Here is a 144,179-nt window from a genome sequence, read left to right on the forward strand (position 1 = left end):
GTCGGGAGGCGAAACTATAAGCCCCTATCTTTCTCTGTGTCCGATTAAAACTCCATAACCACAAGTATTGCGTGAGTGTTAGCAATTATGAAAGACTAAATGATAGTTGAGTATGTGGACTTGCTAGAAAGCTCTGACATAGAATCTTTCTGATGTTATGATAAATTGCAATTGCTTCAATGACTGAGATTATAGTTTGTTAGTTCTCAATAAAGTTTCTGATTCGTACTTTTGCATTGTGAATAGATTATTACTTGAGCATAAGAAAACATATGACAATATCCATCTATGTTGCTGTTATGAGAATAATCATGATGCCCTAATGTCCGCATTTTATTTTATTGACACCTCTACCTCTAAATATGTGGACATATTTATCGTTATCGGCTTTCGCTTGAGGACAAGCGAGGTCTAAGCTTGGGGGAGTTGATACGTCCATTTTGCATCATGCTTTTATATCGATATTTATTGCATTATGGGCTACTATTACACGTTATGTCACAATACTTATGCCTATTCTCTCTTATTTTACAAGGTTTACATAAGGAGGGAGAATGCCGACAGCTGGAATTCTGGGCTGGAAAAGGAGCAAATATTAGAGACCTATTCTGCACAACTCCAAAAGTCCTGAAACTCCACGAAAGTCATTTTTGGAAATAATAAAAAATATTGAGCGGAAGAAATACGTCAGGGGGGCACCACCTGTCCACGAGGGTGGGGCGTGCTCTGCCCCCCAGGGCGCGCCCCCTGCCTCGTGGGCCCCCTGTTGGCTCTTCGGTGGCCATCTTCTGCTATATGAAGTCTTTCGTCAAGGGAAAAATCATAAGCAACCTTTCGGGACGAGACTCCGCCACCACGAGGCAGAACTTTGGCGGAACCAATCTAGGGCTCCGGCAGAGCTGTTCTGCCGGGGACACTTCCCTCCCAGAGGGGGAAATCATCGCCATCGTCATCACTGACACTCCTCTCATCGGGAGAGGGCAATCTCCATCAACATCTTCACCAGCACCATCTCCTCTCAAAACCCTAGTTCATCTCTTGTATCCAATTCTTGTCTCCAAGTCCGGGATTGGTACTAGTAGGTTGCTAGTAGTGTTGATTACTACTTGTAGTTGATGCTAGTTGGTTTATTTGGTGGAAGATCATATGTTCAGATCATATATGCATATTAATACCCCTCTGATTATGAACATGAATATGCTTTGTGAGTAGTTACGTTTGTTCCCGAGGACAAGGGAGAAGTCTTGCTATTAGTAGTCATGTGAATTTGGTATTCGTTCTATATTTTGATGAGACGTATGTTGTCTAGCCTCTAGTGGTGTTATGTGAACGTCGACTACATAACACTTCACCATTATTTGGGCCTAGAGGAAGGCATTGGGAAGTAATAAGTAGACGATGGGTTGCTAGAGTGACAAAAGCTTAAACCCTAGTTTATGCGTTGCTTCATAAGGGGCTGATTTGGATCCATATGTTTCATGCTATGGTCAGGTTTACCTTAATACTTTTGTTGTAGTTGCAGATGCTTGCAATAGAGGTTAAGCATAAGTGGGAGGCTTGTTCAAGTACCGAACGCGAATCATATGAACGTGATGAAAACGAGTTTGACGATAATTCCCATGTGTCCTCGGGAGCGCTTTTATCTATATAAGAGTTTGTCCAGGCTTGTCCTTTGCTACAAAAAGGATTGGGCCACCTTGCTGCACTTTATTTACTTTTGTTACTTGTTGCTCGGTACAAATTATCCTATCACAAAACTATCTGTTACCACTTATTTCAGTACTTGCAGAGAATACCTTGCTGAAAACCGCTTATCATTTCTTTCTGCTCCTCGTTGGGTTCAACACTCTTATTTATCGAAAGGAATACGATAGATCCCCTATACTTGTGAGTCATCAACATGCTATGATGATGTTGTTGTTTTACACTTGCAGAAACTGTTACAATATTCAAACTTGTCTTGATGGTTCTCACTAGTCCATGACCCATATGTGTATGATGCATTGATGTTATTTGCTCTTTTTTGTGAGTAATTTGATGCCACGCCCTTGGTTGCCATATAACTTGTTGTAGTTTGTCTCTTTCTTGCGCTCAAGTTGCCTTCATGTCAAATCTGTCAACCTATTAACAGTATGTTCCATTTTCCAAGAATCATAGTAATTACTCCATGCATCATATGAACTTGTGCCCATGGACTAGGTTGAATTATATCATGTCTACTACATGATCATTTATTTTGCATAATTATTAAAGTTGCTATACTTGCTATTATGTGCCTCCAAAGTCAGCATCATAATGGTATTGTTTTGCATTCCCAGATTTTCCTCTAAGTCCGAAAAAGTTTGAGAACATCAAAAGTATGAAACAATTGCTTAGCTTGTCATCGGGATCGTGCATTATTTAAATATTTTGTGTGATGAAGATAGAGCATAGCCAGACTATATGATTTTGTAGGGATAACTTTCTTTGGCCATGTTATTTTGAGAAGACATGATTGCTTTATTAGTATGCTTGAAGTATTATTATTTTTATGTCAATATTAAACTTTTGTATTCAATCTTTCGCATGTGAGAATTCATGCCACAATAAGAAAAATTACATTGAAAATTATGATAGGTAGCATTCCACATCAAAAATTCTGTTTTTATCATTTACCTACTCGAGGACGAGCAGGAATTAAGCTTGGGGATGCTTGATACGTCTCCAACATATCTCTAATTTTTGATTGTTCCATGCTATTATATTATCCATCTAGGATGTTTTATATGCATTTATATGCTATTTTATATGATTTTTGGGACTAACCTATTAACCTAGAGCCCAGTGCCAGTTTCTGTTTTTTTCCTTGTTTTTGAGTTTACAGAAAAGGAATACCAAACGGAGTCCAATTGACGTGCCAATTTTTGATGATTTTTATGGACCAAAAGAAGCCCCCGGAGTGAAAGAGTTGGGCCAGAAGAGTCCCGGGCTGTCCACGAGGGTGGGGGCGCGCCCTACCCCCTGGGCGTGGGCCCCTATCTCGTGGACGACTCGGAGACCCCCCTGACGTGAGACCTACGCCAAAAATTCCTATAAATACAGAAACCTCCAGAAAATAACCTAGATCGAGAGTTCCGCTGCCACAAGCCTCTGTAGCCACCAAAAACCAATCGGGACCCTATTCCGGCACCCTGCCGGAGGGGGGTTCCCTCACCGGTGGCCATCTTCATCATCCCGGCACTCTCCATGACGAGGAGGGAGTAGTTCACCCTCGGGGCTGAGGGTATGTACCAGTAGCTATGTGTTTGATCTCTCTCTCTCTCGTGTTCTTGATTTGGCACGATCTTGATGTATCCCGAGCTTTGCTATTATAGTTGGATCTTATGATGTTTCTCCCCCTCTACTCTCTTGTAATGGATTGAGTTTTCCCTTTGAAGTTATCTTATCGGATTGAGTCTTGAAGGATTTGAGAACACTTGATGTATGTCTTGCATGTGCTTATCTTTGGTGACAATGGGATATTCATGTGATCCACCTGATGTATGTTTTGGTGATCAACATGCGGGTTCCGTAACATTGTGAACTTATGCATATGGGTTGGCACACGCTTTCGTCTTGGCTATCCGGTAGAAACTTTGGGGCACTCTTTGAAGTTCTTTGTGTTGGTTGAATAGATGAATCTGAGATTGTGTGATGCATATCGTATAATCATACCCACAGATACTTGAAGTGACATTGGAGTATCTAGGTGACATTAGGGTTTTGGTTGATTTGTGTCTTAAGGTGTTATTCTAGTACGAACTCTATGATAGATCAAACGGAAAGAATAGCTTATTGTTATTTTACTATGGACTCTTGAATAGATCGATCGGAAAGAATAACTTTGGGGTGGTTTCATACCCTACAATAATCTCTACATTTGTTCTCTGCTATTTGTGACTTTGGAGTGACTCTTTGTTGCATGTTGAGGGATAGGTATATGATCTAATTATGTTATTATTCTTGAGAGAACTTGCACTAGTGAAACTATGAACCCTAGGCCTTGTTTCCTTGCATTGCAATACCATTTACGCTCACTTTTATCGCTTGCTACCTTGCTGTTTTTATATTTGTCAGATTACAAATACTCATATCTATCATCCATATTGCACTTGTATCACCATCTCTTCGCCGAACTAGTGCACCTATACAATTTACCATTGTGTTGGGTGTGTCGGGGACACAAGAGACTCTTTGTTATTTGGTTGCAGGGTTGTTTGAGAGACACCATCTTCATCCTATGCCTCCCACAGATTGATAAACCTTAGGTCATCCACTTGAGGTAAATTTGCTACTATCCGACAAACCTCGGCACTTGGAGGCCCAACAACGTCTACAAGAAGAAGCTTGCGTAGTAGACATCAAGCAATTTCTGGCATCGTTGCCGGGGAGGTGAGTGCTTGAAGGTATATCTTTAGGTCTTGCAATCGAATCTTTTAGTTTCTTGTTTTATCACTAGTTTATTCTATAAAAGAAAACTACAAAAAAATGGAATTGAGGGTGGCTCATATGCTTCATCTTTTTAATGTCTTTCGTGAAAATGATGGGAAGGAAAATTGTTCTCAAGGGTTAGAAGAAGAATGCATTAAAATGTTTGGCACTAAATCTTTGTATGATGAGCATGATTTCAATGTTGTTAGTATGAATTCTTTGAATACCCATGATTCCAATGATATGCAAAGCCACAAGCTTGGGGATCCTATGTTTGATGAAGATGATATTTTTTGTCTCCCAAGTTTTGATGAGCAAATTTATTATGATGAAAGCATGCCTCCTATTTATGATGATTATTGTGATGACTTGTATGCTATAAATAATAATGATAACCATGAAACTTGTCGTCTTGATTTTAATTTTCAATTGGATTATGCCTCACATGATAGTTATTTTGTTGAGTTTGCTCCCACTACTATTCATGAGAAGAAATTTGCTTATGTGGAGAGTAATAAAATTTCTATGCTTGTGGCTCATGAAAAGAATGCTTTATGTGATGGGTATATTGTTGAATTCATTCATGATTCTACTGAAAATCATTATGAGGGAGGAACATATGCTTGTAGAAATTGCAATAATATCAAGTTTCCTCTCTATCTGTTGAAAATCTTGAAGTTATGCTTGTTTTGCCTTCCTATGCTAGTTGATTATTGTTCCCATAAGTTGTTTGATCACAAAATCCCTATGCATAGGAAGTGGGTTAGACTTAAATGTGCTAGTCATATTCTTCATGATGCTCTCTTTATGTTTCAATTCTTATCTTTTATGTGAGCATCATTGAAATCATCATGCCTAGCTAGGGGCGTTAAGCGTTAGCGCTTGTTGGGAGGCAAACCAATTTTATTTTTGTCCTTTTATTTTGCTCTTGTTTAGTAATAAATAATTCATCTAGCATCTTTTTAGGTGTGGTTTCATGTTTTAATTAGTGTTTGTGCCAAGTAGAACCTTTGGGAAGACTTGGGTGAAGTCTATGCGATCTTGCTATAAAAAACAGAAAATTTTGCGCTCACGAGACTAGCTGCCATTTTTTACACAAGAGTGATTTTAGGTTGATTCTTTTTGCAGATGATTAATAGACAAATTCCTCAGGTCCAACAGTTTATTTCAGAATTTTTGGAGTTCCAGAAGTATTCGAATGATACAGATTACTAGACTGTTCTGTTTTTGACAGATTCTGTTTTCTATTTTGATGAATCTATGAGTAGTATCGGAGGGTATGAACCATAGAGAAGTTGGAATACAGTAGATATTACACCAATATTAATTTATAATGAGTTGACAACAGTACCTAAGTGGTGGTTTTATTTTCTTACACTAATGGAGCTTATGAGTTTTCTATTGAGTTTTGTGTTGTGAAGTTTTCAAATTTTGGATAAAGATTCGATGAACTGTGGAATAAGGAGTGGCAAGAGCCTAAGCTTGGGGATGCCCAAGGAAACCCAAGGTAATATTCAAGGACAACCAAGACCTTTGCTTGGGGATGCCCCGGATGGCATCCCCTCTTTCGTCTTCGTTCATCGATAACTTTACTTGGAGCTATATTTTTATTCACCACATGATATGTGTTTTGCTTGGAGCATCATTTTATTTTGTTTCGCTTTATGTTTGAATAAAATACCAAGATATGAAATTATTAAATGTTAGAGAGTCTTCACATAGTTGTATAATTATTCAACTACTCATTGATCTTCACTTATATCTTTCGGAGTAGTTTGTCATTTGCTCTAGTGCACGGCGGTGGTTTTATTTTGAAGAAATAGATGAACTCTCATGCTTCACTTATATTATTTTGAGAGTCTTAAACAGCATGGTAATTTTCTTGGGTTATAAAATTTAGTCCTAATATGATAGGCATCCAAGAGCGATATAATAAAAACTCTCATATAAAGTGCATTGAATACTATGAGAAGTTTGATTCCTTATGATTGTTTTAAGATATGAAGATGGTGATATTAGAGCCATGCTAGTGAGTAGTTTTGAATTTGAGAGATACTTGTGTTAGAGTTTGCGATTCCCGTAGCATGCACGTATGGTGAACCGTTATGTGATGAAGTCGGAGCATGATTTATTTTTTGATTGTCTTCCTTATGAGTGGCGGTCAGGGATGAGCGATGGTATTTTCCTACCAATCTATCCCCCTAGGAGCATGCACATAGTACTTCATTTCGATAAATAATAGATTTTTGCAATAATTATGTGAGTTCTTTATGACTAATGTTGAGTCCATGGATTATATGCACTCTCACCCTTCCACCATTGCTAGCCTCTCTAGTATCGCGCAACTTTCGCTGGTACCATACACCCACCATTACCTTCCTCAAAACAGCCACCATACCTACCTATTATGGCATTTCCATAGCCATTCTGGGATATATTGCCATGCAACTTTCCACCGTTCCGTTTATTATGACACGCTTCATCATTGTCATATTGCTTTGCATGATCATGTAGTTGACATCGTATTTGTGGCAAATCCACATTCATAATTCTTTCATACATGTCACTCTTGATTCATTGCTTATCCCGGTACACCGTCGGAGTCATTCATATAGAGTCATATATTGTTCTAAGTATCGGGATGTAATTCTTCAGTTGTAAGTAAATAAAAGTGTGATGGTCATCATTATTAGAGCATTGTCCCATGTGAGGAAAGGATGATGGAGACTATGATTCCCCCACAAGTCGGAATGAAACTCCGGACGAAAAAAAAGAGAATAGAAAAAAGAGGCCATAAAAAAGGCCCAAAAGAAACAAAAAGAAAGAGAGAAAAAGAGAGAAGGGGCAATGCTACTATCCTTTTACCACACTTGTGCTTCAAAGTAGCACCATGATCTTGATGATAGAGAGTCTCCTATGTTGTCACTTTAATATGCTAGTGGGAATTTTTCATTATAGAACTTGGCTTGTATATTCCAATGATGGGCTTCCTCAAAATGCCCTAGGTCTTCATGAGCAAGCGAATTAGATGCACACCCACTTAGTTTCTTTTTGAGCTTTCATACACTTATAGCTCTAGTGCATCCGTTGCATGGAAATCCCTACTCACTCACATTGATATCTATTGATGGGCATCTCCATAGCCCGTTGATACGCCTAGTTGATGTGAGACTATCTTCTCCTTTTTGTCTTCTCCACAACCATCATTCTATTCCACCTATAGTGCTATGTCCATGGCTCACACTCATTTATTGTGTGAAGATTGAAAAAGTTTGAGAACATCAAAAGTATGAAACAATTGCTTGGCTTGTCATCGGGTTCGTGCATGATTTAAATATTTTGTGGGATGAAGATAGAGCATAGCCATACTATATGATTTTGTAGGGTTAACTTTCTTTGGCCATGTTATTTTGAGAAGACATGATTACTTTATTAGTATGCTTGAAGTATTATTATTTTATGTCAATATTAAACTTTTGTATTAAATCTTTCGGATCTGAACATTCATGCCACAATAAGGAAAATTACATTGAAAATTATTTTAGATAGCATTCCACATCAAAAATTCTGTTTTTATCATTTACCTACTCGAGGACGAGTAGGAATTAAGCTTGGGGATGCTTCATACGTCTCCAACGTATCTATAATTTTATTATTATTCCATGCTATTATATTATCCATCTAGGATGTTTAATATGCATTTATATGCTATTTTATATGATTTTTGGGACTAACCTATTAACCTAGAGCCCAGTGCCAGTTTCTGTTTTTTCCTTGTTTTTGAGTTTTACAGAAAAGGAATACCAAACGGAGTCCAATTGACGTGCCAATTTTTGATGTTTTTTTATGGTCCAAAAGAAGCCCCCGGAGTGAAAGAGTTGGGCCAAAAGAGTCCTGGGCTGTCCACGAGGGTTGGGGGCACGCCCTACCCCCCTGGGCGTGAGCCCCTATCTCATGGACGACTCGGAGACGCCCCTGACGTGAGACCTACGCCAAAAATTCCTATAAATACAGAAACCTCTAGAAAATAACCTAGATCGGGAATTCCGCCGCCGCAAGCCTCTTTAGCCACCAAAAACCAATCGGGCCCTCTTCTGGCACCCTGCCAGAGGGGGGGTCCCTCACCGGTGGCCACCTTCATCATCCGGACGCTCTCCATGACGAGGAGGGAGTAGTTCACCCTCGGGGCTGAGGGTATGTACCAGTAGTTATGTGTTTGATCTCTCTATCTCTCTCTCGTGTTCTTGATTTGGCACGATCTTCATGTATCGCGAGCTTTGCTATTATAGTTGGATCTTATGATGTTTCTCCCCCTCTACTCTCTTGTAACGGATTGAGTTTTCCCTTTGAAGTTATCTTATCGAATTGAGTCTTTAAGGATTTGAGAACACTTGATGTATGTCTTGCATGTGCTTATCTGTGATGACAATGGGATATTCACATGATCCACCTGATGTATGTTTTGGTGATCAACTTGCTGGTTCCGTAACATTGTGAACTTATGCAGGGGTTGGCACACGTTTTCGTCTTGGCTCTCCGGTATAAACTTTGGGGAACTCTTTGAACTTATTTGTGTTGGTTGAATAGATGAATCTGAGATTGTGTGATGCATATCGTATAATCATACCCACGGATACTTGAGGTGACATTGGAGTATCTAGGTGACATTAGGGTTTTGGTTGATTTGTGTCTTAAGGTGTTATTCTAGTACGAACTCTATGATAGATCGACCGAAAAGAGTAGCTTAGTGTTATTTTACTACGGACTCTTGAATAGATTGATCAGAAAGAATAACTTTGAGGTGGTTTCGTACCCTACAATAATCTCTTCGTTTGTTCTCCGCTATTAGTGACTTTGGAGTGACTCTTTGTTGCATGTTGACGGATAGTTATATGATCTAATTATGCTATTATTGTTGAGAGAACTTGCACTAGTGAAAGTATCAACCCTAGGCCTTGTTTCCTAGCATTGCAATACTGTTTACGCTCACTTTTATCACTTGTTACCTTGCTGTTCTTATATTTTCAGATTACAAATACTCATATCTATCATCCATATTGCACTTGTATGCACCTATACAATTTACCATTGTGTTGGGTGTGTTGGGGACACAAAAGACTCTTTGTTATTTTGTTGCAGGATTGTTTGATAGAGACCATCTTCATCCTATGCCTCCCACGGATTGATAAACCTTAGGTCATCCACTTGAGCGAAATTTGCTACTATCCTACAAACCTCTGCACTTGGAGGCCCAACAACATCTACAAGAAGAAGGTTGCGTAGTAGACATCAGGCTACTATCAGGGTGTCGGCACGTTGGGAGGTCTTGCTGCACTAGTAGAAAAAGGGTCTTCAGTCCCGATCAGTTCTGGAACCGGGACTAAAGGGTCGGTACTAATGCCTCTCCCTTTAGTCCCGGTTCAATCCAGAACCGGGACTAAAGGGTGCGGCCACGTGGAGCTCCACCTTTAGTCCTGGTTGGTAACACCAACCGGGACTAAAGGAAATTTTATGATTTTTTTTGAAAAAAATTTTGAATTTTTTTTTATTTTCAAATTTCTAAATTATTTTAACCTCTAGTCTGTAATCACCACCCCTCATCACTTCTCAACTTATCCTCTAATCACCCCTCATCATTCCAAATCATCTAACTTCCCGAACGGTCACCCATCCTCCCACTCCCCCAGCCTGAGCACGCTTAACTTCCGGGTTCTATTCTCCCTCGCTCCAAGTCTGCACTTGTTGTTTTCCTGACAATACTAAGATGTCAATCCTATTAACCTTCAGGAATTTTGCTTGAGCATGAAGTGACACATTTCATAGTTTTATTTTGAAACTATTGTTTTAAAAAACAATAATTATTTAGTAACACTAATATTTCTTGAATAATTAGTTTGACCACAGTTTGACCAGATTTGACCAAAATTGAAATAACTGAAATAATTATTCAGTAACACTAATATTCTAGAATAATTAGTTTGACCATTGCTTGACCATGGTTTGCCCACTGTTTGAATTTTTTCGATTTTTTTCACTCTAGATCTTAAAAGCCCCGTAAATTTTTTCTATTAGGTTTTTGAGGATTTTGAAAATGTTAAATTCGGATGTAACTTTTCGAGTAGATGATTTTTCATATAAAAAACTTTTTCATCCGAGTTAGTATGCAAAAGTTATGCTTGTCCCAGAAGATTGCCGCGCCCCCTCTTGTGCCCGCTGCCGGAAGCACCACGCAGCCCTGCAGAAGATTTCCCCCAACGTCGCGAGCCATTTCAGAAGTCCAAGCCTCTATTTTAGTTTCTTGTAGGTTTAGGATTGAGATCTTGTTTGCCTGCGCCACCTCTCTAACCGCAGATCGTCTAGTCGGCGCATTAAGTCCTCTAACATTCCACGACATAATCCTATAATTTGTATCAATCATGGAGACAGGGGAGTTCGCTTCGTCGACTATCCAATTAAACATAGGGGTTACAACACACATTACATCGACCCAGGGGGCACCGCCGGCCACCAATAGGCCCAAAATCCCGGCGATGGCTAGAAACCGATCCTGCTGACTGAAGACTACACATGAAGACTAATCCTAACTCGAACTGATCTAAAACCAGCCATCGACGAAGACTACTAAATAACACTAACATGATCAAACTACATCCTCAGCATCCGCGCCGGCCATCCCGGCCGCGATTTCCAGTGCCTTACAGTCCAGTCCAGTGACCTTTGCGATCGCCTTGATGTCGCTGCGGGACAGGGGCTCCTCGAAGCGCTTGAGCAGGGCAGCCGCCGCCGATGGGGTCATCCGATCCTTTGGGCCGAGGACGCCGAGTTCTTGGACGAGGTGCGGCGCCGCACGCTGGGCCACTGGCACAGTGCAGCCGGACGCGGCCTGACGCGCGCTTCGACGAGAAGGAGCAGAAGAGGCCCGCACTTTCGGGGGAGCTGATGAGCGCGGACGGGCAGGCGGAGCTGGCGGAGCATCGAGGATGGCCAACGGAGGGGGGTAGAATAGTTGCTGTGGCCCCCCCACCTGACTGGTGCTTCCCTGCCCAGCGTCGATGTGGAGGCAGTCGACCTTCTGGGTGATGGCAGCGACATGGAAGCCTACAGCAGCAGGAGCCGGGGTGGAGACGCATGGGCTACTGAGAGGGGCGTCGAGGTCGGCGATGCATGGCAGGATGTCATCTTCCGGGAAGCCGTCAATGGCCCCATGTCGAGTGGAAGCGTGGGGCGGTGAACGGCCGCCATCCTCAAAGGCCAGCGGCGAAGTGAGCTCCTCGAGCATGGCATTCTCGATCTATAGTTGCATGACGTCGGTACGAGGTGGAGGCGAGAGGGCACGTCCGCCAGGGAAGAAGAAGAACTGGGCCACCGGGTCAGGCTCAGGCGTGCCCAGGCGAGCGGCCTCGCGCGGGCGGAGTGGGAGCGGGGGGTGGCCTTGAGGACGGGGCCCTCCTTTGCCTGCTTGCCATGGCCGTCGTGCCTGCGGTCGGAGGGGGCCTTGTTGCGATGCCGGGGAGCGGCCTCGACGACGTCAGTGGCCTTGCCCTTGGCGTGGCAAGAGATGGCCAGAAAGGCGTCCTTCCAAGAGCGCCGCAGCCCACCTTGGTTGCCATCGCGGTCTGTGTCATGGCGATCGACGACCGGAGGCCCATCCCTGCATCCGGAGGCCGGCGCCCGCGAGGCCGCCCTCCTCCCTGGGGCCTGGCCGTCCTCGACTCCGGTGGCCCAGGAACCCGGCTCAGTCCGCGGGAAGGGGCGGTCGTCATCATCAGAGGAGGAAGGGATACCGCTCTGGCCCGAGTGTGAGGAACGCGGCGAGAGCGGGGTCCAGTCCTCCATCCGATCCACGTGGATGGGCATGTCGTAGCGGCAGACGCCCGACGGAGGAGGGACGCGGCGATCAGGCGGGGAGTATCCAATGATATCTTCGACGGGGCCCGCCCCCCTCTTGAGCGCCCGCCCAGATGTAACTTTTTGAGTAGATGATTTTTCATATAAAAAACTTTTTCATCCGAGTTAGTATGCAAAAGTTATGCCCATTTCTACAAATTTCAGAGAGATTTTGCAAATAAAGTCAAAATATACATTTGCAAATTTCCCAAACTAGACCACATATCACATGGGAAACTTATTTTCTTTTATTTTTTGACATTTCCATCATTTTCTTTTATTTTTTTTAAACTGAAAAGGCGATCCATGGGGGGGGGGGTAGAGTTTGAAAATGGGACCTTTAGTACCGGTTCGTGGCATGAACCGGGACTAAAGGTCTCAACCCCATTAGTCCCGGTTCGTGCCTCAAACCGGGACTAAAGGTCTAATCTTTAGTCCCGGTTTGAGGCATGAACCGGGACCAATGGTTGTGGGCCAGGAGCGAGGCCCATTGGTCCCGGTTCATCCCACCAACCGGGACCAAAAGGTCCAGATGAACCGGGACCAATGGCCCACGTGGCCCGGCCGGCCCCCTGGGCTCACGAACCGGGACCAATGCCCCCATTGGTCCCGGTTCTGGACTGAACCGGGACTAATGGGCTGACTCGGCCTGGACCAAAGCCCTGTTTTCTACTAGTGCTGGACTAGTTTTACCATTGTCGAATTGTCTTGTGCACCGGGATTCTGAGCCTGATCGGAGGGTCCCGCGATGGAGGGATGTCTCTGCGGATCATGAGCTTGTCAAGCGGTAAGTTGGGACACCTGTCGGTGTCCAAACCGGTGGATCTCGGGTAGGGGGTCTCGAACTGTGCGTCTAGGCCGGATGGTAACAGGAGACAGGGGACACTTTGTTTTACCTAGGTTCAGGCCCTCTCGATGGAGGTAAAACCCTACTCCTGCTTGATTAATATTGATGATATGGGTAGTAAGTAGATCTACCACGAGATCAAGGAGGCTAAACCCTAGAAGCTAGCCTATGGTATGATTGTGTATGGAGTTGATTCTGTCCTACGGACTACAACCCTCCGGTTTATATAGACACCGGATAGGGTTAGGGTTACACAGAGTCGGCTACAATGGTAGGAGATCTTGAATATCACATCGCCAAGCTTGCCTTCCACGCCAAGGAAAGTCCCATCCGGACACGGGACGAAGTCTTCAATCTTGTATCTTCATAGTCCAGGAGTCCGGCTGAAGGTATAGTCCGGCTATCCGAACACCCCCTAATCCAGGACTCCCTCAGTAGCCCCTGAACCAGGCTTCAATGACGACGAGTCCGGCGCGCAAATTGTCTTCGGCATTGCAAGGCGGGTTCCTCCTCCAAGTCCTTCATAGAAGATTGTAATCACCAAGAGTAGTGTCCGGCTTTGTAAAATAAGTTTCCACATATTGCCATAGAGAGAATAATATTAACACAAATCTAATCTGCTGACGTATTCTGAAGTGCACCATCACACCACAGCCAAGTCCTTTACTCGAATCGTTTTCACTCTTCCACCTCAGCATGTTTTGCGAGGCGGTTTCCTTGGCACGTCCTGTCAAAGCAGAGATCGTGTCCCCCCCTTTACGGGATCCTCATCAATACGGACGTGGGTAACCCAATCGTGCCCGTTAGCATGTTTTCTCGATTAAAGGCGAGTCCCAAACGGTTACGGGGAGGGCTCTTGGTATTCAACCTCTTATAAAGAGACCAAAGCCTTACTCCCTTTTTAATCTCAAATGAGTTCACCCGTCGCCTCGAGTTCCAACACCCTAGGCTTCAGATTCCAGGCGCTTCGGACCTTCGACAATGTCCGGTTCCGACCTCCAGGGCCGATGGATGCCCTCCTCCGTCACGGAGGGGGACGTGCTAAAGTTGAGAGAGGCTAAGTTCTTGACCGCCAAAATCCCGCATAGGTTGCCTGTTCAAGGGCAAGCTGTTCCTAGTCCCCAGCCTGGCGAGAGCGTAGTGTTCATGTCTCACTTCCTTTGGGGGTTAGGCTTCCCGATGGATCCCTTCGTGAGGGGGCTGCTGTTTTATTATGGGCTGGAACTTCATGACTTAGCTCCGGAGTCCATCCTCCATATTTCCTTATTCATTGTTGTATGCGAAGCGTTCCTCCGTGTTACCCCTCACTTCGGATTGTGGGTCAAGACCTTTGGAGTGGAGCCGAAGATGATCGAGGGACGGCATGTAGAGTGTGGAGGCACTGTCATAAGTAAGAATGCTGATGCTCCATGGCCCGAGGGCTTCTTTCAAGAGGAGCTCGGCTTGTGGCAACGAGAATGGTTCTATATCACCGCTCCCAGGAGCGCCAAGTGGGCGGTGCCTCCTGCCTTTTGCCCGGGTCCCCCACCACGGCTGGCGTCATGGGTCAACAAAGGATTAGATTGGGGGTTATCCAAAGATGTGCCCCTGTCGCAGGGCCGCATTAGGGATCTCCTAGTAGGAGACCTCAACCTAGTCAAGGTGACGCAGGTCATGCTGATTCGCCAAATACTGCCCGGCAAACGTCGCCCCCTTCGCCTGTGGGAGTTTAATCCAGAGGGACCGTGAACTCTCCAGAACTTCATGGGCGCAATGCCCGCGGAGATGTATAGAATGTTCTTCGGATCACAAGAGATGTGTCCGGATTTAACCGAGGACGCAGGTCTAAGCTGCAATCGCCCGGAACTCAGGTAAGCAACCTCGTGCCCGGACCTTCTATCCGTATAATCGTTATAAACTTGCCCCTAAAAGAGTCGTCCTTTTGAGCAGGAGTGGATAGCGAAGGCAAAGCTGATCAGGTGTCCGGCTCCCCTTCCTGAAACCAGGTCGGATCCTGTGCTGGTCAGGATGCTGGAGACAATGCCTTTGGCGGGGGAGGACAAGGAAGCTATGGCCTCCTCGAAGGAGGCTCTCCGAAGGGAGGAACCGACAATTCCCTTCCTGAGGGGAAGAAGAGAGCCGCCTCTAACGACCCGGAAACCATGGTCTCGAAACGGGGGAGAAAATCCTCGTCAGAGGGTCCGGCGCCGGGGAGTTCCTCGGCCGGACTATGCCCTCAAGGGGATCAGCCCTCCAGCGAGCCGTAAGTAGAGAGAGGTGTTTCTTTTGAGGGATGAGAGAAATCTTTGATTTATATCTGAGAAGACTAACCGAAATTTTACCTTGCAGCTCGGACCTCAGCCCTTCTCAGTAGAGCTCGTCTTCGGGGGATCTTCTTCCAGAGATGATGGAGAGCGGGACGCCTCCCTCTGCCGTGCCGCCTAGCGAGGCGGGCGACCCTGAGGTGTCGTCGCGGAGAGTTTCCCCGAATCCGACAGGGGCGGAAGGCGGCAGTGCGGTCCCCCGAGGTTCTCCGCATCCGGCCTTCGAAAGGGGCCATAGGACAAGTCCGGCACCGTCTGGTGCTCGGTCGGAGGAGCTAAAGATTCTGCTGGGGCGAGCTTCTATCTCAGAGGAGCATCGTGCATTGATGGGCACGGTGATTGAAAGGATTTCATTCGCAGAAATTGGATATCATGAGGCCGTCAAAAGTTTACTGACGGGTTTTGAGGTACGTTAGATAATGTACACTTTTGTTAGTTGCGCATAAATAAGATGTGCCCTGTGTAGATAGTAGCCCCTGAGACTCTGCGTGTTGTCAAGGAATGACCGCACATAGAGGATCATAATCCCAGGTCTAAGATGTTGCCTTTGAATGTAGGTGGCGAGGTGTCCGGAATCAAGCCGGACTAATGATGTGGCCGAACTAAAGCGGCAACTGGACGTGGCGGATGCCGACATCGCGCTTGTCAATAAGCGGCTTGATGAGGCTCAAGGTATGGAATTCTTCGGGTGGCGCCAGGTAAGAGGAGCTTTATGCCAGTGTCTTACAATGTGTGTGCTTGATGCAGATGGTGCGGCCGCCATGGAGAATCTTAGGGAGAAACTTGCCCGAGCGAAGGAGCAAGCCAGAAAAAGCGATGCGGCTGCCAAGGAGGCCCTTGAAGAGCTGAGGGCCGAGCAGGCTGCTCATTGCCGAAGCAAAGAGGAGATGGCCGAGATGGCCGAAGAGTTAAGAAGCGCTACCGACCGTTGCAAACTTCTTGAAAAAGAAGACCAGGCAAAACAGACGGATTTAGAAAAGGCCGTTGCCAATGCCAACGACGCTCGCTCTGCGATGAGAGCTGCGAAAGAGGAGCTACATCAGGCCGAACAGATTGCGGCTGGAAAGCCCTTTATGCTGCGGAGGAAGTTTTGTGATCCAAAGTTTGCTCCGTTGGACCGGATGTGGAGTGTGAAGGACACCTATCTGGACTTGGCAACAAGTGCCGCTGATGCGACTGAACACTTCCGAGATCAGAAAGATTGCGAAGTGGAAAAGCTTTTCTAGTTGCAGTTTCATAATCCAGAGCGTCCACTGGCAGTGGATGATCGTTTGGCTCAATGGGCCGAACTGAATAGGTTGTCCGGACTCGCCATGAAGTATGTCATGGATCATCTGTGGCCGGGGAGATCGGAGCCGAAGAGCTATTTCAGCTTGGTGCAGCAATTCCTTGACGCGGTGCCGCGTATAAATGCAATTAAGAGGTCAGCATGCACAGAGGGCGCACGGATGGCTCTTGCCCATGTTAAGACATACTGGGCAGAGATGGAGGCCACTGTTGTTGCGTCCCGAGATTCGGACCAAAGCCGAGTACCTTCCGAGCACTATTTTCAAGAAGTTCTTGAAGGCGCTCGTGTAATAGAGACGCAGTGCCCGAAAGATGCTATGTTAAGATAGAATATGTAATTATGAAGTAATATTTTGATAAACTGTAGTGGCTTATTTTATACTTGTGCCTCCAAGTATTGTAAACACCTTCTAATCGGGCGTTTTAATATATATATATATATATATATATGTATATATGTATAGAATCTAAAAGATGGCAGTCGTTGGCTTCAGCCCCCACGCACATAGTGCGAGGGTGTTCGCAGAAGACGCATTCTCACACTTAACCCAACGTCTTGGTCCTACAAAGGAGGTGATAGCGCAGCGGGCCAGGCAACCGGACTATAATGCTTTAACACTTTCACTTAGCCATAGGAGTTTGAAAATGAGACTCTTTAGGTAGCTCCTTGGTGGCAACTGCGCTCGTCCGAATTCGGGGCGCGTATGTGCCTGACTGGGAAGTGGTCCTTCGTCAAAGCGGAGGAATCCGATAGATTCCGATCGGTCATTGAGTGGCCGACCATTCTCACGCTACATCGTGACAGTCAGTTTTCGGCTTTCTCTACTAAGGTGCTCGCCCTGGCCAAACCGGGGGCACAATCGCAGTAGTTCTCCTGGTGCTACCTTAGCCGATAGAGCGGAACGTAAGGTAGCCGAACTCAGGAGCCGGGCAACCAAACATTTGACCAAAGACATGATTCGGAGCTGATGCATATAATGCCAAAACTCTCGACGCCGAACACTCCCTAAGGTGTTCGGTCTTTATGAGTGCGGGCCAAACAACACTCTTTATTGAAAAAGCCCCTAGTGTCCAGGTACGCGCAAAAATTCTGACGTGCCCACATGCCAAGACGCCAGCCTCCTCCTTGGTTATATTAGAAAGAAAAACCAGGGGATGTGTAGCAACAAGAGACGGTAAAAAAGGTTTACGTAGGGTCTTAATCTAAAAAGAATCCTTTAGGACGGGTCCCTACTGCACGTCTGCGCCTGTGTCTCTATTGTGCCGTATTTTGGACGGGCGCCGCACGACGTTCATCTATAAAAGAGAGAGTTCAAAACGAATCGTGCCGAAAAAGATTAAAGTAAGATATGTAAGTTTGAGCTTTATTGTCTCTTATTGTATATGCGTGGAGCCCCTTGTGCGGGGGTATATGGCTTCTAGACCCGCATCAATGATGATTTTGCACCGAACTCGTCTATCCACGTTCGTGGTCTTTAAATGACCTATTTTGAAGTTTTTTGGCCGGTGAGGCCATTTTGCTGTGGGGCTATTAAAGCGGCCGCACTATCCTCCGCTTGGGGAGGCGCACTTTAGTGTTTCCCCATCAAAGAAATGATGCCTCATGGTCCAGGCATTTTAAGCGTAAGAGATGCATAATGTGGTATTGCGTTAAATCGAGCAAAAGCTTCACGTCCCAGTAGTGCTTGATAGCGACTTGAGAACGGGACGACGTGGAAGGTCAGCTTTTCGCGGCGGAGGTTATCGGCAGAGCCAAATGTGACTGTTAGCCGAAGAAACCCGTACAATGGGTGTCCGGACCAGGTATTACCCCTTGAAAGGAGGTTTTGTTGCGGCGGATTCTTGCTGGGTTTATCCCCATGTGCTGTATTGTATCCTGATATATCAGGTTTAGTCCGCTGCCGCCGTCCATAAGGACATTTGAAAACTTGAGTCCGCCAATTATTGGATCGAGTATCAAGGCAGTCCATCCTACTTTCTTGATATTCCTAGAATAATCTAGCTGATCGAAAGTGATCGGTTTTGACAACCAGTGGCAGGATCCTTTGGGGATGAGTCGTGTGGTGCGTACCTTTACGGGCACCGCACGTTTTGTTATGTGAAGTGAGTTCACAGTTTTTACTTCTTGCGGGAAGTTCTTTTGTTTCCTGGTGCTCTGCTGTTGGGGTTCGTCCTCGTCTTCGCTTGGTGTGTCGAGCCCCTTGTGTTCGGCATTGAGTCTGCCGGATTGTTTGAAGACCCAACAGTCTCTGTGGGTATGGTTAGCAGGCTTCCCGGGAGTACTGTGTATCTGACATATCCTGTCTAGGATTTTGTTTAGGTTGGATGGATCATCCCTGTTGTCCTGGGAGGCGATTTTTCCTGATTTTGTCGTGAGCCTTTGAATCCGGCGTTGACTGCCATGCTCTTCGGACTTTTGTTCTTAGTCCGGCGACGGTCCTTGTTGCGTCACGGTCTTCCGTTTACATCCCTGGTTTCGGATGTACTTGGGTCACTGGGGCCGCGCCTTGCCAACCAGCTGTCCTCTCCTGCACAAAAGCGGGTCATGAGGCTTGTTAGTGCGGCCATTGTTCTTGGCTTTTCATGGCCGAGGTGTCTGGCGAGCCATTCGTCTCGGACGTTCTGTCGATGTCTTCGGAGCCGAAGTTCAGGCATGTCGGTTAGATCGTCGACAGTGGCTATAAAGTGGGTGGTGGGTGGGGTTTGAATTTCCTCACCGTCCGTATCCCACCCTTGCTGACCGTAGTCCGGCCAGGGCTCTCCTGATAAAGAGAGAGACTTAAGAGAATTCAGGATGTCGCCAAAAGGCGGATGCTGAAAGATGTCCACTGCGGTGAACTCCATTACCGGCGCCCAATCGGATTTGATTGGCAGGGGTGCGGGGGGCTCGGAGTTCGGAGAGGAATCCGGCTCCTCGGAGTCACGGGTCATGCGGAGTGCGGGGCTGGGGTTCGGCTCAATCGCCTCTAAGATCGCAGTCCCTGAGGCAGCGTCGAACCGCTGATCCTCGATCGGTGCAGTGGGTTCCGAATCAATGGTCGAAACCAATGCGTGTGCGGCCTCCAAGGCGCTGTTCGGCGGCAGAGCTATATCCTGCCCATCGAGACAGTGCGGCACGCTTGGCTGTGGCTCGATTCCGTCGAAGATCAAGTCTCCGCGGACGTCGGCCGTGTAGTTTAGGCTTCCAAACCTGACCTGATGGCCAGGGGCGTAGCTTTCGATCTGCTCAAGGTGGCCAAGCGAATTGGCCCGCAGCGCGAAGCCACCGAAGACGAAGATCTGTCTGGGGAGAAAGGTCTCAGCCTGGAACGCATCGTTGTTGAAGATCAAAGGGGCCATCGGGCCTAAAGGCGACGACACAGAGGAACTCTCAATGAAAGCACCAATGTCGGTGTCCAAACCGGCGGATCTCGGGTAGGGGGTCCCGAACTGTGCGTCTAGGCCGGATGGTAACAGGAGACAGGGGACACTTTGTTTTACCCAGGTTCGGGCCCTCTCGATGGAGGAAAAACCCTACTCCTGCTTGATTAATATTGATGATATGGGTAGTACAAGAGAAGATCTACCACGAGATCAAGGAGGCTAAACCCTAGAAGCTAGCCTATGGTATGATTGTGTATGGAGTTGATTCTGTCCTACGGACTACAACCCTCCGGTTTATATAGACATCGGATAGGGTTAGGGTTACACAGAGTTGGTTACAATGGTAGGAGATCTTGAATATCGCATCGCCAAGCTTGCCTTCCACGCCAAGGAAAGTCCCATCCGGACACGGGACGAAGTGTTCAATCTTGTATCTTCATAGTCCAGGAGTCCGGCTGAAGGTATTGTCCGGCTATCCGAACACCCCCTAATCCAGGACTCCCTCAACACCCCTCCAAGGTTTAAACTTTCGAGAGCCGTGCCCGCGGTTATGTGGTAGATGGGAATTTGTTAATATCCGGTTGTAGTGAACTTGAAGTAAACTCAATTAAAATACACCAATCGCGTGCGTAACCGTGATTGTCTCTTTTCGAGGAGGTTTGAGAGGAGAACACAGTTGGGTTATGTTTGAACGTAAGTAGTTCAGGGTCACTTATTGGTCATTACTAGTTGGCGACCGTTTGCATAGTTCCTCATCTCACTCTTGTACTCGTAAGTTAGCCACCACACTTGCTTAGTCGTTGCTGCAACCTCACCACTTATCCTTTCCTACTCATTAAGCTTTGCTAATCTTGATACCCATGGTAATGGGATTGCTGAGTCCTCGTGGCTCACTGATTACTACAATAACAGTTGCAAGTGCAGGTAATGCGATGATCATGACGCGAGAGCGAGGTTTACTTGTTTTGGCATTCTTGTTCTACTTCTCCTTTATTCAGGGGATAGGTTCCTGGTCGGCAGCCTGGGCTAGCAGGCTGGATGTCGTTTGAGTTTCTGTTTGTGTTTCATCTGTTGTCGGATGTTCTTCTCATGTATGATGTATTGATGTATTCTTGTGACGTTTGTATGCCTCTTTGTATGTATCCCCAACTATTACATAATGGTACAATGTAATGATATCCACCTTGCAAAAGCGTGTCAATATGCAGTTCTATCCTTGGTGGGACCTTCGAGTTCCTTTAGGATAGAGTCGCATATTGGGCGTGACAGACACACTCTCCCCTTCTCATTGCTATGCATCTTCTAGATAGATCTTGCGTGATCGTAGGAACTTTTTTGAAATTGTAAGCTACGTTCCCCAACAGGATGTACATGCATGACAGAAAATGTGACCTAACAAACATGTATCATCACAGAAGTGGTTTTTTTGTAGTGGGCCCAGTCATGCTCCAACTCAACATTAACAAAACACAATGCATAAGAATTACAATAGTGCTCTCCAATCGGTGCTTTAATGAGAAGGTGATGACTTTCAACAATAAAAGTAAATAGATAGGCCTTTCGCAGTGGGGGCATGGATTTGCAAAGGTGCCAGAGCTCGAAGCTTAAAACAGGGATGAATATAATTTTGAGAAGTATGCTTTTTCCTGTCAACGTCACGACCGAGATTTTTCAATATCTTCCATGCTAAACATATTATAGGCGGTTCCCTAGCGGAAAAGTAAAGTTTACTCCCCCTCATCCAACAATCACAAGCCATGGCTAGCCGAATTCACGGGTGCCCTCCATACTTTCAACTTCCCAAGGGGGTTTGTTTCATTGTTTATATTATTTTTGCATTTTGATCATAGTACTGGGCATCCCAATTACCAGTCACTCTCTCGTGCAATGACAAGTGAATAAACACTCATCGTGAGAATAACCCTCTTAGCATGGAAGATGTTCACCGCCCCCTGTCGCTCCGTGGGTGGTACAGGCACACAAAATAGATTGTTATTTGAAGGTTTAGAGTTGGCACATGCAAATTTACTTGGAACGGCAGATAAATACCGCAAATAGGTAGGTATGGTGGACTCATTTGGAATAATGTAGGATTAAAGAAGTGGATGCACAAGCAATATTCCCGCTTAGTACAGGTGAAGTCTAGCAAATAGATTGAGGAGCGACCAACCAAAGAGCAAAAATGGTCATAAACATGCATTGAGAACAATCAACATTGAATGTGAGCATGAGTAGGATATAAAACACCATGAACATACATATCGTGGAGGCTTTGTTGGTTTTGAATCAACCACATGCGTGAACATGTGCCAATTCAAGCCACTTGAATTATTCAGATGAGGATACCATCTTATCATACTACATCATAACCATTTTAATGCATGTTGACACTCAAGATAAATTATTATCCACTCCTAGTTGTTTAAGCATGTCATGAGCAACTATAATCTAATTATCATCATAAATATGTTTACTCATAAAAAACTGAATCAAGAACAATGAGCTAAACATATTTACAAAAACAAAAACAGGCAGAGTTTGTACCAGCTTTCCTTCACCTCAATCAATTCATCAAATTTCGTCATTATTTCCTTTCACTTGCATGACCAAACAATGAGAAAAATAATTCTAATAATAATGCAAGTGTGCCATGGACTAAGCTGGAATCTACAAACATTTATTCAAAGGAGAAGACAATGTAATATGGGTTCTTTAATAGATCAATGATAATGCATATGAGAGCCACTCAACATTTTCGTCATGGTCTTCTCCTTAATTACGACGACTCAAAGAAAAGAAAAGAATTTCAGAGAAACGCATTGAAATATTTTTGGAGTTTTTGTTTTTCCGGGGAAAGAAAATTAACGAAGGAAAAACAAAAAGAGAGAAAAACTATTTACACAAGAAAACTCCCAATAAGCAAGAGAAGAAACGAGAAATCTTTTTGGGTTTATTTTAAGGCTACAACTAATTAAACAAGAATGAGAAACTGAAAACAAGAGAGAAATATTTTTTGGTTTTTTTTAAGTTTTTCAAACACACAAGAAGAAAGGAAAAGTAAAATTAACATGGATTATACAATGATAGAGGATGAACACCGACAACTGGAATGAAATGTGTGAACAAGAATGTAATGTCGATGAGAAATACGCACACCCCCAAGCTTAGGCTTTTGGCCTAGCTTGGTAATCACCCTCGTTGGTCTGGATAATAATCAAAGTGATAGCTCGCGGAGGCTCTCCGTGCAGCCTCCTTAGTCAGACTCACAACTTCTACTACTGCGTTGTAATCCCGTGCCTCGCTCGCTTAGACATAATTTCTTTGCTTGCTCTGAAAATCAAAGAGAGCAGGCGCAGGCAAAATAACAGAGATAACATGATGTTTATCAAATATTAAGTTATAATCATAGTTCTGAGATCTATCCTTAATAAAGTTATGGCATTGCATAGCCTGAAAGTATAAGTATTTACCAGGTAATATGAGGTCATTGAGCCTAGGTGAGATCCCTAGCTTTGCAGCTACGCGATAGGCATAAATTCCTCAACATAAATGACCACTGCCCGCATTGCGGTGCAGCCGCCGTGCAACAATTTCCCCAAGATTATATGGTTTAAGGCATGTTAGTGCAGGGGCGCAAAGTGCACTACGGTCTTGCTTACTGGTGATGCAGTTTCCATTAAACAGTGCAAAGTAACGAATAGAAGGAAATTGGATGCTCTTTATTCTAGCTTGTGTGGATCCCATATCCTCACCATTGCAATGACAATGAAGGAACATATCATAATCAGATTTTTGCGGTTCACCAAGTGAACCCCAGTATGGAATTTTGCATGCATCACCAAACTCTTCTAGGGACATACCATAGGATCTATCATATAGGTGAAACACGACCCTAGAATTGCGAGAGTGATACTCAAACTCTTTATTGAATGATTGGGTAAAGTAGTAGTGTTGAGTGCACCTATCTGCAATGAAGGGAGCAAGCTCAGTGTTATGAATATATTGATCAAATTCTTCGTTAATACCAGCACCTATCATGAACTCGTCACACAGCCACTGACATGATTAGGCATCGGTAATTCGCGTCGAACTTGCCCTTGGTTCAACATACGCTTTCCGTACCGAGCTCTCGCTCGACATCCCTTCCGAGGACCTCCTCCTCGAAGAACTCCTCCTAAAGAAGTTCATATTCCTTATGAACAAATTTATGAAATTTTTGGGCCGCAAAATAATATCCACAAAACTTCACAAGATTGATAGCAACTACTCATATGAATGTCTAGAGGCTATATCAAGCGAGCGCAGTGATTCTGTGCCCAGACTCATCTGCACCCGATCAAAAAAATTGAAAACAAATATTAGAAACATTCAAAAAATCCTATTTTTTATTCCTATGGTAGACAATTTATTGCGTGAGGTTCGCTCCAAATATTAATATATTTGGACATCTGAGTAACTCTCAGAAGAAAAAGACAAATCAGGTCAAAACAGTACGTGAACAGTAAACTGTTTTATAGACTCTGAATTTGTCTTTTTTGTCGAGAGTTTCTCAGTTGTCCAAATCATATGAAAATTGGGTCGGACCTCACGCATCAAATTGTCTACCATGGGAAATGTTTTTGGAATTTTTTGAATTTTTCTAGTATTTGTTTTTAATTTTTTATTCAACACTGGTGCATATGAGCCCGGGCTTAGAAAAGGATTTTCGATATCAAGCATTCAAACTACTTCAAACTTAAACAATTTTTTGTGAAAGACCCAACAAATTGCCGGCTTCATTGATTTAGCAGAAAGCAGTGGAAACATGAGATCAAGCGATCAGGTGGATGAAAATGGAAAATACAGTTGTCCTCCCCTTTCTTGAGCCTAATTTTCGCTAATGGTGTTCCGGAAGGGAGACTCTAAGCATTTGGCTCCGGCCAGTCTCCATTGCTCGATATTGCTCCTGATTGCCGTGAGAACATCATCCACCTGCGGTGTTTTTGCCTGGAACATGTTGTGGTCCCTTTCCCTCAACAATTCCCAGGCGATCATGACGATCAGCGTCTGATTCCGCGCCTACAAGCGGAAGCAGTCTTGTTGATGAGGAGTTGGCAAATCTGTGCCGAGCTACTCCGAGACGTCGTGACTGGTGCCAGCGAAGAGCAGCTTGACCAAGTAGCACATTTCCCCCAAAACCGGTGCGAGAAACTGCAGTCCCAGATGAGGTGTGTAGATGTTTCCAAGTTTCTGGTGCACAAAGGGCAAAAATAGCCATTGGGCCAACCTCTTCTCTGCAGTCTGTCGTTGCACCACAGTCGATCTCTTATCAAGAGCCACATGAACATTTTGAGCTTGTTGGGAGCCCAGACCTTCCAGATGAAGCTGCTGTAGGCCGGGTTCGGGGCTTGCTGGCATTGCATCTGATAAGCTGATTTGGCAGTGTATATTCCCTCGCGATTGAGCTTCCATGTGATTTCGTCTTCTTGATCAGGAGCCATGGCAATTGGCGCAGCATCAAAGAGTCGCCACATCTGCAGAAACTGAGGGGCTATTGCTGCTGTATCGCCATGTTGTAAATCTGCAATCCACTAATCATTTGAAAGTGCCTCCCCAACCGATCTGTTCTTGCGCCTCGCATGACTGAACAGAGCAGGGAAAGTTGTAGACAACGGCTCATTTCCGATCCAGGTGTCCTTCCAGAAGTTGGTGCTTTTTCCATTGCCAACACGGATTGATGTCGCATTGGCAAACAGAGCCCTTTCATGATCGTCAGGAGTTGTGGACACGGCAACCCAAGGCTTCTCAGGCCTTGCCCATGCAAGCCATTGCCAGCGCATTCTCAGCACACCATTGAATTTGAGGAGATCCAGGAGACCGAGGCCTCCACGATCTAGAGGGCAACACACCGTGTCCCAGGATACTTTGCACTTTCCACCAGAGAGCTCGTCGTCTTGTGCCCAAAGGAATCGTCTTCACGATTTGTCCATTTCCTTCAGAATCTTCTTCGGTATCTTCAGAGCAGTCATCGCAAAAGTTGGAAGAGCAGAGAGAATGCATCTGACGAGAACTCTTCTCCCCGCAATGTTAAGGAGTTTGCCCTTCTAGCCAGCCAGCCGTGCTTTCAACCTATCGATCAGGAACTGGAAATGTACCATTCTGAGGCGAGTTGGCGAAATTGGGAGGCCCAGGTAAGTTATTGGGAAACTGACAATTTGACCACCGAAGCCCTGTAGCAGATCCGGCACGTTCAGCTCCTCACAGCAGATTGCGACAACTGAAGATTTTCTTTGGTTCAGCTTCAGACCGGTGGCTTCTCCGAAACTATCCAACAGCTCTAGCAGCTTGCCCACCTCCTACGCAGATGGGTTGGCGAAGATAACTGCGTCGTCAGCATATAAGCTGACCCGCAAGCTTTGGCCGCGGCCTGGTAGGGGCGCCAGGACCCCAAGGTCAGATGCAGCAGCAAGCAGGTGGTGGAGCGGGTCGATTGCGATGATGAAGAGCAGGGGGGAGAGGGGGTCGCCCTGCCTTAACCCTTGCATATGCCAGAATCGATCGCCCGGATCCCCATTTAGTAGTACTGAAGAGGAGGCCGACGATAAGATGAGTGCGATCCAATCGCGCCATCTCGGTGGAAAACCTAGCTTTTGCATTAGCTCCAGGAGATAAGCCCAAGAGATAGAATCGAAAGCTTTTGCGATGTCTAACTTGAACAGGAGGGCCCTTTTTTCTGCCGATGGAGCGCTCTGACATAGCCCTGCACGTATTGGTAGCTTTCATGCAGGCATTTTCCTTTCTGAAACGCCGTTTGTGCTGGGGAAATCAGGTCTTGAAGTCGAGGCGCTAGTCTCATGGATAGAAATTTTGCAATCAACTTAGCAATGGAATAAATGAGGCTGATCGGACGAAAGTGACCCAACTCTGTTGCTCCATCCTTCTTCGGCAGCAAGGCAATGAAGGCAGTGTTCAGATCAGCAAAATTGCCACCCGCTAGGTTGTAGAACTTTTGGAAAACCGCCATGATATCTAGTTTGATAATGTGCCAACATGATCTGAAGAACTTGCCAGTGAACCCATCCGGCCCAGGAGCTTTTTCCAATGGAGATGCCTTGATGGCAGCCCAGATTTCTTGCTCAGAGAAAGGAAGATCGATGCCCTGCAGGTCGACGGCTGGCAGCTGGAGCATGTCCCAGTTAAGTGTGCAGCTTCAATGCCAGGAGTCCCCGAGGCCGTGGGCGAAGTGATCGAAGGCCAACTTAGCTTTCTCCCACGGCTCTGTGACAATGGCGTCTCCGTGCTTGATCGAGTGGATGTAGTTTTTTCTACAACGTGAGAGGACACGGGCATGAAAGAACTTTGAGTTTGCATCTCCTCCGCGGAGCCAAGAAATCCTGGAGGCCTGCTTCTTGCGAGCCCTTTCAATTGCTGCCAGCCCAAGAACCTTTAGTTTTAGCTGCTTCCTCAGGTGTAGCTCTTCAGGTGATAGCGGTCTGGCCTCCAGCGCTGCATCCAGCCTCATGATGACCTCGTTGGCGATATGAAATTGAAGTTTTGCACCCCCAAACAAACTTTTGCCCCACACCTTTAAATCCGCTGCAACTCTTTCCATTTTCTTCTTCAATCTGACGAACGGGCAGTCATGGCAGACAGGCCTCTCCCAAGCATACTGCACCGTCTCTTGGAAATGTTGAAAGACTGTCCAGAAGTTTTTCGAATCTGAACCTTGCCCTGGTGACAGGCCTAACTCCATTAGCCAGCACCAGAGGGAAATGATCAGAGAACGAAGTGGAGGCCGCCATAAGCACAAAGTTTGGGTGCATATCCTCCCATGCCAGGTTGCAGAAAACCTTGTTGATGCTACAAAGAGTTGGATCCTCCATCTCGCTGCTCCACGTAAATCTCCTATTTTTGCATTTGACCTCTTTTACCCCGGAGAGATCAATTACTCTGCGGAAACGGCCCATCATTCTTCAGTTGATGTTGGAGTTGTTCTTGTCCCTAGCTTGGTAAATCATGTTGGAGTCGCTGTTCAGCATCCATGGCTCTGATGCAGCCGGCGCAACCACAGCCAGCTCAGACAGAAAATTTGCATTCTGCTGGTCATCTGTCGGCCCATATACTGTAGTCATCCAAAACGAGTGGCCGGTGCTAATGATCCGCACCTTGGCAGTGATGGAGAAACTAGCGATGATCTGATCCGTGATGTCGACAATCTGCTTATCCCAGAAGATTGCCGCGCCCCCTCTTGTGCCCGCTACCGGAAGCACCACGCAGCCCTGCAGAAGATTTCCCCCAACGTCGTGAGCCATTTCAGAAGTCCAAGCCTCTATTTTAGTTTCTTGTAGGTTTAGGATTGAGATCTTGTTTGCTTGCGCCACCTCTCTAACCGCAGATCGTCTAGCCGGCGCATTAAGTCCTCTAACATTCCACGACATAATCCTATAATTTGTATCAATCATGGAGACAGAGGAGTTCGCTTCGTCGACTATCCATTAAAACAGAGGGGTTACAACACACATTACATCGACCCAGGGGGCACCGCCGGCCACCAATAGGCCCAAAATCCCGGCGATGGCTAGAAACTGATCCTGCTGACTGAAGACTACACATGAAGACTAATCCTAACTCGAACTGGTCTAAAACCAGCCGTCGACAAAGACTACTAAATAACACTAACATGATCGAACTACATCCTCAGCATCCGCGCCAGCCATCCCGGCCGCGATTTCCAGTGCCTTACAGTCCAGTCCAGTGAGCTTTGCGATCGCCTTGATGTTGCTGCGGGACAGGGGCTCCTCGAAGCGCTTGAGCAGGGTAGCCGCCACCGATGGGGTCATCCGATCCTTTGGGTCGAGGCCGCCGAGTTCTTGGACGAGGCGCAGCGCCACGCGCTGGGCCACTGGCACAGTGCAGCCGGACGTGGCCTGATGCGCGCTTCGACGAGAAGGAGCAGAAGAGGCCCGCACTTTCGGGGGAGCTGATGAGCGCGGACGGGCAGGCGGAGCTGGCGGAGCGTCGAGGATGGCCAACGGAGGGGGGCAGAACAGCTGCTGTGGCCCGCCCTCCTGACTGGTGCTTCCCTGCCCAGCGTCGATGTGGAGGCAGTCGACCTTCTGGGTGATGGCAGCGACATGGAAGCCTACAGCAGCAGGAGCCGAGGTGGACATGCATGGGCTACTGAGAGGGGCGTCGAGGTCGGCGATGTGTGGAAGGATGTCATCTTCCGGGAAGCCGTCAACGGCCCCATGTCGAGTGGAAGCGTGGGGCGGTGAACGGCCGCCATCCTCAAAGGCCAGCGGCGAAGTGAGCGCCTCGAGCATGGCATTCTCGATCTACAGTTGCATGACGTCGGTACGAGGTGGAGGCGAGAGGGCACGTCCGCCAGGGAAGGAGAAGAACTGGGCCACCGGGTCAGGCTCAGGCGTGCCCAGGCGAGCGGCCTCGCGCGGGCGGAGTGGGAGCGGGGGGGGTGGCCTTGAGGACGGGCCCCTCCTTTGCCTGCTTGCCATGGCCGTTGTGCCTGCGGTCGGAGGGGGCCTTGTTGCGGTGCCGGGGAGCGGCCTCGACGACGTCAGTGGCCTTGCCCTTGGCGTGGCAAGAGTTGCCCAGAAAGGCGTCCTTCCAAGAGCGCCGCAGCCCACCTTGGTTGCCATCGCGGTCTGTGTCGCGGCGATCGACGACCGGAGGCCCGTCCCTGCATCCGGAGGCCGACGCCCGCGAGGCCGCCCTCCTCCCTGGGGCCTGGCCGTCCTCGACGCCGGCGGACCAGGAACCCGGCTCGGTCTGCGGGAAGGGGCGGTCGTCATCATCATTAGAGGAGGAAGGGATACCGCTCTGGCCCGAGTGTGAGGAACACGGCGAGAGCGGGGTCCAGTCCTCCATCCGATCCACATGGATGAGCATGTCGTAGCGGCGGACGTCCGACGGAGGAGGAACACCGCGATCAGGCGGGGAGTATCCAATGATCTCTTCGACGCAGCTCGCCCCCCTCTCGATCGCCCGCCCGGATGTAGCTTCTCGAGTAGATGATTTTTCATATAAAAAACTTTTTCATCCGAGTTAGTATGCAAAAGTTATGCTCATTTTTACAAATTTCAGAGAGATTTTGCAAATAAAGTCAAAATTCACATTTGCAAATTTTCCCAACAACTAGACCACATATCACATGGGAAACTTATTTTCTTTTATTTTTTTGACATTTCCATCATTTTCTTTTACTTTTTTTTAAACTGAAAAGGCGATCCACGGGGGGGGGGGGGGTAGAGTTTGAAAATGGGACCTTCAGTACCGGTTTGTGGCACGAACCGGGACTAAAGGTCTCAACCCCATTAGTCCCGATTCGTGCCTCAAACCAGGACTAAAGGTCTAATCTTTAGTCCCGGTTTGAGGCACGAACCGGGACCAATGGTTGTGGGCTAGGAGCGAGGCCCATTGGTCCCGGTTCATCCCACCAACCGGGACCAAAAGGTCCAGATGAACTGGGACCAATGGCCCACGTGGCCCGGCCGCCCCCCTGGGCTCACGAACCGGGACCAATGCCCCCATTGGTCCCGGTTCTGGACTGAACCGGGACTAATGGGCTAACCCGGCCTGGACCAAAGCCCTGTTTTCTACTAGTGCTGGACTAGTTTTACCATTGTCGAATTGTCTTGTGCACCGGGATTCCGAGCCAGATCGGAGGGTCCCGCGATGGAGGGATGTCTCTACGGATCATGAGCTTGTCAAGGGGTAAGTTGGGACACCCCTCCAGGGTTTAAATGTAACACCCTCGATGCGACTATATCTCCCACGTGTCGAGGCTTGACTTAGAGGCATAATCGCATTGAAGGCATATGTCGCAAGTTAGGCGATCTTCACAACATCCCATGTAATATAGATAATAAAAGGGGAGATAACATAGTTGGCTTACACTCGCCACGTCAATCAAGTACATAAATAACATTACATCATCCAAACACTCATGGCCCGACTACGGCGCCAAAATAAAAGATGACCCAACATGCGACATGGTCCCGATCAACCCCAACTGGGCACCACTACTGATCATCAGGAAAGGAAACATAGTAGCGTTGAGAGTCTTCGTCGAACTCCCACTTGAGCTCAAGCGCGTCACCTGGAGCGGAATCATCAGGCCCTGCATCTGGTGTAATAGTAATCTGTGAGCCACAGGGACTCGGCAATCTCACACCCTCGCGATCAAGACTATTTAAGCTTATAGGTAAGGTAAGGTAAATATATGTGGAGCTGCAGCAAGCGACTAGCAAATATGGTGGCTATCCTGTTCGCAAAAGAGAGCGAGAAGAGGAGGCAAAGCGCGAGCGAGAAACTAGAGAACAACCTGCGCAAGCGTTACTCCAACACCGTGTCCACCTCCCCGACTCCGCCGAGAAAAGGCCATCACGGTAACACACTCAGTTGATTCATTTTAGTTAAGTTAAGGTTCAAGTTATCTACAACCGGACATTAACAAATTCCCATCTGCCCATAACCACGGGCACGACTTTCGAAAGTTCAAATCCCTGCAGGGGAGTCCCAACTTAGCCCATGACAAGCTCTCACGGTCAACGAAGGAATAGACCTCCTCCCAAGACGTTCCGATCAGACTCGGTATCTCGGTTCTTCAAGACACTTCGACAGGTTAAAACGAGACCAGCAACACCGCCCGAACGTGCCGAAAAATCCCGATAGGAGCTGCACATATCTCTTTCTCAGGGCACACTCAGATTGTCTAAACTTCCGGTAGGCCAGCCCAGAGTTGCCCCTGGTAGCCATCGGCGGCTGACAGTTTGGACCAACACTCAGAGGAGCACTGGCCCGGGGGGGTTTAAATAAGATGACCCTCGGGGTCCGGAAACCCAAGGGAAAAAGAGGCTAGGTGGAAAATGGTAAAACCAAGGTTGGGCATTGCTGGAAAAGCTTTAATCAAGGCGAACTATCAAGGGGTTCCCATTATAACCCAACCGCGTAAGGGACGCAAAATTCGGGAACATAACATCGATATGACAGAAATTAGGGCGGCAAGAGTGGAACAAAACACTAGGCGAGAGGCCGAGCCTTCCACCCTTTACCAAGTATATAGATGCATTAAGATAACATGGCAATATAATGATATCCCAACAAGTAAAATAAATGTTCCAACAAGGAACGGCCTCCAATCTTCACCTGCAACTAGCAACGCTATAAGAGGGGCTGAGCAAAGCGGTAACATAGCCAATCAACGGTTTTCTAGGACAAGGTGGGTTAGAGGTTTGACATGGCAATTTGGGAGGTTTGAAAGAAAGTGGTAGACACCTTAGCATTGGCATAGCAAAAGAGCGAGCAATCTAGCATAGCAAAGATAGTAGTGATTTCGAGGGAATGATCATCTTGCCTGCACAGTTGTCAGAGTTGACTGGATCCTCAAAAGCAAACTCAACGGGCTCCTCGTTAGCGAACTCGTCTCCCGGCTCTACCCAAACAAGACAAACAAGCAACAAGGGCACAATCAACCACGTGCAAGGAACAAACAAAAAGATGCAAAGATGATATGCTATGCGGGATGCGGTGCGGGATGCATATGCAAGATGTGACAAGGAATGCATGAACCTGGCCTCAACTTGGAAATCCAAGTGTGCCACTGGAAAGATGAGATGAAATCGCTTGAAAACGATATAAAGAACGCCGGAATCGGAGTTACAGTTTGGAAATGGCAAGCGATTCAAATATGACACCGGTCTGCGATTTACAGCAAGTAGCCATCTAAATGCAACGAGATGAACATGCTACAGCACCCAAACATGGCATAAAAATACATGGCAGGGATGCATTCATGATGATTAACAAAAGTCTAGCACTGAGCTACGGCCAATTCATCCATTAACTGGTTCAAACAAGCATGGAAAAATGCATATGGCAAACATATTTCAGACTTAGTGAAATTAACACTTGTCTGGAATTTCAGATCAGATAGCACTCTTCGGAGCAACAAAACTATATGCTACAGGACCTGAACATGGCAAAGTAAAGCATGGAATGGATCTACTAAAAGAGCTTAACAAAAGTCCCTTAGTGACCTTGAGCCAAAAGGGATTATAAAATACAATTGCAAGCATGTGAACATGGCAAAAACATAATCAGTTTTCAGACTTAGTGAAAACTGGAGCATGCTGAAAACAGATATCAAGTAGGCATGTTTACGAGCTCGATGCACTCACTACGGAGCAATTCATGACAATACAAGCATACACCCATTAAGAATACACAAAATACAAGCTAGACATGGCAAGAACAATAGCATAGCATGCACGGATCAACTACAACATCATCGGCAAAATCGCTAACAAGTAGACAATCTGCCCAGATTCACCAAGTAGCAAAAGTAGAGCTCGATTGGCTCAAGCTAGGGTGCTCCATAATTGCAAACAAAGACATGGATGGATATAGCACTACAAGGTTAATAAAACATCCTTACTGATCATCCTCAAAAGAGGCACGGATCACTAGGAAACAACATGAACATATGGCGATATGAGATAAACAGCTCAATGACTTAGTGCAAATGCTAAGTCCCTGAAATCAGAATTACCAAGTGCACCACTTTGCAAGCTCGTGCTAGACACCACACACATCACAAAAATACATGGGTTGCACCTCTGGAAAGATGACAAAACCCTTAACAAAACATATGTAGAGCATCAGGGCATATCATGCACACAATAATCATGGCAAAAATGACAAAAAGCTAAACGGAGTAGCAGATCTGACAATTATCTCAAGTAGCCTCCTTCTAACAGCATTTCGGGCATCAAGATGAACTCAAATGAAAATGATGCAATGGAATGAAATGATGTACTCTCTGGGATGAACATTTTGATATGCTATATGCCCAAAACAGAGCTATGGATGCAGAGATATGATGCCATGAACATGGGCACTTGGACTGCAGACTTAGGAAAAAGAGGAGGCAACCTAGGGTATACTGTTCACCCGGATCTGGATTTGGGCGCACGCCAACCGAGGTCCGCCGGAGTTCGTCGGGGAGGTAGGCCGGCGGCTTGCCAGAGAGGCCGGAGAGGCGGCGTTGAGGAGGGAGGAGGAGGCCGGAGGGTGCGGCGAGCCGCGCGGGAGAGGAGGGCGGCGGCGCCGGGTGCGCGGGGCGGCCGAAGGTGCGGCCGGAGCGGGCGGCGGTGGCGGCCGTCGATGCCGGTGAGGGGCGCGGCAATGGTGGCGGCGGTGCGAGGGACCAGCGATGGGGAAGAGGAGGCGAGGGGCGGCGCTGGCGGCTGAGCCTGGGAGGGCCCGCGGCGGGCCTCAGCGGGCCGGCGGGGCGGCCAAGTGGGCGCGGTGGTGGCGGCGAATGGCGGAGCGCCACGTGGCGGCGGCGGGGGTGGATCCGGACGTGTCCGTCGGTGGCGGACTTTGTTCGGTGCGGCGCGGTGGAAAAAGGAGCTAGGTTTTCGGGGGAGGAGAAGGAGAATTTCGAAGGGGTTCTTTAAATAGAGGTAGAGGGAGCTAGGAGAGTCCAAATGAGGTGCGGTTTTTGGCCACGCGATCGTGATTGAATGCTCTAGATGATGGAGACGGTTTAGGTGGGTTTTGGGCCAACTTGGAGGGGTGTTGGGCTGCAACACACATGAGGCCTTTTCGGTCCCTCGGTTAACCGTTGGAGTATCAAACGAAGTCCAAATGGCTCGAAACTTGACAGGCGGTCTACCGGTAGCAAACCAAGGCCGCTTGGCAAGTCTCGGTCCAATGACCACCGGAGGAGAATGAAGCACCGGAATGCAAAACAGACAACGGGGAAAATGCTCGAATGCATGAGATGAACACGTATGCAAATGCAATGCACATGATGACATGATATGAGATGCATGACAACGATAACAACACACGAAGACAAAAACCCGAACCCGAGAAAATAAAATAACTTAACGCCGGAAATGGAAAGAGTTGGAGTACAAATTGGGAAAGTTACATCCGGGGTGTTACAACACTCCACCACTACGAAAGGATCTCGTCCCGAGATCTAGGACTGAAAGAACGCCGGGTACTCAGAACGGAGGTGATCCTCGCGTTCCCAGGTAGCTTCACGGTTGGAATGGTGTGACCACTAGACTTTGAGGAATTTGATTGACTTGTTGCGAGTCTTGCGTTCAGTCTCTTCAAGAGTAGCAACTGGGTGCTCACGATAAGAGAGATCTCCTTGGAGCTCAATGTCCTCGAAGTTGATGGTGCGGTCAGGAGTCTTGAAGAACTTTCGGAGCTGAGAGACATGGAACACGTCATGAACATTTGCAAAGTTTGAAGGAAGCTCGAGTTGATAGGAGAGGTCGCCTCTCTTGCTGACAATCTTGAAAGGTCCCACGTATCTGGGGGCAAGCTTCCCTTTGATACCGAAGAGACGAGTACCTTTCATAGTAGAGACGCGGAGGTAAACATGATCTCCGATCTCGAAAGACAAATCACGGTGCTTATTGCCATAGTAGCTCTTCTGACAGGATTGAGCTGCTTTGAGGTTATCATGAATGACTTTGCACATTTCCTCTGCCTCTGTGATTAAGTCATTACCCAAAAGCTGACGTTCACCGGTTTCACACCAGTTGAGAGGGGTACGGCACTTCCTGCCATACAGAATTTCAAATGGGGCCTTGCCCGAACTTGCTTGAAAACTGTTGTTGTTGGAGAATTCAGTCTAAGGAAGACAATCCTCCCACTTCGTGCCGAAGGAGATCACACAAGCCCTGAGCATATCTTCAAGAATCTGGTTGACACGCTTGACTTGACCGCTAGTTTGAGGATGGAAAGTTGTGCTGAAGCGGATGTTGGTGCCCATGGCCTTCTGAAAAGAATCCCAAAGCTTGGAGGTAAAGATGCTGCCACGGTCTGAAGAGATCACTTGTGGAATACCGTGCAGAGAGACAATACGAGAGGTATAGAGTTCCGCCAATTGAGCTGCAGTGATTGACTCTTTGATAGGCAGAAAGTGAGCCACTTTGGTGAGTTTGTCGATGACAACGAATATAGCATCATTACCACGCTTGGACTTTGGAAACCCAGTCATGAAGTCCATCTCAATGTGGTCAAACTTCCATTCTAGAATGGCAAGAGGTTGGAGGAGACCCGCTGGCCTTTGGTGTTCTGCCTTCACTCTTCTGCAGACATCACATTCATTCACGAATTGAGCAATCTCGCGCTTCATTCGAGTCCACCAATAATCTTGCTTGAGGTCCTGATACATCTTCGTACTCCCTGGGTGGATGGAGAGGAGAGAATTGTGAGCCTCATTCATGATCACTTTACGTAGGTCACCTTTGGGTACAACAATACGATCCTCGAAGAAGAGAGTATCCTTGTCATCAAGGCGGTAGCACTTGTACTTGGGTTGACTCTTGGCAATCCCAATCTTCACCTTTTTCACCATAGCATCAAGAAGCTGAGCTTGGCGAATCTGGTCTTCCAAGGTAGGAGAGACTTGAAGGTTGGTGAGGAAACCTTGAGGAACAACTTGCAGATTAAGTTTGCGGAAAGCTTCACAAAGCTCGGGTTGATAAGGCTTGATAATAAGACTGTTGCAATAAGCCTTCCTGCTCAATGCGTCAGCAATCACATTGGCCTTGCCTGGAGTATACTCAATACTCGGATTATACTCTTGAATCATTTCGACCCATCGAGTTTGCCTGAGGTTGAGATTAGGCTGAGTAAAGATGTACTTGAGACTCTTGTGATCAGTGAAAATGTCCACTTTTCTTCCCAATAAGAGATGTCTCCAAGTCAAAAGAGCATGCACAATTGCCGCCAACTTGAGATCATGAGTGGGGTAGTTCTTCTCATTAGGCTTCAATTGGCGAGAGGTATAAGCAATAACTTTCTTCTCTTCCATCAATACTGCGCCAAGACCTTGGAGAGAGGCATCACAAAAGACCTCGTACGGCTTGGATTCATCAGGCGGAGTCAGAACTGGAGCAGTGATCAATTTCTCTTTCAAAGTGTTGAAAGCAATGTCACACTCCAGAGACCAAACGTACTTTACGTGCTTCTGGAGAAGATTAGAGAGAGGCTTCGCGATCTTAGAAAAGTTTTCAACGAATCTTCGGCAATAGCTTGCGAGACCGAGAAAGGTACGGAGTTGCTTCACGTTCTGAGGAGGTTCCCAATTCACAATTGTAGACACCTTCCCAGGATTCACGGCAATGCCCTTGGCAGAGATGATATGACCAAGATAAAGAACCTCATCGAGCCAAAATTCACACTTGGAGAACATGGTGTAGAACTGATGTTCCCTGAGCTTATCGAGTACCAAACACAAGTGCTTCGCATGATCTTCCTTGTTCTTCGAGAAAACCAGAATGTCGTCGAGATAGACCAAAACGAAGTCACTGGTGTAGGCGTTGAAGATGAAGTTCATCATGCAAGAGAACGTCGGAGGAGCGTTGACGAGGCCAAAAGACATGACAGTGTATTCGTATGAACCATAGCTTGTCCTGAAAGACGTCTTGGGAATATCTTGCTCGCGGATTCGAATCTGATGATAACCCATACGGAGATCAAGCTTGGAGAATACTTGGGCACCTTTGAGTTGTTCGTACAGCTCGTTGATGTTGGGAAGTGGGTATTTGTTCTTGATGGTCTTCTTGTTCAATGGACGGTAATCAACACAAAGTCGGTCCGTTCCATCCTTCTTCTTCACAAAAAGAACACAACACCCCCACGGAGAAGAACTAGGCCGGATGAGACCCATTTTCTCTTGAATATCGAGTTGCTTCTTCAGCTCCTTCAACTCTTCAGGTCCGAGCTTGTAAGGACGCTTGCACACAGGTTTCGTGCCGGGCTCAAGATCAATAACGAATTCACCTGGCCGGTGCGGAGGCATTCCTGGGAGCTCTTCTGGAAAGACGTCTTGATATTCGCAAATGACTGGAATTTGCGAGATGGCATCCAATTCACCCTTCTCATTGAGAGAAAACAGACAGATAGTATTATCCCGAGCGGCAAAGACAATTACATCCTCAGACAAATGAGTCAATTGAATCTGCCTGGCTGCACAATCAAGCTATGCCTTATGCTTAGAAAGCCAATCCATCCCGAGAATAATATCAATATCCGAGTTACCAAGGATCATCGAAGAAGCCAGAAACTTGAAATCACCCATCGAGATAGAAATATCCGGAACTTCGTAGTTAGCAAGCATGCATCTACCCGGAGAGACAACTCCTAATGGCTTATGCATAACATGAGAAAACCACCCATGCTTAGATGCAAAAGGTCTCGAGATAAAACAATGCGATGCACCAGTGTTAAAAAGAACTTTTGCAGGAACATCGTTAACAGGAAGGTTACCCATGATGACATCTGATGAATCCTCTGCCTGAGCTGCATTCACCATATTGACCTTGGCATACTTGGGGTTATGCTTGACCACAGCTGTACTTGCCGATCTCATAGGAGGAAGAGGAGGAAGACGCCTCTGGTTGAAACACTTGTTGGCATAGTGACCCTTCTGTTAGCACTTGTTGCATGTGACCTCTGAAAGCGGACGGTGATACGGAGCACTCAATCTTGGAGGTTGAGACAAAGTCTTGTTCTAAAAGCCAGGGTTGGGTGGGTGGGAAGATCCACTGCCACCTTTGCTCTTCTGCTGATACAGCTGACGGAACGGAGGAGGAGGAAGCCAATACTTCTGCTGCTTGGCCACTTGAGTAGAGGAAGAAGGAGTAACATCTCTGACTCGCTTCTTAGAAGCATCACACCTCAATTGAGCGGCCTCTTGCTTCAGTGCCATGTTGTAGAACTCATCGTACCTCAAGGGCTCAAAGAGAACAAGAGCTAGCTGAATTTCTTCTCTGAGACCACCCCTGAACTGGTATATCATGCTCTTCTCATCAGGTACGTCCTGCTTAGCAAAGCGGGCGAGCTTCTGGAACAACTTGTTGTAGTCATAGACAGACAAAGAGCCTTGCTTCAGGTTGCGGAATTCCTCACGCTTGCTTTCAACCACGCTCTGAGGAATATGATGAGCTCGGAAATCTTGACGAAATTCATCCCAAGTGATAACACGTCCACCTCTGGAATCCTTGTACTGCTGGAACCATTCTCAGCTTGATCTTTGAGTTGGAAGGAAGCGAACTTGACGAAATCCTCAGGCCCGACGTTACTGCACTCGAAACGCTTGCACAGATCCACAAGCCAATCGTCAGCATCGGTTGCCTCAACACAATTGCTGAAAGTCTTTGGCCCGTTAGCAAGGAACTGGTTGAGTGTAGCAAAATGATTCTGATTGTTGCCTTGGTTCCCTTGGTTGCCTTGATTGCGCTCTTGAAGAATTTGCATTATCAATTGTGTGTTTGCATTGGTTGCAGCCATCACAGCTTGCCATGCCTCCGGAGGAGGTGGAGGTGGTGGCGGATCAGGATTCGGAGTCGTGCGTGTTGGAGGAGCCATCCTGAAGAGGTTGACATCCATTAGCACATTGATAGACAAATATTGAAGTTGAATCCAACGGAATGAAAATTGCAACATATAGTCTTCACATTCGAACAAAACGAACGAATGCATTCCTCTTGAAATGGTCACATATCCATAAATTGAGAAGCCACGTAGAATTAAGATAGAGAAATAAATCAACAAGGTACGGCTCAAGAACAAATAATCGGTAAGAAATCCCAATCTCAAACCAATATCCATGGAAGAAGAACTAGAGCTACGACAATTCCCACCTATGAAACTCCCGAACCTTTCCGGTTATGCAATCAGGTGTTGGGGATACAGGGGAAGCATAATATCTCACCCAAATCTAGCAAATCCTACATCCAGTTGTATCCATCTTTCAACACATAACCGAGAAAAACTTCGGAAACCATCTACCTCAACCTTCGAAAAGCATCCGTTATACAAGTTATGGCGATACTCCCGAACTCCCGCCCCAGTACTGGGTGGCGTCGAGGTTATCTCACCAACGAACTTCATAAAAGAGATTTTCGATGTCGGCGTACTAAACTCAGGTATTCCAGAACTGCAATGATAAAATTATGACGACAACACCTCAGAGCTCAACTCCCCGGGACACTTCCACAAAACCCCTGACAGGAGGCACCAAGACAATGTTCTCATCATAAAACCATCGGAACGATTCCAAGATACCCGCGTGATCCTAAATTTTTTTAGTGAAATTTGAGAAGAGAAGAGTCAAAACTCTACGTCAGGATGCCTTACCAGAGCGATGAGGAGACTGGGAAGTAAAAAGAATTCCTAAACTCTCCGATATATAATTCCTAAATGACTCAAAACATTTTTCTAGACACAACTCAGCTGCTAAAACGATCAAGCAATGGGGCTCCTAAGGTCGGGGATGGCTCTGATTACCAACTTGTAACACCCTCGATGCGACTATATCTCCCACGTGTCGAGGCACGACTTAGAGGCATAGTCGCATTGAAGGCATATGTCGCAAGTTAGGCAATCTTAACAACATCCCATGTAATATAGATAATAAAAGGGGAGATAACATAGTTGGCTTACACTCGCCACGTCAATCAAGTACATAAATAACATTACATCATCCAAACACCCATGGCCCGACTACGGCGCCAAAATAAAAGATAACCCAACATGCGACACGGTCCCGATCAACCCCAACTGGGCACCACTACTGATCATCAGGAAAGGAAACATAGTAACGTTGAGAGTCTTCGTCGAACTCCCACTTGAGCTCAAGCGCGTCACCTGGAGCGGAATCATCAGGCCCTGCATCTGGTGTAATAGTAATCTGTGAGCCACAGGGACTCAGCAATCTCGCACCCTCGCGATCAAGAGTATTTAAGCTTATAGGTAAGGTAAGGTAAATATATGTGGAGCTGCAGCAAGCGACTAGCAAATATGGTGGCTATCCCGTTCGCAAAAGAGAACGAGAAGAGGAGGCAAAGCGCGAGCGAGAAACTAGAGAACAACCTGCGCAAGCGTTACTCCAACACCATGTCCACTTCCCGGACTCCGCCGAGAAAAGGCCATCACGGTAACACACTCATTTGATTCATTTTAGTTAAGTTAAGGTTCAAGTTATCTATAACCGGACATTAACAAATTCCCATCTGCCCATAACCGCGGGCACGGCTTTCGAAAGTTCAAATCCCTACAGGGGAGTCCCAACTTAGCCCATGACAAGCTCTCACGGTCAACGAAGGAATAGACCTCCTCCCAAGACGTTCCGATCAGACTCGGTATCTCGGTTCTTCAAGACACTTCGACAGGTTAAAACAAGACCAGCAACATCGCCCGAACGTGCCGACAAATCCCGATAGGAGCTGCACATATCTCTTTCTCATGGCACACTCAGATTGTCTAAACTTCCGGTAGGCCAGCCCAGAGTTGCCCCTGGTAGCCACCGGCGGCAGACAGTTTGGACCAACACTCAGAGGAGCACTGGCCCGGGGGGGTTTAAATAAGATGACCCTCGGGCTCCGGAAACCCAAGGGAAAAAGAGGCTAGGTGGCAAATGGTAAAACCAAGGTTGGGCATTGCTGGAAAAGCTTTAATCAAGGCGAACTATCAAGGGGTTCCCATTATAACCCAACTGCGTAAGGGACGCAAAATCCGGAAACATAACACTGATATGACGGAAACTAGGGCGGCAAGAGTGGAACAAAACACTAGGCGAGAGGCCGAGCCTTCCACCCTTTACCAAGTATATAGATGCATTAAGATAACATGGCAATATAATGATATCCCAACAAGTAAAATAAATGTTCCAACAAGGAACGGCCTCCAATCTTCACCTGCAACTAGCAACGCTATAAGAGGGGCTGAGCAAAGCGGTAACATAGCCAATCAACGGTTTGCTAGGACAAGGTGGGTTAGAGGTTTGACATGGCAATTTGGGAGGTTTGAAAGAAAGTGGTAGACACCGTAGCATTGGCATAGCAAAAGAGCGAGCAATCTAGCATAACAAAGATAGTAGTGATTTCGAGGGTATGATCATCTTGCCTGCACAGTTGTCAGAGTTGACTGGATCCTCAAAAGCAAACTCAACGGGCTCCTCGTTAGCGAACTCTTCTCCCGGCTCTACCCAAACAAGACAAACAAGCAACAAGGGCACAATCAACCACGTGCAAGGAACAAACAAAAAGATGCAAAGATGATATGCTATGCGGGATGCGGTGCGGGATGCATATGCAAGATGTTACAAGGAATGCATGAACCTGGCCTCAACTTGGAAATCCAAGTGTGCCACTGGAAAGATGAGATGAAATCGCTTGAAAATGATATAAAGAACGCCGGAATCGGAGTTACAGTTTGGAAATGGCAAGCGATTCAAATATGACACCGGTCTGCGATTTACAGCAAGTAGCCATCTAAATGCAACGAGATGAACATGCTACAGCACCCAAACATGGCATAAAAATACATGGCAGGGATGCATTCATGATGATTAACAAAAGTCTAGCACTGAGCTACGGCCAATTCATCCATTAACAGGTTCAAACAAGCATGGCAAAAATGCATATGGCAAACAGATTTCAGACTTGGTGAAATTAACACTTGTCTGGAATTTCAGATCAGATAGCACTCTTCAGAGCAACAAAACTATATGCTACAGGGCCTGAACATGGCAAAGTAAAGCATGGCATGGAGCTACTCAAAGAGCTTAACAAAAGTCCCTTAGTGACCTTGAGCCAAAAGGGATTATAAAATACAATTGCAAGCATGTGAACATGGCAAAAACATAATCAGCTTTCAGACTTGGTGAAAACTGGAGCATGCTGAAAACAGATATCAAGTAGGCATGTTTACGAGCTCGATGCACTCACTACAGAGCAAGTCATGACAATACAAGCATACACCCATTAAGAATACACAAAATACAAGCTAGACATGGGAAGAACAATAGCATAGCATGCACGGATCAACTACAACATCATCGGCAAAATCGCTAACAAGTAGACAATCTGCCCAGATTCACCAAGTAGCAAAAGTAGAGCTCGATTGGCTCAAGCTAGGGTGCTCCATAATTGCAAACAAAGACATGGATGGATAGAGCACTACAAGATTAATAAAACATCCTTACTGATCATCCTCAAAAGAGGCACGTATCACTAGGAAACAACATGAACATATGGCCATATGAGATAAACAGCTCAAGGACTTAGTGCAAATGCTAAGTCCCTGAAATCAGAATTACCAAGTGCACCACTTTGCAAGCTCGTGCTAGTCACCACACACATCACAAAAATACATGGGTTGCACCTCTGGAAAGATGACAAAACCCTTAACAAAACATATGTAGAGCATCAGGGCATATCATGCACACAATAATCATGGCAAAAATTACAAAAGGCTAAACGGAGTAGCAGATCTGACAATTATCTCAAGTAGCCTCCTTCTAACAGCATTTCGGGCATCAAGATGAACTCAAATGAAAATGATGCAATGGAATGAAATGATGTACTCTCTGAGATGAACATTTTGATATGCTATATGCCCAAAACAGAGCTATGGATGCAGAGATACGATGCTATGAACATGGGCACTTGGACTGCAGACTTAGGAAAAAGAGGAGGCAACCTAGGGTTTACTGTTCACCCGGATCTGGATCTAGGCGCACGCCAACCGAGGTCCGCTGGAGTTCGTCGGGGAGGTTGGTCGGCGGCTTGCCGGAGAGGCCGGAGAGGCGGCGTTGAGGAGGGAGGAGGAGGCCGGAGGGTGCGGCGAGCCGCGCGGGAGAGGAGGGCGGTGGCGCCGGGCACGCGGGGTGGCCGAAGATGTGGCCGGAGCGGGCGGCAGTGGCGGCCGTCGATGCCGGCGAGGGGCGCGGCGATGGCGGCGGCGGTGCGAGGGACCGGCGACGGGGAAGGAGGAGGCGCGGGCGGTGCTGGCGGCTGAGCCTGGAGGGCCCGCGGCGGGCCTCAGCGGGCCGGCGGCGACCAAGTGGGCGCGGTGGTGGTGGCGAATGGCGGAGCACCACGTGGCGGCGGCAGTGGCGGATCCGGACGTGTCCGTCGGTGGCGGACTTTGTTCGGTGCGGCGCGGTGGAAAAAGGAGCTAGGTTTTCGGGGGAGGAGAAGGAGAATTTCGAAGGGGTTCTTTAAATAGAGGTAGAGGGAGCTAGGAGAGTCCAAATGAGGTGCGGTTTTCGGCCACACGATCGTGATCGAACGCTCTAGATGATGGAGACGGTTTAGGTGGGTTTTGGGCCAACTTGGAGGAGTGTTGGGCTAAAACACACATGAGGCCTTTTCGGTCCCTCGGCTAACCGTTGGAGTATCAAACGAAGTCCAAATGGCTCGAAACTTGATAGGCGGTCTACCGGTAGCAAACCAAGGCCTCTTGGCAAGTCTCGGTCCAATCCGGAAATGTTTAATCCCCACACACGAAAGAAAGCTAGAAATGACCACCGGAGGAGAACGAAGCACCGGAATGCAAAACAGACAACAGGGAAAATGCTCGAATGCATGACATGAACACGTATGCAAATGCAATGCACATGATGACATGATATGAGATGCATGACAATGATAACAACACACGGAGACAAAAACCCGAACCCGAGAAAATAAAATAACTTAACGCCAGAAACGGCAAGAGTTGGAGTACAAATTGGGAAAGTTACATCCGGGGTGTTACAACACTCCACCACTACGAAAGGATCTCGTCCCGAGATCTAGGACTGAAAGAACGCCGGGTACTCAGAACGGAGGTGATCCTCGCGTTCCCAGGTAGCTTCACGGTCGGAATGGTGTGACCACTTGACTTTGAGAAATTTGATTGACTTGTTGCGAGTCTTGCGTTCAGTCTCTTCAAGAATAGCAACTGGGTGCTCACGATAAGAGAGATCTTCTTGGAGCTCAATGTCCTCGAAGTTGACGGTGCGGTCAGGAGTCTTGAAGCACTTTCGGAGCTGAGAGACATGGAACACGTCATGAACATTTGCAAAGTTTGAAGGAAGCTCGAGTTGATAGGCGAGGTCGCCTCTCTTGCTGACAATCTTGAAAGGTCCCACGTATCTGGGGGCAAGCTTCCCTTTGATACCGAAGCGACGAGTACCTTTCATAGGAGAGACGCGGAGGTAAACATGATCTCCGATCTCGAAAGCCAAATCACGGTGCTTACTATCATAGTAGCTCTTCTGACGGGATTGGGCTGCTTTGAGGTTATCACGAATGACTTTGCACATTTCCTCTGCCTCTGTGATTAAGTCATTACCCAAAAGCTGACGTTCACCGGTTTCAGACCAGTTGAGAGGGGTACGGCACTTCCTGCCATACAGAATTTCAAATGGGGCCTTGCCCGAACTTGCTTGAAAACTGTTGTTGTAGGAGAATTCAGCATAAGGAAGACAATCCTCCCACTTCATGCCGAAGGAGATCACACAAGCCCTGAGCATATCTTCAAGAATCTGGTTGACACGCTCGACTTGACCGCTAGTTTGAGGATGGAAAGCTGTGCTGAAGCGGATGTTGGTGCCCATGGCCTTCTGAAAAGAATCCCAAAACTTGGAGGTAAAGATGCTGCCACGGTCTGAAGAGATCACTTGTGGAATACCGTGCAGAGAGACAATCGAGAGGTATAGAGTTCCGCCAATTGAGCTGCAGTGATCGACTCTTTGATAGGCAGAAAGTGAGCCACTTTGGTGAGTTTGTCGATGACAACGAATATAGCATCATTGCCACGCTTGGACTTTGGAAACCCAGTCACGAAGTCCATTTCAATGTGGTCAAACTTCCATTCTGGAATGGCAAGAGGTTGGAGGAGACCAGCTGGCCTTTGGTGTTCTGCCTTCACTCTTCTGCAGACATCACATTCATTCACGAATTGAGCAATCTCGCGCTTCATTCGAGTCCACCAATAAGCCTGCTTGAGGTCCTGATACATCTTCGTGCTCCCAGGGTGGATGGAGAGGAGAGAATTGTGAGCCTCGTTCATGATCACTTTACGGAGGTCACCTTTGGGTACAACAATACGATCCTCGAAGAAGAGAGTATCCTTGTCATCAAGGCGGTAGCACTTGTACTTGGGTTGACTCTTGGCAATCCCAATCTTCACCTTTTTCACCATAGCATCAAGAAGCTGGGCTTGGCGAATCTGGTCTTCCAAGGTAGGAGAGACTTGAAGGTTGGCGAGGAAACCTTGAGGAACAACTTGCAGATTAAGTTTGCGGAAAGCTTCACAAAGCTCGGGTTGATAAGGCTTGAGAATCAGACTGTTGCAATAAGCCTTTCCTGCTCAATGCGTCAGCAATCACATTGGCCTTGCCTGGAGTATACTCGATACTCGGATTATACTCTTGAATCATTTCGACCCATCGAGTTTGCCTGAGGTTGAGATTAGGCTGAGTGAAGATGTACTTGAGACTCTTGTGATCAGTGAAAATGTCCACTTTTCTTCCCAATAAGAGATGTCTCCAAGTCAAAAGAGCATGCACAACTGCCGCCAACTCGAGATCATGAGTGGGGTAGTTCTTCTCATTAGGCTTCAACTGGCGAGAGGTATAAGCAACAACTTTCTTCTCTTGCATCAATACTGCGCCAAGACCTTGGAGAGAGGCATCACAAAAGACCTCGTACGGCTTGGATTCATCAGGCGGAGTCAGAACTGGAGCAGTGATCAATTTCTCTTTCAAAGTGTTGAAAGCAATGTCACACTCCGGAGACCAAACGTACTTGACGTGCTTCTGGAGAAGATTAGAGAGAGGCTTCGCGATCTTAGAAAAGTTTTCAACGAATCTTCGGCAATAGCTTGCGAGACCGAGGAAGCTACGGAGTTGCTTCACGTTCTGAGGAGGTTCCCAATTCACAATTGCAGACACCTTCTCAGGATTCACGGCAATGCCCTTGGCAGAGATGATATGACCAAGATAAAGAACCTCATCGAGCCAAAATTCACACTTGGAGAACTTGGCGTAGAACTGATGTTCCCTGAGCTTATCGAGTACCAAACGCAAGTGCTTGGCATGATCTTCCTTGTTCTTCGAGAAAACCAGAATGTCGTCGAGATAGACCAAAACGAAGTCATTGGTGTAGGCGTTGAAGATGAAGTTCATCATGCGAGAGAACGTCGGAGGAGCGTTGACGAGGCCAAAAGACATGACAGTGTATTCATATGAACCATAGCTTGTCCTGAAAGCCGTCTTGGGAATATCTTGCTCACGGATTCGAATCTGATGATAACCCATACGGAGATCAAGCTTGGAGAATACTTGGGCACCTTTGAGTTGTTCGAACAGCTCGTTGATGTTGGGAAGTGGGTATTTGTTCTTGATGGTCTTCTTGTTCAATGGACGGTAATCAACACAAAGTCGGTCCGTTCCATCCTTCTTCTTCACAAAAAGAACACCACAACCCCACGGAGAAGAACTAGGCCGGATGAGACCCATTTTCTCTTGAATATCGAGTTGCTTCTTCAGCTCCTTCAACTCTTCAGGTCCGAGCTTGTAAGGACGCTTGCACACAGGTTCCGTGCCAGGCTCAAGATCAATAACGAATTCAACTGGCCGGTGCGGAGGCATTCCTGGAAGCTCTTCTGGAAAGACGTCTTGATATTCGCAAACGACTGGAATTTGCGAGATGGCATCCAGTTCACCCTTCTCATTGAGAGAAAACAGACGGATGGTATTATCCCGAGCGGCAAAGACAATTACATCCTCAGACGAATGAGTCAATTGAATCTGCCTGGCTGCACAATCAAGCTGAGCCTTGTGCTTAGAAAGCCAATCCATTCCGAGAATAAGATCAATATCCGAGTTACCAAGAACATTGGAGAAGCCAGAAACTTGAAATCACCCATCGAGATAGAAATATCCGGAACTTCGTAGTTAGCAAGCAAGCATCTACCCGGAGAGACAACTGCTAATGGCTTATGCATAACTTGAGAAAACCACCCATGCTTAGATGCAAAAGGTCTCGAGATAAACAATGCGATGCACCAGTGTCAAAAAGAACTTTTGCAGGAACATCGTTAACAGGAAGGTTACCCATGATGACATCTGATGAATCCTCTGCCTGAGCTGCATTCACCATATTGACCTTGGCGTACTTGGGGTTATGCTTGACCACAGCTGTACTTGCCGATCTGACAGGAGGAGGAGGAGGAAGACGCCTCTGGTTGAAACACTTGTTGGCATAGTGACCCTTCTGTTGGCACTTGTTGCACGTGACCTCTGAAAGCGGACGGTGATACGGAGCACTCGATCTTGGAGCTTGAGACGAAGTCTTGTTCTGAAAGCCAGGGTTGGGTGGGTGGGAAGATCCACTGCCACCTTTGCTCTTCTGCTGATACGGCTGACGGAACGGAGGAGGAGGAAGCCAATACTTCTGCTGCTTGGCCACTTGAGTAGAGGAAGAAGGAGTAACATCTCTGACTCGCTTCTTGGAAGCATCACACCTCAATTGAGCAGCCTCTTGCTTCAATGCCATGTTGTAGAACTCATCGTATCTCAAGGGCTCAAAGAGAACAAGAGCTAGCTGAATTTCTTCTCTGAGACCACCCCTGAACTGGTATATCATGCTCTTCTCATCAGGGACGTCCTGCTTGGCAAAGCGGGCGAGCTTCTGAAACAACTTGTTGTAGTCATAGACAGACAAAGAGCCTTGCTTCAGGTTGCGGAATTCCTCACGCTTGCTTTCAACCACGCTCTGAGGAATATGATGAGCTCGGAAATCTTGACGGAATTCATCCCAAGTGATAACACGTCCACCTCTGGAATCCTTGTACTGCTGGAACCATTCTGCAGCTTGATCTTTGAGTTGGAAGGAAGCGAACTTGACAAAGTCCTCAGGCCTGACGTTACTGCACTCGAAATGCTTGCACAGATCCACAAGCCAATCGTCAGCATCGGTTGCCTCAACACAATTGCTGAAAGTCTTTGGCCCGTTAGCAAGGAACTGGTTGAGTGTAGCAAAGTGATTCTGATTGTTGCCTTGGTTCCCTTGGTTGCCTTGATTGCGCTCTTGAAGAATTTGCATGATCAACTGTGTGTTTGCATTGGTTGCGGCCATCACAGCTTGCCATGCCTCCGGAGGAGGTGGAGGTGGTGGCGGATCAGGATTCGGAGTCGTGCGCGTTGGAGGAGCCATCCTGAAGAGGTTGACATCCATTAGCACATTGATAGACAAATATTGAAGCTGAATCCAACGGAATGAAAATTGCAACATATAGTCTTCACATCCGAACAAAATGAACGAATGCATTCCTCTTGAAATGGTCACATATCCATAAATTGAGAAGCCACTTAGAATTAAGGTAGAGAAATAAATCAACAAGGTACGGATCAAGAACGAATAATCGGTAAGAAATCCCAATCTCAAACCAATATCCGTGGAAGAAGAACTAGAGCTACTAGAATTCCCACCTATGAAACTCCCGAACCTTTCCGGTTATGCAATCAGGTGTTGGGGATACAGGGGAAGCATAATATCTCACCCAAATCTAGCAAATCCTACATCCAGCTGTATCCATCCTTCAACACATAACCAAGAAAACTTCGGAAACCATCTACCTCAACCTTCGAAAAGCATCCGTTATACAAGTTATGGCGATACTCCCGAACTCCCGCCCCAGTACTGGGTGGCGTCGAGGTTATCTCACCAACGAACTGCATAAAAGAGATTTTCGATGTCGGCGTACTAAACTCAGGTATTCCAGAACTGCAACGATAAAATTATGACGACAACACCTCAGAGCTCAACTCCCCGGGACACTTCCACAAAACCCCTGACAGGAGGCACCAAGACAATGTTCTCATCATAAAACCATCGGAACGATTCCAAGATACCCGCGTGATCCTAAAAATTTTTAGTGAAATTTGAGAAGAGAAGAGTCAAAACTCTACGTCAGGATGCCTTACCAGAGCGATGAGGAGACTGGGAAGTAAAAAGAATTCCTAAACTCTCCGATATATAATTCCTAAATGACTCAAAACATTTTTCTAGACACAACTCGGCCGCTAAAAACGATCAAGCAATGGGGCTCCTAAGGTCGGGGAAGGCTCTGATTACCAACTTGTAACACCCTCGATGCGACTATATCTCCCACGTGTCGAGGCACGACTTAGAGGCATAATCGCATTGAAGGCATATGTCGCAAGTTAGGCAATCTTCACAACATCCCATGTAATATAATAATAAAGGGGAGATAACATAGTTGGCTTACACTCGCCACGTCAATCAAGTACATAAATAACATTACATCATCCAAACACTCATGGCCCGACTACGGCGCCAAAATAAAAGATAACCCAACATGCGACACGGTCCCGATCACCCCCAACTGGGCACCACTACTGATCATCAGGAAAGGAAACATAGTAACGTTGAGAGTCCTCGTCGAACTCCCACTTGAGCTCAAGCGCGTCACCTGGAGCGGAATCATCAGGCCCTGCATCTGGTGTAATAGTAATCTGTGAGCCACAGGGACTCAGCAATCTCGCACCCTCGCGATCAAGACTATTTAAGCTTATAGGTAAGGCAAGGTAAAATATGTGGAGCTGCAGCAAGCGACTAGCAAATATGGTGGCTAACTTATTCGCAAAAGAGAGCGAGAAGAGGAGGCAAAGCGCGAGCGAGAAACTAGAGAACAACCTGCGCAAACATTACTCCAACACCGTGTCCACTTCCCGGACTCCGCCGAGAAGAGGCCATCACGGTAACACACTCAGTTGATTCATTTTAATTAAGTTAAGGTTCAAGTTATCTACAACCGGACATTAACAAATTCCCATCTGCCCATAACCGCGGGCACGGCTTTCGAAAGTTCAAATCCCTGCAGGGGAGTCCCAACTTAGCCCATGACAAGCTCTCACGGTCAACGAAGGAATAGACCTCCTCCCAAGACGTTCCGATCAGACTCGGTATCTCGGTTCTTCAAGACACTTCGACAGGTTAAAACAAGACCAGCAACACCGCCCGAATGTGCCGACAAATCCCGATAGGAGCTGCACATATCTCTTTCTCAGGGCACACTCAGATTGTCTAAACTTCCGGTAGGCCAGCCCAGAGTTGCCCCTGGTGGCCACCGGCAGCTGACAGGTTGGACCAACACTCAGAGGAGCACTGGCCCGGGGGGGGTTTAAAATAAGATGACCCTCGGGCTCCGGAAACCCAAGGGAAAAAGAGGCTAGGTGGCAAATGGTAAAACCAAGGTTGGGCATTGCTGGAAAAGCTTTAATCAAGGCGAACTATCAAGGGGTTCCCATTATAACCCAACCGCGTAAGGAACGCAAAATCCGGGAACATAACACCGATATGACGGAAACTAGGGCGGCAAGAGTGGAACAAAACACTAGGCGAGAGGCCGAGCCTTCCACCCTTTACCAAGTATATAGATGCATTAAGATAACAAGATAATATAATGATATCCCAACAAGTAAATAAATGTTCCAACAAGGAACGGCCTCCAATCTTCACCTGCAACTAGCAACGCTATAAGAGGGGCTGAGCAAAGCGGTAACATAGCCAATCAACGGTTTGCTAGGACATGGTGGGTTAGAGGTTTGACATGGCAATTTGGGAGGCTTGAAAGCAAGTGGTAGGCATCGTAGCATTGGCATAGCAAAAGAGCGAGCAATCTAGCATAGCAAAGATAGTAGTGATTTCGAGGGTATGATCATCTTGCCTGCACAGTTGTCAGAGTTGACTGGATCCTCGAAAGCAAACTCAACGGGCTCCTCGTTAGCGAACTCGTCTCCCGGCTCTACCCAAACAAGACAAACAAGCAACAAGGACACAATCAACCACGTGCAAGGATCAAACAATATGATGCAAAGATGATATGCTATGCGGGATGCGATGCGGGATGCATATGCAAGATTGACAAGGAATGCATGAACCTGGCCTCAACTTGGAAATCCAAGTGTGCCACTGGAAAGATGAGATGAAATCGCTTGAAAACGATATAAAGAACGCCGGAATCGGAGTTACGGTTTGGAAATGGCAAGCGATTCAAATATGACACCGGTCTGCGATTTACAGCAAGTAGCCATCTAAATGCAATGAGATGAACATGCTACAGCACCCAAACATGACAACAAAATACATGGCAGGGATGCATTCAAGATGCTTAACAAAAGTCTAGCACTGAGCTACGGCCAATTCATCCATTAACAGGTTCAAACAAGCATGGCAAAAATGCATATGGCAAACAGATCTCAGACTTAGTGAAATTAACACTTGTCTGGAATTTCAGATCAGGTAGCACTCTTCGGAGCAACAAAACTACATGCTACAGGACCTGAACATGGCAAAGTAAAGCATGGCATGGAGCTACTCAAAGAGCTTAACAAAAGTCCCTTAGTGACCTTGAGCCAAAAGGGATCAGAAAATACAATTGCAAGCATGTGAACATGGCAAAAACATAATCAGTTTCAGACTTAGTGAAAACTGGAGCATGCTGAAAACAGATATCAAGTAGGCATGTTTACGAGCTCGATGCACTCACTACGGAGCAAGTCATGACAAGCTAAGCATACACCCATCAAGAATACACAAAATCAAGCTAGACATGGCAAGAACAATAGCATAGCATGCACGGATCAACTACAACATCATCGGCAAAATTGCAAACAAGTTGACAATCTGCCCAGATTCACAAAGTAGCAAAAGTAGAGCTCGATTGACTCAAGCTAGGGTGCTCCATAATTGCAAACAAAGACATGGATGGATAGAGCACTACAAGATTAACAAAACATCCTTACTGATCATCCTCAAAAGAGGCACGGATCACTAGGAAACAACATGAACATATGGCATATGAGATAAACAGCTCAAGGACTTAGTGGAAATGCTAAGTCCCTGAAATCAGAATTACCAAGTGCACCACTTTGCAAGCTTGTGCTAGTCACCACACAACATCACAAAAAATACATGGGTTGCACCTCTGGAAAGATGGACAAAACCCTTAACAAAACATATGTAGAGCTCAGGGGCATATCATGCACACATTAATCATGGAAAAATGACAAAAAGCTAAATGGAGTAGCAGATCTGACAATTAATCTCAAGTAGCCCTCTTCTAACAGCCATTTCGGCATCAAGATGAACATCAAATGAAAAATGATGCCAATGGAATGAAATGATGTACTCTCTGAGGATTGAACATTTGATATGCTATATGCCAAAAACGGAGCTACGGATGCGGAGATACGATGCTTATGGAACATGGGCACTTGGATCTGAATTGGGACTTAGAAGAAAAGTCAACCTGGATTTACGTCCCAATCCGGATCGGATCGTGGGCGGGGCCGCGCGTTCGGGGCGCGGAAAGGCGTGGAGGAGCAAGGAGGAGGCCGGAGGGTGCGGCGAGCCGCGCGGGAGAGGGGCGGCGGCGGGCCAGGCGCGCGGGGTGGCCGAAGATGCGGCCGGAGCGGGGCGTGCGGCCGTCGACGCCTGCGAGGGGCGTGGCGATGGCGCGGCGGTCGGGACCGGCGACGGGAAGAGGAGGCGCGGGGCGGCGCTGGCGGCTGAGCCCGGGAGGGCCCGCGGCGGGCCTCAGCGGGCCGGCGGGGCGCCAAGTGGGCGCGGTGGTGGTGGCGGCGGCGAATGCGGAGCCACGTGGCTGCAGCGGGGGATCCGGACGTGTCCGTCGGTGGCGACTTTGTCGGTGCGCGCGGTGGAAAAAGGAGCTAGGTTTTCAGGGGAGGAGAAGGAGAATTTCGAAGGGTTCTTTAAATAGAGGTAGAGGGAGCTAGGAGAGTCCAAATGAGGTGCGGTTTTCGGCCACGCGATCGTGATCGAACGCTCAAGATGATGGAGAGGATTTAGGTGGGTTTTGGGCCAACTTGGAGGGGTGTTGGGCTGCAACACACACGAGGCCTTTTCGGTCCCTCGGTTAACCGTTGGAGTATCAAACAAAGTCCAAATGGCACGAAACTTGACAGGCGGTCTACCGGTAGCAAACCAAGGCCGCTTGGCAAGTCTCGGTCCAATCTAGAAATGTTTAATCCCCACACACGAAAGAAAGCTAGAAATGACCACCGAAGGAGAACGAAGCACCGGAATGCAAAACGGACAACGGGGAAAATGCTCGAATGCATGAGATGAACACGTATGCAAATGCAATGCACATGATGACATGATATGAGATGCATGACAACGATAACAACACACGGAGACAAAAAGCCGAACCCGAGAAAATAAAATAACTTAACGCCGGAAATAGCAAGAGTTGGAGTACAAATTGGGAAAGTTACACCCGGGGTGTTACATTAAACTTTCGAGAGCCGTGCCCGCAGTTATGTGGTAGATGGGAATTTGTTAATATCCGGTTGTAGTGAACTTGAAGTAAACTCAATTAAAATACACCAATCACGTGCGTAACCGTGGTTGTCTCTTTTCGGGGAAGTTTGAGAGGAGAACACGGTTGGGTTATGTTTGAACGTAAGTAGTTCAGGGTCACTTATTGGTCATTACTAGTTTGCGACCGTTTGCGTAGTTTCTCATCTCACTCTTGTACTCATAAGTTAGCCACCACACTTGCTTAGTCGCTGCTGCAACCTCACCACTTATCCTTTCCTACTCATTAAGCTTTGCTAATCTTGATACCCATGGTAATGGGATTGCTGAGTCCTCGTGGCTCACTGATTACTACAATAACAGTTGCAGGTGCAGGTAATGCGATGATCATGACGCGAGAGCGAGGTTTACTTGTTTTGGAGTTATTGTTCTACTTCTCCTTCATTCAGGGGATAGGTTCCTGGTTGGCAGCCTGGGCTAGCAGGGTGGATGTCGTTTGAGTTATTGTTTGTGTTTCATCTGTAGTCAGATGTTCTTCTCATGTATGATGTATTGATGTATTCTTGTGACGTTTGTATGCCTCTTTGTATGTATCCCCAACTATTACGTAATGGTACAATGTAATGATATCGACCTTGCAAAAGCGTGTCAATATGCGGTTCTATCCTTGGTGGGACCTTCGAGTTCCTTTAGGATAGAGTCGCATATTGGGCGTGATAGACACACTCTCCCCTTCTCATTGCTATGCATCTCCTAGATAGATCTTGCGTGATCGTAGGAAATTTTTTGAAATTGCATGCTACATTCCCCAACAGGATGTACATGCATGACAGAAAATGTGACCTTACAAACATGTATCATCACGGAAGTGGTTTTTTTGTAGTGGGCCCAGTCATGCTCCAACTCAACATTAACTAAACACAATGCATAAGAATTAAAATAGTGCTCTCCAATCGGTGCTTTAATGAGAAGGTGATGACTTTCAACAATAAAAGTAAATAGATAGGCCTTTCGAAGAGGGGGCATGGATTTGCAAAGGTGCCAGAGCTCGAAGCTTAAAACATAGATGAATATAATTTTGAGAAGTATGCTTTTCCTGTCAACGTCATGACCGAGATTTTTCAATATCTTCCATGCTAAACATATTATAGGCGGTTCCCTAGAGGCTATAATAAGCAAGCGCACTGATTCTGTGCCAAGACTCATCTGCACCCGATCAAAAAAATTCAAAACAAATATTAGAAACATTCAAAAAAATCCTATTTTTTATTCCTATGGTACAAATTTATTGCATGAGGTTCGCTCCAAATATTAATTTATTTGGACATCTGAGTAACTCTCAGAAGAAAAAGACAAATCGGGTCAAAACAATACGTGAACAGTAAACTGTTTTATAGACTCCGAATTTGTCTTCTTTGCCGAGAGTTGCTCAGTTGTCCAAATCATATGAAAATTGGCTCGGACCTCACGCATCAAATTGTCTACCATGGGAAATGTTTTTGGAATTTTTTGAATTTGTCTAGTATTTGTTTTTAATTTTTTATTCAACACTGGTGCATATGAGCCCGGGCTCAGAAAAGGATTTTCGATATCAAGCATTCAAACTACTTCAAACTTAAACAATTTTTTTGAAAGACCCGAAAAATTGTCGGCTTCATTAATTTAGCAGAAAGCAGTGGAAACATGAGATCAAGCGATGAGGTGGATGAAAATGGAAAATATAGTTGTCCTCCCCTTTCTTGAGCCTAATTTTCGCTAATGGTGTCCCCGAAGGGAGACTCTAAGCATTTGGCTCCGGCCAGTCTCCATTGCTCGATATTGCTCCTGATTGCTGTGAGAACATCATCCACCCGCGGTGTTTTTGCCCGAAACACACAGTGGTTCCTTTCCCTCCACAATTCCCAGGCGATCATGACGATCAGCAATCTGATTCCGCGCCTGTAAGCGGAAGCAGTCTTGTTGATGAGGAGTTGGCAAATCTGTGCCGAGCTGCTCAGAGACATCGTGACTGGTGCCAGCGAAGAGCAGCCTGACCAAGTAGCACATTCCCCCCAAACCCGGTGCGAGAAACTTCAGTCCCAGATGAGGTGTGTAGATGTTTCCAAGTTTCTGGTGCACAAAGGGCAAAAATAGCCATTGGGCCAACCTCTTCTCTGCAGTCTGTCGTTGCACCACAGTCGATCTCTTATCAAGAGCCACATGAACATTTTGAGCTTGTTGGGAGCCCAGACCTTCCAGATGAAGCTGCTGTAGGCCGGGTTGGGGGCTTGCTGGCATTGCATCTGATAAGCTGATTTGGCAGTGTATATTCCCTCGCGATTGAGCTTCCATGTGATTTCGTCTTCTTGATCAGGAGCCATGGCCATTGGCGCAGCGTCAAAGAGTCGCCACATCTGCAGAACTTGAGGGGCTATTGTTGTTGTATCGCCATGTTGTAAATCTGCAATCCACTGATCATTTGCAAGCGCCTCCCCAACCGATCTGTTCTTGCGCCTCGCATGAATGAACAGAGCAGGGAAAGTTGTAGACAGCGGCTCATTTCCGATCCAGGTGTCCTTCCAGAAGTTGGTGCTTTTTCCATTGCCAACACGGATTGATGTCGCATTGGCAAACAGAGCCCTTTCATGATCGTCAGGAGTTGGGGACACGGCAACCCAAGGCTTCTCAGGCCTTGCCCATGCAAGCCATTGCCAGCGCATTCTCAGCGCACGATTGAATTTGAGCAGATCCAGGAGACCGAGGCCTCCACGATCTAGAGGGCAGCACACCTTGTCCCAGGATACTTTGCACTTTCCACCAGAGAGCTCGTCATCTTGTGCCCAAAGGAATCGTCTTCATGATTTGTCCATTTCCTTCAGAATCTTCTTCGGTATCTTCAGAGTAGTCATCGCAAAAGTTGGGAGAGTAGAGAGGACGCATCTGACGAGAACTCTTCTCCCTGCAATGTTAAGGAGTTTGCCCTTCCAGATAGCCAGCTGTGCTTTCAACCTATCGATCAGGAACTGGAAATGTACCATTCTGAGGCGAGTTCGCGAAATTGGGAGGCCCAGGTAAGTTATTGGGAAACTGACAATTTGACCACCGAAGCCCTGTAGTAGATCCGGCACGTTCAGCTCCTCACAGCAGATTGCGACAACTGAAGATTTTCTTTGGTTCAGCTTCAGACCGGTGGCTTCTCTGAAACTATCCAACAGCTCTAGCAGCTTGCCCACCTCCTGCGCAGATGGGTTGGCGAAGATAACTGCATCGTCAGCATATAAGCTGACCCGCAAGCTTTGGCCGCGGCCCGGCAGGGGCGCTAGGACCCCAAGGTCAGATGCAGCAGCAAGCAGGTGGTGGAGCGGGTCGATTGCGATGATGAAGAGCAGGGGGGAGAGGGGGTCGCCCTGCCTTAACCCTTGCATATGCCAGAATCGATCGCCCGGATCCCCATTTAGTAGTACTGAAGAGGAGGCCGGCGATAAGATGAGTGCGATCCAATCGCGCCATCTCGGTGGAAAACCCAGCTTTTGCATTAGCTCCAGGAGATAAGCCCAAGAGATAGAATCGAAAGCTTTTGCGATGTCTAACTTGAACAGGAGGGCCCTTTTTCTGCCAATGGAGCGCTCTGATGTAGCCCTACCCGTATTGGTAGCTTTCATGCAGGCCTTTTCCTTTCTGAAACGCCGTTTGTGCTGGGGAAATCAGGTCTTGAAGTCCAGGCGCTAGTCTCATGGATAGAACTTTTACAATCAACTTAGCAATGGAATAAATGAGGCTGATCGGACGAAAGTGACCCAACTCTGTTGCTCCATCCTTCTTCGGCAGCAAGGCAATGAAGGCAGTGTTCAGATCAGCAAAATTGCCACCCGCTAGGTTGTAGAACTTTTGGAAAACCTCCATGATATCTAGTTTGATAATGTGCCAACATGATCTGAAGAACTTGCCAGTGAACCCATCCGGCCCAGGAGCTTTTTCGAATGGAGATGCCTTGATGGCCGCCCAGATTTCTTGCTCAGAGAAAGGAAGATCGATGCCTTGCAGGTCGACGGCTGGCAGCTGGAGCATGTCCCAGTAAAGTGTGCAGCTTCGATGCCAGGAGTCCCCGAGGCCGCGGGCGAAGTGATCGAAGGCCAACTTAGCTTTCTCCCGTGGCTCTATGAAAATGGCGTCTCCGTGCTTGATCGAGTGGATGTAGTTTTTTCTACAACGTGAGAGGACACGGGCATGAAAGAACTTTGAGTTTGCATCTCCTGCGCGGAGCCAAGAAATCCTGGAGGCCTGCTTCTTGCGAGCCCTTTCTATTGCTGCCAGCCCAAGAACCTTTAGTTTTAGCTGCTTCCTCAGGTGTAGCTCTTCAGGTGATAGCGGTCTGGCCTCCAGCACTGCATCCAGCCTCATGATGACCTCGTTGGCGATATGAAATTGAAGTTTTGCACCACCAAACAAACTTTTGCCCCACACCTTTAAGTCCACCGCAACTCTTTCCATTTTCTTCTTCAATCTGATGAACGGGCAGTCATGGCAGGCAGGCCTCTCCCAAGCATGCTGCACCGTCTCTTGGAAACGAGGAAAGATTGTCCAGAAGTTTTCGAATCTAAACCTTGCCCTGGTGACAGGCCTAACTCCATTAGCCAGCACCAGAGGGCAATGATCAGAGAACAAAGTGGAGGCCGCCATAAGCACAAAATTTGGGTGCATATCCTCCCATGCCAGGTTGAAGAAAACCTTGTCGATGCTACAAAGAGTTGGATCCTCCCTCTCCCTGCTCCACGTAAATCTCCTATTTTTGCATTTAACCTCTTTTACCCCGGCGAGATCAATTGCTCTGCGGAAACGGCCCATCATTCTTCTGTTGATGTTGGAGTTGTTCTTGTCCCTAGCTTGGTAAATCATGTTGAAGTCGCCGTTCAGCATCCATGGCTCTGATGCAGCCGGCGCAACCGCAGCCAGCTCAGACAGAAAATTTGCTTTCTGCTGGTCATCCGTCGGCCCATATACTGTAGTCATCCAAAACGAGTGGCCGGTGCTAATGATCTGCACCTTGGCAGTGATGGAGAAACTAGCGATGATCTGATCCGTGATGTCGACAATCTGCTTGTCCCAAAAGATTGCCGCGCCCCCTCTTGTGCCCGCTGCCGGAAGCACCACGCAGCCCTGCAGAAGATTTCCCCCAACGTCGCGAGCCATTTCAGAAGTCCAAGCCCCTATTTTAGTTTCTTGTAGGTTTAGGATTGAGATCTTGTTTGCCTGCGCCGCCTCTCTAACCGCAGATCGTCTAGCTGACGCATTAAGTCCTCTAACATTCCACGACATAATCCTATAATTTGCATCAATCATGGAGACAGGGGAGTTCGCTTCGTCGACTATCCATTAAAACAGAGGGGTTACAACACACATTACATCGACCCAGGGGCACCGCCGGCCACCAATAGGCCCAAAATCCCGGCGATGGCTAGAAACTGATCCTGCTGACTGAAGACTACACATGAAGACTAATCCTAACTCGAACTGGTCTAAAACCAGCCATCGACGAAGACTACTAAATAACACTAACATGATCAAACTACATCCTCAACATCCGCGCCGGCCATCCCGACCGCGATTTCCAGTGCCTTACAGTCCAGTCCAGTGAGCTTTGTGATCGCCTTGATGTCGCTGCGGGACAGGGGCTCCTCGAAGCACTTGAGTAGGGCAGTCGCCGCCGATGGGGTCATCCGATCCTTTGGGCTGAGGCCGCCGAGTTTTTGGACGAGGCACAGCGCCGCGCGCTGGGCCATTGGCACAGTGCAGTCGGACGCGGCCTGACGCGCGCTTCGACGAGAAGGAGCAGAAGAGGCCCGCACTCTCGGGGGAGCTGATGAGCGCGGACGGGCAGGCGGAGCTGGTGGAGCATCGAGGATGGCCAATGAAGGGGGCCAGAACAGCTGATGTGGCCCGCCCACCTGACTGGTGCTTCCCTGCCCAGCGTCGATGTGGAGGCAGTCGACCTTCTGGGTGATGGCAGCGACATGGAAGCCTACAATAGCAGGAGCCGGGGTGGAAATGCATGGGCTACTGAGAGGGGCGTCGAGGCCGGCGATGCATGGCAGGATGTCATATTCCGGTAAGCCGTCAACGGCCCCATGTCGAGTGGAAGCGCGCGTGGGGCGGTGAACGGCCACCATCCTCAAAGGCCAGCGGGGAAGTGAGCGCCTCGACCATGGCATTCTCGATCTACAGTTGCATGACGTCGCTACGAGGTGGAGGCGAAAGGGCACGTCCGCCAGGGAAGGAGAAGAACTGGGCCACCGGGTCAGGCTCAGGCATGCCCAGGCGAGCGGCCTCGCGCGGGCGGAGTGGGAGCGGTGGGGTGGCCTTGAGGACGGGGCCCTCCTTTGCCTGCTTGCCATGGCCGTCGTGCCTGCGGTCGGAGGGGCCTTGTTGCGGTGCCGGGGAGCGGCCTCGACGACGTTAGTGGCCTTGCCCTTGGTGTGGCAAGAGTTGCCCAGAAAGGCGTCCTTCCAAGAGCGCCGCAGCCCACCTTGGTTGCCATCGCGGTCTGTGTTGCGGCGATCGACGACCGGAGGCCCGTCCCTGCATCCGGAGGCCGGCGCCCGCAAGGCCGCCCTCCTCCCTGGGGCCTGGCCGTCCTCGACGGCGGCGGCCCAGGAACCCGGCTCAGTCCGGAGGAAGGGGCGGTCATCATCATCATCAGAGGAGGAAGGGATACCGCTCTGGCCCGTGTGTGAGGAACGCGGCGAGAGCGGGGTCCAGTCCTCCATCCGATCCACGTGGATGAGCATATCGTAGCGGCGGACGCCCGGCGGAGGAGGGACGCGGCGATCAGGCGGGGAGTATCCAATGATCTCTTCGACGCGGCCCGCCCCCCTCTTGAGCGCCCGCCCGGATGTAACTTTTCGAGTAGATGATTTTTCATATAAAAAACTTTTTCATCCGAGTTAGTATGCAAAAGTTATGCCCAATTTTACAAATTTCGGAGAGATTTTGCAAATAAAGTCAAAATTCACATTTGCAAATTTTCCCAACAACTAGACCACATATCACATGGGAAACTTATTTTCTTTTATTTTTTTGACATTTCCATCATTTTCTTTTATTTTTTTTAAAACTGAAAAGGCGATCCACAGGGGGGGTAGAGTTTGAAAATGGGACCTTTAGTACCGGTTCGTGGCACGAACCGGGACTAAAGGTCTCAACCCCATTAGTCCCGGTTCGTGCCTCAAACCGGGACTAAAGGTCTAATCTTTAGTCCCGGTTTGAGGCACGAACCGGGACCAATGGTTGTGGGCCAGGAGCGAGGCCCATTGGTCCCGATTCATCCCACCAACCGGGACCAAAAGGTCCAGATGAACCGGGACCAATGTCCCACGTGGCCTGGCCGGCCCCCTGGGCTCACGAACCGGGACTAATGCCCCCATTGGTCCCGGTTCTGGACTAAACCGGGACTAATGGGCTGACCCGGCCTGGACCAAAGCCCTGTTTTCTACTAGTTTTACCATTGTCGAATTGTCTTGTGCATTGGGATTCCGAGCCTGATCGGAGGGTCCCGCAATGGAGGGATGTCTCTGCGGATCATGAGCTTGTCAAGGGGTAAGTTGGGACACCCCTCCAGGGTTTAAACTTTTGAGAGCCGTGCCCGCGGTTATGTGGTAGATGGGAATTTGTTAATATCCGGTTGGAGTGAACTTGAAGTATACTCAATTAAAATACACCAATCGTGTGCGTAACCGTGATTGTCTCTTTTTGGGGAAGTTTGAGAGGAGAACACGGTTGGGTTATGTTTGAACGTAAGTAGTTCAGGGTCACTTATTGGTCATTACTAGTTTATGACCGCTTGTGTAGTTTCTCATCTCACTCTTGTACTCGTAAGTTAGCCACCACACTTGCTTAGTCGCTGCTGCAACCTCACCACTTATCCTTTCCTACTCATTAAGCTTTGCTAATATTGATACCCATGGTAATGGGATTGATGAGTCCTCGTGGCTCACTGATTACTACAATAACAGTTGCAGGTGCAGGTAATGCAATGATCATGACGCGAGAGCGAGGTTTACTTGTTTTGGAGTTCTTGTTCTACTTCTCCTTCGTTCAGGGGATAGGTTCCTGGTCGGCAGCCTGGGCTAGCAGGGTGGATGTCGTTTGAGTTTCTGTTTGTGTTTCATCCGTAGTCGGATGTTCTTCTCATGTATGATGTATCGATGTATTCTTGTGACGTTTGTATGCCTCTTTGTATGTATCCCCAACTATTACATAATGGTACAATGTAATGATATCCACCTTGCAAAAGCATATCAATATGCGGTTCTATCCTTGGTGGGACCTTCGAGTTCCTTTAGGATAGAGTCACATATTGGGCGTGACAGGCACACTCTCCCCTTCTCATTGCTACGCATCTCCTAGATAGATCTTGCGTGATCGTAGGAAATTTTTTGAAATTGCATGCTACGTTCCCCAAGAGGATGTACATGCATGACAGAAAATGTGACCTAACAAACATGTATCATCACGGAAGTGGTATTTTTGTAGTGGGCCCAGTCATGCTCCAACTCAACATTAACTAAACACAATGCATAAGAATTACAATAGTGCTCTCCAATCGGTGCTTTAATGAGAAGGTGATGACTTTCAACAATAAAAGTAAATAGATAGGCATTTCGCAGAGGAGGCATGGATTTGCAAAGGTGCCAGAGCTCGAAGCTTAAAACAGAGATGAATATAATTTTGAGAAGTATGCTTTTCCTGTCAACGTCACAACCGAGATTTTTCAATATCTTCCATGCTAAACATATTATAGGCGGTTCCCTAGCGGAAAAGTAAAGTTTACTCCCCCTCATCCAACAATCACAAGCCATGGCTAGCCGAATTCACGGGTGCCCTCCATACTTTCAACTTTCCAAGGGGGTTTGTTTCATTGTTTATATTATTTTTGCATTTTGATCATAGTACTGGGCATCCCAATTACCAGTCACTCTCTCGTGCAATGACAAGTGAATAAACACTCATCGTGAGAATAACCCTCTTAGCATGGAAGATGTTGACCGCCCCCTATCGCTCCGTGGGTGGTACAGGCACACAAAATAGATTGTTATTTGAAGGTTTAGAGTTGGCACATGCAAATTTACTTGGAACGGCAGATAAATACCGCAAATAGGTAGGTATGGTGGACTCATTTGGAATAATGTAGGATTAAAGAAGTGGATGCACAAGCAATATTCCTGCTTAGTATAGGTGAAGTCTAGCAAATAGATTGAGGACCGACCAACCAAAGAGCGAAAATGGTCATAAACATGCATTGATAACAATCAACATTGAATGTGAGCATGAGTAGGATATAAAACACCATGAACATACATATCGTGGAGGCTTTGTTGGTTTTGAATCAACCACATGCGTGAACATGTGGCAATTCAAGCCACTTGAATTATTCAGAGGAGGGTACCATCTTATCATACTACATCATAACCATTTTAATGCATGTTGACACTCAAGATAAATTATTATCCACTCCTAGTTGTTTAAGCATGTCATGAGCAACTATAATCTAATTATCATCATAAATATGTTTACTCATAAAAAACTGAATCAAGAACGATGAGCTAAACATATTTACAAAAACAAAAACAAGCAGAGTTTGTACCAGCTTTCCTTCACCTCAATCAACTCATCAAATTTCGTCATTATTGCCTTTCACTTGCATGACCAAACAATGAGAAAAATAATTCTAATAATAATGCAAGTGTGCCATGGACTAAGCTGGAATCTACAAACATTTATTCAAAGGAGAAGACAATGTAATATGGGCTCTTTAATAGATCTATGATAATGCATATGAGAGCCATTCAACATTTTCGTCGTGGTCTTCTCCTTAATTACGACAACTCAAAGAAAAGAAAAGAATTTCAGAGAAACACATTGAAATATTTTTGGAGTTTTTGTTTTTTCGGGGAAAGAAAATTAACGAAGGAAAAACAAAAGGCGAGAAAAACTATTTACACAAGAAAACTCCCAACAAGCAAAAGAAGAAACGAGAAATCTTTTTGGGTTTATTTTAAGGCTACAACTAATTAAACAAGAATGAGAAACTGAAAACAAGAGAGAAATATTTTTTGTTTTTTTTATGTTTTTCAACCACACAAGAAGAAAGGAAAAGTGAAATTAACATGGATTATACAATGATAGAGGATGAACACCGACAACTGGAATGAAATGTGTGAACAAGAATGTAATGTCGATGAGAAATATGCACTCCCCCAAGCTTAGGCTTTTGGCCTAGCTTGGTAATCACCCTCGTTGGTCTGGATAATAATCAAAGTGATAGCTCGCGGAGGCTCTACGTGCAGCCTCCTCAGTCAGACTCACAACTTCTACTACTGCGTTGTAATCCCGTTCCTCGCTCGCTTAGACATAATTTCTTTGCTTGCTCTGAAAATCAAAGAGAGCAGGCGCAGGCAAAATAACAGAGATAACATGATGTTTATCAAATATTAAGTTATAATCATAGTTCTGAGATCTATCCTTAATAAAGTTATGGCACTGCATAGCCTCAAAGTATAAGTATTTACCAGGTAATATGAGGTCATTGAGCCTAGGTGAGATCCCTAGCTTTGCAGCTACGCGATAGGCATAAATTCCTCCATATAAATGACCACTGCCCGCATTGCGGTGCAGCCGCCGTGCAACAATTTCCCCAAGATTATATGGTTTAAGGCATGTTAGTGCAGGGGCGCAAAGTGCACTATAGTCTTGCTTACTGGTGATGCAGTTTCCATTAAACAGTGCAAAGTAACGAATAGAAGGAAATTGGATGCTCTTTATTCTAGCTTGTGTGGATCCCATATCCTCGCCATTGCTATGACAATGAAGGAACATATCATAATCAGATTTTTGCGGTTCGCCAAGTGAACCCCAGTATGGAATTTTGCATGCATCACCGAACTCTTCTAGGGACATACCATAGGATCTATCATATAGGTGAAACACGACCCTAGAGTTGCGAGAGTGATACTCAAACTCTTTATTGAATGATTGGGTTAAATTGTAGTGTTGAGTGCACTTATCTGCAATGAAGGGAGCAAGCTCAGTGTTATGAATATATTGATCAAATTCTTCGTTAATACCAGCACCTATCATGAACTCGTCACACAGCCACTGACATGATTAGGCATCGGTAATTCGCGTCGAACTTGCCCTTGGTTCAACATACGCTTTCCGTACCGAGCTCTCGCTCGACATCCCTTCCGAGGACCTCCTCCTCGAAGAACTCCTCCTAAAGAAGTTCATATTCCTTATGAACAAATTTATGAAATTTTTGGGCCGCAAAATAATATCAACAAAACTTCACAAGATTGATAGCAACTACTCATATGAATGTCTAGAGGCTATATCAAGCAAGCGCAGTGATTCTGTGCCCAGACTCATCTGCACCCGATCAAAAAAATTCAAAACAAATATTAGAAACATTCAAAAAATCATATTTTTTATTCCTATGGTAGACAATTTATTGCGCGAGGTTCACTACAAATATTAATTTATTTGGACATCTGAGTAACTCTTAGAAGAAAAAGAAAAATCGGGTCAAAACAGTACGTGAACAGTAAACTGTTTTATAGACTCTGAATTTGTCTTTTTTGCCGAGAGTTGCTCAGTTGTCCAAATCATATGAAAATTGGGTCGGACCTCATGCATCAAATTGTCTACCATGGGAAATGTTTTTGGAATTTTTGGAATTTTTCTAGTATTTGTTTTTAATTTTTTATTCAACACTGGTGCATATGAGCCCAGGCTCAGAAAAGGATTTTCGATATCAAGCATTCAAACTACTTCAAACTTAAACAATTTTTTTGAAAGACCCGACAAATTGCCGACTTCATTGATTTAGCAGAAAGCAGTGGAAACATGAGATCAAGCGATCAGGTGGATGAAAATGGAAAATACAGTTGTCCTCCCCTTTCTTGAGCCTAATTTTCGCTAATGGTGTCCCCGAAGGGAGACTCTAAGCATTTGGCTCCGGCCAGTCTCCATTGCTCGATATTGCTCCTGATTGCCGTGAGAACATCATCCACCCGTGGTGTTTTTGCCCGGAACACGCAGTGCTTCCTTTCCCTCCACAATTCCAGGGCGATCATGACGATCAGCGATCTGATTCCGCGCCTGCAAGCGGAAGCAGTCTTGTTAATGAGGAGTTGGCAAATCTGTGCTGAGCTGCTCCGAGACGTCGTGACTGGTGCCAGCGAAGAGCAGCCTGACCAAGTAGCACATTTCCCCCAAACCCGCTGCGAGAAACTGCAGTCCCAGATGAGGTGTGTAGATGTTTCCATGTTTCTGGTGCACAAGGCGCAAAAATAGCCATTGGGCCAACCTATTCTCTGCAGTCTGTCATTGCACCACAGTCGATCTCTTATCAAGAGCCACATGAACATTTTGAGCTTGTTGGGAGCCCAGACCTTCCAGATTAAGCTGATGTAGGCTGGGTTGGGGGCTTGCTGGCATTGCATCTGATAAGCTGATTTGGCAGTGTATATTCCCTCGCGATTGAGCTTCCATGTGATTTCGTCTTCTTGATCAGGAGCCATGGCAATTGGCGCAGCGTCAAAGAGTCGCCACATCTGTAGAAACTGAGGGGCTATTGCTGCTGTATCGCCATGTTGTAAATCTGCAATCCACTGATCATTTGCAAGCGCCTCCCCAACCGATCTGTTCTTGCGCCTCGCATGACTGAACAGAGCAGGGAAAGTTGTAGACAGCGGCTCATTTCCGATCCAGGTGTCCTTCCAGAAGTTGGTGCTTTTTCCATTGCCAACATGGATCGATGTCGCATTGGCAAACAGAGCCCTTTCATGATCGTCAGGAGTTGGGGACACGACAACCCAAGGCTTCTCAGGCCTTGCCCATGCAAGCCATTGCCAGCGCATTCTCAGTGCACGATTGAATTTGAGCAGATCCAGGAGACCGAGGCGTCCATGATCTAGAGGGCAGCACACCTTGTCCCAGGATACTTTGCACTTTCCACCAGAGAGCTCGTCATCTTGTGCCCAAAGGAATCGTCTTCGCGATTTTTCCATTTCCTTCAGAATCTTCTTCGGTATCTTCAGAGCAGTCATTGCAAAAGTTGGGAGAGAAGAGAGGACGCATCTGACGAGAACTCTTCTCCCTGCAATGTTAAGGAGTTTGCCCTTCCAGCCAGCCAGTCGTGCTTTCAACCTATCGATCAGGAACTGGAAATGTACCATTCTGAGGCGAGTTGGTGAAATTGGGAGGCCCGGGTATGTTATTGGGAAACTGACAATTTGACCACCGAAGCCCTATAGCAGATCCGGCACGTTCAGCTCCTCACAGCAGATTGCGACAACTAAAGATTTTCTTTGGTTCAGCTTCAGACCGGTGGCTTTTCCAAAACTATCCAACAGCTCTAGCAGCTTGCCCACCTCCTGCGCAGATGGGTTGGTGAAGATAACTGCATCGTTAGCATATAAGCTGACCCGCAAGCTTTGGCTGCGGCCCGGCAGGGACGCCAGGACCCCAAGGTCAGATGCAGCAGCAAGCAGGTGGTGGAGCGGGTCGATTGCGATGATGAAGAGCAGGGGGGAGAGGGGGTCTCCCTGCCTTAACCCTTGCATATGCCAGAATCGATCGCCCGGATCCCCATTTAGTAGTACTGAAGAGGAGGCCAACGATAAGATGAGTGCGATCCAATCGCGCCATCTCGGTGGAAAACCCAGCTTTTGCATTAGCTCCAGGAGATAAGCCCAAGAGATAGAATCGAAAGCTTTTGCGATGTCTAACTTGAACAGGAGGGCCCTTTTTTCTGCCGATGGAGCGCTCTGACGTAGCCCTGCACGTATTGGTAGCTTTCATGTAGGCATTTTCCTTTCTGAAATGCCATTTGTGCTGGGGAAATCAGGTCTTGAAGTCGAGGCGCTAGTCTCATGGATAGAACTTTTGCAATCAACTTAGCAATGGAATAAATGAAGCTGATCGGACGAAAGTGACCCAACTCTGTTGCTCCATCCTTCTTCGGTAGCAAGGCAACGAAGGCGGTGTTCAGATCAGCAAAATTGCCACCCGCTAGGTTGTAGATTTTTTGGAAAACCACCATGATATCTAGTTTAATAATGTGCCAACATGATCTGAAGAACTTGCCAGTGCACCCATCCGGCCCAGGAGCTTTTTCCAATGGAGATGCCTTGATGGCCGCCCAGATTTCTTGCTCAGAGAAAGGAAGACTGATGCCCTGCAGGTCGACGGCTGGCAGCTGGAGCATGTCGCAGTTAAGTGTGCAGCTTCGATGCCAGGAGTCCCCGAGGCCGCGGGCGATGTGATTGAAGGCCAACTTAGCTTTCTCCCGCGGCTCTGTGACAATGGCGTCTCCATGCTTGATCGAGTGGATGTAGTTTTTTCTACGATGTGAGAGGACACGGGCATGAAAGAACTTTGAGTTTGCATCTCCTGCGCAGAGCCAAGAAATCCTTTAGTTTTAGCTGCTTCCTCAGGTGTAGCTCTTCAGGTGATAGCGGTCCGGCCTCCAGCGCTACATCCAGCCTCATGATGACCTCGTTGGCGATATGAAATTGAAGTTTTGCACCCCAAAACAAACTTTTGCCCCACACCTTTAAGTCCACCGCAGCTCTTTCCATTTTCTTCTTCAATCTGAGGAACGGGCAGTCATGGCAGACATGCCTCTCCCAAGCATGCTGCACCGTCTCTTGGAAATGAGGAAAGACTTTCCAGAAGTTTTCGAATCTGAACCTTGCCCTGGTGACAGGCCTAACTCCATTAGCCAGCACCAGAGGGCAATGATCAGAGAACGAAGTGGAGGCCGCCATAAGCACAAAGTTTGGGTGGATATCCTCCCATGCTAGGTTGCAGACAACCTTGTTGATACTACAAAGAGTTGGATCCTCCCTCTCGCTGCTCCACGTAAATCTCCTATTTTTGCATTTGACCTCTTTTACTCCGGCGAGATCAATTGCTCTGTGGAAACGGCCCATCATTCTTCTGTTGATGTTGGAGTTGTTCTTGTCCCTAGCTTGGTAAATCATGTTGCAGTCCTTGTTCAGCATCCATGGCTCTGATGCAGCCGACGCAACCGCAGCCAGCTCAGACAGAAAATTTGCTTTCTGCTGGTCATCCGTCGGCCCATATACTGTAGTCATCCAAAATGAGTGGCCGGTGCTAATGATCCGCACCTTGGCAGTGATGGAGAAACTAGCGATGATCCGATCCGTGATGTCGACAATTTGCTTGTCCCAGCAGATTGTTGCGCCCCCTCTTGTGCCCGCTGCCAGAAGCACCACTCAGCCCTGCAGAAGATTTCCCCCAACGTCGCGAGCCATTTGAGAAGTCCAAGCCTCTAATTTAGTTTCTTGTAGGTTTAGGATTGAGATCTTGTTTGCCTGCGCCACCTCTCTAACCGCAGATCGTCTAGCTGACGCATTAAGTCCTCTAACATTCCACGACATAATCGTATAATTTGTATCAATCATGGAGACAAGGGAGTTCGCTTCGTCGACTATCCATTAAAACAAAGGGGTTACAACACACATTACATCGACCCAGGGGGCACCGTCGGCCACCAATAGGCCCAAAATCCCGGCGATGGCTAGAAACTGATCCTGCTGACTGAAGACTACACATGAAGACTAATCCTAACTCGAACTGGTCTAAAACCAGCCGTCGACGAAGACTACTAAATAAGACTAACATGATCAAACTACATCCTCAGCATCCGCGCCGGCCATCCCGGCCGCGATTTCCAGTGCCTTACAGTCCAGTCCAGTGAGCTTTGCAATCGCTTTGATGTCTCTGCGGGACAGGGGCTCCTCGAAGCGCTTGAGCAGGGCAGCCGCCGCCGATGGGGTCATCCGATCCTTTGGGCCGAGGCCGCTGAGTTCTTGGACAAGGCGCAGTGCCGCGCGCTGGGCCACTGGCACAGTGCAGCCGGACGCGGCCTGACGCGCGCTTCGATGAGAAGGAGCAGAAGAGGCCCGCACTTTCGGGGGAGCTGATGAGCGTGTACAGGCAGGCGAAGCTGGCGGAGCATCGAGGATGGCCAATGGATGGGGGCAGAACAGCTGCTGTGGCCCGCCCACCTAACTGGTGCTTCCCTGCCCAGCGTCGATGTGGAGGCAGTCGACCTTCTGGGTGATGGCAGCGACATGGAAGCCTACAGCAGGAGGAGGCGGGGTGGAGATGCATGGGCTACTGAGAGGGGCGTCGAGGTCGGCGATGCATGGCAGGATGTCTTCTTCCAGGAAGCCGTCAACGGCCCCATGTCGAGTGGAAGCGTGGGGCGGTGAACGGCTGCCATCCTCAAAGGCCAGCGGCGAAGTGAGCGCCTCGAGCATGGCATTCTCGATCTACAGTTGCATGACGACGTTACAAGGTGGAGGCGAGAGGGCACGTCCGCCAGGGAAGGAGAAGAACTGGGCCACTGGGGCAGGCTCAGGCGTGCCCAAGCGAGCGGCCTCGCGCGGGCGGAGTGGGAGCGGGGGGTGGCCTTGAGGACGGGGCCCTCCTTTGCTGCTTGCCATGGCCGTCGTGCCTGCGGTCGAAGGGGGCCTTGTTGCTGTGCCGGGGAGCGGCCTCGATGACGTCAGTGGCCTTGCCCTTGGCGTGGCAAGAGTTTCCCAGAAAGGCGTCCTTCCAAGAGCGCCGCAGCCCACCTTGGTTGCCATCGCAGTCTGTGTCGCGGCGATCGACGACCGGAGGCCCGTCCCTGCATCCGGAGGCCGTCGCCCGCGAGGCCGCCCTCCTCCCTGGGGCCTGGCCATCCTCGACACCGGCGGCCTAGGAACCCGGCTCAGTCCGCGGGAAGGGGCGGTCGTCATCATCAGAGGAGGTGGAAGGGATACCGCTCTGGCCCGAGTGTGAGGAACGCTGCGAGAGCGGGGTCCAGTCCTCCATCCGATCCACGTGGATGAGCATGTCGTAGCGGCGGACGCCCGGCGGAGGAGGGACGCGGCGATCAGGCAGGGAGTATCCAATGATCTCTTCGACGCGGCCCGCCCCCCTCTTGAGCACCCAGAGCGCCCGCGTGGAGGGGATGTGCGCGATGCTCCAAATCCAGATCCAACAGGCGTACGTCTTGGTGTGTCCGCGCTCTAGGGTCCGGCTGTCCAGGCGGTCGACGCGGCCAAAGTCGCCGAACGCCTCGTCCGCCCCGTCCAAGGACCAGAACTGCATCGGGAGGCCTTCGACAATGATGCGGACGTGCAGAGGCAAGCTCATGATGGCAGCGTGGTCGTCCTCGTGCCAGGCGCGGATGAGGAACTTGAAGCCGTCCACCTTGATGGAGCCCCTCCGCACGGCGTCGTCGCGGTGCGCGACAGGTCGAAGTGGACCAGAAATGCCTCCGGCTGGTGGGAGGTGATGCGGAGCTGGAAGGGCGGTGTGCCTATCAGCTCCTCGATGGCCTTGCCGACCGCCATGGGGTTGGTCGCGTGGATCCTTCGACGGCAGAGAGCGTGACGGCGTGCTGGCGAAGAACGAACTCCTCGCGCTCGAGGACGGGCGAGGCCACCACCACCTTGTTGCTGACCCGCGGCCGCCGCGCTGGGTCGCAGTGGAGGAAGCGGTCCATGGCCGGAGGGGGCGGAGAGGGGCGGACCGGCGACGGGAAGCGGAGGCGGTCTCGCACCGGAGCCCTGGACGGAGCCGGCTTCAGTCTCTCACGGGCAGTCCCTCCTGGACCCCCGTTCTTCGGATTTTGTGGGCACTCCCAAGCGAAATGGCCCTGGCGCTTGCAAAGAATGCAGCGGAGAGGATCTCTGCAGTCCTTGCGGCGATGAAGCTTGCTGAGGCACCGGAAGCACTTCCCTTTGAACCTGCTTAAAAAGACGTCGCGGCCGGAGCGAGCATTGAAGTCCCTATGGCGGTCCGAGCGGCGCTCCGAGGAGGGGCGCGGCTGAACCGCAGGTCTGGATCCGGCACGCCCCCCTTTCCCGGATCTGACCTCCGTCCATCCAAGATCGTCCCCCGAGGGGGAGGAGTTGGCAGCAGGGGATGGGGCGACCACCATGGATTTAAGGCGCCCATGCCCATTGATGGGTGACGCGCCCAGATCCGGCGGGCAAACCTCGTCCCGCCGCAGGATTCGTGGCGTCGAAGCTGGATCCGAGCCCGTGATGGTGGTAGCTGGAGATGATGGCGAGGGCGGGGCCCTGGACGGACCACGCGACGACGAGGACCCGCAGGGTGGGGGGGAGCGCCCGTGTGGAGGAGCAGCCGAGGCGGGACGGGACGGGGCGGCGGCCATTAAGGCCGGGATTTGTGGCCGCCGCGGCCGGAGTGGCCTGCGGCGCAGCGGGGCGAGAGCGGAGCAGGAGCGGAGCGCTTGTTAAAACTTAAACAATTTAACATGGTCATTTTCAGTAGCACTAAGAGTAGTTAATTATGCAAAATATAATCCACTAAAGCAAAAACTAATTGAAGCAGCGGACGAGTCACATATCAAGGAGCAATCTCTCAAAACAGTTTCAGAAACGGAGCTCCGAGCAAAGAGATCAAATATATTAGGTTTGGGAGCAAGAATACGAGGGCGATAATCAGGTTCGTAATTTTTTTAAACGTGGCTTATAGTTATTTAAACTGGGTTGTTATTTATGGAGAACAAATCGCAGAGCTAGCGACGCGGTTGACTCGATGGAGGTCGTGTGTTTGACCCTCCAGTTCACGTACTGTTTTTTTGCGATTTTTTTTTAAATTTTGTCCCTGTTGCTCACTTCTTTAAGCGTGAGGCTGCAAATCTTTCATTGGAGTGAGCTGCATGCGATGGTAACAGCTCGGCCGGAGCAGGGGATCGCAGGTTCGACTCCCAGCCTGCGATTTTGTTCAGATTTTTATCTGCGTCCTATCGCGAATGGGCCGGCCTAGGTTAGCTAACCCCTGTGCGAATCCACGACGAGAGCTCCTGTTTGACGCTCATTTGCATCAAACTGAAGAGCTTGCGCAAGCTTTTGTTTTGCTGATTTTTATCTGTGAGCTACCGCCAATGGGCCGACCCAGGTCAACTAACCCCTCTGCGAATCCACGACTAGTTACAACAGTAAGCAGCGTATAGGAGGTCTTCTCGCAATAAGAGCTCCTGTTTGATGCTCGTTTACATCAAGCAGAAGAGCTTCCTCGCAAGGCACACGTACGCTTTTGTTTTGTTGTTTTTTTATCTCTGCGCTACCGCAATGGGTCGGCCAAGGTCCAGTTAACCCCTGTGCGAATCCACCACCACGTTGCCGCAGTAAGCAGCATATAGGAGGTCCCTTCGACAGGTGCTTGTCCGCGAGAGCTCCTGTTTGATGTTCGTTTGTGTCAAGCAGAAGAGCTTCCTCACAGGGCACACGTATGCTTTTGTTTTGTTGTTTTTTATCTCTGCGCTACCGCAATGGGACGGCCCAGGCCCAGTTAACCCTTGTGTGAATCCAAAACCACGTTGCCGCAGTAAGCAGCGTATAGGAGGTCCCTTCGACAGATGCCTTTTTGTTGATTTTTATCTGTGAGCTACCGCCAATGGGCCAACCCAGGTCAACTAACCCCTCTGCGAATCCACGACTAGTTGCCACAGTAAGCAGCGTATAGGAGGTCCCTTCGACAGGTGCCTGTCCGCAAGAGCTCCTGTTTGATGCTCGTTTGCGTCAAGTCAGAAGAGCTTCCTCGCAGGGCACATGTATACTTTTGTTTTGTTGTTTTTTATCCCTGCGCTACCGCAATGGGCCGGCCCAGGTCCAGTTTAACCCCTGTGTGAATCCACCACCACGTTGCCGCAGTAAGCATCGTATATGAGGTCCCTTCGACAGGTGCCTGTCTGCGAGAGCTCCTTTTTGACATTTGGGTCAAACAGAAAAGCCTCTGCGTAGGGCTCGCGCAAATGGGGCGGCCCATTGCCAAGTCACGAGTGAACATACGAAATCACTAATTAAGGAGTACTCATTGCAAAGAACACTTCACTTTCCCAGGTCGCGACAAGTTGCGCACATGCAGCGCGCCACTTGTCGCAACCTGGGAGTTTTCCCTTTTTTCATAGATCCATTTATTCAAAATGTTTTATCTTTTAAACCGTGCGTCCAAATCTCGAACCGTTTTCACCATTGGATTCCTCGCGTCGAGATCTTCAAAACTAGATCCCATGTTGATAGGTTTGCCAAACTTTTTTTCACGAAAAAAACTGGACGAAAAAACCGAAACCGGAAGCACGGTTTTTTCCCTTTCTGAAAGAGGCACGCCCGTGCCTCTCGCGAAATCACACTCGTGCCTCTCGTGCAATCAAAACCGTGACTCTCGTGGAAGAAAAAAAACAGAAAACGTGTTTTGTTTTTCCCTTTCCGATAGGCACGGCCGTGACTCTCGCGAAAGCAGAACCGTGCCTCTTACGGAAGCAAAACCGTGACTCTCGCGAAAAAAATAGAAAATGCGTTTTTTCCTTTTTGAGAGGCACGGCCGTGACTCTCGCGAAAGCACAACCGTGCCTCTCGCGGAAGCAAAACCGTGACTCTCGCGAAAGAAAAAAAAAGACAGAAAACGCGTTTTTTCTCTTTCCGAAAGGCACGGTCGTGACTCTCGCGAAAGCACAACCGTGCCTCTCGCGGAATCAAAACCGTGACTCTCGCGAAAGAAAAAAAAACAGAAAACACGTTTTTTTTCGTTTCTAAAAGGCACGGCCGTGACTCTCGATAAAGCATAACCGTGCCTCTCGCGGGAAAAAACCGTGACTCTCGCGAAAAAAAAACGTATTTTTTCGCGCAAAAAAAAATTCAAATTTTTTTTATCGAAAAGCTAAGGAAGACCAGGGAAAAACCAAAACATAAAAAAAACTGGAAAAAAAACCATTTAAAAAACCAAAAACGCGTGCGAAAAAATAAAAAAAAAAAGCAAAATCCGAAGAGAGCGTTCAGAGCGCGACACGTGGCGAATGGCTGAGAGCGCGCCAAGTGGCACTGATCGTTGCGAGGCTCCCGAAGGAGCGCTCGTTAACTAGTTGCTCCCGTGAACATACGAAAAATGTAACGAATGAAAAAGGTAGCTCCGGTTGCCCTCAAACCCGCAACCATGCTGTGGGTAGCTGCGTTGCCAGCCACTTCAGCTAGCAACTTTTTTTTTAGATCCACTTCAGCTAGCAACTGAGATTGGTTTTAAGTACAGTGTAAACTTAAAAGTACTATGTAGAGCGGTAGATATGATTTTTTTAGATGTATCATGTTTTCTTGAACAAATTTCAAAACTTGGATAAACAATTAAAATGTGTTTTTCTAAAACAATATGAACAACTATTGAAAACATGAACAGAAATGCACTCCCTCTGGTCACTTTTGTAAGTCCTTTAGAACAGCTGAAATTGAACTGTTTTAGGTGTTGTCTTAAATGTCTAAAAGGTCTTATAAAAATGAATCGAAGGGAGTATTGGTTTTTTATATACGATGTACAATTTTTAAATATAAATTGAAAAAAAATTAGATGTATGATGAACAATTTTTAACTACACGGTGAACATTTTTGTGATATACACTAAACAAAATTTAAAACATATTGAACATTTTTTTTTGAAACAATTTTTAACTACGCATTGAACAATTTTGTGATATGCGTTGAAAAGACATTTAAATACCCGTAGAACATTTTTTATATACGCTGAAAATTGATAATTGTGAACAAAATTTTAAAAATCGAATAAATTTGAAAACTGTGAACACCTTTTAAAATCATGAACAAAATGTGAGATTTCAAAACATTTTCTTGAAAACAAAGTACAAAAAAATGAAAAATGATAAAAGCAAAGCAAAGGAAAAGGAAAATAAATAAAAACAGAAACACAAAAAACAGAAAGAAAAAAGAAAAAAACAGGAAAATAGGGGAAAAACAACAAGAGAAAAAAAGACAGGAAAAGAAAAAAAGGTTCCGGAACCTAAAGGTTCCCAAAATCGGGTGCTGGTTCAAAGTGGGTGGGCCCGTGTTTCCTCGTTCGCTTCGCTTCAGCGAAGCAGCGACGATCGGACGCACACGGGCGTCATATAGAATCAGCCCCTGTCTGCGGCGCCAGTGTCGGCGTGCAGCTCCACGTCGTGGCTGGAGTCATCGAGGAGCTTCCTTGCTTCCAATTGCACAGGTATGGGATTGGGATCGATTCACTTCTAGCATTCTGCTGTTTGCTGGGGGCTTTAAGTGATTTCGCCATAACTACATAGGGTTTCCATACTTTGGGTGGAGTCGGAATCGGATCAGTATACTTGTGGTTTGGTGCACTTTGAACTTCCAATAGTCAATTTACTCTGGCATGGATTTAATGCTAGAATATACAGGTTAAATTTCAGCATTGCATAGTATTGTTCTGAATTTTGTAGGCTGATGTAGTGAAGCTGATGGCAGCCTCCTATAATCGATGACCATGTAAGCACCGACGTTCTATGTGTGTTAGTAGTCTTGAATGTTACTCTCCCTGAACACATGCCATAGAAAAACGCTTTTTGTCTGAATAACTGTCCTGATGTTTTTTCCTCGGACCAATTTCATTTGCAGGTAACTGTTACTGTGAATACTACCATCACTGCTATCTTACATAAAGTTGACAGTTCTATCATGAGATTTGCCTTGGTCCTTAGATAGTGTTCTCACATGAATTTCTTCAAATTTCAGTCTCAGTATTAAACCAATTGAAATGTTTGCATAAATCCTGGTGTTTGGGTAATTTCCAGAGCTCTTATTGTAACATCCCAAAATTTTCAATTTAGAATGATATACATTAGATCATTATTGCATATCATATTATATTGCATTTTGGCTTGATCCTAAAAATTCTACGCAACTCAAGGACCCACGGAGAGAGTTGGGGATTTCGTTATTTTTCAAATTTGAGTTTTCTCAAATTTTTGAAAAGAGGATTGTTTGATTTTAATTATTTTCTCTTCGAATATTTCTTCTATAAAAATATATGAGAGGAGATAATATGTCTTCTCCAAAATAAATAAAATATTGGAGGAAAAATATTAAAATCAAATATTTTATTTTTATTCGGATTTTATTTCTATTTTATTGAATTAGAAAAATACACGTTTTTCAAAATTGCATTATAGGCCCAAATAAATATTCACCTTGTCCGGCATATTTTTAGAGGACGGGGAAAAAAATTTCAAAATTTTTGGAGTTTGTTTAGTATTTCTTTTCTTTCTTTTTCTGCACGCCGGGATATTTTAAAAAAAAGGAAACCGACTCGGGCCGTACCAAACCGGGACTTCGCCCGGGGGGGCTTTATAAGCCGGGGCCCCCTGCCCCCGCAGCCCGCCGCCGCCCGCAGCCCACCCGCGCCTCCAAACCCTAGCCGCCGCCGCCGCCGTCGCCGGAGCTACCTCCCACCGTCACCGGATCTCGTCGCCGTTGACCGCCGTTGATCGGTCGGTTTTCTTAGGATAACCCCGGGTTTTTTCATTTTCTACGGTTTATTTTTGTTAGATCGGTTTATCCGTCGGTTTATTTATTTTGCGGACGTTCGTCCGTTCGTTCGTTTAAACGACCACCGTTCACCCGTTAGTCACAGACAGCAAACGTTCGTCAGTTTTTCTTTTTCTCGGATTTTTCACGATTATTTCCGATCGCGATTTGTGATCTGATTTTTGTTTTAGTTTATCTTTTCGCTCGTATATCGGAATCAGGCGATTCAAGCGCCTAGAGTTTCGTCTTGTAGCCCTCTTTCTGTTTAATCAATTTAAACAAGTTTTTGCTACTGTAAAATTTGACTTTAGTCCAGATTAATAATCGAAGCTTGTTTTATTTCGCAGTTTGAGTTTAGTTGCTTCATTTGATTTGATTCTTTTTGCAAACCGTAGTTCTTAAGTTGAACTTTCTGGTTAGATCTTCTTATTTGAGTTTTACCCGTGCATCTTTGCTTAATTGCTTATTGAATGCTTGTTTGTTTGCGATAGAGTACCCGGAGTACGAAGTGTGCTACTACGAGTGAGGGAGTCCTGGATTAGGGGGTGTCTGGATAGCCGGACTATAACCTTTGGCCGGACTGTTGGACTATGAAGATACAAGATTGAAGACTCCGTCCCGTATCCGGATGGGACTTTCCTTGGCGTGGAAGGCAAGCTTGGTGATACGGATATGTAGATCTCCTCCCATTGTAACCGACTCTATGTAACGCTAGCCCTCTTCGATGTCTATATAAACCGGAGGGTTTTAGTCCGTAGGACAACATACAATCATACCATAGGCTAGCTTCTAGGGTTTATCCTCTCTGATCTCGTGGTAGATCTACTCTTGTACTACCATATCATCAATATTAATCAAGCAGGAGTAGGGTTTTACCTCCATCGAGAGGGCCCGAACCTGGGTAAAAACATCATGTCCCTTGTGTCCTGTTACTATCTGCCTAGACGCACAGTTTGTGACCCCCTAACCGAGATCCGCCGGTTTTGACACCAACATTGGTGCTTTCATTAAGAGTTCCTCTGTGTCGTCATCATCAGGCTTGATGGCTCCTTCGATCTTCGTTAGCGATGCAGTCCAGGGTGAGACTTTTCTTCCCGGACAGATTTTTGTATTCGGCGGCTTTGCACTCCGGGCCAATTCACTTGGCCATCTGGAGCAGATTGAAAGCCACGCCCCTGGCCATCAGGTCAGGTTTGGAAGCCTAAACTACACGGCCGATATCCGCGGAGACTTGATCTTCGACGGATTCGAGCCCTTGTCGAGTGCGACGCACTGTCCCGATGGGCATGATTTAGCTCTGCCGCCGGACAATGTTCAGGAAGTCACACCTGCAACCGCTCCGACTCTCAATTCGGAGCCAATCGCGCAATCCATGGATGGGTGGTTGGGCCCCGCTATGGAGGCCACAGTCTCAACGGCGATCGAGTCGGATACCCTTCGCGAGGCCCATGACTCCAAATTGCCGGACTCCCCTCCGGACTCCGAGCCGCCCGCGCCCCTGCCAATCGAATCCGGTTGGGCGCCGACCATGGAGTTCACCGCCGCGGATATCTTTCAGCACTCGCCCTTCGGCGACATACTGAATTCACTAAGGTCTCTCTCTCTTTGTCAGGAGATTCCCAGCCAGATTATGACTGGCAGGATTGGGATGCGGACGACGAAGAAATTCGACGCCCACCCACCACCCACTACATAGCCAATGTTGATGATTTAACCGACATGCTCGACTTCGACTCCGAAGACATCGACTGTATGGACGATGATGCAGGAGACGACCAGGAACCAGCGCCTATAGGGCACTGGGGAAAGCCACCTCATCCTACGATGTATGCATGGTGGACACACCCAAAGGAAATGATGACGAGGAACGGGAGGACGCAACGAAGGATCGTTCCTTCGAAAAGCAGTCAAAGCGGCCGCGTAAGCGCCGCTCCAAACCCCGCCTCGACAAAGACAGCGGGCATACAGACCCAGCCACAGAGCGGGGCGAGCCGGCGGAGGATGAACATGGAATCGAGCAACCGTCCGAACAGGGCAACTTGGATAACCAAACCGAACAACCCGCCCCCAGCGAAGATAACAGTCCAGATGACCTCACGCCGGACAAGTTCCTGGAGCAGAAGAACCTCCATAAAAGGCTCGTCGCCACTGCGCGTAGCCTGAAAAAGCAGAAGCGGAAGCTCAAGACTGCGAAAGATGCACTCAGAATCAGATGGAGCAAAGTACTCAACACCGCAGACAAATATGGCGGCAGTCGCCACACAAAGAGCTACCCGAAGCGAAAGCTACTGCCCGAATTTGATGAGGAGGCGTTAGAGCCCCCGCAATCAAAAAACAAAGCAGCCATCCGGTCGGATAGACAACCTCACGGCCAACATAAAGCGGCAAACGACGCCGCACACAAACCAGCACGCGATCCACATGAGGATTCGCATCAAAAAGATGGCCCAGCCAGATCTATCTACGGGCCGAGAAAGCAAGCTCTAGCAAGCAATGCAACACAACAAATATCCGAACACCACGGCACACCCAAATACAGGGGTGCCGCACACCCCCTGTGTTTCACCGATGAGGTGTTGGACCATGAATTCCCAGCGGGATTCAAACCCGTAAACATAGAGGCATATGACGAAACTACAGACCCGGGGGTCTGGATTGAGGACTATATCCTCCACATCCCGATGGTTCGAGGAGATGACCTCCACGCCATCAAATACCTACCCCTCAAGCTCAAAGGGCCAGCCCGGCACTGGCTTAAAGGCCTTCCCGAGAACACTATTGGAAGTTGGGAAGAGCTCAAGGACGCTTTTCGGGAAAATTTTCAAGGGACCTATGTCCGACCACCAGATGCAGACGATTTAAGTTATATAACTCAATAACCCGGAGAGTCAGCCCGGAAGCTGTGGAACAGATTTCTTACTAAAAAGAACCAGACAGTCGACTGTCTAGATGCCGAAGCCTTAGCAGCTTTCAAACATAGCGTTCGAGATGAATGGCTCGCCAGACACCTCGGCCAAGAAAAGCCAAGAACAATGGCCGCATTAACAAGCATCATGACCCGCTTTTGCGCAGGAGAGGACAGCTGGTTGGCAAGGTGCAGCACCAGTGACCCAAGTACATCCGAAGTCAGGGATGGAAATGGGAAGCCACGACGCAGCAAAGACCAGCGCCGGAATAAGGGAAACACTCTGACGAGCACGACAGTTAACGCTGGATTCAAAAGCTCTCTGCAGGGTCAGCAAAAGCTACCCCTCAAAGAGAACAGGGACGAACTGTCTAACCTAAACAAAATCCTGGACAAGATATGTCAAATCCACAGCACCCCTAGGAAGCCTACAAATCATACCCACAGAGAATGTTGGGTCTTTAAGCAATCCGGCAAACTCAACGCCGAACACAAGGGGCTGGGTACACCAAGTGAAGACGATGATGAACCCCACAAACAAAGCACTAGGGAACAAAAGAAATTCCCATAAGAAGTCAAAACAGTAAACATACTACACGTGACAAAAGGGAGAAACGAAGTGGCGCCCACAGAGATATGTGCCATGCGGCCTATCACCAAGGAGTCTCGCCACTGGTTGTCAAAACCGATCACCTTCGACCAGCGGGATTACTCCGGAAGTACCCGGCATGCAGGCTGGGCTGCCTTGGTGTTAGACCTGATAATTGACGGACTCCAATTTACACGAGTCCTGATGGACGGCGGCAGTAGTTTAAACCTGATATATCAGGACACAGTCCGCAAAATGGGGATGGACCCAACAAAAATTAGTCATAGCAATACTTCCTTTAAAGGAGTAACGCCAGGCCCAGAGGCCCGTTGCACGGGCTCCCTCCTACTAGAAGTTATGTTCGGCTCCCCCGATAACTTCCGTAGCGAAAAGCTAACCTTCCACATCGCTCCGTTTCAAAGTGGTTATCAAGCACTACTGGGACGCGAAGCTTTCGCCCGCTTTAACGCAATACCGCATTATGCGTCTCTCACGCTTAAGATGCCCAGCCCACGAGGCATCATGTCGTTAAAGGGAAATATTGAGTGCTCCTCGCGCGTGGAAGACTGTGCGGCCACACACTAAAACGGCTTCACCAATCAAAGAACTTAACAGGTCGTTAAGACCACGGACACGGCTAGACGAGTCCAGCATCAACATATAGTTGATAAAGGTTTAATAGCCGTATACCCCTATACAAGGGGCTCTGCGCATGTAAAACAAGCGGCAATAAGGCTCAACTTTACCCATCTTGAATTATACTTTGCTTATTTAGTATAACTTACATTTCACATGACTACCTTTTCAACTAAGTTCCTCTCTTTTATAGATGAACACCGTGCTACACCCGTCCAGGATACGGCACAGCGGAGACACAGGCACAGATGTGCAGCAGGGACCCGTTCTAAGGATTCTTTTCAGATTAAGACCCTGCGTAAACCTTTTTCACTGTCTCTTGTTGATACACATCCCCCGGATTCTCAGCACAACTGAGAAGGAGGTTGGCGTCTTGGCATGTGGCCACGTCAGAATACTGCACGTACCTGGACACTAGGGGCTTATTACAAAGGGCATTCTCCAGCCCGTTTTAAATCACAAAGACCGAATACCTTAGGGAGTGTTCGGCGTCGCGAGTTTGGCCTTATATGAATCAGCTCTGAATCATGTCTTTGGTCAAATGTTGGGTTTGCCCGGATCCTGTGTTTTGCTGCCATACGTTCCGCTCTATCGGCTAAGGCGGCACCAGGAGAACTACTGCGATTGTGCCCCGGTTTGGCCAGGCGAGCACCTTAGTAGAGAAAGCCGAAAACAGACTGTCATGATATAGCGTGAGACTGGTCAACCACTCGATGACTTAGCGGAATCTTAGAATTCCCCCGCCTTAACGAAGGACCGTTTTCCGGTTAGGCATATACGCGCCCCGAATTCGGACGAGCGCGGAGCCACCAGGGGCTATATAGTAGCCCCCCTGTCAAACTCCTATGGCTAAGTGAAAGCGATAAAGCATTATAGTCCGATTGCCTAGTTCGCTGCGTTGTCACCTCCTTAATGGACCAAGACGTTGGATTAAGTGTGAATATGCGCCTTCTGCGAACACCCCCGCATTATATGCGTGGGGGCTGAAGCCAACGACTACCGTCTTTCAGGTTATATACATACATAGATAAACGGCCGCACAGGAGGTATTATAGTTCTTGCAGGCACAAGTATAAAAAGCCTTTACATTTAAGCAAACATTGTTTTCAACAAGAATACATGTCATTCAAACATAATATTCTTAGAGCACTGCGCCTCTATTGAACGAGCACCCTCAAGAACTTCTTGGAAGTAGTGCTCGGCAGGCACTCGGCTTCGGTCCGAGTCATGGGCTGCAACGACGGTGGCTTCCATCTCTGCCCAGTATGTCTTCACACGGGCAAGGGCCATCCGCACACCCTCTACGCACGCTGACCTCTTCATCGCGTTGATATGCGGTACTACACCAAGGAATTGTTGCACCAAACTAAAGTAACTCTTCGGCTTTGGCCTTTCCGGCCACGGATGATCCACGACATACTCCATGGTGAGTCCGGACGGCCTATTCAGCTCGGCCCATTCGGCCAGCCGATTAGTCAATGGAGACGTACGCTCCGGACGGTTAAATTGTGACCAGAACAGCTTCTCTACTTCGCGATCTTTCTGATCTCGGAAGTGTTCGGCCGCATCAGCAGCACTCGCCGCCAAATCCAAATATGCATTCGTAGAACTCCACAGCCAGTCCAAGGGGGCATACTTTGGATCTCCGAACTTCATCCGCAGCATAAAGGGCTTCCCAGCCGCGATATCTCCGGCTTGATGCAGCTCCTCCTTCATCGCTCTCACCGCAGAGCGGGTATCCTTGGACGCCATCGTGGCCTTCTCCAGGTCTGTCTTCTTCGCCTGATCTTCCTTTTCAAGAAGCTTGCAACGGTCAGCTGCGTTCTTCAATTCCACAGCAATCTCGGCCATTTCCTCCTTGCTTTGGCAGTGAGCAGCCTGTTCGCCTTTCAGCTCCTCGATTGCCTTTAGGGCAGTCGCATCGCTTTTTCTAGCTTGTTCCTTGGCTTGGGCAAGTTCTGCCCGTAGGTCCTCCACGGCCGCAGCTCCGTCTGCGTTAAACACACATGTTATAGATACTGGCATCATGCTCCTCTTACCATGTGTCTCCGGAGAAATCACGTACCTTGTGCCTCGTCTAGCCGCTTGTTGACAAGCACGATGTCGGCATCTGCCACGTCAAGTTGCCGCTTTAACTCAGCAAATTCAGCAGTCCGGCTTGTCATCGGACACTTCACCACCTGCATATTGAGGTGGCAAAATTAAACCTGGACAATGATCCTCTATGCGCCGTCGTCTGCGATGGCACCCAGAGTCTCAGGGGCTACTATCTACACAGGGCGCATCTTAAAATATGCGGTACTATCAAAACGATACATTATTCCACTTACCTCAAAGCCCTTCAGTAGACTCATGACAGCCTCATGCAACCCGCTTTCCGCGAACGAAATCCTTTCAATAACCGTACCCATTAACATGCGGTGCTCCTCTGAGATAGTTGATCGCTCTGGCAGATCCCTCAGTATGCCTGGCCGCACACTAGGCGGTGCCGGGCTCTTCTGATTGCTCTCTTCGAAAGCCGGATATTGAGGACTTGGGGTGGCCAAGTGACCACCTTCTGGCCTCGCCGGATCAGGAGAAATCCTCCGTGACAACACTTCAGGGTCGCCCACCCCACGAGGCGGTATGGTAGGGGGAGGCGTTCCGCTCTCCATCATCTCCGGAAGAAGATCCCCCGAAGACGAGCTCTGCTGAGAAGGGCTAAGGTCCAAACTACAAGGTAAATTTTTTGGTTATCTTCCTCAGAAGTGAAGCAAGGATTTATCTTATTATTAAACACCCTTTTACTTACGGCTCGGTGGAGGGATGATCCCCATGAGGGCATAGTATGGCTGGAACATCCCCTGTCATAGGACCCTCTAGTGAAGATTTCATCCCCCGCTTTGAGACCACTGTCTCCGGGTCTTCAGAGGCGGTCCTCTTCTTCCCTTGAGGAGAGGAATTTTTGATTGCTCCCTTTCGGACAACCTCCTCTGCGGAGGCAGTAGCTCCCTTGTTCCCCCCTTTGTTTTTCTTCCGAAGGCGCGATCTCCAGCATCCTGGTTAACACGGGATCTGGCGAGGTCTCAGGAAGGGGGGCCGGACACCTGATTAACTTCGCCTTCTCTATCCACTCCTGTTTCAAGAACAGCTCTGTTAAGGGTGATGTTGTAATAAACGAACAGATGGCATGTCCGGGCACAGGGCTACTTACTTGGGTATCCGGACGATTGCAGCTTAGACCTGCATCCTCAAACGAGTCCGGACACATTACTTGTGGTCTGAAGAACAATTTGTACATCTCCACGGGCGTCATGCCAAAAAGATGTTGGAGAGCTCGTGGTCCCTCCGGATTGAACTCCCACAGGCGGAGGGGGCGACGTTTGCAGGGCAGGACTCGGCGAATTAACATGACCTGCGTCACGACGACCAGACTGATGTCTCTTTCCAGGAGATCTCGGATGCGGCTCTGCAGTAGGGGCACATCCTTTGCTGGCCCCCAGTCTAGCCCCTTATTAACCCATGACGCTGGTCGGGGCGGGGGACCCGAGCGAAAAGCAGCCGGCGCCACCCATTTGGTACCCCTGGGAGCTGTGATATAAAACCACTCTTGTTGCCATAGGCTGGACTCCTCTTGAAAAGAGCCCTCGAGCCACCAAGCATTAGCATCCTTGCTTATTACTGCACCTCCGCACTCCGCGTGCTCTCCCTCTATCATCTTCGGCTCCACTTTAAAGGTCTTAAGCCACAGTCCGAAGTGAGGAGTAATATGGAGGAAAGCTTCGCACATGACAATGAACGATGAAATGTGGAGGGTAGACTCCGGAGCTAAGTCGTGGAAGTCCAGCCCGTAATAGAACATGAGCCCCCTCACGAAGGGATCCGACGGTAAGCCTAGCCCTCGGAGGAAGTGAGAAACGAACACGACGCTCTCACCGGGCTTGGGAGTGGGAATAACCTGCCCTGGACGGAGGAAGGTCAAGTACCTAGCCTCCCGCAGCTTTGCAATGTCTTCCTCCGTGACGGAGGAAGGCATCCATCGGCCTTGGAGATTGGATCCGGACATGATCGAAGGTCTGAAGCGCCTGAATCTGAAGCTTCGGGTGTTGGAACTCGAGGTGGGAGGCAGATTCAATTAAGGTCGAAAGAAAAAGTAAGGCCTTGGTCTCCTTATAAAAAGGTGGAATACCGAGAGCCCTTCACATGACCGTTTGGGGCTTACCTTCGATCGACGAGATATACCAACGGGCACGATTGGGTTACCCACGTTCGTATTGATGAGAATCCTGTAATAAGGGGACACGATCTCTGCTTTTGACAAGACGTGCCAAGGAAACCGCCTCGCAAAACGATTCGAATAAAGGCTTGGCTGTGGTGTGATGTCACGCCACAGAATACGTCTACAGATTAGATTTGTGAAAACATTACTCTCTCTACAGTGGTATGTGGAACTTGTTTTGCAGAGCCGGACACGATCCTCGTATTCAAAGTATCTTCTATGGAGTATTCAGAGGAGGAACCTGCCTTGCAATGTCGAAGACAATCTGTGCGCTGGACTCATCGTCATTGAAGCTTGGTTCAGGGGCTACTGAGGGAGTCCTGGATTAGGGGGTGTCCGGATAGCCAAATTATAACCTTTGGCCGGACTGTTGGACTATGAAGATACAAGATTGAAGACTTCGTCCCGTGTCCGGATTGGACTTTCCCTGGCGTGGAAGGCAAGCTTGGTGATACGGATATGTAGATCTCCTCCCATTGTAACCGACTCTGTGTAACCCTAGCCCTCTTTGGTGTCTATATAAACCGGAGGGTTTTAGTCCGTAGGACAACATACAATTATACATAGGCTAGCTTCTAGGGTTTAGCCTCTCTGATCTCGTGGTAGATCTACTCTTGTACTACCCATATCATCAATATTAATCAAGCAGGAGTAGGGTTTTACCTCCATCGAGAGGGCCCGAACCTGGGTAAAAACATCGTGTCCCTTGTCTCCTATTACCATCTGCCTAGACGCACAGTTCGGGACCCCCTACCCGAGATCCGCCGGTTTTGACACTGACAACGAGTCTCTAGGTTTCACGGATCATCAGCAAGGCAAGTAACACTTTGATCATACCTCTTTACTACCCAGTTTTATTGCATTAGATCAATCCTCAAACAATTGCATGGTTAGGATCTGATTAAATTATGGGTTTTGGGAAGTAGATGAGGTAGTACCTATTCACCTGTTATTATCAAACCTTTGGGAGTTACTTCTACGTTGCTTATATTGCTATGCTATGCTTGTAGACGTGGTTTGGGTTTGAGTGTATTCATGACAGATGTGAGTATTGCTAATTAATGGTTAACTTAAGGTGGCAACTTTAATAGACATCTGGGTGGATTGAGGCACCTGTGGAACCCAGTGTTGCCTGTATTTTTGGAAATCCCGGGGTACCGTGTGATTCTCCTATGGACTGTCACCCAAGCTCAAAGGGATCATAAGATTATTCATGCTAGAAACTTCCGTGTGCAGCCACATGCCATTATGGGCTCTAGCATAGTTGAGTATGTTGTTCCATGATGGGCTAGCAGATGTGGGGGATTGTAGGTGTACAGGCCTATCTATCGGTTAAGGGGACCTCTTCGGAAAGACTGTGTCTCGGTCATCCATTTCTCAAACATTATGTAGTGTGAGAAATCCAACGGAGGAGATCGAGTCTTGTGGTGAAAAGTGCACAAACCTGTGCAGAGCGTACAAACTAATCATGGTTAGCCGTGTCCCCAGTTATGGACATCTTGAGTGTCTAGTTCTTGGATTATCATGTTGATCTCATCACTCTAAATTAATTTTGTTGGGTTATTAATTACCTTTTAATTGGGATTGAGATGGGGTTTACCATTCTCAATGTTTTCAACCAACTTTGTAGTTAAATAAAATGTATTTCTTTGCAGTAGGGAAAAATTGGCGTTCTGCAAAACATATTAACCACACAGCCTCCACCAGCCATATATGCATGTAGTGATAGCTTTATTCTGTTCATTACTCTTTTGTGTGCCTTTCCAGCATATTCCTTGTGCTGACCCGTTTTCGGGCTGCAACGTATCATGTTGCAAACTTTTCAGACTTCGAGTAAGGAGCCATAGGTCGTTGTCTTTCACTCAGTGATGCCGTTGGAGTTGATGGACTCACTTTATCTTCCAAGCCTTCCATTGTTATCGTATTAGATGGCCTTAAGCCATATTTATTATAATAAGTTCTCTCTTGAGACATTAGATGTAATAAGTGTGTGATTGCTACTCTCTTATAAATCCTTCAAGTACTATGCGTGTTAGCATTACCAATCCAGGGATGACACTGATGCACAGAGATTAGACTGTTTGAGGTCTGGTCGCTACAAGATGGTATCAGAGCACACGCTCGCTGTAGGACACGACCACTAAGCTAAAGCCCTAGATCACTACTCTCTTCTCATTTCTGACTCCTCTCCATTTTTTTCTACTCTTTAGGATTGCGGACGCAAGGAACACTACAAAAAAAGACACATCCATGACATTTTGGACCGAACGAAATTTTTTTCTGTCATACATATGACACTTCTATGACGATAATTGTGACAAAACCCGGTATCATCATAGATGTGGTGGGCTCCTACTTCTATGACAAAAAATCATGACAGAAAATGGGCTTTTCGTCCTGGGGCCGGAGACGCAGCTGCATGACATTCTTTGGGCCGTCCATGACGGAAAAAAACATGGTAGAAGCGAAGGGGAGAAAAATTTCGGGGAGTTCCTGGTTACGGTGGGAGGTCGGGGGCCGAGCGATGCGTGATTCTCTCGTACACGTACGAGTGTGTGTGCGAGGCGTTGGCTCTAACTGAACCCGAGCGAGGCGTTGTGCTCTAACTGAACCTGAGCGATTGCACTCCAGGCTACGTGTTACTGAACCCGAGCGATCGATCGATGGCTGTTAACTGAACCCGATCGAGCGATTCCTTCGCTACTGCTGCTAACTGAAGCCGATCGATTGGATGAACAGTGAGCGTTGCGGGGGGGTTTGGATGAACAGTGAGCGGTGGCGTTGCCTCTGGATGAACAGGACCCCGTGGTGTGGTGGAGGGTTGGATGAACAGTAGACGGTGGAGGGGTGCTCGTGGAGGGGTGAATGAACCGGACCCCATGGTATGGGGGGCTAGATGAACAGTAGACGGTGGAGGGGTGCCCGTGGAGGGGTGGTTGAACAGGACCCCGTGGTGTGGAGGGCTGGATGAACAGTAGATGGTGGAGGGGTGGTTGAATAGTAGCCGGTGGAGTAGCGCGCGATGGAGGCTGGATGAACAGGAGCCCGTGGAGGCTGGATGAACAGGAGCCCGTGGAGGCTGGAGGAGGTCGACGGTGGAGATGAACAGTATCCCGTGGGGTCCCATTTTGCGGTACGCCACACCCCTCCCGATGAACAGGACCCCCATTTCGACCGTAGCGCTCCAACACAAGTCCGTTTCGTCCGTTTTGCGGTACCTCACACCCCTCCCGATCAACAGGACCCCCGTTTCGACCGTAGGAGGTCCGTTTCCTCTGTTTTGCGGTACGCCACACCCCTCCCGATCAACAGGACCCCGTTCCGAACGTAGGAGGTCCGTTTCCTCCGTTTTGCGGTACGCCAGGCTTCATTTCCATCGCATGTTCCGTCCAAGCCCTCCCGATGAACATGACCATGGCTCCCACGCGTTCCGTTGCCTTCGGATGAACACGACGCATTCCGTTGCCTCCCCATGAACACGACGATGACGCTGTTTCTCCGTTCCGACCCAGCCATGTACACAAGCCCTGGACGTACATATGCGTGAGTAGGCGTTCGAGTAGATGATTTTTCATATAAAAAACTTTTTCATCTGAGTTAGTATGCAAAAGTTATGCCCATTTTTACAAATTTCAGAGAGATATTGCAAATAAAGTCAAAACTCACATTTGCAAATTTTCCCAACAACTAGACCACATATCACATGGGAAACTTATTTTATTTTATTTTTTTGACATTTCCATCATTTTCTTTTATTTTTTTAAAACTGAAAAGGCGATCCACAGGGGGGGGGTAGAGTTTGAAAATGGGACCTTTAGTACTGGTTCGTGGCACGAACCGGGACTAAAGGTCTCAACCCCATTAGTCCTGGTTCGTGCCTCAAACCGGGACTAAAGGTCTGATCTTTAGTCCTGGTTTGAGGCACGAACCGGGACCAATGGTTGTGGGCTAGGAGCGAGGCCCATTGGTCCCGGTTCATCCCACCAACCGGGACCAAAAGGTCCAGATGAACCGGGACCAATGGCCCACATGGCCCGACCGGCCCCCTGGGCTCACGAACCGATACCAATGCCCCCATTGGTCCCGGTTCTGGACTGAACCGGGACTAATGGGCTGACCCGGCCTAGACCAAAGCCCTGTTTTCTACTAGTGCTGGACTAGTTTTACCATTGTCGAATTGTCTTGTGCACCGGGATTCCGAGCCTGATCGAAGGGTCCCGTGATGGAGGGATGTCTCTGCGGATCATGAGCTTGTCAAGGGGTAAGTTGGGACACCCCTCCAGGGATTAAACTTCCGGGAGCCGTGCCCGCGGTTATGTGGTAGATGGGAATTTGTTAATATCCGGTTGTAGTGAACTTGAAGTAAACTCAATTAAAATACACCAATCGCGTGCGTAACCGTGATTGTCACTTTTCGGGGAAGTTTGAGAGAACATGGTTGGGTTATGTTTGAACGTAAGTAGTTCAGGGTCACTTATTGGTCATTACTAGTTTGCGACCATTTGCCTAGTTTCTCATCTCACTCTTGTACTCGTAAGTTAGCCACCACACTTGCTTAGTCACTGCTGCAACCTCACCACTTATCATTTCCTACTCATTAAGCTTTGCTAATCTTGATACCCATGGTAATGGGATTGCTGAGTCCTCGTGGCTCACTGATTACTACAATAACAGTTGCAGGTGCAGGTAATGCGATGATCATGACGCGAGAGCGAGGTTTACTTGTTTTGGAGTTCTTGTTCTACTTCTCCTTCGTTCAGGGGATAGGTTCCTGGTCGGCAGCCTGGGCTAGCAGGGTGGATGTCGTTTGAGTTTTTGTTTGTGTTTCATCCGTAGTTGGATGTTCTTCTCATGTATGATGTATTGATGTATTCTTGTGACGTTTGTATGCCTCTTTGTATGTATCCCCAACTATTACGTAATGGTACAATGTAATGATATCCACCTTGCAAAAGCGTGTCAATATGCGGTTCTATCCTTGGTGGGACCTTCGAGTTCCTTTAGGATAGAGTCGCATATTGGGCGTGACAGACACACTCTCCCCTTCTCATTGCTATGCATCTCCTAGATAGATCTTGCGTGATCGTAGCAAATTTTTTGAAATTGCATGCTACATTCCCCAACAGGATGTACATGCATGACAGAAAATGTGACCTAACAAACATGTATCATCACGGAAGTGGTTTTTTTGTAGTGGGCCCAATCATGCTCCAACTCAACATTAACTAAACACAATGCATAAGAATTACAATAGTGCTCTCCAATCGGTGCTTTAATGAGAAGGTGATGACTTTCAACAATAAAAGTAAATAGATAGGCCTTTCGTAGAGGGGGCATGGATTTGCAAAGGTGCCAGAGCTTGAAGCTTAAAACATAGATGAATATAATTTTGAGAAGTATGCTTTTCCTTTCAACGTCACGACCGAGATTTTTCAATATCTTCCATGCTAAACATATTATAGGCGGTTCCCTAGCGGAAAAGTAAAGTTTACTCCCTCTCATCCAACAATCACAAGCCATGGCTAGCCGAATTCACGGGTGCCCTCCATACTTTCAACTTTCCAAGGGGTTTGTTTCATTGTTTATATTATTTTTGCATTTTGATCATAGTACTGGGCATCCCAATTACCAGTCACTCTCTCGTGCAATGACAAGTTAATAAACACTCATCGTGAGAATAACCCTCTTAGCATGGAAGATGTTGACCGCCCCCTGTCGCTCCATGGGTGGTACAGGCACACAAAATAGATTGTTATTTGAAGGTTTAGAGTTGGCACATGCAAATTTACTTGGAACGGCAGATAAATACCGCAAATAGGTAGGTATGGTGGACTCATTTGGAATAATGTAGGATTAAAGAAGTGGATGCACAAGAAATATTCCCGCTTAGTACAGGTGAAGTCTAGCAAATAGATTGAGGAGCGACCAACCAAAGAGCGAAAATGGTCATAAACATGCATTGAGAACAATCAACATTGACTGTGAGCATGAGTAGGATATAAAACACCATGAACATACATATCGTGGAGGCTTTGTTGGTTTTGAATCAACCACATGCGTGAACATGTGCCAATTCAAGCCACTTGAATTATTCAGAGGAGGATACCATCTTATCATACTACATCATAACCATTTTAATGCATGTTGACACTCAAGATAAATTATTATCCACTCCTAGTTGTTTAAGCATGTCATGAGCAACTATAATCTAATTATCATCATAAATATGTTTACTCATGAAAAACTGAATCAAGAACGATGAGCTAAACATATTTACAAAAACAAAAACAAGCAGAGTTTGTACCAGCTTTCCTTCACCTCAATCAATTCATAAAATTTCGTCATTATTGCCTTTCACTTGCATGACCAAACAATGAGAAAAATAATTCTAATAATAATGCAAGTGTGCCATGGACTAAGCTGGAATCTACAAACATTTATTCAAAGGAGAAGACAATGTAATATGGGCTCTTTAATAGATCAATGATAATGCATATGAGAGCCACTCAACATTTTCGTCGTGGTCTTCTCCTTAATTACGACGACTCAAAGAAAAGAAAAGAATTTCAGAGAAACGCATTGAAATATTTTTGGAGTTTTTGTTTTTTCGGGGAAAGAAAATTAACGAAGGAAAAACAAAAAGCGAGAAAAACTATTTACACAAGAAAACTCCCAACAAGCAAAAGAAGAAACGAGAAATCTTTTTGGGTTTATTTTAAGGCTACAACTAATTAAACAAGAATGAGAAACTGAAAACAAGAGAGAAATATTTTTTGGTTTTTTTTAAGTTTTTCAAACACACAAGAAGAAAGGAAAAGTAAAATTAACATGGATTATACAATGATAGAGGATGAACACCGACAACTGGAATGAAATGTGTGAACAAGAATGTAATGTCGGTGAGAAATACGCACTCCCCCAAGCTTAGGCTTTTGGCCTAGCTTGGTAATCACCCTCGTTGGTCTGGATAATAATCAAAGTGATAGCTTGCGGAGGCTCTCCGTGCAGCCTCCTCAGTCAGACTCACAACTTCTACTACTGCATTCTAATCCCGTGCCTCGCTCGCTTAGACATAATTTCTTTGCTTGCTCTGAAAATCAAAGAGAGCAAGCGCAGGCAAAATAACAGAGATAACATGATGTTTATCAAATATTAAGTTATAATCATAGTTCTGAGATCTATCCTTAATAAAGTTATGGCACTGCATAGCCTCAAAGTATAAGTATTTACCAGGTAATATGAGGTCATTGAGCCTAGGTGAGATCCCTAGCTTTGCAGCTACGCGATAGGCATAAATTCCTCCATATAAATGACCACTGCCCGCATTGCGGTGCAGCCGCCGTGCAACAATTTCCCCAAGATTATATGGTTTAAGGCATGTTAGTGCAGGGGCGCAAAGTGCACTACGGTCTTGCTTACTGGTGATGCAGTTTCCATTAAACAGTGCAAAGTAACGAATAGAAGGAAATTGGATGCTCTTTATTCTAGCTTGTGTGGATCCCATATCCTCACCATTGCAATGACAATGAAGGAACATATCATAATCAGATTTTTGCGGTTCGCCAAGTGAACCCAGTATGGAATTTTGCATGCATCACCGAACTCTTCTAGGGACATACCATAGGATCTATCATATAGGTGAAACATGACCCGAGAATTGCGAGAGTGATACTCAAACTCTTCATTGAATGATTGGGTTAAATTGTAGTGTTGAGTGCACTTATCTGCAATGAAGGGAGCAAGCTCAGTGTTATGAATATATTGATCAAATTCTTCGTTAATACTAGCACCTATCATGAACTCGTCACACAGCCACTGACATGATTACGCATCGGTAATTCGCGTCGAACTTGCCCTTGGTTCAACATACGCTTTCTGTACCGAGCTCTCGCTCGACATCCCTTCCAAGGACCTCCTCCTTGAAGAACTCCTCCTAAAGAAGTTCATATTCCTTATGAACAAATTTATGAAATTTTTGGGCCGCAAAATAATATCAACAAAACTTCACAAGATTGATAGCAACTACTCATATGAATGTCTAGAGACTATATCAAGCGAGCGCAGTGATTCTGTGCCCAGACTCATCTGCACCCGATCAAAAAAATTCAAAACAAATATTAGAAACATTCAAAAAATCCTATTTTTTATTCCTATGGTAGACAATTTATTGCGTGAGGTGTGCTCCAAATATTAATTTATTTGGACATCTGAGTAACTCTCAGAAGAAAAAGACAAATCGGGTCAAAACAGTACATGAACAGTAAACTGTTTTATAGACTCCGAATTTGTCTTTTTTGCCGAGAGTTGCTTAGTTGTCCAAATCATATGAAAATTGGGTCGGACCTCACGCATCAAATTTTCTACCATGGGAAATGTTTTTAGAATTTTTTGAATTTTTCTAGTGTTTGTTTTTAATTTTTTATTCAACACTGGTGCATATGAGCCCGGGCTCAGAAAAGGATTTTCGATATCAAGCATTCAAACTACTCCAAACTTAAACAATTTTTTTTAGACCCGACAAATTGCCGGCTTCCTTGATTTAGCAGAAAGCAGTGGAAACATGAGATCAAGCGATCAGGTGGATGAAAATGGAAAATACAGTTGTCCTCCCCTTTCTTGAGCCTAATTTTCGCTAATGGTGTCCCCGAAGGGAGACTCTAAGCATTTGGCTTCGGCCAGTCTCCATTGCTCGATATTGCTCCTGATTGCCGTGAGAACATCATCCACCCGTGGTGTTTTTGCCCGAAACACGCAGTGGTTCCTTTCCCTCCACAATTCCCAGGCGATCATGACGATCAGCGATCTGATTCCGCGCCTGCAAGCGGAAGCAGTCTTGTTGATGAGGAGTTGGCAAATCTGTGTCGAGCTGCTCTGAAACGTCGTGACTGGTGCCAGCGAAGAGCAGCCTGACCAAGTAGCACATTCCCCCCAAACCCGGTGTGAGAAACTGCAGTCCCAGATGAGGTGTGTAGATGTTTCCAAGTTTCTGGTGCACAAAGGGCAAAAATAGCCATTGGGCCATCCTCTTCTCTGCAGTCTGTCGTTGCACCACAGTCGATCTCTTATCAAGAGCCACATGAACATTTTGAGCTTGTTGGGAGCCCAGACCTTCCAGATGAAGCTGCTGTAGGCCGGGTTGGGGGCTTGTTGGCATTGCATCTGATAAGCTAATTTGGCAGTGAATATTCCCTCGCGATTGAGCTTCCATGTGATTTCGTCTTCTTGATCAGGAGCCATGGCAATTGGCGCAGCGTCAAAGAGTCGCCACATCTGCAGAAATTGAGGGGCTATTGCTGTTGTATCGCCATGTTGTAAATCTGCAATCCACTGATCATTTGAAAGCGCCTCCCCAACCGATCTGTTCTTGCGCCTCGCATGACTAAACAGAGTAGGGAAAGTTGTAGACAACATCTCATTTCCGATCAAGGTGTCCTTCCAGAAGTTGGTGCTTTTTCCATTGCCAACACGGATTGATGTCGCATTGGCAAACAGTGCCCTTTCATGATCGTCAAGAGTTGGGGACACGGCAACCCAAGGCTTCTCAGGCCTTGCCCATGCAAGCCATTGTCAGCGCATTCTCAGCGCACGATTGTATTTGAGCAGATCCAGGAGACCGAGGCCTCCACGATCTAGAGGGCAGCACACCTTGTCCCAGGATACTTTGCACTTCCCACCAGAGAGCTTGTCGTCTTGTGCCCAAAGGAATCGTCTTCGCGATTTGTCCATTTCCTTCAGAATCTTCTTCGGTATCTTCAGAGCAGTCATCGCAAAAGTTGGGAGAGCAGAGAGGACACATCTGACGAGAACTCTTCTCCTCGCAATGTTAAGGAGTTTGCCCTTCCAGCCAGCCAGTCGTGCTTTCAACCTATCGATCAGGAACTAGAAATGTACCATTCTGAGGCGAGTTGGCGAAATTCGGAGGCCCAGGTAAGTTATTGGGAAACTGACAATTTGACCACCGAAGCCCTGTAGCAGATCCGGCACGTTCAGCTCCTCACAGCAGATTGCGACAACTGAAGATTTTCTTTGGTTCAGCTTCAGACCAGTGGCTTCTCCGAAACTATCCAACAGCTCTAGCAGCTTGCCCATCTCCTGCGCAGATGGGTTGGCGAAGATAACTGCGTCGTCAGCATATAAGCTGACCCGCAAGCTTTGGCCGCGGCCCGGCAGGGGCGCCAGGACCCCAAGGTCAGATGCAGTAGCAAGCAGGTGGTGGAGCGGGTCGATTGCGATGATGAAGAGCAGGGCGGAGAGGGGGTCGCCCTGCCTTAACCCTTGCATATGCCAGAATCGATCTCCTGGATCCCCATTTAGTAGTACTGAAGAGGAGGCCGATAATAAGATGAGTGTGATCCAATCGCGCCATCTCGGTGGAGAACCCAGCTTTTGCATTAGCTCCAGGAGATAAGCCCAAGAGATAGAATCGAAAGCTTTTGCAATGTCTAACTTGAACAGGAGGGCCCTTTTTTTCTACTGATGGAGCGCTCTGACGTAGCCCTGCACGTATTGGTAGCTTTCATGCAGGCATTTTCCTTTCTGAAACGTCGTTTGTGCTGGGGAAATCAGGTCTTGAAGTCGAGGCGCTAGTCTCATGGATAGAACTTTTGTAATCAACTTAGCAATGGAATAAATGAGGCTGGTCGGACGAAAGTGACCCAACTCTGTTGCTCCATCCTTCTTCGGCGGCAAGGCAATGAAGGCAGTGTTCAGATCAGCAAAATTGCCACCCGCTAGGTTGTAGAACTTTTGGAAAACCACCATGATATCTAGTTTGATAATGTTCCAACATGATCTGAAGAACTTGCCAGTGAACCCATCAGGCCCAGGAGCTTTTTCCAATGGAGATGCCTTGATGGCCGCCCAGATTTCTTGCTCAGAGAAAGGAAGATCGATGCCCTGCAGGTCAACGACTGGCAGCTGGAACATGTCCCAGTTAAGTGTGCAGCTTTGATGCCAGGAGTCCTCGAGGCCGCGGGCGAAGTGATCGAAGGCCAACTTAGCTTTCTCCCGCGGCTCTGTGACAATGGCGTCTCCGTGCTTGATCGAGTGGATGTAGTTTTTTCTACGATGTGAGAGGACACGGGCATGAAAGAACTTTGAGTTTGCATCTCCTGCGCGGAGCCAAGAAATCCTGGAGGCCTGCTTCTTGCGAGCCCTTTCAATTGCTGCCAGCCCAAGAACCTTTAGTTTTAGCTGCTTCCTCAGGTGTAGCTCTTCAGGTGATAGCGGTCTGGCCTCCAGCGCTGCATCCAGCCTCATGATGACCTCGTTGGCGATATGAAATTGAAGTTTTGCACCCCCAAAAAAACTTTTGCCCCACACCTTTAAGTCCACCGCAACTCTTTCCATTTTCTTCTTCAATCTGACGAACAGACAGTCATGGCAGATAGGCCTCTCCCAAGCATGCTGCACCGTCTCTTGGAAATGAGGAAAGACTGTCCAGAAGTTTCCGAATCTGAACCTTGCCCTGGTGACAGGCCTAACTCCATTAGCCAGCACCAGAGGGCAATGATCAGAGAACGAAGTGGAGGCCGCCATAAGCACAAAGTTTGGGTGCATATCCTCCCATGCCAGGTTGCAGAAAACCTTGTCGATGCTACAAAGAGTTGGATCCTCCCTCTCGCTGCTCCACGTAAATCTCCTATTTTTGCATTTGACCTCTTTTACCCCGGCGAGATCAATTGCTCTGTGGAAACGGCCCATCATTCTTCTGTTGATGTTGGAGTTGTTCTTGTCCCTAGCTTGGTAAATCATGTTGAAGTCGCCATTCAGCATCCATGGCTCTGATGCAGCCGGCGCAACCGCAGCCAGCTCAGACAGAAAATTTGCTTTCTGCTGGTCATCCGTCGGCCCATATACTGTAGTCATCCAAAACGAGTGGCCGGTGTTGATGATCCGCACCTTGGCAGTGATGGAGAAACTAGCGATGATCTGATCCGTGATGTCGACAATCTGCTTGTCCCAGAAGATTGCCGCGCCCCCTCTTGTGCCCGCTGCCGGAAGCACCACGCAGCCCTGCAGAAGATTTCCCCCAACGTCGCAAGCCATTTCAGAAGTCCAAGCCTCTATTTTAGTTTCTTGTAGGTTTAGGATTGAGATCTTGTTTGCCTACGCCACCTCTCTAACCGCAGATCGTCTAGCCGGCACATTAAGTCCTCTAACATTCCACGACATAATCCTATAATTTGTATCAATCATGGAGACAGGGGAGTTCGCTTCGTCGACTATCCATTAAAACAGAGGGGTTACAACACACATTACATCGACCCAGGGGGCACTGCCGGCCACCAATAGGCCCAAAATCCTGGCGATGGCTAGAAACTGATCCTGCTGACTGAAGACTACACATGAAGACTAATCCTAACTCGAACTGGTCTAAAACCAGCCATCGACGAAGACTACTAAATAAAACTAACATGATCAAACTACATCCTCAGCATCCGCGCCGGCCATCCCGGCCGCGATTTCCAGTGCCTTATAGTCCAGTCCAGTGAGCTTTGCGATCGCCTTGATGTCGCTGCGGGACAGGGGCTCCTTGAAGCGCTTGAGCAGGGCAGCCGCCGCCGATGGGGTCATTCAATCCTTTGGGCCGAGGCCGCCGAGTTCTTGGATGAGGCGCAGCGCCGCGCGCTGGGCCACTGGCACAGTGCAGCTGGACGCGGCCTAACGCGCGCTTCGACGAGAAGGAGCAGAAGAGGCCCGCACTTTCGGGGGAGATGATGAGCGCGGACGGGCAGGCGGAGCTGGCGGAGTGTCGAGGATGGCCAACGGAGGGGGGCAGAACAGCTGTTGTGGCCCGCCCACCTGGCTGGTGCTTCCCTGCCCAGCGTCGATGTGGAGGCAGTCGACCTTCTGGGTGATGGCAGCGACATGGAAGCCTACAGCAGCAGGAGCCGTTGTGGAGATGCATGGGCTACTGAGAGGGGCGTCAAGGTCGGCGATGCATGGCAGGATGTCATCTTTCGGGAAGTCGTCAACGGCCCCATGTTGAGTGGAAGCGTGGGGCGGTGAACGGCCGCCATCCTCAAAGCCTAGCGGCGAAGTGAGCGCCTCGAGCATGGCATTCTCGATCTACAGTTGCATGACGTCGGTACGAGGTGGAGGCGAGAGGGCACGTCCGCCAGGGAAGGAGAAGAACTAGGCCACCGGGTCAGGCTCAGGCGTGCCCAGGCGAGCGGCCTCGCGCGGGCCGAGTGGGAGCGGGGGGTGGCATTGAGGACGGGGCCCTCCTTTGCCTGCTTGCCATGGCCGTCGTGCCTGCGGTCGGAGGGGGCCTTGTTGCGGTGTCGGGGAGCGGCCTCGACGACATCAGTGGCCTTGCCCTTGGCGTGGCAAGAGTTGCCCAGAAAGGCGTCCTTCCAAGAGCGCCGCAGCCCACCTTGGTTGCCATCGCGGTCTGTGTCGCGGCGATCAACGATCGGAGGCCCATCCCTGCATCCGGAGGCTGGCGCCCGCGAGGCCGCCCTCCTCCCTGGGGCCTGGCCGTCCTCGACACCGGCGGCCCAGGAACCCGGCTCAGTCCGCGGGAAGGGGTGGTCGTCATCATCATCAGAGGAGGAAGGGATACCGCTCTGGCCCGAGTGTGAGGAACGCGGCGAGAGCGGGGTCTAGTCCTCCATCCGATCCACGTGGATGAGCATATCGTAGCGGCGGACGCCCTGCGGAGGAGGGACGCGGCGATCAGGCGGGGAGTATCCAATGATCTCTTCGATGCGGCCCGCCCCCCTCTTGAGCACCCAGAGGGCCCGCGTGGTGGGGATGTGCGCGACGCTCCAAGTCCAGAGCCAACGGGCGAACGTCTTGGTGTGTCCGTGCTCCAGGGTCCGGCTGTCCAGGCGGTCGATGCGGCCAAAGTCGCCGAATGCCTCGTCCGCCCCGTCCAAGGACCAGAACTGCATCGGGAGGCCTTCGACAACGATGCGGACATGCAGAGGCAAGCTCATGATGGCAGCGTGGTCGTCCTCGTGCCAGTCGCGGATGAGGAACTTGAAGCCGTCCACCTTGATGGAGCCCCTCCGCACGGCGTCATCGCGGTGCGCCGACAGGTCGAAGTGGACCAGAAATGCTTCCGGCTAGTGGGAGGTGACGCGGAGCTGGAAGGGCGGCGTGCCTATCAGCTCCTCGATGGCCTTGCCGACCACCATGGGGTTGGTCGTGTGGATCCTTTGACGGCAGAGAGCGTGACGGCGTGCTGGCGAAGAACGAACTCCTCGCGCTCGAGGATCTTGTTGCTGACCCGCGGCCGCCGCGCCGGGTCGCAGTGGAGGAAGCGGTCCATGGCCAGAGGAGGCGGAGAGGGGCGGACCTGCGACGGGAAGCGGAGGCGGTCTCGCACCGGAGCCCTGGACGGAACCGGCTTCAGTCTCTCATGGGCGGTCCCTCCTGGACCCCCGTTCTTCGGATTTTGTGGGCACTCCCAGGCGAAATGGTCCTGGCGCTTGCAAAGAATGCAGCGGAGAGGATCTCTGCAGTCCTTGCGGCGATGAAGCTTGCTGAGGCACCGGAAGCACTTCCCTTTGAACCTGCTTAAAAAGACGTCGCGGCCGGAGCGAGCATTGAAGTCCCTATGGCGGTCTGAGCGGTGCTCCGAGGAGGGGCGCGGCTGAACCGCAGGTCCGGATCCGGCACGCCCCCCTTTCCGGGATCTGACCCCCGTCCATCCAAGATCGTCCCCCCGAGGGGGAGGAGCTGGCAGCAGGTGATGGGGCGACCACCATGGATTTAAGGCGCCCATGCCCATTGATGGGTGACGCGCCCAGATCCGGCGGGCAAACCTCGTCCCGCCGCAGGATTCACGGCGTCGAAGCTGGATCCGAGCCCGCGACGGTGGTAGCTGGAGATGATGGCGAGGGCGGGCCCCAAGACGGACCGAGCGACAACGAGGACCCGCAGGGTGGGGGGGAGCGCCCGCGTGGAGGAGCAGCCGAGGCGGGACGGGACGGGGCGGCGGCCATTAAGGCCGGGATTTGTGGCCGCCGCGGCCGGAGTGGCCTGCGGCGCAGCGGGGCGAGAGCGGAGCAGGAGCGGAGTGCTTGTTAAAACTTAAACAATTCAACATGGTCATTTTCAATAGCACTAAGAGTAGTTAATTATGCAAAATATAATCCACTAAAGCAAAAACTAATTGAAGCAACGAACGAGTCACATATCAAGGAGCAATCCCTCAAAACAGTTTCAGAAACGAAGCTCCGAGCAATGAGATCAAATATATTAGGTTTGGGAGCAAGAATACGAGGGAGATAATCAGGTTCGTAATTTTTTTAAACGTGGCTTATAGTTATTTAAACTAGGTTGTTATTTATGGAGAACAAATCGCAGAGCTAGCGACGCGGTTGACTCGATGGAGGTCGTGTGTTTGACCCTCCAGTTCACGTACTGTTTTTTTTGCGATTTTTTTAAGTTTTGTCCTTGTTGCTCACTTCTTTAAGCGTGAGGCTGCAAATCTTTCACTGGAGTGAGCTGCATGCGATGGTAACAGCTCGCCCGGAGCAGGGGATCGCGGGTTCGACTCCCAGCCTGCGATTTTGTTCAGATTTTTATCTGCGTGCTACCGCGAATGGGCTGGCCTAGGTTAGCTAACCCCTGTGCGAATCCACAACGAGAGCTCCTGTTTGACGCTCATTTGCATCAAACTGAAGAGCTTGCGCAAGCTTTTGTTTTGTTGATTTTTATCTATGAGCTACCGCCAATGGGCTGACCCAGGTCAACTAACCCCTCTGCAAATCCATGACTAGTTACCACAGTAAGCAGCGTATAGGAGGTCTTCTCGCAGTAAGAGCTCCTGTTTGATGCTCGTTTGCGTCAAGCAGAAGAGCTTCCTCGCAAGGCACATGTATGCCTTTGTTTTGTTGTTTTTTATCTCCGTGCTACCGCAATGGGTCGGCCAAGGTCCAGTTAACCCTTGTGCGAATCCACCACCACGTTGCCGCAGTAAGCAGCATATAGGAGGTCCCTTCGACAGGTGCTTGTCCGCAAGAGCTCCTGTTTGATGCTCGTTTGTGTCAAGCAGAAGAGCTTCCTCGCAGGGCACACGTATGCTTTTGTTTTGTTGTTTTTTATCTCTGCGCTACCGCAATGGGTCGGCCCAGGTCCAGTTAACCCTTGTGCGAATCCACCACCACGTTGCCGCAGTAAGCAGCGTATAGGAGGTCCCTTCGACAGATGCCTTTTTGTTGATTTTTATCTGTGAGCTACCGCCAATGGGCCAACCCAGGTCAACTAACCCCTCTACGAATCCACGACTAGTTGCCACAGTAAGCAGCGTATAGGAGGTCCCTTCAACAGGTGCCTGTCCGCAAGAGCTCCTGTTTGATGCTCGTTTGCGTCAAGTCAGAAGAGCTTCCTCGCAGGGCACATGTATACTTTTGTTTTGTTGTTTTTTATCCCTGCGCTACCGCAATGGGCCGGCCCAGGTCCAGTTTAACCCCTGTGTGAATCCACCACCACGTTGCCGCAGTAAGCAGCGTATATGAGGTCCCTTCGACAGGTGCCTGTCTGCGAGAGCTCCTTTTTGACATTTGGGTCAAACAGAAAAGCCTCTGCGTAGGGCTCGCGCAAATGGGGCGGCCCATTGCCAGGTCACGAGTGAACATACGAAATCACTAATTAAGGAGTACTCGTTGCAAAGAACACTTCACTTTTCCAGGTCGCGACAAGTTGTGCACATGCAGCGCGCCACTTGTCGCAACCTGGGAGTTTTCCCTTTTTTCATAGATCCATTTATTCAAAATGTTATATCTTTTAAACCGTGCATCCAAATCTCGAACCGTTTTCACCATTGGATTCCTCACGTCGAGATCTTCAAAACTAGATCCCATGTTGATAGGTTTTGACGAACTTTTTTTCATGAAAAAAACCGGACGAAAAAACCGAAATCGGAAGCACGCTTTTTTCCCTTTTTGAAAGAGGCACGCCCGTGCCTCTCGCGAAATCACACTCGTGCCTCTCGTGCAATCAAAACCGTGACTCTCGTGGAAGAAAAAAACAAAAAATGTGTTTTGTTTTTCCCTTTCCGATAGGCACGGCCGTGACTCTCGCGAAAGCACAACCGTGCCTCTCGCGGAAGCAAAACCGTGACTCTCACGAAAAAATAGAAAACGTGTTTTTTCCTTTCTGAGAGGCACAGCCGTGACTCTCGCGAAAGCACAACTGTGCCTCTCGCGGAAGCAAAACCGTGACTCTCCCGAAAGAAAAAAAAAGACAGAAAACACGTTTTTTTCTCTTTTCGAAAGGCTCGGTCGTGACTCTCGTGAAAGCACAACCGTGCCTCTCGCGGAATCAAAACCGTGACTCTCGCGAAAGAAAAAAAAAACAGAAAACACGTTTTTTTTCGTTTCTGAAAGGCACGGCCGTGACTCTCGATAAAGCACAACCGTGCCTCTCGCGAAAGAAAAAAAAAGAAAACATATTTTTTCGCGCAAAAAAAAATTTCGAAATTTTTTTATCGAAAAGCTAAGGAAGACCAGGGAAAAACCAATACGTCAAAAAAACCCGGAAAAAAATCATTTAAAAAACCGAAAACGCGTGCGAAAAAATAAAAAAAGCAAAATCCGAAGGGAGCGTCCAGAGCGCGACACGTGGCGAATGGCTGAGAGCGCACCAAGTGGCGCTGATCGTTGCGAGGCTCCCGAAGGAGCGCTCGTTAACTAGTTGCTCCCGTGAACATACGGAAAATGTAATGAATGAAAAAGGTAGCTCCGGTTGCCCTCAAACCCGCAACCATGCTGTGGATAGCTGCGTTGCCAGCCACTTCAGCTAGCAACTTTTTTTTTAGATCCACTTCAGCTAGCAACTGAGATTGGTTTTAAGTACAGTGTAAACTTGAAAGTACTATGTAGAGCGGTAGATATGATTTTTTTAGATGTATCATGTTTTCTTGAACAAATTTCAAAACTTGGATAAACAATTAAAATGTGTTTTTCTAAAACAATATGAACAATTATTGAAAACATGAACAAAAATGTACTCCCTCTGTTCACTTTTGTAAGTCCTTTAGAACAGCTGAAATTGAACTGTTTTAGGTGTTGTCTTAAATGTCTAAAAGGTCTTATAAAAATGAATCGAAGGGAGTATTGGTTTTTTATATACGATGAACAATTTTTAAATATAAATTGAACATTTTTTAGATGTATGATGAACAATTTTTAACTACACGGTGAACATTTTTGTGATATACACTAAACAAAATTTAAAACATATTGAACATTTTTTTTGATATACGATGAACAGATTTTATACAATAAACATTTTTGTAATATAATCTAAACAATTTTTAACTACACATTGAACAATTTTGTGATATGCGTTGAAAAGACATTTAAATACCCATAGAACTTTTTTTTATATACGCTGAAAATTGATAATTGTGAACAAAATTTTAAAAATCGAATAAATTTGAAAACTGTGAACACCTTTTAAAACCATGAACAAAATGTGAGATTTCAAAACATTTTCTTGAAAAAAAAGTACAAAAAAATGAAAAATGATAAAAGCAAAGCAAAGGAAAAAAGAAAATAAATAGAAACAGAAACACAAAAAACAGAAAGAAAAAAGAAAAAAAACAGGAAAATAGGAAAAAAAACAACAAGAGAAAAAAAGACAGGAAAAGAAAAAAAAGGTTCAGGAACCTAAAGGTTCCCAAATCGGGTGCTGGTTCAAAGTGGGCGGGCCCGTGTTTCCTCGTTCGCTTCGCTTCAGCGAAGCAGCGACGATCGGACGCACACGGGCGTCATATAGAATCAGCCCCTGTCTGCGGCGCCAGCGTCGGCGTGCAGCTCCGCGTCGTGGCTGGAGTCATCGAGGAGCTTCCCTGCTTCCAATTGCACAAGTATGGGACTGGGATCGATTCACTTCTAGCGTTCTGCTGTTTGCTGGGGGCTTTAAGTGGTTTCGCCATAACTACAAAGGGTTTCCATACTTTGGGTGGAGTCGGAATCGGATCAGTATACTTGTGGTTTGGTGCACTTTGAACTTCCAATAGTCAATTTACTCTGGCATGGATTGAATGCTAGAATATACAGGTTAAATTTCAGCATTGCATAGTATTGTTCTGAATTTTGTAGGCTGATTGTAATCGGGATGAGAACTGTAGTTGTTAGGCATGTCTTTTTGTCTAGATGTAGTGAAGCTGATGGCAGCCTCCTATAATCGATGACCATGTAAGCACCGACGTTCTATGTGTGTTAGTAGTCTTGAATGTTACTCTCCCTGAACACATGCCATAGAAAAACGCTTTTTGTCTGAATGACTGTCCTGATGTTTTTTCCTCGGACCAATTTCATTTGCAGGTAATTGTTACTGTGAATACTACCATCACTGCTATCTTACATAAAGTTGACAGTTCTATCATGAGATTTGCCTTGGTCCTTAGATAGTGTGCTCACATGAATTTCTTCAAATTTCAGTGTCAGTATTAAACCAATTGAAATGTTTGCATAAATCCTGGTGTTTGGGTAATTTCCAGAGCTCTTATTGTAACATCCCAAATTTTCAATTTGGAATGTTATACATTAGATCATTATTGCATATCATATTATATTGCATTTTGGCTTGATCCTAGAAATTATACGCAACTCAAGGACCCACGGAGAGAGTTGGGGATTTCGTTATTTTTCAAATTTGAGTTTTCTCAAATTTTTGAAAAGAGGATTGTTTGATTTTAATTATTTTCTCTTCGAATATTTTTTCTATAAAAATATATGAGAGGAGATAATATGACTTCTCCAAAATAAATAAAATGTTGGAGGAAAAATATTAAAATCAAATATTTTATTTTTATTCGGATTTTATTTCTATTTTATTGAATTAGAAAAATACACGTTTTTCAAAATTGCATTATAGGCCCAAATAAATATTCACCTTGTCCGGCATATTTTTAGAGGACGGGGAAAAAAATTCGGAATTTCTGGAGATTGTTTAGTATTTCTTTTCTTTCTTTTTCTGCACGCCGGGATATTTAAAAAAAAGGAAACCGACGTACCAAACCGGGACTTCGCCCGGGGGGGCTTGCCCACCGCCGCCCGCAGCCCACCCGCGCCTCCAAACCCTAGCCGCTGCCGCCTCCCGCCGCCGCCGCCGTCGCCAGAGCTGCCGCCCACCATCGCCGGATCTCGTCGCGGTTGACCGCCGTTGATCGGTCGGTTTTCTTAGAATAACCCGGGTTTTTTTATTTTCTTCGGTTTATTTTTGTTAGATCGGTTTATCCGTCGGTTTATTTATTTTGCGGACGTTCGTCCGTTCGTTCGTTTAAACGAACACCGTTCACCCGTTAGTCACAGACAGCGAACGTTCGCCAGTTTTTCTTTTTCTCGGATTTTTCACGATTATTTCCGATCGCGATTTGTGATCCGATTTTCGTTTTAGTTTATCTTTTTGCTCGTTTATCGGAATCAGGCGATCCAAGCGCCTAGAGTTTCGTCTTGTAGCCCTCTTTCTGTTTAATCAATTTAAACAAGTTTTTGCTACTGTAAAATTTGACTTTTGTCCAGATTAGTAATCGAAGCTTGTTTCTTTCGCAGTTTGAGTTTCGTTGCTTCGTTTGATTTGATTCTTTTTGCAAACCGTAGTTCTTAAGTTGAACTTTCTGGTTAGATCTTCTTATTTGAGTTTTACCCGTGCATCTTTGCTTAATTGATTATTGTATGCTTGTTTGTTTGCGATAGAGTACCCGGAGTGCGAAGCGTGCTACTACGAGTGAGGGAGTCCTGGATTAGGGGGTGTCCGGATAGCCGGACTATAACCTTTGGCCGGAGTGTTGGACTATGAAGATACAAGATTGAAGACTTCGTCCCGTGTCCGTATGGGACTTTCCTTGGCGTGGAAGGCAAGCTTGGTGATACGGATATGTAGATCTCCTCCCATTGTAACCGACTATGTGTAACCCTAGCCCTCTTCGGTGTCTATATAAACCGGAGGGTTTTAGTCCGTAGGACAACATACAATCATACCATAGGCTAGCTTCTAGGGTTTAGCCTCTCTGATCTCGTGGTAGATCTACTCTTGTACTACCATATCATCAATATTAATCAAGCAGGAGTAGGGTTTTACCTCCATCGAGAGGGCCCGAACCTGGGTAAAAACATCATGTCCCTTGTGTCCTGTTACTATCTGCCTAGACGCACAGTTCGGGACCCCCTACCCGAGATCCGCCGGTTTTGACACCAACATTGGTGCTTTCATTGAGAGTTCCTCTATGTCGTCATCATCAGGCTTGATGGCTCCTTCGATCGTTGTTAGCGATGCAGTCCAGGGTGAGACTTTTCTCCCCGGACATATTTTTGTATTCGGCGGCTTTGCACTGCGGGCCAATTCACTTGGCCATCTGGAGCAGATTGAAAGCCACGCCCCTGGCCATCAGGTCAGGTTTGGATCCTAAACTACACGGCCGATATCCGCGGAGACTGGATCTTCGACGGATTCGAGCCCTTGTCGAGTGCGACGCACTATCCCGATGGGCATGATTTAGCTCTGCCACCGGATAATGTTCAGGAAGGCGCACCTGCAACCGCTCCGACCCTCAATTCGGAGCCAATCGCGCCATCCATGGACGGGTGGTTGGGCCCCGCCATGGAGGCCACAGTCTCAACAGCGATCGAGCCGGATACCCTTCGTGAGGCCCATGACTCCAAATTGCCGGACTCCCCCCCGGACTCCGAACCGCCCGTGCCCCTGCCAATCGAATCCGGTTGGGCGCCGACCATGGAGTTCACCGCCGCGGATATCTTTCAGCACTCGCCCTTCGGCGACATACTGAATTCACTAAGGTCTCTCTCTTTGTTAGGAGATTCCCGGCCGGATTATGACCGGCAGGATTGGGATGTGGACGACGAAGAAATTCGACGCCCACCCACCACCCAATACATAGCCAATGTCGATGATTTAACCAACATGCTCGACTTTGACTCCGAAGACATCGACTGTATGGACGAGGATGCAGGAGACGACCAGGAACGAGCGCCTATAGGGCACTGGAAAGCCACCTCATCCTACGATGTATGCATGGTGGACACACCCAAAGGAAACGATGACGAGGAACGGGAGGACGCAACGAAGGATCGTTCCTTCGAAAAGCAGTCAAAGCGGCCGCGTATGCCTCGACAAAGACAACGGTCATACAGACCCAGCCACAGAGCGGGGCGAGCCGGCGGAGGATGAACATGGCATCGAGCAACCGTCCGAACAGGGCAACTTGGATAACCAAACCGAACAACCCGCCCCCGGCGAAGATAACAGTCCAGATGACCTCACGCCGGACAAGTTCCTGGAGCATAAGAACCTCCATAAAAGGCTCGTCGCCACTGCGCGTAGCCTGAAAAAGCAGAAGCGGAAGCTCAAGACTGCGAAAGATGCACTCAGAATCAGATGGAGCAAAGTACTCAACACCGCAGACAAATATGGCGGCAGTCGCCACACAAAGAGCTACCCGAAGCGAAAGCTACAACCCGAGTTTGATGAGGAGGCGTTAGAGCCCCCGCAATCAAAAAACAAAGCAGCCATCTGGTCGGATAGACGACCTCACGGCCAACATAAAGCGGCAAACGGCGCCGCACACAAACCAGCACGCGATCCACATGAGGATTCGCATCAAAAAGATGGCCCAGCCAGATCTATCTATGGGCCGAGAAAGCAAGCTCTAGCAAACAATGCGACACAACAAATATCCGAACACCACGGCACACCCAAATACAGGGGTGCCGCACACCCTCTGTGTTTCACCGATGAGGTGCTGGACCATGAATTCCCAGCGGGATTCAAACCCGTAAACATAGAGGCATATGACGGAACTACAGACCCGGGGGTCTGGATTGAGGACTATATCCTCCACATCCACATGGCTCGAGGAGATGACCTCCACGCCATCAAATACCTACCCCTCAAGCTCAAAGGGCCAACCCGGCACTGGCTTAAAGGCCTTCCCGAGAACACTATTGGAAGTTGGGAAGAGCTCGAGGACGCTTTTCGAGCAAATTTTCAACGGACCTATGTCCGACCACCAGATGCAGACGATTTAAGTCATATAACTCAACAACCCGGAGAGTCAGCCCGGAAGCTGTGGAACAGATTTCTTACTAAAAAGAACCAGATAGTCGACTGTCCGGACGCCGAAGCCTTAGCAGCTTTAAAACATAGCGTTCAAGACGTATAGCTCGCCAGACACCTCGGCCAAGAAAAGCCAAGAACAATGGCAGCATTAACAAGCCTCATGACCCGCTTTTGCGCAGGAGAGGACAGCTGGTCGGCAAGGTGCAGCACCAGTGACCCAAGTACATCCGAAGTCAGGGATGGAAATGGGAAGCCACGACGCAGCAAAGACCAGCGCCGGAATAAGGGAAACACTCTGACGAGCACGACAGTTAACGCCGGATTCAAAAGCTCTCCGCAGGGTCAACAAAAGCTGCCCCTCAAAGATAACAGGGACGAACTGTCTAACCTAAACAAAATCCTGGACAAGATATGTCAAATCCACAACACCCCTGGGAAGCCTGCAAATCATACCCCTAGAGAATGTTGGGTCTTTAAGCAATCCGGCAAACTCAACGCCGAACACAAGGGGCTGGGTACACCAAGTGAAGATGATGATGAACCCCACAAACAAAGCACTGGGGAACAAAAGAAATTCCCACAAGAAGTCAAAACAGTAAACGTACTACACGTGACAAAAGGGAGGAATGAAGTGGCGCCCACAGAGATACGTGCCATGCGGCCTATCACAAAGGAGTCTCGCCACTGGTTGTCAAAACCGATCACCTTCGACCAGCGGGATTACTCTGGAAGTATCCGGCATGCAGGCTGGGCTGCCTTGGTGTTAGACCTGATAATTGACGGACTCCAATTTACACGAGTCCTGATGGACGGCGGCAGTAGTTTAAACCTGATATATCAGGACACAGTCCGCAAAATGGGGATGGACCCAACAAAAATTAGCCATAGCAATACTTCCTTTAAAGGAGTAACGCCAGGCCCAGAGGCCCGTTGCACGGGCTCCCTCCTACTAGAACTTATGTTCGGCTCCCCCGATAACTTCCGTAGCGAAAAGCTAACCTTCCACATCGCTCCGTTTCAAAGTGGTTATCAAGCACTACTGGGACGCGAAGCTTTCGCCCGCTTTAACGCAATACCGCATTATGCGTCTCTCATGCTTAAGATGCCCAGCCCACGAGGCATCATGTCGTTAAAGGGAAATATTGAGTGCTCCTCGCGCGTGGAAGACTGTGCGGCTGCCTTGGCAGCCACACACTAAAACGGCTTCACCAATCAAAGAACTTAACAGGTCATTAAGACCACGGACATGGCTAGACAAGTCCAGCGTCAACATATAATTGATAAAGGTTTAATAGCCATATACCCCTATACAAGGGGCTCCGCGCATGTAAAACAAGCGACAATAAGGCTCAACTTAACCCATCTTGAATTATACTTTGCTTATTTAGTATAACTTACATTTCACATGACTACCTTTTCAACTAAGTTCCTCTCTTTTACAGATGAACACCGTGCTACACCCGTCCAGGATACGGCACAGCGGAGACACAGGCACAGACGTGCAGCAGGGACCCGTTCTAAGGATTCTTTTCAGATTAAGACCCTGCGTAAACCTTTTTCACTGTCTCTTGTTGATACACATCCCCCGGATTCTCAGCACAACTGAGAAGGAGGTTGGCATCTTGGCATGTGGCCACGTCAGAATACTACACGTACCTGGACACTAGGAGCTTATTACAAAGGGCATTCTCCAGCCCGTTTTAAATCACAAAGACCGAATACCTTAGGGAGTGTTCGGCGTAGCGAGTTTGGCCTTATATGCATCAGCTCCGAATCATGTCTTTGGTCAAATGTTGGGTTTGCCCGGCTCCTGTGTTTTTCTGCCTTACGTTCCGCTCTATCGGCTAAGGCGGCACCAGGAGAACTACTGCGATTGTGCCCCGGTTCGGCCAGGCGAGCACCTCAGTAGAGAAAGCCGAAAACTGACTGTCATGATATAGCGTGAGACTGGTCAACCACTCGATGACTTAGCGGAATCTTAGAATTCCCCGCCTTAACGAAGGACCATTTTCCGGTCAGGCATATACGCGCCCCGAATTCGGACGAGCGCGGAGCCACCAGGGGCTATATAGTAGCCCCCCTGTCAAACTCCTATGGCTAAGTGAAAGCGATAAAGCATTATAGTTTGATTGCCTAGTTCGCTGCGCTGTCACCTCCTTAATGGACCAAGACGTTGGATTAAGTGTGAATATGCGCCTTCTGTGAACACCCCCGCATTATATGCGTGGGGGCTGAAGCCAACGACTGCCGTCTTTCAGGTTATATACATACATACATAAACGGCCACACAGGAGGTATTATAGTTCTTGAAGGCACAAGTATAAAAAGCCTTTACATTTAAGCAAACATTGTTTTCAGCAAGAATACATGTCATTCAAATATAATATTCTTAGAGCAATGCGCCTCTATTGAACGAGCACCCTCAAGAACTTCTTGGAAGTAGTGCTCGACAGGCACTCGGCTTCGATCCGAGTCGTGGGCTACAACGACAGTGGCTTCCATCTCTACCCACTATGTCTTCACACGGGCAAGCGCCATCCGCACACCCACTACGCACGCTGACCTCTTCATCGCGTTGATATGCGGTACTAAACCAAGGAATTGTTGCACCAAACTAAAGTAACTCTTCGGCTTTGGCCTTTCTGGCCACAGATGATCCACGACATACTCCATGGCGAGTCTGGATGGCCTATTCAGCTCGGCCCATTCGGCCAGCCGATTAGTCAATGGAGGCGTACGCTCCGGACGGTTAAATTGTGACCAGAACAGCTTCTCTACTTCGCGATCTTTCTGATCTCGGAAGTGTTCGGCCGCATCAGCAGCACTCGCCGCCAAATCCAAATATGCGTTCGTAGAACTCCACAGCCGGTCCAAGGGGGCATACTTCGGATCTCCAAACTTCATCCGCAGCATACAGGGCTTCCCAGCCGCGATATCTCCGGCTTGATGCAGCTCCTCCTTCATCGCTCTCACCGCAGAGCAGGTATCCTTGGCCGCCATCGTGGCCTTCTCCAGGTATGTCTTCTTCGCCTGATCTTCCTTTTCAAGAAGCTTGCAATGGTCAGCTGCGTTCTTCAATTCCACGGCCATCTCGGCCATTTCCTCCTTGCTTTGGCAGTGAGCAGCCTGTTCGGCTTTCAGCTCCTTGATTGCCTTTAGGGCAGTCGCATCGCTTTTTCTGGCTTGTTCCTTGGCTTGGGCAAGTTCTGCCCGCAGGTCCACCATGGCCGCAGCTCCGTCTGCGTTAAACACACATGTTATAGATACTGGCATCATGCTCCTCTTACCATGTGTCTCCGGAGAAATCACGTACCTTGTGCCTCGTCTAGCCGCTTGTTGACAAGCACGATGTCGGCATCTGCCACGTCAAGTTGCCGCTTTAACTCAGCAAATTCAGCAGTTCGGCTTGTCACCGGACACTTCACCACCTGCATATTGAGGTGGCAAAATTAAACCTGGACAATGATCCTCTATGCGCCGTCGTCTGCGATGGCACCCAGAGTCTCAGGGGCTACTATCTACACAGGGCGCATCTTAAAATATGCGGTACTATCAAAACGGTACATTATTCCACTTACCTCAAAGCCCTTCAGTAGACTCATGACAGCCTCATGCAACCCGCTTTCCGCGAACGAAATCCTTTCAATAACCGTACCCATTAACATGCGGTGCTCCTCTGAGATAGTTGATCGCTCTAGCAGATCCCTCAGTATGCCTGACCGCACACCAGGCGGTGCCGGGCTCTTCTGATTGCTCTCTTCGAAAGACGGATACTGAGGACTTCGGGTGGCCAAGTGACCACCTTCTGGCCTCGCCGGATCAGGAGAAACCCTCCGTGACGACACTTCGGGGTCGCCCGCCCCACTAGGCGGTATGGCAGGGGGAGGCGTTCCGCTCTCCATCATCTCCGGAAGAAGATCCCCCGAAGACGAGCTCTGCTGAGAAGGGCTAAGATCCGAACTACAAGGTAAATTTTTTGGTTATCTTCCTCAGAAGTGAAGCAAGGATTTCTCTTATTATTAAACACCCTTTTACATACAGCTCGGTGGAGGGCTGATCCCCTTGAGGGCATAGTACGGCCGGAACATCCCCTGTCACAGGACCCTCTAGCGAAGATTTCTTCCCTCGCTTTGAGACCACTGTCTCCGGGTCTTCAGAGGCGGTCCTCTTCTTCCCGTGAGGAGAGGAATTTTCGATTCCTCCCTTTCGGACAACCTCCTCCGTGGAGGCAGTAGCTCCCTTGTTCCCCCCTTCGTTTTCTTCCGAAGGCGCGATCTCCAGCATCCTGGTTAACACGGGATCTGGCGAGGTCTCGGGAATGGGGGCCGGACACCTGATTAACTTCGCCTTCGCTATCCACTCCTGTTTCAAGAACAGCTCTGTTAAGGGCGATGTTGTGACAAACGAACAGATGGCATGTCCGGGCACAGGGCTACTTACTTGGGTATCCGGACGATTGCAGCTTAGACCTGCATCCTCAGACAAGTCCGGACACATTACTTGTGGTCCGAAGAACAATTTGATGGGTCATGCCAAAAAGATGTTGGAGAGCTCGTGGTCCCTCCGGATTGAACTCCCACAGGTGGAGGGGGCGACGTTTGCAGGGTAGGACTCGGCGAATTAACATGACCTGCGTCACCACGACCAGACTAATGTCTCTTTCCAGGATATGTCGGATGCGGCTCTGTAGCAGGGGCACATCCTTTGCTGGCCCCCAGTCCAGCCCTTATTAACCCATGACGCTAGTCGGGGCGGGGGACACGAGCGAAAAGCAGCCGGCGCCACCCATTTGGTACCCCTGGAAGCTGTGATATAAAACCACTCTTGTTGCCATAGGCTGGACTCCTCTTGAAAAGAGCCCTCGAGCTACCGAGCATTAGCATCCTTGCTTATTACTGCACCTCCGCACTCCGCATGCTCTCCCTCTATCATCTTCGGCTCCACTTTAAAGGTCTTAAGCCATAGTCTGAAGTGAGGAGTAATATGGAGGAAAGCTTTGCACACGACAATGAACGATGAAATGTGGAGGGTAGACTCCGGAGCTAAGTCGTGGAAGTCCAGCCCGTAATAGAACATGAGCCCCCTCATAAAGGGATCCGACGGTAAGCCTAGCCCTCGGAGGAAGTGAGAAACAAACACGACACTCTCACCGGGCTTGGGAGTGGGAATAACCTGCCCTGGAGCAGGAAGCCTATGCAGGATTTCATCGGTCAAGTACCTAGCCTCCCGCAGCTTTGCAATGTCTTCCTCCGTGACGGAGGAAGGCATCCATCGGCCTTGGAGATTGGATCCTGACATGATCGAAGGTCTGAAGCGCCTGAATCTGAAGCTTCGGGTGTTGGAACTCGAGGTGGGAGGCGGATTCGATTAAGGTCGAAAGAAAAAGTAAGGCCTTGGTCTCCTTATAAAAAGGTGGAATACCGAGAGCCCTTCACGTGACCCTTTGGGGCTTACCTTCGATCGACGAGATATACCAACGGGCACGATTGGGTTACCCACGTTCGTATTGATGAGAATCATGTAATAAGGGGACATGATCTCTGCTTTTGACAAGACGTGCCAAGGAAACCGCCTCGCAAAACGATTCGAATAAAGGCTTGGCTGTGGTGTGATGTCACGCCACAGAATACGTCTACAGATTAGATTTGTAAAAACATTACTCTCTCTACAGTGGTATGTGGAACTTGTTTTGCAGAGCCGGACACGATCCTCGTATTCAAAGCATCTTCTATGGAGTATTCGGAGGAGGAACCTGCCTTGCAATGCCGAAGACAAACTGCGCGCTGGACTCATTGTCATTGAAGCCTGGTTCTGGGGCTACTGAGGGAGTCCTGGATTAGGGGGTGTCCGAATAGCCGAACTATAACCTTTGGCCGGACTGTTGGACTATGAAGATACAAGATTGAAGACTTCGTCCCGTGTCCGGATTGGACTTTCCTTGGCGTGGAAGGCAAGCTTGGCGATACGGATATGTAGATCTCCTCCCATTGTAACCGACTCTTTGTAACCCTAGCCCTCTTCGGTGTCTATATAAACCGGAGGGTTTTAGTCCGTAGGACAACATACAATTATACCATAGGCTAGCTTCTAGGGTTTAGCCTCTCTGATCTCGTGGTAGATCTACTCTTGTACTACCCATATCATCAATGTTAATCAAGCAGGAGTAGGGTTTTACCTCCATCGAGAGGGCCCGAACCTGGGTAAAAACATCGTGTCCCTTGTCTCCTGTTACCATCTGCCTAGACGCACAGTTCGGGACCCCCTACCTGAGATCCGCCGGTTTTGACACTGACAACGAGTCTCTAGGTTTCACGGATCATCAGCAAGGCAAGTAACACTTTGATCATACCTCTTTACTACCCAGTTTTATTGCATTAGATCAATCCTCAAACAATTGCATGGTTAGGATCTGATTAAATTATGGGTTTTGGGAAGTAGATGAGGTAGTACCTATTCACCTATTATTATCAAACCTTTGGGAGTTACTTCTACGTTGCTTATATTGCTATGCTATGCTCGTAGACGTGGTTTGGGTTTGAGTGTATTCATGACAGATGTGAGTATTGCTAATTAATGGTTAACTTAAGGTGGCAACTTTAATAGACATCTGGGTGGATTGAGGCACCTGGGGAACCCAGTGTTGCCTGTATTTTTGGAAATCCCGGGGTACCGTGTGATTCTCCTATGGACTGTCACCCAAGCTCAAAGGGATCATAAGATTATTCATGCTAGAAACTTCCGTGTGCAGCCACATGCCATTATGGGCTTTGGCATAGTTGAGTATGTTGTTCCATGATGGGCTAGCAGATGTGGGGGATTGTAGGTGTACAGGCCTATCTATCGGTTAAGGGGACCTCTTCGGAAAGACTGTGTCTCGGTCATCCATTTCTCAAACATTATGTAGTGCGAGAAATCCAACGGAGGAGATCGAGTCTTGTGGTGAAAAGTGCACAAACCTGTGCAGAGCGTACAAACTAATCATGGTTAGCCGTGTCCCCAGTTATGGACATCTTGAGTGTCTAGTTCTTGGATTATCATGTTGATCTCATCACTCTAAATTAATTTTGTTGGGTTATTAATTACCTTTTAATTGGGATTTAGATGGGGTTTACCATTCTCAATGTTTTCAACCAACTTTATAGTTAAATAAAATGTATTTCTTTGCGGTAGGGAAAAATTGTCTTTCCGCAAAACATATTAACCATACAGCCTCCACCAGCCATATATGCATGTAGTGATAGCTTTATTCTGTTCATTACTCTTTTGTGTGCCTTTCCAGCATATTCCTTGTGCTGACCCGTTTTCGGGCTGCAACGTATCATGTTGCAAACTTTTCAGACGACGAGTAAGGAGCCATAGGTCGTTGTCTTTCACTCAGTGATGCCGTTGGAGTTGATGGACTCACTTTATCTTCCAAGCCTTCCATTGTTATCGTATTAGATGTCCTTAAGCCATATTTATTATAATAAGTTCTCTCTTGAGACATTAGATGTAATAAGTGTGTGATTGCTACTCTCTTATAAATCCTTCAAGTACTGTGCGTATTAGCATTACCGATCCAGGGATGACACTGATGCACAAAGATCAGACTGTTTGAGGTCTGATCGCTACAAGATGGTATCAGAGCACACGCTCGCTGTAGGACACGACCACTAAGCTAAAGCTCTAGATCACTACTCTCTTCTCATTTCTGACTCCTCTCCATTTTTTTTCTACTCTTTAGGATGGCGGACGCAAGGAACACTACAAAAAAAAGACACATCCGTGATATTTTGGGCCGAACGAAATTTTTTTCTGTCATACATCTCACACTTCTATGACGATAATTGTGACAAAACCCGGTATCATCATAGATGTGGTGGGCTCCTACTTCTATGACAAAAAATCATGACAGAAAATGGGCTTTTCGTCCTGGGGCCGGAGACGCAGCTGCATGACATTCTTTGGGCCGTCCATGACGGAAAAAACATGGTAGAAGCAAGGGGGAGAAAAATTTCGGGGAGTTCCCGGTTACGGTGGGAGGTCGGGGGCCGAGCGATGTGCGTTTCTCTCGTACACGTACGAGCGTGTGTGCGAGGCGTTGGCTCTAACTGAACCCGAGCGAGGCATTGGGCTCTAACTTAACCCGAGCGATTGCACTGCAGGCTACGTGTTACTGAACCTGAGCGATCGATCGATGGCTGTTAACTGAACCCGATCGAGCGATTCCTTCGCTACTGCTGCTAACTGAAGCCGATCGATTGGATGAACAGTGAGCGTTGCGGTGGGGTTTGGATGAACAGTGAGCGGTGGCGTTGCCTCTGGATGAACAGGACCCCGTGGTGTGGTGGAGGGTTGGATGAACAGTAGACGGTGGAGGGGTGCCCGTGGAGGGGTGAATGAACAGGACCCCGTGGTGTGGGGGGCTAGATGAACAGTAGATGGTGGAGGGGTGCCGGGGGTGGTTGAACAGGACCCCGTGGTGTGGAGGGCTGGATGAACAGTAGACGGTGGAGGGGTGGTTGAACAGTAGCCGGTGGAGTAGCACGCGGTGGAGGCTGGATGAATAGGAGCCCGTGGAGGCTGGAGGAGGTCGACGGTGGAGATGAACAGTATCCCGTGGAGTCCCATTTTGCGGTACGCCACACCCCTCCTGATGAACAGGACCCCCGTTTCGACCGTAGCGCTCCAACACAAGTCTGTTTCGTCCGTTTTGCGGTACCCCACACCCCTCCCGATCAACAGGACCCCCGTTTCGACCGTGGGAAGTCCGTTTCCTCTGTTTTGTGGTATGCCACACCCCTCCCGATCAACAGGACCCCGTTCCAAACGTAGGAGGTCCGTTTTCTCCGTTTTGCGGTACGCCGGGCCTCGTTTCCATCGCATGTTCTGTCCAAGCCCTCCTGATGAACACGACCATGGCTCCCATGCTTTCCGTTGCCTTTGGATGAACACGACGCATTCCGTTGCCTCCCCATGAACACGACACATTCCGTTGCCTCCCCATGAACACGACGCATTCCGTTGCCTCCCCATGAACACGACGACGACACTGTTTCTCTGTTCCGACCCAGCCATGTACACAAGCCCTGGACGTACGTATGCGTGAGTAGGCGTTCGAGACCCCGCCCATATGTAAACATACGTGGCCGTATTTTCTTTCTTGCACCCTGGCGGCTGTACGTACGTGTACATACTACGTGTGCGCCTCTACTACGACACGTGCGCGCCTCTACATCCACCAGTATATATGTACATACACGTTCGCGACTAGAATGACAACGCTACGTACGCTTCGACCAGGTGGATCCCGACTGTCAGGCACTTCCTTGCGTGCGAAGATGTAGCTGGTGGGTCCCAGCAGTCAGGGGGCGAAATATGGTGGCCCGTCCGGTGGGTCCCTGCTGTCAGGTGTGAAGGAATAATTATTTTGCACGTAATAAGGAGGCACTTCCTTGCTGCGGCCGTGGACCCAGCTGTCAGCCTCTCCAGGTACAGTCCACGTCCGATGGAAGCCGTTCCTTGACCACGTTGACCATGCCGCGCCGAGAGCACCAGGGCGGTGGACGACGGCGATGCCTAGGAAGGGGACGACGCGGAGCCGGGGAAGACGCGGCAGTGGATGCCCACGCGTAGAGGAGTACGAGGGTTCACTGGTTCGCTGCGGTGTGAGGCTGCCGTCGCCGCGGAATAACAGGGGGTGTGGGTAAGTAGAGGGATGGCCTGGCCAGCGGTGGGAGTGGTAGGGGGCGGTGACACCTCTGCCGCATCGCAGCCGTCCACGGGAGGCAGGAGCACGAGGCATGACCGGCGCTGGTTTGGGCGGCTGGATCAAGAAGACCAGAGGTTGAAGAAGCACTACGGCCGTTGGATGGACATCGTACGGTCACTGGAGCTAGAATCGTGCATATTGACTAAGTTGACAAAGCCCTCCGTCCCCGTCAACTTAGTAGGCCCACAAGTCAGCCTGCCACTATACTGGGTCCCAACTAACACAGGGGAGTATTCATTTTTTTGTGCATAATAAGGAGGCACTTCCTTGCGTGTGAAGATATAGCTGGTGGGTCCGAGCTGTCAGCGGCGGTAACATTTTTTTCGTGAAATACAGAGGCCCTTTCGGTGGGTCCCTGATGTCAGGTGGAGGAATCATTATTTTGCTCATAATAAGGAGGCATTTCCTTGCATGCGGCCGTGGACCCAGCTGTCGGCCTCTCCACGTAAAGTCCACTTCAGATGCATGTCGGTCGTTGACCATGTTGACCAAACCGCGCAGAGAGCACCAGGGCGGTGGACGACGGCGAGGCCTAGGAAGGGAACGACACGGAGGCAGGGAAGACTCGCCAGTTGTTTCCCACGCGGAGGGGGTTCGTCTGCCATCGCCGGAGAATAACAGCAGGTGTGGGTGAGTAGAGGGATGGCTAGGCCAGCGATGGGAGTACGGTGGGGCGGTGAGGCCTGCGCGGCAGCAGAGCCGGCCGCAGGGAGGAGGGAGCAGGCAGTCCCACCGGCGCCTGTTTGAGTGGCTGGAGCAGGAAGAGCAGAGATTGAAGAAGCACGACGGCCGTTGGATGGCCATCCAACAGTCACTGCTTGTGCGTCAACCTTTTTTTAGGAAAGCCTCAAATCTGTGGAAAATAGCATACAGCCCATCTGCCATTATTTCTAATAATTTACAGCCCATTTGCGAATTATTAAGGTTTTTTTGGAGCCCATATTCTTTTTGTTAGCATTACAGCCCATATTGTGGCCACGGTTAAAAAATTATACGAAATTTTGCATATTTCGGTGCAGTCCGAACTGTTTTCAATCCCGAAATTTTGACTCAAATTCAAACTGATTTTTAAAAATAAATGTATATCAATATAAAATCCAACAAATTCTCCATGCATAAAAATTAATGTAATTTAAAATCTCAAAATGAAAAAAAAGATATTTGAAACTAATTGCCGGTTTGATGTGTTTTAAAAATGTACAACCCATTTCTCATTACTGATGGGCCATTTTCTCGTCCAGCCGAATGAAGCTCTCCTCGTCTTCAAAGATTTGCAGCCCAACAGGCCTGACGAAGCGACTTACTTGGCAAATCGCAAAAAAACTGGGTTGTGGCCGTGGACCCAGCTGTCAGCCTCTCCACGTACAGTACTCTTCCGATGGAAGTCGGTCGTTGACCACATTGACCATGCCGTGCCGAGAGCACCAAGGCGGTGGACGATGGCGAGGCCTAGGAAGGGGACGACGTGGAGCCGGGGAACACGCGTCAGTGGATGCCCACGCGGAGAGGAGTATGAGGGTTCACTGGTTCGGCTGCGGCGTGAGGCTGCCGTCGCCACAAAATAATAGGGGGTATCAGTGAGTAGAGGGATACTCTGGGCCAGCGGTGGGAGTAGTAGGGGGCGGTGAGGCCTCCGCGGCATCACAGCCGGCAACGAGAGGCAGGAGCACGCGGCACGATTGGCGCTGCTTTGGGCGGCTGGAGCAAGAAGACCAGAGGTTGAAGAAGCACTATGGCCGTTGGATGGACATCGTACGGTCACTGGAGCTAGAATCGTTCATATTGACTAAGTTGACAAAGCCCTCCATCCTCGTCAACTTAGTAGGCCCACAAGTCAGCCTCCCACCATGGTGGGTCCCAGCTAGCAGGGGGAGTATTCGTTTTTCTGTGCATAATAAGAAGGCACTTCCGGTGGGTCCGAGCTGACAGCGGGGGGGAGGACGTTTTTTCGCGAAATACGGTGGTCCGTTCGGTGGGTACCAGCAGTCATGGCCAAACATTTTTTTTCGCGAAATACGGTGGCCCGTCCGGTGGGTCCCAACAGTCAGGGGGTAAACATTTTTTCCGCAAAATACTGGTGGCCCGTCCGGTGGGTCCCTGCTGTCAGGTGGAGGAATAATTATTTTGCGTGTAATAAGGAGGCACTTCCTTGCGGCTGCCGTGGACCCAGCTGTCAGCCTCTCCACATACAGTACTCTTCTTATGGAAGTCGGTCATTGACCACATTGACCACGCCATGCCGAGAGCACCATGGCGGTGGACAACGGCGAGGCCTAGGAAGGGGACGACGCGGAGCCAGGGAAGACACGGCAGTGGATCCCCACGCGGAGAGGAGTACGATGGTTCACTGGTTCGGCTGCGGTGTGAGGCTGCCATCGTCGCAGAATAACAGGGGGAGTGGGTGAGTGGAGGGATGGCCTGGCCAGCGGTGGGAGTAGTATGGGGACAGTGAGGCCTCCGCGACAGCACAGCCGGCCATGGGAGGCAGGAGCATGCGGCACGACCGGCGCTGCTTTGGGCGCCTGGGGCAAGAAGACCAGAGGTTGAAGAAGCACTACGGCCATTGGATGGACATCGTTGACCACGCCGCGCCGAGAGCACCAGGGCGGTGGACGACGGCAAGGCCTACGAAGGGAACGACACAGAGCCGGGGAAGACAAGGCAGTGGCTACCCACACGGTGGAGAGTACGAGGGTTGACTAGTTCGGCTGCCGTCGCCAGAAAATAACAGGAGGTGTGGGCGACTAGAGGGATGGATAGGCCAAGGATGCGAGTATGATGGGGCCGTGAGGCCTTCCCGGCAGCACTGCCGGCCACGGGACGCGGGAGCAGGCGGTTCCGACGGCGTTGGTTTGGGCGGCTGGGGCAGGAAGATCAGAGACTGAAGAAGCACGATTGCCGTTAGATTGACACCTAACGGTCTGACGCTGGTAGAGTCGATTGTTGACTAAGTTTCTTTTTTGACAAACCTTGTGTACGCATGAACTTAGTAGGCCCACAAGTCAGCCTCCAAATCTGTGGCAGACAACATAAAGCCCATTTGCTATTTTTTATAATTTACAGCCCATTTGCTAATTCTTAAGTAATTTATTACAGGCCATTTTCTGCCCAGGACCACGGTCAAAAAGTTCAACCTTATTTTGCATATTTCGGTGGAGTCCGAACTGTTGTAATCCCGAAATGATAAACATTTTTTTAAGAACTTATTGATTTGCCAAAAAATCGTTTTGTTTTTGTAAGCAAATAAGACGTGGGACAATTGAGTTGGTTTAAGGGAAAACTAGTTGTAAAAAAATCAGCGTTGTGTGGGAAAAAACAACAAAAATAAGGATGTAAATATGAAAAGGGAATTTTATGTGTTTTCAATATAATGATACGTGTATATGAACTAGTAAAACTATAGGTGGAGATTAGAAAACGGATGTAGGACATGAGTTTCAAGAGGAAAATAGAACTGGGCTGTGTGTTTGATTCAGTAAAAAAAACTGCCTGCGGATGTTGTAAGACAAAATATAACTAACGCTGGCGGGCCAGAGGCCATTAGATACCTGTTGGATCTTTGTGCCCTGTTGTCGTCATGGGCTGGGCCTGTTAAAAACAAAACCAACCCTGGGCAATCTACAGCCCAGTTGAAACTTGCTCGACCTGAAAAAACAATATACGTGCTCAATAAACGAGAGAATTCTGCAAGTACAGACTGATAACTGGGATGCAGCACGGATATTGTTTTTTTATCGTGATAATAAGTGCATGCACTTGTTTTGAAAAAATTGGAGAACTGGGAATTTGAACGGTGGGTGCTTATGCTACCCATCAAATAAAAATCAGGTGCCTGAAAATTTGTTTCGAAACAAATGATTTTGCTTTATATCCACGTCGACCCTCAGCATGATGGTTGGAAGCAAATGCAAATTCATACCAAAAGATAGTTAACAACAATACCAACTTGCGGACAACAAGGTTGTACGACTACCAATACCAAACTAACTTATAATATTTTTACTCCTGGCCCTAGTGTTCGTCTAGTAGAAAATATTGCAGAGGACCAGCTCCCACTCCTTCTCTTGCTCCAGGTCCCCGAGGTGGTACTGGTGCATCACCCAGTTGGTCCTCTACTGGTCGAAGTTCTTGTTGGTGTGCAACACCAGAACCTTTTTTGCTGCCCGTCTGCCGGCTGTTGACCATCACCGGCAAGGTATTGTCGGTCTTGTGCCACATCGCATGCACGCCGCACTCCGACTGTATCTTGCGACACGTCCACGTGCCCCTTTTGAACGCCCTGGAATTGCGCTGGAAGAAATGCTTCCTTAGGCCACTCAGTGTGATACCTGCAGTATTGTGGAATACAGGTTTTAGTGTACGTAGTTGGCATCTTCACAACATCTTTGGCATGTTGCAATCACTTGTTTCACTTTTTATTAACTGTCAAATTGTAATTGCTTCACCAGGTCTGCGTCTAAAAAGAAAAATAGAGCTATAAACAAAGGAATATGTTTGTTCAAGTAGACGGCTGATCGGTGTCTTCCCTGGAAGTTTCTCAGGTTGGGTGTAGCATATGTCGTGCTCGCTGTCGATGGTTGGTATGAACAAATCGATGAGAGACTGAAATCCCAGGAAGGTATCTATCCTTCAAACCAGAGGAGTGCTTCAAACTAACAACAATACATGATATCCAACAAAAGAGGGTCGTGCTACAGCAGCAGAATACATGGCTCAGTCTAGATATCAGCACGAATCAAGTTGTGCATATTTGATGTTGGCATGAACCACATCGCCGCATGTCGGGTTTGCAAAAGCCATCCATCGCATGGATGCTTGATGCCTTTCACACACTAAAGATTATCTGGCAACAAGCTATGTCGACGAATCTCTGGATATGGTGATTCATGAAAGCCATGGTATGATGTGTAAACACAGCCCCCCTCACGAATGGAAGTTGCATAGCACAGTAATCATCGCCGGTGATATGATCGATGATTGGTTGGATGATCGGATAATTGAGCCTGAGGAACAAGGAGTGGTTGCTGAGGCTGTAAACCCGCCTCCAGTTGAATACGCCTGGCCCAACAGAGCTGGGATCTTTCTCGAACACGAAGCAGCCATAGCCATCAATGTCACGAACACCCCACGCATTGTACTGCATGTGGTTTGATGTAATGGTTTGGTCAATTTGGTACGTGCGAATGAGCATCAAATGACCGCCGTCAGCTGAACGAGCGATAAACCACCACCCATCGGCTGGTATGATTCCAGGTCCTGGTATCATGAAGGCCAGCGCATTTGCGTCTGCTGCAACAATTCAACTTGGAGACCAAAAGGACAAAAATAAACAATCATGTTCAGAGTATGTGTGGAATTAAGATTATTATAACAGTGACACATATCATAGACAGAGAATTGCAATGCCGTGGTCATAATCATACCACAAGTTAAAAAAATAAGCCAATGGCTTTCATATTCTAGCAATATGTCATGGTTCAAACATCATGTAACAATGAGAGGAAAACAGCTATGACAGTGCCTACTCATATTCTACCATAGCACTTACTACTACTGTTCTCATATCAACTCTAAGCAATAACATGCGTTGTTATAAAAATCTTGTAAACGAGAGTAACATATAGCAATCATGATGTTATGCTCATAATATGTATTCTAACAATCATTAGATGCCAATTGTTCTCATATCAACTCTAAGAATAACATGTGTGGTCATAAAAACCTAGGAAATGAGAGGAACATATAGCAATGATGTGGTTATAGACATGCTATGCATTCTAAATTTGTAACAAATGAACAGGCAGTCGTATTCATAAGGTAAAGATGATATGAGATAGAACAATTACACGACGATAGATTCCACCAGTATAGGCAGCCAATCTGTGCGTCGACCGTGTAAACGATGCCATCATGCACTATAGCATCAGACAGAAATGTTTCCTCAACAGGATTGATGATGAGCCATAACCACGTATGGCGACCGGATTCTAGATAGACTAATCCCTTGTTGAACAAGGCAATGAGCTTGTAATCCATGTAGTCTTCTGATGGTGTGGGCACTTCGCAGATTACAACTTTCTGCAAACAGAGGTCGAGCCAAAAGCTTGATGCGTCTCATGCGTAGTAGGCAGGAGTGTCCAGCGGGCCACGAGGCTCGATGGCCGCGGTATCCAACGATGGAAGGGTGATCTCTCGCTGGGTGTAGATATCCACGAGACACCACGGACTACCGGTTGGTGGATGAGGACGATCCAGTTGGCCTTCATGCCCGCCCAGTAGTGGTTGTGCATGAAGGACATGTGGACGGGTAGTGGTAGCATGTCGAGGGGCACCACGGCAACCTCCGTAGGATCGTCAAGTCGGTGTCTGGGCCACCTGCGAGCATCGGGCATCAACAAGCAGGGTGTCTTGAAAACAGTCGGCCGGTTGCAGACGAGTAGACGGTACTAAGACTCCGAGCATGCGGCCAGACGGACGGTGCTGAGTAGGTCCATACGACTACAGATCTGCTCCAAGAGAACATCGGGGAGGGAATTCCAATCGCGGCTCTGCGTGTCATTCGGTTCTGCCATTGGGGATTTCGGTGCCTGCAAGCCAGCAGGGAAGTGGATTCGGGCGGGCGAGCGAAGAAGCTTCTCCTTGTGTGGCCGAGCAGTGAGCGGGGGGATATGGTACGCGCGAGCTACCAAGGAAGATGGCGCGGGCGGGCGAGCAGTGAGCGGGGGTAAATGGTGTGCGGCCGACGATGGGGAAGAGAGGAGGAAGAAGAAGAGAGGAGGAAGAAGAGTGGAAGATGGGGAAGAAAGTGCATTCAATCTCAATTCTACTAGTACTACTACCAGGATATACCGTCCTTTGGAGTGTAAATAGTTACACCGATGACATGTGGGTCTACCACAACAGGGCCCATATGTCAGTGAATGGAGGACAGAGGTGCGTAGGCGTATTTGTGGAAGCATGCTCTACTGACAAACATGATGGCAGTACTGGGTAAGGCTAATTTAGTAACACCAACACGCTGGTTCAGCTTATTAATTATGTGTCCCATCTGCTGCAGCGTGTATTGTCACTTCACTGCGAAGACTAGTTGTATAGTTCTCTCTGACCGAGATGGGGAATAATGAATCGCGAGGACTTCCTTTCTACAGTATCCCTATGCCTCTACGCTCACTTCACTCATTTTGCTCCGTACCTAGCCACTTGTTGAAATCTGTAGAAAGACAAATACTCCATATTTGGGAACAGAGGGAGGCTTTTACTCCGTACTATTTGGGAACAGAGGGAGTATCACCATATGGAGGGAACAGAGGAAGCTTGAAATATGAACATGTCAATGGGAGGGAGTAAGCCCCATGCATGCATGCATGCAACATGCAACACTCACACGTACACATGGACGCACGCAACACTCACGCACCCATGCGGCACACAGCACACGACACAACGCACACGCTCACGCTCAAGTGCTCAACCTACTCCCTACGTCCGTGAAAGACTGTACATTTAGAGATTTACACATTGACCAGGGCATAATTAACGCCCAAAAGTAGCAGACTTATGTGTGCATGCGACCATTGAGATAAGAAGATTAAATGAAGGCCGTTGCATGCTGTAATTAAGGATAGACATGTAGCCTATACCTACAACACAAGTTGGTGAATTAGTCAATCAATATCGATTTAGATTAAAGGCTAAACGCATTGGAAGTGTAGATGTACATCATGTAGTACACTCTTTGTTGGAAGACCGAGGGAGGACACGTGCATGCACTCACATACACAGCCAAGGCGGTTCGCGCGCAAGGGTTGGACTCGTGTCATGCCTGCATAAAGTTTTGTTTAACTGATTTCTTTGCTCTGCCAACTGACAGGTGGGACCCAGAAACCAGGTGACAATTTAACCAGTCAACAAAGTGCCACGTCGACTATGTGGCCGGTCAGTAGGGTGCAATACGGTACTCTACGAAGAGCTAGTGATCGTATAATCACCGCAAAACTATATATAGTGACCGTAAAGAGCGTACTGTTACATATGTTGACTGCCAGTGTATTTTTCTCGTTTCAAATTAAGCCATATTAATCGGAAAGGACGCAGTATGGACTACTACTACTAGTGCTAGTACTGCTTTGATGTGTCCCGTCAACTCGCCGAACGAGGAGAAGCTTGCTTACTACGCCTCTCCCTCGCCCTCTCCCTCGCCGGTGGTTCGCGGGACGAGGAGAGGGTTTTCACTACAGCGCCCTCTCCCTCTCCCTCTCCCTCGCCCTCGCCCTCGCGGTGGACGTGCAGCAGTTTAATCAGTGTCAGATTGCCAGAAGCATATTGTACTATAGTATCATCATTGTCGGACCTTCCGAAGAGGCGAAGAGCCAAGTGCAAGGTTCACACGAGTACGAACTGTTGAACCTCCCAAAGAGGCAAAGAGCCAAGCGCAAGGTTTTATAGGAGTTGTCGTCCTAGTAGGAGTGTACTAGTACAACTATAGCGAACGATGCTACTGTATGATGCCGCCACATCACGTATATCAAAAGCTGTGCCACCTTTTTTTCTCAAAGAGCATGTTGGAGCCCGTGCAACAACCACACAAGTTGCACGTACACATAACACATTTACTAGCAATAAATTCTAAAGGGCAAATGCCAGTATGCCACACAAGTTCATCTCCAACTCATGTGATAAATTTGTGCACGACTAGTCTACATATATTCACAGCGCTACCGTTCACAATTACCGTACTCCACTTACACGTTATAGATGGGCTACATGTCCTCCTCCAGGTTCCAGTCCCAGGTGTTCTTCATGGATGGCACGATCCATAGCGGTGGGCAACGGGAATCATTGTCGCAGCTTTCTAGTCCGGTTCCACACGATGGAGACTCATCCAAGCTGAAGCGGCATAAATCAGGGATAGTGTGTCCCAGCATGTCATTCATCTAGCGGTGCACACTGAAGACACAACCATGCTTCATGAACGGCAGGCCTTCCGTGTCGTGCACGGAAGGTGGCATCCGCTTCACAATGGGGTAGCTGTCCCCGATGAAAAGCGAGTACTCTCCAAGAGTGTTCCTCGGCACCCACGTAGCATCATGGGGGTCGAACTCGGCGCCGTTCATCTGGTACACGCGGCATCCAGGATCTGGACACATGGTGACGTACATAGTCAAGGTCCATGCATAATAATGTTGTGCTCAAATGTGGTGGTCAGTAATACTGTGCAGCAAATAGTACTACTCCGGTATAGAGGAAGTAAAATAACCGGCTTATTATATATAGCCACTCTTGGCTACATGGATGAGATAGTAAGACATGGAAAAACAAAAATGGTGGCAGCTAGTGGGTTCAAGTCTTCAAGGGCCTAGCTAGCTATACGCGTCCTCCAAGGTAAAAAGTACTCCTAATAGTACTACAAAGTATACTACTAGTACAACAATGAAAGAGAAGGCGAGAGGGTTAAAAAATGGAATACCTGGGTAGATGGTGACGGTCCGATCGTGGTAGATTGTGTGACCATGTTGCACATCAGTGGTACCATGGGTAACGACTGCTAAGATAGTTGATCCCAATATGCCAAAGTCAACTACAAGGTTCCAGGTTAGACCGAATCGCGGATGCAAATGCACATCCAGGATCGGCGATCTTATTTTGATCGGGGGATGACTGGTCCCTGCAAAATAATGGAGTACCGTTAGGGATGCAAATGATGGTTTGTGCATTCCGTTTGTAATCTCCTGTATCGTAGGATGTCAACCAGATGAAACAAGTCCCCTGGCTTGTCACCGCGAAGATGCGGCCTAGATGGCGCACGGCGTCTTTGAACGTGTAGGGGTACAAATCTGTCGCCGCCAACATGCGCTAGCCTCTGCCGTTACTGCCTCCTGCATTGATGGCAATCCTTATGTCGAACACCGCGATGAGATAGTAATCGTCGTAGCCGCGTCGCTTTGTTGGCGGGTCCGCAATTGCTATCTTCTTCAATCTCATGTAGGCATCATCATATGTATTCTTGCCCAGCCAGTCCGGAAGGCTGATCCCAATGGTGGAGAAGGGGTCTACCGGAACGGCCGCACTGCTGTGGATGTTGTGCAAAATCATGGTGGTATCTGTCCGAGGGTATGCAAGCCAATCTTCATTGGCACCGACCCAGACCTATATATAAGACGGTGGGAAGCAGAGAAATTACGGGATGGAAATGGAATAACTAAGTACTACATGATCAAACTCCATTACTGACCTGCAACGTCGTCAACTCTAGCGGAGTCAACGTGCAACCATGGCCAGGGAGCGGTGGAATGTTCGAAGAATTGTCCCATAGAAGAACCTTCTCCTCGAGGACGCATGGAAGACCAACAAGCATGGCCTTTTCCCAAGCCTGTTTAAGCAGCGTCTTGAAAAAGTTGGTGCAGGAAGCACTGAGTCTTGCGGCGGTGAGGACGTCGGAGCGGCGTGCGATTTCTCCCAGAGAATCGTCGTCCAAGGTCTCCCAGCCCCGACGATGAGGAGAACTGCCTGGCAAATCCATGGGAGCAGCGATAAACTGCCTTCTCTTCGGGGGGGGGACTGGCAAGGAGGAGATAAGAGTGTAGTAACTGCAGGGCCTCGTCCCTTCCAACTGTAGATAGTTCCTCAGCAAAGGGGTGAGGCTATTATTTACTACTCCCTCCTTTGCGGTTTATAGGGCTTATCTCAAAATTTTAGTTGTTCCATTTTATAAGGCTCAATTTGGTTGTTTTCCATCACATGTTCAGATTCCAAGGTGCATTAAATCATTGCATGCAAGTACTAAGAGAAAATTGACCAATGCATGTAATTTATGCATGCATGCATTGCAATTAATGCATTGGTAAACATAATTTTTTGAGGAAAACAAGAGCATTAATTGGGTGCTTTTGCAAACTACAAAAAGTATTCCACCACTCACCATCTACCTTGGTTGTTGAGAATTTTGAATTGAGCTTTATAAACCGGAAAGGAGGGAGTACTAGTACTAGCATTATGGAACGTTATGGGGTTGCATTATACTGTAAATAATAGCATTAGTAAGAAATTTTTGGCACTAGGTAGTAGTTTTTGGCGTGGATTAAGAAATTTTGGGTATGTTTTTGCCATTTTTTGTACACACCAACTAGTGTCAAGAAACGCCGTACAATATGTGATGGAGGAGTACGTACTCGTACTGTAGCAGTACTAGTACTACATTTCTCAACTAGTAGTGCAATATACTGTACTTCTAGTCTAGTCTAGTATAGTGCACCAGTTTTGAACTCTTGAATCTCAGGGCCAAGGAGCTACAGTTAGAAGTGGAGGGTACTACTGTTCTCTAGAACCATCGCTGTACTATCAATGCAGGGGAAGTACACCTGTGTAGTGGCCTAGTGGGTACTCTCGGTGCTCTATTCAGCCGCTCCTCTCACGTAGCTGGCCTACTCAGCCGCTCCTCTCACGCACACACTAGCAGCCTGTTTATCAGCGATGTTCACTGCGGGGGCAGAACATTTGAGTTATTTGATACAGCGAGACTAGGCTTTTCGCTTCCATTTGTGGAGGTGTAATGGATCTCGTCGAACTTTGTTAGTAGTTCCTTCTTTATGAATGAGATGAAGCAAAGCTTTTGCCTCCGTTTCAAAAAAACACGTCAAGAGGAATTTCTTTTATGGTAGAGCCGATAATGGAGTGAAGTCCATACATGCAATGCCACAAGCTACAGAGTAGTAGTAGAGCACTTTACGTACAGAGCCATATTGCATAGTTCCCAATGCCCCACCAGGCTTTTTCGGCTCCTCGGGCTTAATTGGGAGGCGCTAGTTTAAATTTGCTACTAGCTGGAAGCTGCAAGCGAGGTGCGGCTAGGGCGAGCATGCGAGCCACGGGATGCTGGGAAGGAAAACCCGTTCACGTGGCTAGGCTGTCTAGTGCACCCAGATTGTGGGGCCGCACATCCGTTTGACTTCAAAACTCAAACTACCCGTGTAAAATATTGGCTCACAGTGAAGTGTAGTAGTACTATTTAAAAAAAGGCCGCCGTGCGTTCGGCCGGGATCGAACCCACAAAATGAGGTATACACTCCCGCAACCACTAGTAGTACTCGTTGGAGTACAACAGAACCTAGAATCGCCTTTTGTCGCTAGTAGTACATACATTGTTCCTTACAAGAAACCCCTAAGAGCATGGTTAATAGTATAGCCAGCTGCTGGCTATAAGCCAGTGCCATGTCATCTATAGCCCATCTTATAGCCAACATGTAGTACAATAATAGATCAAAAGAGTGTACTACTTTTTTATTATGTGGCCCACTTTTCATTCTCACAAAGTGCCTAGGATCACGTGCTAGAGCTGGCTCTTCACAAAGAGCCCACTTACCTTCTCTCTCCTCTTCTCTTTCCTCCAACTAAGCAAAAATATACTAGTTTATTTATTATAGCCCGCTGACTCAGCTCTATTGTACTTGCTCTAATAATGCAAGAAACCACTAAAATGCGAAGAAACTACTACCACTTGCATACGTGGCAGACTTAAGATAAGACTACCTTATCAACCATTGTACATGCTCTTACCAACAAAAATCCTCGAGTGACCTCCTACCTCCAGCCCGTCCACCTAGTCATCCTCGACCATGGGACGCAGCTACCGCCACCGGCAGAAGGCGAGGTCAAAACCGCCGGCGGTGCGGAGCCCATGTTGCGGCAGCCCGGATGCCAGCTCCGTCCAGCTGCTTGTCTGCAAGGTTTGCTAGCTATATTGGCACGGCAGCGCGGTGGCTTGCTCGCGCGCGCCGCGCTAAGGCCAGCCATCTGGCTCGAGCGAAGGCCAGCTCGGTGACTTGCTCGCTCGTGAGTCACGCTCGGGCCATCCTACCAACCCGTGCGGAGGCCAGCGTGGCGTCCGGCCCGTCCGGCGGAGCGGCGGCCAACTCGCTCATCACCGGCGCCACCGACGAACACGCATCAGCACTATTTGAAGTAATGTTCAGGAAAAATAATGATTTGAGGGGGAATAACAAGATAGAAGGTCAGATGTGGGTCCCTCGTGTCAACGGTCGAACAAAAATGTGTTGGTTTAAGCTGCCTGGTCAGCTCGGACATGTGGGTGAAAGCACAAGTGCTCCCTAGGTGGTTTTGATAATTGATGACAACATATCTCTTGTTGGACTAACATTTCTATCTAGCATGTTTCAGATAAGTTCAACAATGGAGTGGCATGGACTAAAGGTTGTGGGAACTCCTTCAAGATGCTAAGGACAAAGGATTGGCTAAAGCTTCAAGCTCAAGACTCTTCATTTTACATTTTAGTGATCCAAGATCACATTGAGTCCATAGGAAAAGCCAATACTATCAAGGAGGGATGAGGTGTTGCTTAATGAGCCTCTTGCTTCATGTGCTTAATGATATGCTCCAAAATCCTCAGCTACTTTCCCACTTCCATCATACATTTTCTGAGAGAGAACCACCTACACTTGTGTTGAGGTCAAGATATTCCATTCCAACCACATAAATCTTGATCTCTAGCCTTCCCAAGTTGCTTTCCACTCAAATCATCTTTCCACCAAATCCAATCCTATGAGAGAGAGTTGAGTGTTGGGGAGATTATCATTTGAAGCACAAGAGGAAGGATTTCATCATCAACACACCATCTATTACCTTTTGGAGAGTGGTGTCTCCTAGATTGGCTAGGTGTCACTTGGGAGCCTCCGACAAGATTGTGGAGTTGAACCAAGAAGTTTGTAAGGGCAAGGAGATCGCCTGCTTCGTGAAGATCTACCGCTAGTGAGGCAAGTCCTGTGTGGGCGATGGCCATGGTGGGATAGACAAGGTTGCTTCTTCGTGGACCCTTTGTGGGTGTTTGCTTCTTCGTGGACCCTTTGTGGGTGGAGCCCTTTGTGGACTCGTGCAACCGTTACCCTTTGTGGATGGAGCCCTTTGTGGAATCGCGCAACCGTTACCCTTCGTGGGTTGAAGTCTCCATCAACGTGGATGTAGGATAGCACCACCTATCCGAACCACGGGAAAACATCCGTGTCTCCAATTGCGTTTGAATTCTCCAAACCCTTCCCTTTACACTATTGCAAGTTGCATGCTTTACATTCCGCTGCTCATATACTCTTTGCATGCTTGCTTGATATGTATTGTGTATGTTGAAGTTGTGCCTAAACTCCACTTAAACCGAAAAAGCTTAAAACTTGCAACTTTAGCATTAAGTGTCTAATCACCCCCCTCTAGACACATCTACTTCTAGATCCTACAGTGGGCCAACCCTGTCATAAATGGGTTTAAACGAACCTAATCGGTAGGAGTACTAGGTAGTTTTTGGCGTGGATTAAGAAATTTTGGGTATGTTTTTGCTAATTTTTTGTACAATAGATTCTTCCAAGGGCTGGTTGAAAGTGGTAGTTTTTTGTTAAATACTCTACATATTGTAAGTAGGAGTGAAAGTTAAGCTTTGGAAGCTAATAAGCAAGGCTAGTTACATAGTGCATATGTGTACATGATTGAAAGTAAATATCAACCATGAGTGACTAATATCTTGATGGAAAACTCGAAACTATGGAATACCAGGAAAAGAAATGCCTGGTTGGAAATACTAGCAATGTTCATGTCCGTTGCAACGAATCATAATTAGAATAATACTTATTCACAAACTTGGTACAAAACACTCTAATTTTGATATACATATGTCACTAGAGATATATTATGTTTCAATTAGAATATATTCCTTGGGCTGTTTTGGTGAGGTTAGGGAGGGATGTGGTTGGTTTTAAGATACTAATTATGGGTTTTTCTGCAAATTGGTAGACAAGTGGGATGTTGGTGAGAAAAGGCAACAACTTACCTCACAATCGTTTATTGTAGATCTAATTGTCAGAAATGACGGATGGCAGACACACCAGCATCACCAACTTAGTCTTGTGTAGGAGTACTAGCAAGATCCGTGCATTGCACGAAACATCAAAGATGCATTTTTTTTATAAAACACTTGTTGTGATTGACCCTTGCGGGAGTAATCCCATGTGTAAAAACTAATGATATCTCGAGAAATATGAGATAAGGTGAGAGGAGTGGGGTGTGGTGGTGGTTGGTGGTCGGACTGAGCGGAGGCATGGGGATTGACAACGCCGGCAGCGGCCACTAGGCCAGTTTGTTCCAGAGGCTTCTTTCTTAATTGCTCAACAATGAGGTTTGTTGGAGATAAGGATGAACGAGGGAAGGCCTTGTCTGCAAATGTGGAGAGGGGTGCAGGTGTCATTAGTTTAATTTCCATCCATCAGATATAGATCGGACGGTCTATATTGCAAGATGGCACACGTACCATCATCAGCAACTCGGTTTTTTATAAGAGAAGAAATATAAGTATGGAGATACAAACGTATTATCGATACTTGCTTCCGTAAACTAGCATCTACATTCTATTCAACGCCTCGGCATGTGGGGCCTTAGCACAATGACTTCTCGGCTGTGTAAAACGAAGATTTTCTCGTCGCCGACAAGGAGGGGGTGACGGCGGCGTGCTTTTTGGCTTGCTCTAGTCCTAGTAGTCATACTAGGTGGTCTAAGCACGTGTAGATTTATTCTTTTTCACGTCTCGTGTTTGCCGTACTGCCACGACTGTTGATGAATAGACGGTAAGTTATTCATGGGGAAACCCTTGTTGAGCGTGTTTGCGAGAGAGAGAGAGAGACAGTGTGTGTGTGTGATATGTTAGAGGCTGAGGCAATGATAACAGATTCTTTGTGTCTATGTGTGTGGAGGATAGAGAGAGACATGTACATGGGGCTTTATGTTGTGTAACGTGGAGACACATATACATAATTAGAGAGTGAGTGTGTGAGATACACATGCGGACATGAGGAGAGATGAGGATCCAGGTAAATGGGTGTTTGTGCGTGTTTGTGTGTGTTTGTGCACGCGTTTGTGTGTGAGAGGGAGAGAGTGTATGTGGAGTAGAGAGACCACTGATGATGTAAACCTAGTATAAGGAAAGGGGGAATGGTGTGACATGTGTAGTAGCGAGATAGCACGGGTGCGGGCGGGGGGAGCAGACTATTTGGAAGAGACATCGAGTGTGTGTGGGAGAGGTGTGTGAGAGCAAGAGAAAGAGAGAGCTAGCGACGGAGAGAGAGAGAGCAAGAGAGGGGGCGAGAGGGGTCGTTTGTGTCCATAAATGGCGTATAGATAGGGAGACAATGTTGATGTTGTCCGAAATTGGCCTATCAACGGAGACGCAAGGGAAGCGAGTCATCGTGTGTGTGATAGGGACATGAGAGATCTAGAATAGATGGTGTAGAGAACAATGTGCGAAATCGAGAACGATTATACATTAGGGAGCTATGCAAAGAGTCATGACATATATCTATACAAGGAAGGAGCTGGGGCGGGTCCACATGTGGGAGAGATAGAAAGAGGAGAGTGGTGCACAAGGAGACAAAGTGTGCTTGTTTGCTGTGGAGGTGGTGTGTGAGGTGAGTGCGCGAGAACCACATAACTAGGGAGATAGACGTTTGGGGGCAACGTTTTGTGTGTATGGGAAATATACACTCTACATAGTGCATGTGCTTGGGTAAGAGAGATAGCGGGAGACCTAGAGAGTGAGGGAAGAGATGTGTGCATGCCCGAGAGACAAAGTGATAGAGACCAATGTTGGGGTCCAGACTTTACAAGAGAGAGGGGTGTTAATGTGCTTGTGTGTTGGTGTTTGGGGGAGAGAACGACTTCTCTATGTGTGTGTGTGTGTGTGTGTGTGGTGGGGGGGTTGACTTCAGATAAAGAGTGAGGTGTCTATATTTGAGGGACTTCAGCGTAATTGAGATATTGTGCACTCATGGTTAATCAATTTGTTTCACAGTTTGTACTATGAGATAACGATACTTTTGAACATGCGTGATATACCTTGATGTACCAGAATTACAAACCTAAGATTGGAATTTTGGAATTCGACTCCATCATTAGCTTTTGTAATTCATTTAAACGGAGGTACATTTTTAAGCCGGGATTTCTTGATTTCAAATTCATATATCAAACCTAGAGATATACACATACGGGCATGTTCAAACTTTATAGTCATCCACTTTATTCATACACATACACATTTTTGCTTTTGTCATCATATTTAGGATAAACACATTTGGAATTTCATTTGAATTGGACCGTATGATGGTATTTGCTTGTAGTAGCTCAATATCCATATTTGAATTGAATGGACAATCTAAGTTTCGAGTTGGAGACATTGATTTTCAAAACTTGCACATTTTTTTGCGTGCAAAACAAACAAATTGTCGTCCATGATATCATAGTCGGCCGTATGAGAGCAGAATACTTATAATTTTAGGCGCCAAAAGCTTTCAAACTTCCCGCTCACATCGAAATATCACGCGCCCGAAAGTTTAGCCCTGCGATATTCCTATTTTACCCCTACCACATGAACGGAAAAGGGCTGCTTTGGTAACTCCATTGTTTTCCCCTCTTTGCCCCCAACATTCTTCCCCAGAGCCCCTCCCCTTCCCCTCCCCGACCCCCCCAACTACGGCAAGCCGCCGGATTTAGTCCTCTGCCGCAGCGGTGGACCTCACACCCCGCCAGATCTACCTTCCGCACCTTGGAACCCCCAAGTGCCAACTCACCACTTCACCGGAGCCGCTTCAGCGACTGGCTTTTCCACCGCTCCAGATCTCCTTGACCGCCATCATGGTCCACCGCACTGGATCTGCTTAACCGGCACCCTCGTCCACCACAGCGTAGGCCCTTCACTGACTCCCTTATCCACCCCTTCGCTGGCCCTTCATACAAGCCCTCGTCCGCCGCAACCGATCCGCCTCACCGAAAGCACTGTACAACGCACCCGCCAAAGCCTTCGTCCACTGCACCGGACCCACTCCACGGATGCCATATTCAACTCCACTGGCCCTTCTTTACCGACGCCGCAGCCTCATCAGGTTATTTCGATTAGTACTCCTTCGGTTTTTCTCTTTATTGTGCAACTGTTCACTTACCACAGATGAGCTTTCTTGTATGTCGACAGGCGCCGCAACCGTAGCACCGGAGCTGCTTCAGCGACGGCGACAGCCGGCCCAAACTCAACCACAACATGAGCACCATCGACGATCCTTAGCTATCAAGTATGACAACGATACCCATACACCACCGAGAATCAGGTACTATTATCCAACGGCCAGCGCCTACATTCACTTTCCTAGCATAAGCACCGCACCTTTGAATTTCTTCAGGGCATCATTCAGTTTTTCATGAGACGTGTTATTGTGCTTGCACCTGTAGGGCCATACTTCTGGCAGTGAACATGTTACATGTGCTAAATTACATACCAGTGCACATATAGTTAATATGCTTTGATTTTGTTCTAATGCCACCTGTTGGTTCCATCAGACTGCTTAATGTTCTCTATGCTTAATTACACATCAGCAAACTAGCATGTGGTTCCGCTGCTTTTTGTTCGTTTTACCCTACATTTTCTGATGCTAGCTATTACATCACTGCTCCGAGCCTCTGTTCATTACTTGTTTGTGTGTTCTTGATCTTCCCAAGTTGCATGACTAATTTGATGCTTCTATTAATTATGGAGCTGCCAACCCCATCAAGCAAAATATTTGTTCTTTTGGGGCTGGCACCTCAAACAAGCATAAAAATAGAGGGAAGCGGATATACTCCCTCCGATTCTATTTACTTTGCGCATAACTCTTGACCCGCATACCAAGGAGGGCACTGGTTTAATTTTTCTGGACTAATTTGCCAATTAATTAGGGCAGAGGCGGATGGGGCGGGGCACAAAAGGAAACCAGCGCTAGGAATCGGCAATGCGCATACTAATACGAGAAAACTGAGAAAAAGTTATACGCAAAGTAAAAAGAATCGGAGGGAGTATTGTCGTGTATGTACACACCCTTCTTTCATTAGTTTAGATGAACCATTGATGATCAATTCGGACCAGTGCATGCGATTAAAATTAATTTTACCTAAATAGATGGTGCAGAATAAACTACAACAACTAGATTTGCAACCACGGGATGCTGACGATATCTTCAAAGAACATTGCAACAGCAGCTAGGCTTCACAGCAACATATGGTAAGCCAGTGTGTTTTAGTACATGTGAAATGTAATGCGAGTGGGCTGCTTTCTTGGCTTGTGCCCTCAACGTGTAATCCTACAGAATTACAAATAGTTCAATTGTCTGCTTTGATGTATTGCTTGATTCGAATGCTTATTTGTTGTTACGCTATACCTGAGTTGGCCAATATGTCAGCAGTGCCTGCTGTACTATCATAAAGAAATGCATGCCTATTTCATTTGAGTCCTTAACTTTTCCTCTCAACTTCATCACAAGACTGTCTTCGTAGTTTATATGAGGCCACACTGTTAAGTGCTTTCTCAGATTATTTCAACTGCTTAGATGCCTTGGCAACTTAAATATAGCGGTTGTACACTGCCTTTCAACTAGGGATGTCAACTGGGTCCGGTTTAATCCCGATTAAAGTCCACTAGTGGTATGATAGTTCAAAAGAGTTTTTGTTTTTTTGAGGAAAATGAACTAGGGAGGTAGCAAAAACTAACTAGATGGGACTGGCGGATGTCGTTTATTTGCCACTTACATCCCTAGTTTCATCTTACCATTTTAATTTCTTTTCGGCTGATGCTGCTTCAAACCATTTAAATATAGTTTGCCATGCTCGGCAATAATTCGTCCGTCATTTACCATGTAAGCTTACTACCTGGATCATACGATAACTATCTCTTACTGATGTCCAGCGAAAACCTTTCAGGATGTCGTTCACACTAGGACACAATGTACAACCCCAGAATCTATTTGTGGAAGCAGTGCGCCATCCATGTTACCAGATGGTAGCAGTTCAGAGGCAACACCACCGGAGAGCAGTCTGAGCACAGATATTATAGTGCTTGAGGCTCTACTAGAGGCAGAAAGAGATGGTGTGGCTGCCATGAATGAGGTAATATTTATCTTGAGGCTGGAAATTACGGAATTAGCGGCACGCATTATGCAAGCAACCCAAGAATTGGAGGAAGTAAGAATGTTGCATTTGAAGACGGAGGAGGTCCTGCTGTTTCTGCTATCTGAAGCCCAAGATAATCCCGGTTCTTCTTTAGATACCAGTTGAAATTATCATTAGATTATTGTACTTGCATGTTGTGTCATGTCTCTGAATGGATTATGTTGCAAGACCCCCTATGTTGTCCATGTGTTGTAATGATCTGAATTTTTTAGGCGAGGTAATCCTCAGTACTTGTATGATTGACATAAGGTGAACTGTTTTTCGTGTGAGCATATTGTATTGGATGAAATAACTGTTTGACTCAGAGTGTATCCAACCTACTGAATTCGAAGATCATGGAATTTCTAAATCATAATCATACATAAAGGTGGAATAAATCTTTGTTGTGGTTTTGAAGAAATAAATAACAAAACGTATAATTATCTGAGGATATTCGTATTCGAATACAAATTGGATTTGAATTTAGTTTGCCAGGTCCCAGGGCAAACGTGAATGCTAATTCTCCCAAGTTTTGAACGAAGCGGCTAAACACCCACTATAATTTGTGGGCTGCCCGAAGCAAGTGTTTGCGAGATGGAAATTACTATCTACCCCTGACACTTGACATCCTTATTGACAGGATTTACACTGCTGTCGATAGGGGTAGACTAGTAACTTCAATCAGACGTGACACGACGGCCTCTGAGCCCATTCAGACACGGTGGGCGCCAAACGTGAGCAGCAAAACACATTTGATTCAAGCTCATCTGAAAGACATGTGTCTCTTCCTCCATTTCCCCATTCATACACGGTGGGCGGCAAAACAAACTCTCCTCGTCCGAAATCGATGTAGGCTTATATTTTAAATAGGGGCAGATGTGTAATTTCCATCAGACGTGACACAACTGCCCTACCTGTCAGCCCCGTTCATACACCATGGGCGCCAACCGTGGGCGGCAAAATACCCTCTCCTCGCCCGAAATCGATGTAGGCTAATATTTTAAATAGGGGCAGAGGTGTAACTTCCATCAGACGTAAAACAACCGCCCTACCTGTCAGCCCTGTTCATACACCGTGGGCGTCAACCGTGGGCGGAAAAACACCCTCTCCTCGCCCGAAATAGTTACCGGCAAATATTTGGGAGATGCGAGATTACCGTCCTATCCCCAACCAACGCGATGTCCGAAATTTTAAATGGGGGTTAAGTTCGTAACTTTCCCCCATTACAGAGAAGCGCGTCCCAAAGTTTGAGATCCCCCCTCCCGTCCATTTCCCCATTCATACACCGTCGGCGGCCAGCCTCCTCCGTCCGCCACCCCATCCTCCACCTTGCTGGAGCCGCTACCCCTACCCCGTCGTCCACTGCAAGAGACGGACGTCTCTCATCCACTGCGCTAGACCAGGACCCTTTCATCGCCTCCTCTCTCTTCATAGGTGTCGTCGTCCACCTTGCCGTTGCTGCTCCTACGACCGCCTCGTCCACGGCAACAGGATATATCCCCCGACTCGGCCGTCTGCCATCTAAAATCTTCTTCCCCGCCACCGACAGCCACCCCGCCACCGACAGCCATCGCACCTGTAGCACCCTCAACGTATCAGCATAAGCCTACACGGCGTCGCAAGAGAGGTGGTACTCTTCCATATGTGCTTAAGTTATTGATCTCACCCGGAAAATAGATCATAATTTTTTTACTGTACTTTTCTTGTCCGTACCAAATCGTAGTGGCTAGTTGAAAGCAAACATTAGTTGCGAAGTAGCATTGTCCGGTTTGCACCTTCAGATCCGCCATGGCACGGGCACTATACTCGTAAAGCTTATGGTTTACCCCCTTTATATTCACTACCATCATCGTAGGTGCTTCGTGTCGTGCTAGCACTGCTCCTCAAGACCTCAACCCAAAGCTTACGTGTTGAAATACGAATCTGATATGATGCTCATATCACTAAAATAGAGAACGTTTAATTGGTCACATAATGTTCCTATATTCATTTTGAAAAGCATGTGCGCCACCCACTGGTCCAGCTAGTTCGACTTTCCTGATTTTTCTCTTGATGCTTAGGGTTTTCCCCTTTTATCTACTCTACTATGTTCTGCGTAGGTGCTTTCTGTCATACTAGCATTACTCCACCCTTCAAGCTAAACAACACAACACTCAGAATTTGAAAGCTTAGTTGTTCAAATATGATTGTGATATGATACTGATATTAGTTAACCGACACATTTAATTGGTTAGCTAAAGGTCCCACTTGAGTTTCCAAATGCATGTCGCGACATATAGAGAGACAGCATAATTGCATTTCTTTGTCACTTGTTGACCGTACTTTCTTGTCCATACCAAATCTTAGTTGTTATTTCAAAGCAAACATCGGTTGCTAACTACCCTTTGCGCGGTTTGTAGCTTCAGATCTGCCATCCCGCTGCCATGGTCAACACTGTACTCATCATGCTTATGTTTTCCCCATTTTATGATGACCAAAATCAGCCTACGTGGTTCGTGTCGTAATAGCACTTCTCCACCCATCGAGCTAAACAAGCTTAGTTGTACAAATTCATATCTGATATTATTGCTGATATTAGTAAAACTGAGAGATGTTTAATTGGTTAGATAAATGTTCCTACTTTAGTTTCGAAATGCATGTGAGCCACATATGGAGAGACCGGAAAGAATAGTATTTCTCTGTGCGCTCTGGTTCATCATGGGTGGCCAACCGACATTGTATTAAAAGACTTGTAATATCTTCAATCTGCTTGCTCTTCTGCTCTTCTTTAAGATGATACTCTTCTCTTGTGGTCGACTGGTCAGGTCGAGTTGTTCTCCCTTAGTATATTTTGAATCTGTCAGGTCAGGTCGACTTGTTCTTCTTTACTATATGTTGAAGCTATCATCTGCGAAGTGTCATCACTTCTGGAGCTCTCATATTTTGAGTAGTAGGCCACACTATATTAATGCACACAAGAAATTACAGCATGCATGGCATCTTTTAAAAGAATTGCAGAGATAGCACAAAGGGGTTTACAGGGAGGCAGTATTGGATTAGAATCACTTCTGCATTACAAAGAAAATCTCACTTGTTTTTATGTTTTCATGCATGTCAGATATTGAACATTATCAAAATGAATATGAGAATGGGCGCACGAGAGGAATATTGCGGAACGATCCACTGGCTAACAAACTTGGCATGGTGGAGGATGGCCTATCTTATTCACCCATCAAGGTGCTTGTTCTAACTTTGCAAAGTTGTATTGGTCGCACATATTTTGCTTCTGAACTCTTGCATTACTTCTACTTTGTTACACTATGCTTAGTTTAAGCATCATATATGAGTATATGCCGTACCTATCCATTTTCTGTACCTATTCCATGTGTCGTCACACTATGTTTTTCCAGTCAAATGTTGTTCTTTTGTAATAGATGTCCAAAAGGAAGAGGGTGAGTGCAGATCCTCAAGGAGTACAAACTAGGTATTTGGAAAAGGTAGTGATACCTGTTAAATCAGATAGATCAGCAGCCATAGAAAACACAAGCCCAACTGTACCACACTTTACGCCTACTCCAGTGGCCAAACCCCTATTAGAACTGCTGGGAGCCCAGCGTCAGGTACTGTCTATGATATCAATTCAAAATTTGAACTCCTAAATTTCTGCTTGTGCCTTACCTTCTCTCTTGTATGAAAACTAATTTCAGATGAATCTCCTTTCTCAAAGGATCATACGATCTCAAAACAATAATGGGCTCTGCATTGCTCTTGTCAGTACCTCTCTCCCTTTTGCCTTGTAACGTTGTACTTAATTATTTGCTATTTGATTATGTATCATCAGTCTGCACCTGAGCTTCATTATCCTCTGTTTCTTCCAATATTATTTGATCTATATTTAGTCTTTGCAAAATGTAGAATAATGGCAACGCTTATAAAGAATTTTCTTTGGGGAATTTATTGAATTATCCTTCCATCAACATGGAGAAGGGCTTTGTCCAGCCCGTGTTAACATGTAATGTAAGTTCATCCTTCTCAAGCCTTCAAACTTTGTTGTAGTATAGATTAGGATTGGCATCATTTCCTCCACTGTTGTTTGCTTTGCTGTTTACATCTGATTGGATGTTTGCAACAACTACCAGTTTCAAATTGTAGTTGTAAAAACATGTTCCTTATGCAGAACAGATCCATTTATTTGCTTATATAATTGTGAAACCTGTTACGTGTCTCCTTGTTTCTCTTTCAGACTCATATCTCTTACGCCAGGCAGAACTTTAGGGAAGATAGTGAGCCAAACTATCTTGAGGACAGCGAGATGACCCCAAGGTCCTATCTTGATGAAGGCAATGAGTTGAAGCTACTCACCAGCAGGTGTGAGACAACCTATGTGCAGTTGCTGCCTCAATCAGTTCGACTTATTCAGTCTCAACTTAAAGCGGAAAGGCTTGCTTCAGCTCAGCTCCGACTTGAAGTCAAAGATGCAATGAAGATGTCAGAGGACTGCCGTGTGCACCATCATGCATTAAATCTAGTGTTGATGCATCTATCCTTGACACAAATGAGGTCTACTCAGCTTCTTCAGCTGTTTGGGGGGGGGGCTGACCTGGCCAGGCCTAGTGCTTTCTGGAGTGCTCTCAGTTCTGTATATTCTTTTGTCGGCGCATTTATTTGCACTAGTGGCGAACTTTGATGCCCAATGGATGTAATATGTGTGATAGCCGTGATAGCCTAGCGTAAGTTGCTTGCTTATTTATTTCCTTGTTGTCTTGTTTATTTGTTTGCTTCTAGTCATTGCAGTTCTTTTTCCATGGTTTGCTAGTGGCTGCAATAACCTATTTTTTAAAACTAGGCCACAATAACCATGGGCTAATATTTACTGTAGTGACACTGGGCCTCCTACGGGCCATAGAAACAGTGGGCCTTCTATGGGCCGTAGAAACAATGGGCCTTATACGGGCAGTATGATCGATGGCCAAACATGGGCCAATAACAGGCTGCATTATGGCCGTAAACAGGCTAGAGTTGGAATCGTCCGTTCATGGGCCGACCATAATGGGCCATCGTTAATAGGTCGTATTTGATGACGCTATAAAAACGGCCCAACGTATTAACGGACCACAAACAGGCCGACTGTAACCACGGGCTGAATTTGGCCCACAAGCAGAAAAAGACAGTAATGGGCCGTAAGTAAACAAATGTTGGAAATGATCCCAAGAATAAATGGGCTCTGAGAAGGCCGAAAGATAACATGGGCTGGAAACGGCCCAACAGAATAACGGGCCGTTAATGGGTATAAAGTGATACACTGTTCATTACGGGCCAGTTTCACCACGGGC

Source organism: Triticum aestivum, chromosome 6A (genome assembly GCF_018294505.1).
Source record: "Triticum aestivum cultivar Chinese Spring chromosome 6A, IWGSC CS RefSeq v2.1, whole genome shotgun sequence".
Lineage (NCBI taxonomy): Eukaryota > Viridiplantae > Streptophyta > Magnoliopsida > Poales > Poaceae > Triticum > Triticum aestivum.